At 45.9% G+C, this 144,179-nt stretch overlaps 1 protein-coding gene across 1 annotated transcript; it reads right to left on the bottom strand.

The window, feature by feature from the left end:
- Positions 1-40,087: 40,087 nt before the first annotated feature.
- Positions 40,088-43,978, bottom strand: LOC109742320 (protein FAR-RED IMPAIRED RESPONSE 1-like). Its single transcript, XM_020301406.1, has 7 exons — positions 43,760-43,978; positions 43,452-43,514; positions 41,864-42,018; positions 41,202-41,388; positions 41,006-41,096; positions 40,630-40,868; positions 40,088-40,288 (listed from the first exon to the last, which is right to left on the bottom strand). Exons 1-7 carry the CDS (start codon positions 43,976-43,978, stop codon positions 40,088-40,090), a joined length of 1,155 nt encoding a protein of 384 aa, XP_020156995.1.
- Positions 43,979-144,179: the final 100,201 nt, after the last annotated feature.

Here is a 144,179-nt window from a genome sequence, read left to right as displayed (position 1 = left end):
GTGGACATTCTTCGTGGCGTCGGCGGGCACTCGCAGGGCCACCAGTGCTTGAAAGAGGTTCCAGCCAAGGAGGCCGATTAGGGTGGCAGGCAATGAGGAGCCCGGGCGCGCGGGCTGGAGGAGTACGGCGATGTCGTCCGTGAGCTTCTTCAGGACGGTGAACTTGTTGGTGGTGGCAATGATCATCTGGTCCAACTGAGAGTCGTAGTTGGCGTCGACGGCGGCCATCCACCAGCCAGTCTCCAACACCGTCTGGAGATGATCCTCGGGGTAATGCCGTAGGCCGACGTCGTGGACCATCTGGCATAGCCGCTGGCCGCTCGCGCGCATCGCCGCCATGGGTCTGGAGTGAGCTCTTTTGCGCTTAGTGTAGGTGCTTAGGTAAATGCTTAGGTGCGTACGATGTGGTAGATGCATTGGAATGGAGGGGCGCCTTTATATGAGGGCAAACTGCGTTGCATTCACATCGTGCAGCCTCTTTTCCCAGTCCTCCTCCCATTACTTCCCTCATGCATTAATTGAAGGAGGATGCATTGGCCATTCAACATTTCGGGAACCGCTACTCCCTCCCTCGTCTGCATTAAAGCCGTATCGGGAACTGCGCCGCCCGCTGTCAAATTGAATAGTACTGCACCGCCTGCTGCACGGCCGGCTGAACACGCCTCCTCGCCTCCATCAAACCCCTCCATTAAACCCGCATGCAAACTGAGAAACCTACTCCGGCCACACGTCCGCTCATGAGCGGGCCGGAATTAAACGCAACACCGGCCGAGCTCCTGCCGTCCGCCCTCAGTTTAAACGAGGCCAGATGCCGGCCAAGCTCCTACCGTCCGCCCTCTATTTACACGAGGCCAGACAGACAACGGGCAAGAATCGCACCCCTCCGCCGCTCCCCCATCTCCTCCTTCACAATTTTCTCCACTCTTCCAATGGCTTCCGAGGAGCCGTTCTCCGGCATATTACCCGGCTGGGTGGCCCGCCGAGCCCTCCGGATACGGGCGAGGCCGCTCGGTGCTTCACCAACCTTTGTTGGCCCGACGGAGCCAGTTGCCGCCCCAAGCAGGCGCGTTGTTCAGCAACTCGCCGCTCCAGTTCAGCTCGATGAGGAGTGGCGAGTTGCTCCACGCCGGCACGGCGGCGAGCACACCGGTACGGGCGTCGTCGCTGCCGCGTCGTACCACACCACCAGTGTCTGCGGTGCCGTGCCTCCCGTGTCTGTGGGCGCGCCTCCCGTGCCTACGGCAGCGCCATGCAGGCAGAGACAGAAGCCGGGTGCGTGGAGAGCGACGAGTCGGTGGCCAGCTTCTCCGTGTCCGCCGCCATCATCGAGGAGAAGTAGAACATGGGAGGCCGCCGCCACTTGGGTCCCATGAAGGCCACTGCCGAGACGACGACTGAGCATTCAGGTGGTTTCTTTGCTTCTTCGTCTCTTCCGAGGACCTTCGTCGACCCCGCAAAGTGTCTGCCGGACATGAGGAAGACAAAGGGATCCGCGGGCGGCCATTTAGATTATGTACTCCCTCTCCAGATGGCGGGAAATTTTTGTTCTAAGAATGGATAAATTGTATGTATCTATAACTAAAATAAGTCTCGATACATCCATTTCTAGGACAAGTATTTCCGGACGAAGGGAGTATTAATTATACCAAGAGAGCCGGATTGGCACCGCTTAGTTCATGTAAATGTAATGAAATCCATCATGTTTATATGAAGATTCGGATTTTTTATACGAAATCCTTCATGCTTATACGAAATCAGTCCGTGTTTGCACGAATTTCATCTGGTTGGTTAGAGTTGTGAAAATGTATGCCGCGCGCGTTTGATGTCGTCCTCCGCGGAAGGAAGCGGGAGGAAATTTGCCGGCTGCCGTTGGAGATGCTCTTATCCTGGAAATAATAGAGTGACATCCAATCCATTTGAGTTAATTGCGTGTATGATTGTCCCTCTATAAAAAGTTAATTGCATGTACAGTGTACACGTGACTTGCAGGGTGGCTACAGCTTCATACAGAAAGTTAAAAAGAAACAAGTCCATCCTTAATCTTGTATTCTAAGTACTCTGTGGGTTCCTTTGTCAGTACAGTAGTGAAAGAAGTATATATTAAATAAGTAATATATAATATAAAAATCTAAAGTTAAAGACATAATTCGAACTCATGTCATCGCGTTGCGAGCATGCGGCGCTAACCAGTCCAGCACATTTTTGTTGTAGACCATGCTGGAGATATATCTCCATGTCTACTCTTATACTCCATCCGTTCCTAAATATTTGTCTTTTTCAGATTTCAAATGGACTACCACATACGGATGTGTATGTAGACATATTTTAGAGTGTAGATTCACTCATTTTGCTCCATATGTAGTCACTTGTTGAAATCTCTAAAAAGACAAATATTTAGGAACGGAGGGAGTAGAAAACAGAGTTGGTGATGATGGTGTGCATGCCATCCTGCAATATAGGCCGTCGGATTTATATCTAACGGATAGGAAGAAAACTATGGCAATTTTGCAAAAATATACCCACACCCCTCTCCACATTCGCAAATATGGCCTTCCCTCGTTCATCCATTTCTCTCACAAGATAAACTACTCATACAAATGCATCTTGATGTTCCGTGCAACGCACGGGCATCTAGCTAGTTTCTTTTAAAATAGTTACTGCGATAATTGGGTTGAAGTGATATATTTTATGTCTGCCCCGAATGATTTCAGATTCACGAGTAGTAACAAAGAAAAGGTTGCCTTGTTAATTAACAGAAAACAGGGTGAAAATTATCACATGAGGTCAGTAAAAACGAGGCACACTGGGTTCAGCGTCATCGTCACTACAGCTGTGTGCACGCGAGAAGTCTACATATCGAGGGGGCTACTCAACGAGGCACGGAGACACAATGTTCGAGAGAGAAACCAATTGACAGATTACAATCAGATTGAGTTGTCACCCTTCTGCTGTCATTGTTGGGGTGGGGGGAGGGGGAGGGAGAGAAAGACGTATCGAGAGTGTGCGCGGTAGGCATAGAGGCACAACTAGCGAGTGTGTGTGTGTATGTGTGTGTGTGTTTGAAAGAGGAGTAGATAGATTACTATCAAGATCGAGGTGCCGCCCTACTCCTTCGGTGTCGGGTAGTATGTGTGTGTGTGTGTGTTTGAGAGAGAAGCCAGTCGATAGATTAGTATCAAGATCGAGGTGTCACCCTACTCCTTCAGTGTTGGGAAGTGTGTGTGTGTGGTTGTGTGGGTGTGTGTGTGTCGGGGGGGGGCAGTGACACTTACATATCCCTACTCTTATAAAAAACGGAGTTGGTGATGATGATGTTCCTGCCATCCTGCAATCTAGGCCATACGATTTATATCCGACGGATAGGAAGGAAACTGTGGCAATTTTGCAAAAAGATACCCACACCCCTCTCCGCATTTGCAAATAAGGCATTCCCTCGTTCATCCTTTTCTCCCACAAGATAAACTACTCATACAAATGCATCTTGATGTTCGGTGCAACGCATGGGCATCTTGCTAGTAGGGAGAAGGAGTTTGTGTGACACATATCTAGCTATATTAAGGTATAGGTAGATAGCATTTGTGCGAGGCATACTTAAAGCATCACGAAGATAAACAAAATTGTGTGCATGCAAGTGCCGAAAAAAATGAAGCGAGAAACAATGTGTGTGTGCGCGCGCGCGCGTGTGTGTGAGAGAGATAGAGAGGGAGAGAGAGTGAGAGAGAGCGAAATCTCAAAACAAAAGGCGCTCTGCTAGAATCCTATTGTATGTATTCATATGGTTCCGGAACTCGAGTTAACCTTAGGCATATGTGTGAGAGACATTATTATACTTTGAAACATTAGTGGCAGTGGGTGGGCGGAATTAAAGGGGTGGGTGTGTTCGACAGAGAGAGCGTGTGTGTTTCTGTGTGAGAGACTTGTAGGACGGTGTAGCGATCCGACCTCGGACGGTCAAATCTCTATGCATAAGTGTCATCCCTGGATCGGTAATGCTGACACACACAGTACTCGAAGGATTTATAACGGAGTGCAATCACACACTTATTACATCGAATGTCTCAAAAGAGAACTTATTACAATAAATATGGCTTAAGGCCATCTAAATAAGATAACAACGGAAGGCTTGGAAGATAAAGTGAGTCCATCAACTCCAACGGCATAGCTGAGTGCACGACAACGACCTAACCGGTTCCTTACTCATCGTCTGAGAAGTCTGCAACATAATACGTTGCAGCCCGAAAACGGGTCAGCACATGGAATATGCTGGCAAAGTAACACAGTAAAGCAATGAACAAAATAACTGCTATCACTACATGCATATATGGCTGGTGGAGGTTGTAATGGTTAATATGTTTGGCGAAAAGCCAATTTTTCCCTACAACAAAGGAATAAATTTTATTTAACTATCATGGTGGTTGAACAACACTGAGAATGGTACCCCCATCTCAATCCCAATTAAGGAAAATAATCATCAACCCAATAGTTTAATTTTAGAGTGATGAGATACAATAGGATAGTCCAAGTACTAGATACTCAAGATGTCCATAACCGGGGACACGGCTAACCATGATTAGATTGTACACTCTGCAGAGGTTTGTGCACTTTTCCCCAGAAGACTCGATCTCCTCCGTTGGATTTCTCGCACTACATGGTGTTTGAGAAACGGATGATCGAGACACAGTCTTTCAGAAACATTAACTCTTTACTCCGAGTGGACCGGTACACCGACTTTCCCCTACATCTGCTAGTCCACCTCTTCAAGAGGTCATGTAGCATACTCAACTATGCCAGAGCCCATAATGGCTTGTGGCTGCACACGGAAGTTTCTAGTATGAAATATCTCACGATCCCTTTGAGCCTGGGTGGCGGACCGTAGGAGGATCACACGGTATATCCCCGGGATCTCCTAGGACAACACTGGATTCCCCAGGTGCCCAAGACAAGCAATCCACCTAGATGTGTATTAAAGTTGACACCTTAAGTTGAACCATTAAATAACAATCTCACATCTGTCATGGATTCACTCACCCAAACCTCGTCTACGAGCATAACATAGCAATAATCGCATAACGTAGAAGTAACTCCCAAGGTTTGGTAATAAACAGGGAAATTGGTTCTACGTCATCATCTACTTCCCAATACCCACAAGTTAATCACATCCTAATCATGCAGTGTTTGAGGATTGGAACTAATGCATAAAAACTGGGTATGAAAAGAGTATGCTCAATGTGTTACTTGCCTTGCTGACGATCTGCAAAACCTAGAGACTCGTAGTAGCACGCTTCGCACTCCGGGAATTCTATTGCAAATAAACAATAGAATACATAAGCAATCAATCATAGATGCATGGGTAAACTCAAATAAGAAGATCGAATCTGAAAACGCAACTGAAGAGATTCGATTTGCAAAAAGAATCAAATCAAACGGAGCAACGAAACTAAAATTACGAAAGAAACAAGATCCATTTACTAATCAGGACTAAAGTCAAATTTTACAGTACCAAAATCTTGTTCAATTTGGTTAAACTGAAAGAGGGCTTCGAGACGAAGATCTAGGCGCTTGAATCGCCTGATTCCGATAAACGAGTGAAAAGATAAACTAAAACGAAAATTGGGTCAGAAATCACGATCGAAAATAATCGCGAAAAACCCTTGAAAAAGAAAAAATGACGAATAGGCTAACGAACGAACGTTCGCTGTCTGTAACTAACGGGTGAATGGCGTTCGTTAAATTCGAACATACGGACGAACGTCCGCAATTTAACCGAACCGAGAAAAACCGAACCGATCAATTTTTTCAAGAAAACTGATCTAGGGTTTCTAAAAAAACCGAACTAACCAGAAAAACGACGGTCAACTCACAGAAACCAGCGGCGGCGGTGGCTACCTCGGTGGCGGGATTCGACGGGGTGGGGCGGCTAGTGGCAGCGCGCGGCAGCGGCAGCGGCGAGTGGCAGCGCGCGGCAGCGGCGAGTGGCGGCGGCTCACGGATTGAGGCGGCGGCGCGGGCTGGCGACTAGGGTTCGGGAGGCGCGGCGTGGTGGGTGGTGGGCTGCGGGGTCTCGGGCCCCCGGCTTATAAAGAGGCCGGCCGGGTTGGTGTCCAGGTCGGACATGGCCCGGTGAGGAGGTTGCACTTTTTTTTAAATATTCCGACGCGCAGAAAAACAAAGAAAAGAAATACTAAGCAGACCCCAAACATCCTAAAATAAATTTTCCCCGTCCTCTAAAAATCTACCGGATAAGGTGGACATTTATTTAGGACTCTAATACAATTTTGAAAAACGCGTATTTTTCCTAATTCAAATAAAATAGTAATAAAATCCAAATAAAAATGTTTATTTGTTTTTAATATTTTTCCTCCAATATTTAATTATTTTGGGGAAGTCATATTATCCCCTCTCATATATTTTGATATGAAATGTTTTCGGAGAGAAAAATAATTAAAACAAATGACCCTTGTTTCAATATTTGATAAAATTCAAATATGAAAACGATGAAATCCCCAACTCTCTCCATGGGTCCTTGAGTTGCTTAGAATTTCTAGGATCGCAAAGCAAATATGCAAATGAAATATGATATCCATGAATGATCTATGTATAACATTCCAAATTGAAAATTTGGGATGTTACAAACCTACCCCCCTTAAGATGAATCTCGCCCTCGAGATTCGGATTGGCTAGAAAATAGGTGTGGGTGGTCTTTGAGAAAATCATCCTCTCGTTCCCAGGTGGCTTCATCCTCGGTATGGTGGCTCCACTAGACTTTGCAAAACTTGATAACTTTACTGCGTGTGACTCGGCTGGCAAACTCGAGAATCTTGACTGGTTTCTCCTCATAGGTCAGATCACTGTCCAACTGAATCGCTTCCAGGGGCACTGTATCTCTCAGGGGTATATCGGCCATCTCAGCATGACACTTCTTCAACTGAGAAACGTGAAACACATCATGAACTCCTGACAATCCTTCAGGTAACTCCGATTTGTAGGCTACCTCTCCCATACGTTCCAAAACTCGGTATGGTCCTACAAATCTCGGGGCTAACTTTCCTTTAACTCCAAAACGTTTAACTCCTCACATGGGCGACACTCGCAGATATGCTCTGTCTCCGATTTCATAGAATACCTCCTTGCGTTTTGAGTTCGCATAACTCTTCTGCCTTGACTGAGCTACCTTCAGTCTGTCTCGAATCAACTTAACCTTCTCTTCGGACTCCTTGATCAAATCTGGTCCAAACAACTGTCGGTCTCCAACTTCATCCCACATCAACGGTGTTCTGCACCTTCGTCCATACAGGGCCTCGAACGGTGCCATCTTCAAACTGGCCTGGTAGCTATTGTTGTACGAGAACTCAACGTAGGGCAAATTGTCATCCCAACTAGATCCATAATCCAGCGCACAAGCTCTCAACATATCCTCCAGAATCTGATTGACTCTCTCTGTCTGTCCATCTGTGTGCGGATGAAAGGCTGTACTGAACTCTAGCCTCATACCCAAAGTCTGGTGCAACTGATGCCAAAACTTTGAAGTAAACCGCGTTCCTCTATCTGATACGATGGTCCTCGGAACTCCATGCAGACATACGATCCTGGTCATATATATCTTGGCCAACTTCACACTTGTATAGGTGGTCTTCACTGGGATAAAGTGAGCCACTTTAGTCAAGCGATCAACTACTACCCAGATAGAATCATATCTCGATCAGGTCCTGGGCAATCCGGTGATGAAATCCATGCCAAGCTTATCCCACTTCCATTCGGGTATCGACATAGGCTGCAGTAATCCTGCTGGCTTCTGATGTTCTGCCTTCACTCTCTGACATACATCACATACGGCTACATACTCGGCAATATCCTTCTTCATACCAGTCCACCAGAAATGCTCCTTCAAATCCAAATACATCTTGGTGTTTCCGGGGTGAATTGAGTATGGTGAGTCATGAGCCTCCTGAAGTATCAACTTCCTGATCTCTGCATTATTGGGCACATAAACGCGGTCCTCAAACCATAAGGTGTCGTGCTCATCCTCACGAAAACCTTTGGCTTTTCCTTCGCCCATTCTCTCCTTTATCTTGGCAATCTCCTTATCATCCTTCTGAGCTTCACGAATCTTTCCCAACAATGTAGACTGAACTTCCATAGCTGCAACAAAACCTCTAGGAACAATCTCCAAACGATGTTCCCTGAGATCCTCGGCTAACTCCTTTGGCATCCCTCCGCTTACGAGGGTGTTAACATAACTCTTACGGCTCAAGGCGTCTGCTACGACATTGACCTTTCCTGGATGATAATGCAGCTTCATGTCATAATCCTTTATGGGTTCTAACCATCTCCTCTGCCTGAGGTTCAGCTCCTTCTGTGTGAAAATGTACTTCAAACTCTTGTGATCCGTGTACACATCACAACGGTTTCCAATCAGAAAGTGTCCCCAAGTCTTGAGTGCATGCACCACGGCGTATCTCGTAGTAGGGGTCCTAAGCTAGGCGTCTGGGAGTGATGGTAGCATGGACACGGGGTTTTACCCAGCTTCGGGCTCTCTTGATGAGATAATACCCTACATGCTGCTTTTGATTGTATTCATATGGGTGTAGTACAGAGTATATGTATCTACCATGAGATTGTAGTAATGAATATGAGATTGTCTATTGACTAGCCTGGCCTCAGTTTATATATGCACCGTAGGCCTAGGGTTTAGAGGAGTCCTTGTCTTGGGCACCAAGTCTTGTAGAATCCTCCTTGTATGCGGCATGGGCTGTCCGAACTGGCCCAATAGTGAACCGCCATGGGGGTCCTCGGCCCGATCCAGCTGGTCGGGAAACGACGTGGTGAGTACCCCCTAGTCCAGGACACCGTCAGTAGCCCCCTGAACCGGTCTTCAAGTTGGGGACGCTCCTCGATTCTTCCGAATTGTTCTTCATCTTCGGTCGTCGGTCTTGAAAACTGGTTCAACAAATCTTCTCATCTTCGATCTTGAAGATCGTCGAAGTGCATCCGAAGAGTTTACACGTCAGGTATCCGAGGAGTCCCGTTAAGTTTTCGGCCTTTATCAATGCCCTGTTATTTTTACGCCACACCACGGGTTTGAAGTTGTTCCCGGGCGGCAGTGTCCTCTTGCATCCGAGCTCCAACGCCGGACCGGTTCCGAGCTCCAAAGCTGGAATGTATCCGAGCTCCAATGCCGAACTGTATCCGAGCTCCAACGTCGGACTATGTCCAAGGTCCAATGCTGGACTATGTCCGAGGTGTCATAGATCACCTTGGTTCCAAAAAGTGTTAGCCGAGCTTAATGCCGGAAATGCCCTCTAAGGGCCAGCCACTTGCATCCGAGCTATATGCCGAACTGCTTCCGACGTGGCTCAGCACCTTGGTCCTGGGCTGATTGTTTGCGGACTTTATTTTCGATGCGTATAAATTTATTTGCTCACGAGATGTATTGCCAGTAGCCCTCAAGGTGTCTATCAGCCTAAAATCCGAGATGCACCTGAAGGAAAACATAAAACTGCTGATCCTGGTAGCCCCTGAGACCCAGGTCGTGAAATCGGCCTGAGGATATATTAGAGGTAATGGTGATCGGCGGACGGGCCCCTGAGAGAGGGTCGTGAGAAGTCGCCGTGATATATCAGCTTGATGCCGGATAACTCCCATATGGTACTTATTGTCATCCGAAGACGCGCTTGTCCATAGTTCGGTTATGCCGAACACTGAGCACTCTGAATTTTCTGCATTGAATAGGCAATGCAGTAGCCCCCGAGACACTGGTCGGGTGGCAACACCAGATTAGGGGATCAATGTGCCCCTTTAATATTTGTAAATAATGAGTGCAAAGCCTAGTATCCCCGAGCCTTAATGTGGGCACGGGTGGCCGAATTAAGGATCGAATCCTTTTCATAGAAAATTTGGTTATGTTTAACACAAACTTCTCGGAAAGAGAATAAAGATCTCTTAAAAGAGTTTAGAGCTGGTCGAAATCCGAGCTCGTCAAGGTAGGCCCCAAGGGGTTTAAAAGATGGATTGTAGTAAATGGATTTTACTAGCAATTTTTATGTGTAATGATTCTATGTATCCAAGTGTTGCAGATAGTTGCAGAAATTAAAAAAAATCTACGCATCACCTAGAACAATCTATGGAGTCTTCTAGCAACGAGAGGGAAAAGACTGCATCTACATACCCTTGTAGATCGCGAGCGGAAGCGTTCAAGTGAACGGGGTTGATGGAGTCGTACTCGTCGTGATCCAAATCACAGATGACCGAGCGCCGAACGGACGGCACCTCTGCGTTCAACACACGTACGGTTGGGGAAGCCGTCTCCTCCTTCTTGATCCAGCAAGGGGAGGGAGAGGTTGATGGAGATCCAGCAGCACGACGGCGTGGTGGTGGAAGCAACGGGGATCTCGGCAGGGCTTCGCCAAGCTCAGCGAGAGGGAGAGGTGTCACGGGAGGGAGAGGGAGGCGCCAGGGGCTTGGGGTGCTGCTCCCATGTGCCTCCCCACTATATATAGGGGTGGAGGGGGCTGGTTTCTTTCCCTCCAAGTCCATTGGGGCGTTGGCAAAGGTGGGGAAAGAAATCCCATTATTTCCCTTCCCCACCGATTGTTATCCCCCCTTTTTAGGGATCTTGATCTTATTCCTTCTAAGGTGGGATCTTGGTGCACCTTGACCAGGGGTGTGGGGCCTTGCCCCCACTACCCACGTTCATGTGGGTCCCCCATGCAGGTGGGCCCCAGTTCGGAACCTTCTAGAACCTTCCCGGTACAATATCGAAAAATCCCGAACATTTTCCGGTGGCCAAAATAGGACTTCCCATATATAAATCTTTACCTCCGGACCATTCCGAAACTCCTCGTGACGTCCGGGATCTCATCCAGGACTCCGAACAACTTTCGGTTAACCGCATACTAATATCTCTACAACTCTAGCGTCACCGAACCTTAAGTGTGTAGACACTACGGGTTCGGGAGACATGCAGACATGACCGAGACGACTCTCCGGTCAATAACCAACAGCGGGATCTGGATACCCATGTTGGCTCCCACATGTTCCACGATGATCTCATCGGATGAACCACGATGTCGAGGATTCAATCAATCCCGTATACAATTCCCTTTGTCAGTCGGTACGTTACTTGCCCGAGATTCGATCGTCGGTATCCCAATACCTTGTTCAATCTCGTTACCGGCAAGTCACTTTACTCGTACCGTAATGCATGATCCCGTGACCAAACACTTGGTCACATTGAGCTCATTATGATGATGCATTACCGAGTGGGCCCAGAGATACCTCTCCGTCATACGGAGTGACAAATCCCAGTCTCGATTCGTGCCAACCCAACAGACACTTTCGGAGATACCCGCAGTGCACCTTTATAGCCACCCAGTTACGTTGTGACGTTTGGCACACCCAAAGCAATCCTATGGTATCCGGGAGTTGCACAATCTCATGGTCTAAGGAAATGATACTTGACATTTGGAAAAGCTCTAGCAAACGAACTACACGATCTTGTGCTATGCTTAGGATTGGGTCTTGTCCATCACATCATTCTCCTAATGATGTGATCCCGTTATCAATGACATCCAATGTCCATAGTTAGGAAACCATGACTATCTGTTGATCAACGAGCTAGTCAACTAGAGGCTCACTAGGGACATGTTGTGGTCTATGTATTCACACATGTATTACGATTTCCGGATAACACAATTATAGCATGAACAATAGACAATTATCATGAACAAGGAAATATAATAATAACCATTTTATTATTCCCTCTAGGGCATATTTCCAACACCAAGTACTTTTCATCATTAATGCTCAAATCCGCATTGTACAAAACTTTGTTGACTGACCATCGGCTTCAACCTCCTCGGCCAGTAGCTGGGGAGTGTTTGTCGTACTTTATAAATCCATTATAAGGGCAAAGTTTTACGGCAAACAAGGCAACCTGGTCATACGGTTTAATAAACAAAGGTACACGGAGAGATATGTTATATTACGTTTTAACGTAAGAAACATCTTCCAAAGAAAATAGTCCCGCTATCGGTTCCTTTCTTTGGGTCGTCATGCTTATCATGATCATGAAAACTCACCTCCGATTAATGTGGGAGGAAAATATTGAGGATTTAGTTCGGCAAAAGTTCCCGAACTCTATGGTATTAATGAACCAAAAAATATTACTTCCGTCGTTGCGACCAATGTGATCCTTTAAGATTGCTAGCTTTCGGCTTCACCCAGTCTAAGGTACTAACTCGGATGACCCGGTAGTAACAATCACAGAGGTGCTCCCTTTACCGCCTAGCCGAACAATCGGGAACGTAGGGGTAAGCACATGAGCCAGGCAACCCATCTCGTAGTAGGGGTCCTAAGCTAGGCGTCTGGGAGTGATGGTAGCATGGACACGGGGTTTTACCCAGCTTCGGGCTCTCTTGATGAGATAATACCCTACATGCTGCTTTTGATTGTATTCGTATGGGTGTAGTACAGAGTATATGTATCTACCACAAGATTGTAGTAATGAATATGATATTGTCTATTGACTAGCCTGGCCTCGGTTTATATATGCACCGTAGGCCTAGGGTTTAGAGGAGTACTTGTCTTGGGCGCCAAGTCTTGTAGAATCCTCCTTGTATGCGGCATGGGCTGTCCGAACTGGCCCAATAGTGAACCGCCATGGGGGTCCTCGGCCCGATCCAGCTGGTCGGGAGATGATGTGGTGAGTACCCCCTAGTCTAGAAAACCGTCAACGGCTGCTAACTCCAAATCATGCGTGGCATAATTCAACTCATGCGACCGAAGCTGTCGTGAGGCATACGAGACAACTCTTCCGTCTTGCATAAGTACACTTCCAAGTCCTAAGCGTGAAACATCGCAATACACCTGGAAGTCCTTACGTATATCTGGCAGAATTAGCACTGGGGCTGTAGTCAAACATTTCTTCAACTCCTGAAAACTGGCCTCACATTCTTCTGTCCATTTGAACTTGGTGTCTTTCTTCAACAACTCCGTCATGGGCTTCGTAATCTTGGAAAAATTCTCAATGAATCTCCGGTAATATCCCATGAGTCCAAGAAAACTGCGGATGTCGCTAACTGAAGTGGGTGCCAACCACTCAGTGACTGACTGAACCTTGGTGGGGTCTACTGCTATACCTTCTCCTGATATAACATGTCCAAGGAATCCAACTTCCTTCAACCAAAACTCACACTTGCTAACCTTGGCATACAACTGATGTTGTCTGAGTTTCTCGAGAACTAAACGCAAATGCTCCTTGTGCTCCTCTTCATTCTTCGAGTATACAAAGATATCATCTATGAACACCACAACAAACTTATCCAAGAACTCCATGAACACTTTGTTCATCATACTCATGAAATAGGCAGGGGCATTAGTCAATCCAAATGACATAACCATATACTCATACAGCCCGTACCTTGTGGTGAAAGCTGTCTTAGCTATATCCTTCTCCCGAATCTTCAACTGGTGGTATCCTGATCGTAGGTCGATCTTTGAAAACACTTTAGCTCCTTGCAGCTGGTCAAACAAATCATTGATCATCGATAGTGGGTACTTGTTCTTGATCGCCACTTCATTCAATGCCCGATAATCAACAACCATCCTCAACGATCCATCTTTCTTCTCAACCAAGAGCAATGGGCTCCCCACGGTGATGAACTTCGTCGGATGTAATCTTTTTCCAATAACTCCTTAATCTGCTTCTTAATCTCCTCCAGATCATTTGCGGGCATCCGGTATGGTCTCTTCGATATAGGCCCGGTGCCTCGCAATAGTTCTATTAAGAACTCAATGTCTCGATCCGGTGGCATGCCTGGTAATTCCTCTGGAAACACATCCGGGTAATCCTTCACAACAGGTACTTCCTCCTGAACAAATCCTGAGAGGGAATTTACTTGGGTTCTCCTTGACGTATGCCTGGATACATACTTGATCCTTTTTCCCTCCGGGGTGGTGAGATAAATCGACTTACTGGCGCAATCGATGTTCCCTCCATACATTGATAGCCAATCCATGCCCAGTATCACATCCAACCCTTGTGACTCCATAATTATAAGGTCTGAGGGGAAAGTATGACTACCTATGGTTAATGGCATCTTAAAACATCCTCTACTTGCCATATACTCAGCTCCGGGTGAGGTTACTAGCATAGGTGTCTTAAGAACTTTAGTGGGCAACTTATACTTATCCACGAATCCCCTTGATATGTATGAATGCGATGCACCAGTACAAAAAAGAACGAGTGCAATAAATGACTTAACCAAAAACTTACCGATAACGGCGTCTGGCTGCTCTTCAACCTCCTCCACGTTAACGTGGTTCACTTGTCCTCGGTTGAATGGGTTAGACTTCTTCCCAGAGCTTCCATTTCCATTGCCATTCTTCAACTCAGGGCAATCATTGGCGTAGTGTCTAGTCTTCCCACACTTGAAACAAGCAATGTGACTCTGGTCCTTCTTGGTGGGTGTGGCTAGGTTAGAGCGGTTCTGATTGTTGCTTGCTCCATTCCCATTCCCATTCTTGTGGCCATTGTGGTTATGAGAACTTCCTCCATTGTGATTGTGGCCTCCATGGTTATGGGTAAATCCTCCCGAGATCGGAGTAAAGTGAGGCTTCTACTGAGCTCCTGAATTGTACTTCCCTTGTCCGTACTTCCTCTTGCGGCTATCAATCTGCTGTTGTTTCCCTTCAGACATGAGAGCCTTGTCTACCAACTCCTGGTAGTTGTTAAATGTCGCCACCATCAACTGCATGCTCATCTCATCATTCATCCCTTCCATAAACTTCTCCTGCTTCGTGGCATCTGTGGCCACATCATCAGGGGCATAGCGAGATAACTTGTTAAACTCATCCATGTACTGAGCTACAGTACGGTTTCCCTGGCGTAAGTTGTGAAACTCACGCTTCTTCATGCTCATAGCTCCAGTTGAGACGTGTGCTGTGCGGAACGCTTGCTGAAACTGATCCCAAGTGACATTGGCTATAGGGAAAGTGGTTGTGTAATTCTCCCACCATGATGCTGCTGGTCCATCCAATTGATGTGCGGCAAAGCACACCTTCTCAGCATCTGTGCAACCTGCGGTGGTCAACTCCCTTCCAATACGGCGTAGCCAATCATCTGCAACTATCGGCTCGGTGCTACCGGAAAACACCGGCGGCTGCAACCTCAGAAAATGGGCTAAGTTGTCAACTGGAGGTGGTGGCGGTGGGTTGTTGTTGTTGTTGTTGCCTTGGTTCTGAACTAACAATTGCATCAAGGCATTCTACTGCTGGATCAACTGAGTGAGCTCCGGTGGGAAGGCAAATCCGGTATCACGTCTCGGAGGCATCTGATGGGTTTAGAGGGAAGAGATTTAGAATAGACTGAGGTCTAGTGAGAAAGCACTACCCATATGCACATGAGACAAACACAATCATATCATATCACTCAATCAATCAAGCAAGGGCATACAAATGGTCTAACTATCGTTACAGTGCTCAGACTACTACTATATACATGGGGGAATACTACTAGTCATATGGGGGTCATCTAGAAATTTTGATCGGTGAAAGACTCCATGATATCTGCTCCAGCTTCGTCTTCATAATCATCATCACCTTTCGGGGTTGGAGTCGGTGTCGTTGATGATGATGTAGTCTTCGAAATGAATCTCCTTGGGTTCATCGTCTTCTCCTCCTGGCGCGGTATCTCCCATGAATACTCCGATTTCTTTATCAGGTCGTCATTCTTCTCAAATAGTATTGCGATTTCCTCCTCATATCCGTCGCGCGTAGACTTGAGTTCCTCTTCTAGCTCCGTGATCCTGGTCATTGCCTTCCTCAGATCCATCATGCCTGCGCACATCTGGTTCTCCTGGCGTCGAATGTGCTAGTTTAACTCCTGGATGAAAGCTGCAATGGACCTGTCCTTCCTGGTGCTGATCATCTCCTATTGCTCATCTCGGGGCCCACACATCTGGTAGATAGTATCCTTCAGCTCGTGTTTGTAGACTTCTCCAATACATCCCATAGCAATGTGGGCTGCCATGCTCTTGCCTAGTCTCCGGGTGGGTGCATCGAAGGAAAACTCTATGGGCTCAGTGACTGGCGTGAATGTCCTTCCTGGAATATGAACTCGAACACTCCAACGCTCCTCTTGTGGTAAAGTGGCGGTGTAGGTCCCAGTAAAGCTTGGTATTCTGATGTTCAGGTACCTAGTGACCTCCTTCAAGTGTCGTCCAAAGGGTGTGTCTTCATCTGGTTGTGCAAACTTGTTCCTTGAATCCGCCATCCTAAAGAGTGAAAAAAAGGAGAGAGGTCAGAAATGAGTAGAGAAGAGTGACCTATGGCTTGTCTTAGTGGTCGTGTCCTACAGTCAGCGTGTGCTCTGATACCATCTTGTGGCGATCTGACCTCGGACGGTCAAATCTCTGTGCATAAGTGTCATCCCTGGATCGGTAATGCTGACACACACAGTACTCGAAGGATTTATAACAGAGTGCAATCACACACTTATTACATCGAATGTCTCAAAAGAGAACTTATTACAATAAATATGGCTTAAGACCATCTAAATAAGATAACAACGGAAGGCTTGGAAGATAAAGTGAGTCCATCAACTCCAACTGCATAGCTGAGTGCACGACAACGACCTAACCGCTTCCTTACTCATCGTCTGAAAAGTCTGCAACATAATACGTTGCAGCCCGAAAACGGGTCAACAGATGGAATATGCTGGCAGAGTAACACAGTAAAGCAATGAACAGAATAACTGCGATCACTACATGCATATATGGCTGGTGGAGGCTGTAATGGTTAATATGTTTTCCGAAAAGCCAATTTTTCCCTACAACAAAGGAATAAATTTTATTTAACTATCATGGTGGTTGAACAACACTGAGAATGGTACCCCCCATCTCAATCCCAATTAAGGAAAATAATCATCAACCCAACAGTTTAATTTTAGAGTCATGAAATACAATAGGATAGTCCAAGTACTAGATACTCAAGACGTCCATAACCGGGGATACGGCTAACCATGATTAGATTGTACACTCTGCAGAGGTTTGCGCACTTTTCCCCACAAGACTCGATCTCCTCCATTGGATTTCTCGCACTACATGGTGTTTGAGAAACGGATGACCGAGACACAGTCTTTCAGAAACATTAACTCTTTACTCTGGGTGGACTGGTACACCTACTTCCCCTACATCTGCTAGTCCACCTCTTCAAGAGGTCATGTAGCATACTCAACTATGCCAGAGCCCATAATGGCTTGTGGCTGCACACGGAAGTTTCTAGTATGAAATATCTCACGATCCCTTTGAGCCTGGGTGGCGGACCGTAGGAGGATCACACGGTATATCCCCGGGATCTCCTAGGACAACAATGGATTCCCCAGGTGCCCAAAACAAGTAATCCACCCAGATGTGTATTAAAGTTGCCACCTTAAGTTGAACCATTAAATAACAATCTCACATCTATCATTGATGCACTCACCCAAACCTCGTCTACGAGCATAGCATAGCAATAATAGCATAACGTAGAAGTAACTCCCAAGGTTTGATAATAAACAGGGCAATAGATTCTACCTCATCATCTACTTCCCAATACCCACAAGTTAATCACATCCTAATCATGCAGTGTGTGAGGATTGGAACTAATGCATAAAAACTGGGTATGAAAAGAGTATGATCAATGTGTTACTTGCCTTGCTGATGATCTGCAAAACCTAGAGACTCGTAGTAGTACGCTTCGCACTCCGGGAATTCTATCGCAAACAAACAATAGCACGCATAAGCAATCAATCATAGATGCACGGGTAAACTCAAATAAGAAGATCAAATCTGAGAACGCAACTGAAGAGATTCGATTTGCAAAAAGAATCAAATCAAATGGAGCAACGAAACTCAAACTACGAAAGAAACAAAATCCGTTTACTAATCTGGAATAAAGTCAAATTTTACAGTACCAAAATCTTGTTCAAGTTGGTTATATAGAAAGAGGGCTTCGAGACTAAGATCTAGGCACTTGAATCGCCTGATTCCGATAAACGAGCGAAAAGATAAACTAAAACGAAAATTGGGTCAGAAATCGCGGTCGAAAATAATCGCGAAAAACCCTGGAAAAAGAAAAACTAACGAACAGGCTAACGAACGAACGTTCGCTGTATGTAACTAACGGGTGAACGGCGTTCGTTAAATTCGAACATACGGAGGAACATCCGCAATTTAACCGAACCGAGAAAAACCGAACTGATCTATTTTTTGAAGAAAACAGATCTAGGGTTTCTGAAGAAACCGAACTAACTAAAAAAACGACGGTCAACTCGCGAAAACCGGCAGCAGCGGCGGCTACCTCGGCGGCGGGATCCGGCGGGGCGGGCCGCGAGTGGCGGCGCGGGCGACGGCGGAGAGTGGCGGCGCGGCGGTGCGGGCCACGGCGGCGCATGGCAGCGGCGGCTCGCGGATCGAGGCGGCGGCGCCGGTTGGCGGCTAGGGTTCGGGAGGCGCGGCGACTGGTGGGCTGCAGGGTCTCGGGCCCCCGACTTATAAAGAGGCCGGCCGGGTTGGTGTCCAGGTCGGACACGGACCGGTAAGGCGGTTGCACTTAAAAAAAATATTCCGACGCGCAAAAAAACGAAGAAAAGAAATACTAAACAGACTTCAAAAATCCTGAAATAAATTTTCGCCATCCTCTAAAAATCTACCGGACAAGGTGGACATTTATTTAGGACTCTAATGCAATTTTGAGAAACGTGTATTTTTCCTAATTCAAATAAAATAGCAATACAATCCAAATAAAAATGTTTATTTGTTTTTAATATTTTTCCTCCAATATTTCATTATTTTGGGGAAGTCATATTATCCCCTCTCATATATTTTGATATGAAATATTTTCGGAGAGAAAAATAATTAAAACAAATGACCCTTGTTTCAATATTTGATAAAATTCAAATATGAAAACGATGAAATCCCCAACTCTCTCCATGGGTCCTTGAGTTGCTTAGAATTTCTAGGATCGCAAAGCAAATATGCAAATGAAATATGATATGCATGAATGATCTATGTATAACATTCCAAATTGAAAATTTGGGATGTTACAGACCGGGTAGAAAGACGAATTCTAACCTTGACGGAGGGAGAGAAATACACGAAGTGCGCGTGTGTGATTCCGATGCCCACAGGGAAATGAGATATGTATGCGTGTGAGAGAGATTGCACAATTCATTCATGTATCACTATCTAGCGATCGTGGACGTGCATCGCTTGAACATAAATCAATATCTACTTCGTATCGTGGCCAAAGGTACAATATCGATTCAACGCTATAAAGATTGGACACTCACATATCACATTTTTTCTATTTAAATAAACCTTTTCAGTTGTGCATGCCAAAGTTACAGTGATGTTTCTTCAAACAACCAATGTAGGTATCATGTACATGCACCATTGTTTCTCTTGCATTCAAAATCATTAGTCTTGGATGATTTAAGGTTCTATTATGAAGTAATATATGTAATATTCATATATGAATTCAACGGGTACGCAGTTTATGAAATGGAGGCTATGTAATCATATGAGGTAACACTTTTAAGTAGCGGACTACAATATCCATTTCTTTTTGTGTGCCTCTACACTAACACGTCAATGCATTATGTTTAAAGTAAATAACCAATTGCACTAAATTATCTATTTACACGAGAAATACATAGGCTGAGTGTTTGATCCCTTTTTTGTGAACACGCCACTACACGCGTACGATTGGCCGCGCCCGTGTGAACGTCCAAGTTATTGGCGCATCATCCCGAGTTATTGTCTTTTTTTCTGGGGTGGACTTCACACCAGTTATTAACTGCTGACGCGTGCCCCGTGTACATAGTCTCGCATGACCTTCCCGCTAGCACGGTCCAAAATTAGTTGAAACTGGATACGAACGATCCTGCGGGCGGCAAAATCTCCCGCCTCCTTCTAAAATTTCCGCCACCTTAGTCTTAAGCATGTGAAATTCCCCTTTTGTCCTTGGTGCACGGAGACCTACAGTTACAATACCGCCCTCATCTACATAATAGGTCGGGGCTGCTTTGGTAACTTCCGGTTCCCCCCACTACACGGCACCCCCATTTCCTCTCCCCGTCCCGCAAAAACGACTAACTCCACAGCACCAGAGCATCTCACATCATGCCGTCCGTACTTCATCGGCCTTCCTCCCCTCCCCTCTCGAAACCCTAGACTGCTCATCCACCGGCATACCAGAGCCCATTCACTGCCAGCGACGTCCACCTCGCCGGATCTGCTTCTACGACTGCATCTACCCCTCCAACCTCCCCTAGAAACAAGTAGACTGCTCATCCACCACTGTACCATAGCCCATTCAGTGCCGGCCTTGTCCACGGCGCCGGATCTGCTTCGCCAGTACTCTCGTCAACCGCAGCGCATCTGCAGCAGCTCATTCATACTCCCCACCGGAGACGCTTCGTCCACACCCCCCCGGAGCCGCCCCACCGACGCCCCCGTCGATGGCCTCTGATCCTCTTTGCCGACACCTTCCTCGACCCTAACGGAGCCGCTTCGCCACCACCATCGTCAACCCCGCCGGAGTAGCTTCGCCTATACCATTTTCAACCCTACCGGGGCCGCTTTGCCAACTCACAAGTCCACGGCCTCAGATCCTCTTCCTCACACCCTCATCCAACCTACCGGAGGAGCCTCTGACGCCCCGTCCACGGCCGCAGATCCGCATCGTCGACACCATCCTTAACCCAACCACCGGAGCAGCTTCACCTACGCCCTCATCCACGGCCACAGATCCACTTCGCCCACACCGTAGTCCACCCTACCGCAGCCGCTCCACAAACACCCTACTCGACGGTTCTAGATCTCCGTACCGGACCCCGACAGCCAGCGCAGCGTCATCACCCTTGACGTTTCTAACCTGATTCCCACCGTCTGGCAAGAAGCCAAGCACCCGCCACGGCCTAGGTACTTGTCACCTTTAAACCCGTCCAGCATCACCTGCCCGATGTACTTCAAATATACTAACAGGTCGTTGTTACCTGTTATGCAGCTAGCAAAAACTACAAGGACGATGTTTCTTCTGGATCTAACAGCTTGGCCAACCAAGATCCTGGACCGAGGCATTGTTATGATCTTGTAAGCATGTCTCTCTCTCTCTCTTGTATTGTTCTATGCGTGCTAGCATGCTTTGCTAGGATCTTTGACCAGTAATCCCTTTGTGCAGACAATGATTTCTACCAGTGGCTGCTAAATTAGATATGTAGATGTCATACATGATACTACCTCATACCTCCGTTCCTAAATATAAGTCTTTTTAGAGATTCCACTATAGGCTACATACGGAGCAAAATGAGTGAATCTACAATCGAAAATGCATCTATATACATCTGTATGTGGTCCATACTGGAATCTCTACATAGACATATATTTAGGAACAGAGGCAGTACAGTACACAAAATCGTAGCTGGCATGTAGGAATTCCAGTACACTACATTAGGCTCCCTTAGAGTGCCTGCTAGTCCAGCACACAGAGTCATGGCTAGTTTATGCTACACACACAATCATTAATTGGTGGTTTAAATATGCGCAAGGGATATGCAATGTATTATCATGTAGAGATGTCTGAAATTACCGTGTCAACTTGCAGATAGGGTTACACAATGAAAAAGTACAAGATGTATGTGGCAATTTCATGGAACGTCGCAAAAAAAAGGAGAGCCAGCGGTAAACCTATACAGTGTGCTATGGTACGTCACTCCTCCATTGCAATCATCGTGACATGTTATTTGTATGTCAGTTCTATTGGCCAAGTTTCTTAGGGACAGTTATTACGAGTTATCCTAAGAAAATAAGCACCTGTGAATATAAGCTCCATGTAATAAGCCAACCAGTTCTTTTCATTGCGTTTTCAGCTTATCTTTGGTATGATCAGTGAAAAGTCTAGATTGCATTATATTTTTTCATTTTGCTGCCCATATGAAAATTAATTTGACTTGCAAACATCACAAATTGAACCTAGTGCAGTAATTAATATGATAGGAAAACAAACCATCACTATTTGCTGAAAATGCAAATACAAAGATACCATCTACTTGGCACAATCTACTTTGGTCAATGTTTTCCATAGAGATCCCATTGCCTAATTGAAACGAAAAATGCATGCCCCACATTTAAATGAAGAACAATTATTTATTGAAATTCAATGGTCCAAGTGGCTGGTTATTGTCATATAGCAGCACCACCTGAAAGCATCATATAGCAGCAGCTCATAGCAATTCATCATACAGCAGCAGTAGCAGTGTGGAATTCATCATACACCAGCAGCAGCTCATAGCAATTCATCATATAGCAGCAGCAGCAGGAGCAGCTCATAGCAATTCATCATATAGCAGCAGCAGGAGCAGCTCATAGCAATTCATCATATAGCAGCAGCAGGAGCAGCTCATAGCAATTCATCATAGAGCATCAGCAGGAGCAGCTCATAGCGATTCATCATACAGCAGCAGCAGGAGCAGCTTATAGCAACTCATCATATAGTAGCAGCAGCAGGTCATAGCAATTCATCATATAGCAGCAGCAACTCATAGCAATTCATCATATAGCAGCAGCAGCTCATAGCAATTCATCATATAACAGCAGCAGAAGCAGCTCATAGCAATTCATCGTATAGTGGATCAGAATGAAAATTTGGCGAAAAATCAGAGGAGATCCTCACCATGTTGGATGAGCTCATCCTTCAACAGCACCTCAAGGCCACAGCCTAGGAGGTGGGGAGGGGGAATAAGGTGCCTTCTGCTGCAGTGTGGCATCAGCCGTAGTTGTGCAGCGCCTGCCGGAGTAGTGCATTCGATGAACCACAGCGGAGCAGCTGCTGGAGACCATGAGAATGAGGGGCGGCACCAGAGGGAGGAGCAGCCAGGGAGATTTGCCCCTACCCGCCGGCCATGTAGCCTAGCTGGACAGATCATCGTCGAGGACCAGGCCAGATGGGACCAGTGGCGACGGCTTGCTCGAGGAACCATAGTGCTGCAGGCAGGGGATCGAGGTAGAGGGAAATGGGAGATGAGATGCAAGCGGGCAGGGCAATGAACGCGTGCGTGTTTGTTTTTACTTGAGGGTGAGGTGTGACGCGGGCGTCACCAGTTGCATTTTGAGTGTAATATAGGCAGACAACAGAGTCATTTCACTATTCCCCTTCCCTTTAATTTTTAGTGAGGTTCTACACAAAACACCCCCCTCCAAAGCGAAATTAGTTAAGACCAAGCCCATAACTCAAAAATGACTTCTTTACATCTTTTATGGCTTATTTTGATAATAAGCCCTGAAAAGGCAGAATAGAACTGGCGCTTAACCTGCAATTCAATTGTGCGTGCAATGATGAATCACTCCTGCCTGCTATGGTGTACATTTAGGCATCATCATACATGGCATAACCTAATACATATGCATTCCATTGTAGAATCTGGAATATGCAATGTTTATGTTAGTTCATACATTGCACATGATGTTTAAATGCCCCTTAAATCTGGCCAGTCAAGTGATGGTCTTTAAGCCTCCTTCTTTATTTCTTTTCTTGATATGTAAGATTTGCTCACACATCTAGTCAATTGCTTGTTTGCATCAGCCAGCCATACTAGGACTGTTTGCTTTGATTACTTGCTGTTCTTGACCTAACACTCTAACAGAGCTTGTCAATGATTTAAACACTAAGGGCTGCTGTAGTGGGTCCTTTTCTAACTCATAGGTAACATAAAGGTTTGGTTGTACACTAAAGTAGGCTCTCCAAAAGTACCTGGAGATCCAGTTCGAAGGTATGCCTAGTTTTTACATAGTGCAGACATAGTAAATGCTCATTTCATTGTGTGCAAGTGCAAGAGATGCGGCATGTTTCATTATGTGGTGTTGTTTTGTTACAATCTCATCCTTTTGTGTTCACAGACTGGAAAGTATGCATATTTATCTTCCAAGGAGACGAGTAACTAGTTTGTGTCACCTTGCAGAGGGGGTGCAATGAAGATAAGATTGAGGATTTCCAAGTACAAGATGTTAGGAAGGAGCCTTGCAAGAGAAGTAGGAGCTTCGCCAAGCCTCTTCAACCTGTTAAGGTAAGTCACTGTATCCAACTCAATAGTTCAATTCCTTGTTTGTTTCAGGCATAGTTAATTTGCTCTTTTCAATTGCTTTATTTGTCCTCAGTTAATGAGATGCCCAAAGAATGATGCCTGATGTTGGGTGATACGTCCATTTTGCATCATGCTTTTATATCGATATTTATTGCATTATGGGCTGTTATTACACATTATGTCACAATAGTTATCCCTATTCTCTCTTATTTTACAAGGTTTACATAAGGAGGGAGAATGCCGGCAGCTGGAATTCTGGGCTGGAAAAGGAGCAAATATTAGAGACCTATTCTGCACAACTCCAAAAGTCCTGAAACTGCACGAAAGTTATTTTTGGAAATAATAAAAAATACTGGAAGAAGAATCCACGTCAGGGGGGCCTCCACCTGTCCACGAGGGTGGGGGGCGCGCCCTACCCCCCTGGGCGCGCCCCCCTGCCTCGTGGGCCCCCTGTTGGCCCTCCGGTGCCCATCTTCTGCTATATGAAGTCTTTCGTCCGAAGAAAAATCATAAGCAAGCTTTCGGGACGAGACTCCGCCGCCACGAGGCGGAACCTTGGCGGAACCAATCCAGGGCTCCGGTAGAGCTGTTCTGCCGGGGACACTTCCCTCCGGGAGGGGGAAATCATCGCCATCGTCATCACCAACGCTCCTCTCGTCGGGAGAGGGCAATCTCCATCAACATCTTCACCAGCACCATCTCCTCTCAAACCCTAGTTCATCTCTTGTATCCAATTCTTGTCTCATAGTCTGGGATTGGTACCTGTAGCTTGCTAGTAGTGTTGATTACTCCTTGTAGTTGATGCTAGTTGGTTTATTTGGTGGAAGATCATATGTTCAGATCCTATATACATATTAATACTCCTCTAATTATGAACATGAATATGCTTTGTGAGTAGTTACGTTTGTTCCTGAGGACATGGGAGAAGTCTTGCTATTAGTAGTCATGTGAATTTGGTATTTGTTCGATATTTTGATGAGATGTATGTTGTCTCTCCTCTAGTGGTGTTATGTGAACGTCGACTACATGACACTTCACCATTGTTTGGGCCTAGAGGAAGGCATTGGGAAGTAATAAGTAGATGATGGGTTGCTAGAGTGACAGAAGCTTAAACCCTAGTTTATGCGTTGCTTCGTAAGGGGCTGATTTGGATCCACATGTTTCATGCTATGGTTAGGTTTACCTTAATACTTCTTTTGTAGTTGCGGATGCTTGCAATAGGGGTTAATCATAAGTGGGATGCTTGTCCAAGTAAGGACAGCACCCAAGCACCGCTCCACCCACATATGAAATTATCAAAGTACCGAACGCGAATCATATGAACGTGATGAAAACTAGCTTGACGATAATTCCCATGTGTCCTCGGGAGCGCTTTTCTCTATATAATAGTTTGTCCAGGCTTGTCCTTTGCTACAAAAAGGATTGGGCCACCTTTCTGCACTTTATTTTTTTTACTTGTTGCTCGTTACAAATTATCTTATCACAAAACTATCTGTTACCTATTATTTCAGTGCTTGCAGAGAATACCTTGCTGAAAACCGCTTATCATTTCCTTCTGCTCCTCATTGGGTTCGACACTATTACTTATCGAAAGGACTACAATAGATCCCCTATACTTGTGGGTCATCGAGACTCTTTTCTGGCGCCGTTGCCGGGGAGTGAAGCGCCTTTGGTAGGTGAAATTTGGTAAGGAAAATTTTATATAGTGTGCTGAAATTTACTGTCACTTGTTACAATGGAAAGTAATCCTCTGAGGGGCTTGTTCGGGGTATCTTCACCCCGACCAGTAGAGCAAAGAGTTGCTCCTCAACCTACTGAACCTACTGAAAATGAAAATGTCTACTTTGAGATTCCTTCGGGTATGATAGAAAAACTGCTAGCTAATCCTTTTGCAGGAGATGGAACAATGCATCCTGATGAGCACCTAATATGTGTGGATGAAGTTTGTGGATTATTTAAGCTTGTAGGTGTGCCCGGTGATGTTATTAAGAAGAAGGTCTTCCGTTTATGTTTGAAGGGAGATGCATTGACATGGTATAGGCTATGTGATGATATGGGATCATGGAACAACAACCGATTGAAATTGGAATTTCATCAGAAGTTTTATCCTATGCATCTTGTTCATCGTGATCGTAATTATATATATAATTTTTGGCCTCGCGAAGGAGAAAGCATCGCTCAAGATTGGTGGAGGCTTAAGTCAATGTTATATTCATACCCCGATCATGAGCTCTCAAGAGAAATTATTATTCAAAAATTTTATGCTCGGCTTTCTCTCAATAATCGCTCCATGCTTGATACTTCTTGTACTGGTTCTTTTATGATGAAGACTATTGAATTCAAATGGGATTTATTGGAAAGAATTAAACTCAACTCTGAAGATTGGGATCTCGACGAAGGTAAGGAGTTAGGAATAACACCTAAGTTTGATTGTGTTAAATCTTTTATGGATACCGATGTTTTCCGTGAATTTAGCACTAAATATGGACTTGACTCTGAGATAGTAGCTTCCTTTTGTGAATCTTTTGCTACTCATGTTGATCTCCCTAAGGAGAAGTGGTTTAAATATCATCCTCCCATAGAAGTAAAAGTAGATGCACCTATTAAAGTTGAAGAAAAAACTATCACTTATAATGATCCTATTGTTCATGCTGCTTATGTTGAAAAACCACCTTTTCCTGTTAGGATAAAAGATCATGCTAAAGCTTCAACTGTGGTTCGTAAAAGCAATATTAGAACCTACACACCTCCTGAGCAAGGTAAAGTTGAACCTAATATTGCTATTGTTAAAGATCTCTTGTCTGATAATATTGATGGGCATGTTATTCATTTCTGTGATGAGACTCTAGAATTGCTAAACCTTGTGCTAAAGATAAACATAGACCCGTGGTAGGCATGCTTGTTATTTCTGTTAAAATAGGAGATCATTGTTATCATGGCTTGTGTGATATGGGTGCTAGTGCTAGTGCAATACCTTTTGACTTATACAAAGAAATTATGCATGATATTGCACCTGCTGAGATAGAAGATATTGATGTCACAATTAAACTTGCCAATAGAGATACTATATCACCAATGGGAATTGTTAGAGATATTGAAGTCCTGTGTGGGAAAACTAAATATCCCGCTGATTTTCTTGTTCTTGGTTCCCCACAAGATAGCTTTTGTCCCATTATTTTTGGTAGACCCTTCTTGAACACTGTTAATGCTAAGATAGACTGCAAAAAGGATGTTGTTACTATTGGTTTAGGTGATATGTCTCATGAGTTTAATTTCTCTAAATTTCGTAGACAACACCGTGAAGAGGAATTGCCTAGTAAGGATGAAATTATTGGTCTCGCTTCTATTGCCGTGCCTCCTAGTGATCCTTTAGAACAATATTTGCTAGACCATTAAAATGATATGTTTATGAATGAAAGAAGGGAAATAGATGAAGTATTCTTTAAACAGGAACCCATCCTGAAACACAATTTGCCTTTTGAAATCCTAGGGGATCCTCCTCCACCCAAGGGTGATCCCGTGTTTGAGCTCAAACCATTGCCAGATACTCTTAAATATGCTTATCTTGATGAAAAGAAGATATATCCTGTTATTATTAGTGCTAACCTTTCAGAGCATGAAGAAGAGAGATTATTGAAAACTCTGAAGAAGCACCGCGCTGCTATTGGATATACTCTTGATGATCTTTAGGGCATTAGTCCCACTCTATGTCAACATAAAATAAATTTGGAGAAAGATGCCAAACCAGTTCGAGATCACCAACGACGGCTGAATCCTAAAATGAAAGAAGTGGTAAGAAAGGAAATACTAAAGCTCCTTGAGGCAGGTATAATTTATCCCGTTGCTGATAGTTAGTGGGTAAGTCCTGTCCATTGTGTACCTAAGAAGGGAGGTATTACTGTCATTTCTAATGATAAAGATGAATTGATTCCGCAATGAATTATTACAGGTTATAGGATGGTAATTGATTTCCACAAATTAAATAAAGCTACTAAAAAGGATCATTACCCTTTACCTTTTTATCGATCAAATGCTAGAAAGATTATCCAAACATACACATTTTTGCTTTCTAGATGGTTATTCTGGTTTCTCTCAAATACCTGTGTCAGCCGATGATCAATCAAAGACCACTTTTACTTGCCCTTTCGGTACTTTTTCTTATAGACGTATGCCTTTTGGTTTATGTAATGCACCTGCTACCTTTCAAAGATGCATGATGGCTATAGTCTCTGACTTTCGTGAAAATATTTGTGAGGTTTTCATGGACGATTTCTCCGTTTATGGATCCTCTTTTGATGATTGCTTGAGCAACCTTTATCGAGTTTTGCAGAGATGTGAAGAAACTAATCTTGTCTTGAATTGGGAAAAGTGCCACTTTATGGTTAATGAAGGTATTGTCTTGGGGCATAAAGTTTCTGAAAGAGGTATTGAGGTTGATAAAGCCAAGGTTGATGCTATTGAAAAGATGCCATGTCCCAAGGACATCAAAGGTATAAGAAGTTTCCTTGGTCACGCCGGTTTTTATAGGAGGATCATTAAGGACTTCTCAAAAATTTCTTGTCCTCTGACTAATTTATTACAAAAAGATATACCATTTTTCTTCGATGATGATTGTGTAGAAGCATTTGAAATACTGAAGAAAGCATTGATCTCTGCACCTATTGTTCAGCCACCTGATTGGAATTTACCCTTTGAAATTATATGTGATGCTAGTGATTATGCTGTAGGTGCTGTTCTAGGGCAAAGAGTTGATAAGAAATTAAATGTTATTCAATATGCTAGTAAAACTCTAGACAATGCTTAGAGAAATTATGCTAGTACTGAAAAGAATTCTTAGCAGTTGTATTTGCTTGTGGTAAGTTCAGACCTTACATTGTTGATTCTAAAGTAACTATTCACACGGATCATGCTGCTATTAAATATCTTATGGAAAAGAAAGATGCTAAACCTAGACTTATTAGATGGGTTCTCTTGCTACAAGAATTTGATTTGCATATTATTGATAGAAAGGGAGCTGAGAACCCCGTTGCAGACAACTTGTCTAGGTTAGAAAATGTTCTTGATGACCCACTACCTATTGATGATAGCTTTCCTGATGAACAATTAAATGTCATAAATGCTTCTTGTACTGCTCCATGGTATGCTGATTATGCTAATTACATTGTTGCTAAATTTATACCACCTAGTTTCACATACCAGCAAAAGAAAAAGTTTTTCTATGATTTGAGACATTACTTTTGCGATGACCCACATCTTTATAAAGAAGGAGTAGATGGTGTTATTAGACGTTGTGTACCTGAGCATGAATAGGAACAGATCCTACGCAAGTGTCACTCCGAGGCTTATGGAGGACACCACGCTGGAGACAGAACTGCACATAAGGTATTGCAATCCTGTTTTTATTGGCCTACTCTCTTCAAGGATGCTCGTAAGTTTGTCCTATCTTGTGATGAATGTCAAAGAATTGGTAATATTAGTAGACATCAGGAAATGCCTATGAATTATTCACTTGTTATTGAACCATTTGATGTTTGGGGCTTTGATTATATGGGACCTTTTCCTGCCTAAAATGGATACACACATATTTTAGTTGTTGTTGATTACGTTACTAAGTGGGTAGAAGCTATTCCAACTAGTAGTGCTGATCATAACACTTCTATTAAGATGTTTAAAGAAGTTATTTTACCGAGGTTTGGAGTCCCTAGATATTTAATGACTGATGGTGGTTCACATTTTATTCATGGTGCTTTCCGTAAAATGCTTGCTAAGTATGATGTTAGTCATAGAATTGCATCTCCTTATCACCCACAGTCTAGGGTCAAGTAGAATTGAGTAATAGAGAGCTCAAATTTATTTTGCAAAAGACTGTTAATAGATCTCGAAAGAATTGGTCCAAGAAACTTGATGATGCATTATGGGCTTATAGAACTGCATATAAAAATCCTATGGGTATGTCTCCGTATAAAATGGTTTATGGAAAAGCATGTCACTTACCTCTCGAACTAGAACATAAGGCTTACTGGGCTATTAAAGAACTCAATTATGATTTCAAACTTGCCGGTGAGAAGAGGTTATTTGACATTAGCTCACTTGATGAATGGAGAACCCAAGCCTATGAAAATGCCAAGTTGTTTAAAGAAAAAGTTAAAAGATGGCATGACAAAATAATACAAAAGCGTGAGTTTAATGTAGGTGATTATGTATTGCTATACAACTCTCGTTTAAGATTTTTTGCAGGAAAACTTCTCTCTAAATGGGAAGGTCCTTATGTTATCGAGGAGGTCTATCGTTCTGGTACCATAAAAATCAACAACTTTGAAGGCACAAATCCGAAGGTGGTGAACGGTCAAAGAATCAAACATTATATCTCAGGTAATCCCATAAATGTTGAAACCAATGTTACTGAAACCATAACTCCGGAGGAATACATAAGGGACACCTTCCAGAATGTTTCAGACTCCGAAAAGGAATAAGTATGTGGTACGGTAAGTAAACCGACTTCAAAACAGTTCTAAATGCAATTTTTCTCCGTTTTGGAATATTTAGAAAAATAGAAAAATAAGAAGCAGTCCGGGAAGGACACGAGGGCTCCACGAGGGTGGAGGGCGCGCCCTACCCCCCTGGGTGCGCCCCCTGCCTCGTGGGCACCTCGTGTGCTCTCCGGACTCCGTTTTCTTGCACGATACGTATTTTGGTCGGTAAAAATTCATTATATAGTCTCCCGAAGGTTTTGACTCCCGTATCACGCAATTATCCTCTGTTCTTATTTCAAGCTGTTTCCTGTCAGGGTTGTTAAGGCCAGGCATCATGTCGTCCCCCTCCTCCAACAATGGTGACAACGATGCTTGGCTAATGAAGACAGAGCTGAAGAGGGAAGAACCCATGGGGATCAACAAGGATGAAGGGATCAAGAAGGCCACGGAGGATCAAGCTCCTGCAGCAGAAGACAGCCTTCAATTCGATCACAATCTTCTTACCCCAACTGAGATCGAAGCCTTCAAGATGATTTAGTTAGCTCATATACAAAACAAGTATCTCACACATGAAAATATTTTGTTGAAGGAGCATATCGTTGCGCTCAAGGGCATTATCCGCAAGTTGGAGGACCTCTTACGCTCGATGTGCGACTATCCATCATCACCTCCACCTTCTTCACCAGCAAAGGAGACATAATCACTTGGGTATGGGCACTCCCCTTGGCAACTGCCAAGCTTGGGGGAGGTGCCCTGGTATCGTATCACCATCACATCTCTTATCTTTACCGTTTTTCTTAGTTCGATCCTGTTAGTAGTATCTCGATCTGGTAGAATAATTTTTTTAGTATGATCTAGTTTTGAGTTTTGCTTTATGATCTCTCTATGTAATCGAGTCCGTGAGCTATATAATAAAGATTAGTGTTGAGTCAAGGGCTTGATTATTTTGCCATGATCTTGGGTGAATAACAGAAAAGAGAAAAAAATAAAAATAAATAAAGAGATCATATTGATCTTATTGAGAGTAATGACTTCACATAGAAAGAGTATGATGATTAAAAATTGTTGGGAGTTGACAAACATAGCTTTCGTCATTGTTGCAATTAATAGGAAGTAATAAAGAAAGAGAGGTTTCACATATAAATATACTATCTTGGACATCTTTTATGATTGGGAGCACTCATTAAAATATGACATGCTAAAGAGTTGATGTTGGACAAGGAAGACAACGTAATGGGTTATGTTTTCTTATATCTGAGATAAAGTATATTGTCATGGATCATCCAACAAGTTGAGCTTGCCTTTCCCCCCTCATGCTAGCCAAATTCTTCGCACCAAGTAGAGATACTAGTGCTTCCAAAAACCCTTAAACCAGTTTTGCCATGAGAGTCCACCATATCTACCTATGGATTGAGTAAGATCCTTCAAGTAAGTTGTCATCGGTGCAAGCAATAAAAATTGCTCTCTAAATATGTATGATTGATTGGTGTGGAGGAAATAAGCTTTATACGATCTTGTGATGTGGAAGAAATAAAAGCGACGGACTGCATAATAAAGGTCTATATCACAAGTGGCAATATAAAGTGACGTTCTTTCGCATTAAGATTTTGTGCATCCAACCCTGAAACCGCATGGCAACCTCTGCTTCCCTCCGCGAAGGGCCTATCTTTTACTATTATATTCTACCTTATGCAAGAGTCGTGGTGATCTTCACCTTTCCTTTTTACATTTTATCCTTTGGCAAGCACAGTATGTCAGAAAGATCCTGATATATATATATATATATATATATATATATATATATATATATATATATATATATATATATCTAATTGGATGTAAGTTAGCATGAGTTATTATTGTTGACATTACCCTTGAGGTAAAAGGTTGGGAGGCGAAACTATAAGCCCCTATCTTTCTCAGTGTCCGGTTAAAACTCCGTAACCACAAGTATTGCGTGAGTGTTAGCAATTATGAAGGACTAAATGATAGTTGAGTATGTGGACTTGTCACAAAGCTCTGACATAGACTTTTTCTGATGTTATGATAAATTGCAATTGCTTCAATGACTGAGATTATAGTTTGTTGGTTCTCAATAAAGTTTCTGATTCGTACTTTGCATTGTGAATAGATTAATACTTAAGCATAAGAATTCATATGACATTATCCATATATGTTGCTGTTATGAGAATAATCATGATGCCCGCATGTCCGTATTTTATTTTGTCGACACCTCTACCTCTAAACATGTGGACATATTTATCGTTATCGGCTTCCGCTTGAGGACAAGCGAGGTCTAAGCTTGGGGGAGTTGATACGTCCATTTTGCATTATGCTTTTATATCGATATTTATTGCATTATGGGCTGTTATTACACATTATGTCACAATACTTATGCCTATTCTCTCTCATTTTACAAGGTTTACATAAGGAGGGAGAATGCCGGCAGCTGGAATTCTGGGCTGGAAAAGGAGCAAACATTAGAGACCTATTCTGCACAACTCCAAAAGTCCTGAAACTCCACGAAAGTTATTTTTGGAAGTAATAAAAAATACTGGAAGAATAATCCACGTCAGGGGGGCCTCCACCTGTCCACGAGGGTGGGGGCGCGCCCCCCTGCCTCGTGCCCCCTGTTGGCCCTCCGGTGCCCATCTTCTGGTGTATGAAGTCTTTTGTCCGAAGAAAAATCATAAGCAAGCTTTCGGGACGAGACTCCGCCGCCACGAGGCGGAACCTTGGCGGAACCAATCCAGGGCTCCGGCAGAGCTGTTCTGCCGGGGACACTTCCCTCCGGGAGGGGGAAATCATCGCCATCGTCAGCACCAACGCTCCTCTCGTCGGGAGAGGGCAATCTCCATCAACATCTTCACCAGCACCATCTCCTCTCAAACCCTGGTTCATCTCTTGTATCCAATTCTTGTCTCATAGTCTGGGATTGGTACCTGTAGCTTGCTAGTAGTGTTGATTACTCCTTGTAGTTGATGCTAGTTGGTTTATTTGGTGGAAGATCATATGTTCAGATCCTATATGCATATTAATACTCCTCTGATTATGAACATGAATATGCTTTGTGAGTAGTTACGTTTGTTCCTGAGGACATGGGAGAAGTCTTGCTATTAGTAGTCATGTGAATTTGGTATTTGTTCGATATTTTGATGAGATGTATGTTGTCTCTCCTCTAGTGGTGTTATGTGAACGTCGACTACATGACACTTCACCATTGTTTGGGCCTAGAGGAAGGCATTGGGAAGTAATAAGTAGATGATGGGTTGCTAGAGCGACAGAAGCTTAAACCCTAGTTTATGCGTTGCTTCGTAAGGGGCTGATTTGGATCCACATGTTTCATGCTATGGTTAGGTTTACCTTAATACTTCTTTTGTAGTTGCAGATGCTTGCAATAGGGGTTAATCATAAGTGGGATGCTTGTCCAAGTAAGGACAGCACCCAAGCACCGGTCCAACCACATATCAAATTATCAAAGTACCGAACGCGAATCATATGAACGTGATGAAAACTAGCTTGACGATAATTCCCATGTGTCCTCGGGAGCGCTTTTCTCTATATAATAGTTTGTCCAGGCTTGTCCTTTGCTACAAAAAGGATTGGGCCACCTTTCTGCACTTTATTTATTTTTGTTACTTGTTGCTCGTTACAAATTATCTTATGACAAAACTATCTGTTACCTATTATTTCAGTGCTTGCAGAGAATACCTTGCTAAAAACTGCTTATCATTTCCTTCTGCTCCTCGTTGGGTTAGACACTCTTACTTATCGAAAGGACTATGATAGATCCCCTATACTTGTGGGTCATCATTGGGTACTTGTATAACTATTAGTTGACATAATTAAATGCCTTACCATTTAATTACTCTGCCGAAGTGTGCCTGAAGCTTTGAAGTCTATTAACCAACTATTATTGCATGAGGCTCACAATCTAGTTTATACTAGGCTAATGATTGCATAGTTTTGCTTGCTGTAGTATGTTTGTATGAAACCCTCTGCTGTTCATTATGCTCCCTAAGACTTTAATTGAGCTACAGAATGGCCAACTGCTTGCTTACTTCTACGCAACGTGTTGTCTAAATTTGTAACTTGTCTGTGTTTTGGATTGGGCCCCAACATCATGCTCCTCTGGTGAGCTAAGAGAGATTTCTGTATGCAGGCTGCACAGACTACCTTTAAAAAAAAATTAAAATACCACCTGCTTATACTTCATGACGTGTAACATTATTGTTAGTCGTGTTTTGCCATGTACAAAATAGTTTGTCTTGCTCGCTTCATTGTTGTAACTATATTTTTGCCCTAGTCATGTGTACTTGCAGAAACATTTCAGGATGAAGTGACATCAACACAAAGGTCTGCGAGCAGTGCGGCATGGCCGTTAGCGAATGATTATGGATTGGAATTGGAGTGTGCTGATGTTCTCGAGCATCAACTAGAGGTGGCAAGACAACGTGTACATGATTCTGAACGTACAATCAACAAGTTGAGACTGGACATGCAGGTATTAGATGCAGGAGTCAAAAAATGAAACAAGACACTGAGGTAACAACGAAGGAATTGGAGATTTTGCAGACTGAAATTTGTGCTATCTAAATCCGGCCAATCCTATTTTCTGAAGAGATTATAGTTCAAATGGTAAGTTATGTTGATACGCGTCCATGATGTATGATCTGTATTTGCCCAGTGTATGTAATTTGTTATTTGTGTATGCTTTATTATCATTGGTGCCGAAGCATAATGCCCAGTGGGTATAATCGGCTGTAATTTGTTTATTGTATAGTGTAGGATTATTCTATGTTTCTATGCCTTAGTCTCTTTTATTGTATAGTGTATGTTTTTAAGAGGTGATAGTATAGAGTAGGATAATTCTTTGAATATGCTATATCCTTCAAATGGGGGCCAACTCGCCCAAACGTTGTACTGACCATGGCCCTCCATAGGCCGTACGATCCATGGGCCATCTACGGGACGGACGATCCATGGCCTTCTATGGCCGTCGGATCCGTGGGCCTTCTATGGGCTGTCGGATCCGTGGGCCTTCTATCGGCTGTCGGATCCATGGGCCTTCTATGGGCCATCGGATCCATGGGCCTTCTATGGGCCGTCGGATCAATGGGCCTTCTATGGGCCGTCGGGTCAATGGGCCTTCTACGTTCCGTAGGATCCATGGGCCTTCTACGGGCCGTGTCATCTATGGGCCTTGTACGGGCCGTATAAGGGGCCGTAAACAGGTTAGAGTGGAAATCGTACGTTTTATGGGCTGACCATAACGGGCCGTTAATAGGCCGTATTTGATGATGCTATGAAAATGGCCCAACAGATTAACGGGCCACAAACGGGCCGACTGTATCCACGGGCTGAATTTGGCCCACAAGCAGAAAAGGCCAGTAACGGGCCATAAGTAACCGAATGATGGAAATGAGCCCAAGAATAAATGGGCCCTCAGAAGGCCGGAAGGTAACACGGGCTGGAAACGACCCAATGGAATAATGGGCCGCTAATGGGTATAAAGCGATACACTGTTCCTTACGGGCCGGTTTCACCACGGGCCATTAATGGGCCAAGAGTTACAAAGGGACTCATATGGGCCGAAATACGTCATGGGCCATACATGGGCCGGAAGTTAAAACGGGCTGGAATTATATTGGATGGCCCAGATGACGCTACTAGGCCTAATTCGGATAGGCTGTAAACGGGCCCTGGGTTAGCAGGCTGTAAATGGGCTATATGCGAACATGCCGTTAATTAGCTTGCCGTGGGCCGGCCCGCCACCTTTTGACCAAGTCAAACGGGCCAGCCTTTTAACAGGAATGGGCCTCTGTTGGGCCATGCCACGTGTCGACGTATCATAGGCGCTTTGGGTCCAATGAGTGGATGACATTTGTCCCAACGGTGAGCCGACACGTATTTCCTCCAGCCAATGATGATTTTACATGTGGAAAATCCCCATTGGTCGGGGCTATTAACGGGTTATCGGATCCTAAACCGGACCCGATAGCTTAACGGCATTCCGTTACAGTGGATGCCACATGTCGGTCACCCTTGACGAAAGCACTTCTGTGACGCGCGATTTATCGACATGGAAGTGGACACTTCCGTGATGATAATTTTGGTAATGTCATGGAACACTTCTACGACAGCACAGGTATGACTATCTTGATTTTTTCATAAAATTGTCATGGATGTACATGCATGACAGAAAACATGACCTACTGTGACAAACACGTATCATCACGGAAGTGTATTTTTTTGTAGTGATAGTTTGAGCCAATGTTGTATGTGTTGCTTTAGTACTAGTTTATTTACTTTTATTGAATAGGACAACACATACCAGTGCTTCAGCAAGTTCTTATTTTTTTTGCTTATGAAAATAACATTAGACCAAATTCAGAAACTACTTCACTACATCAAGTTCAGAAACATCTTTTTAATACATTGAGTACAGAAACTACACTATTGGATCAAGATCAGATACTACACTAGTACATCAACTTCAGAAATTAATCTTCTACAAGATTTTTCAAATAGTAATCCAGTGCATCAGGTTCAAAAATACATTTATAGTGTATCTACTTGAGAAAATGCAGTAGTGCATCCACTTTCACAAACCACACTAGTACATCTAGTTGGGAAACAAGTTTGATGAACTTTTCAGGATAGAGTACTAATTAAACAGATGAACCAAACATGGCAAATGAGTAGGATGGGTCACCATTTCGTGGCCGCTGCGATGTGGTACACCAGGCATAGTTCCTCAACGCACAACTGCGGGACTGCTGCCATCTAGGGAGGTTCGTCTTCCCTGGTGTAGTGCACACCAAGGCCGACGATCTTACGATGCGAGCCGCCAGCCTTCCTCCAGAGCCTGGAGATCATCTCGTCGGCCTTGTCTGGTTCGCTGGTGCAGACGTTCTCCAGCATCTCCTTGCCGTGGAGCTCAACCCCTGTGAGGGTTTTGGTGTACTCGCGCTTCTCGCCGGGGACGTGAACATCGACGAGGTTGCTGCTCTCGTCCGACGTCTTACCATGATGACGGCTGGCGGACGGTTCCTCCACCATCGCCCTCCTCTGGCGACTGTGGGCTTGGGAGAGAGAAGTTTGTGGTTTGTCTGCAGTGGAGATGGAGGTGGCAATGGTGGTTTCTGGGAATGAGGCAGAGATGGAAGACAATGGGGTATTTTGTAGTGCGTCGACGGGGATGTGTGGGAGGCGGTTCGTCGGGGGCATGGGTGTAGTGGGTGTAGTGGCGTGGGGTCGCTGTTTGCAGTTCCTTGTGGCAACCGCCCAGTGGGTGGTGCAGGCAGTGGCCTGGAAGAACCAACCGTCCAAGCTAATTTGTTTGCCAAGGAATTAATCTGGTCGCACTGAGTAGTCTTGTCAAGCTGTACTTACCAGCTGCTTATCCCACTTGCTCGTCTCAGGGTTGGTGATGATGTCATTTTACTGTCGCACTGATCCGTCTTGTCAAGCTGTACTTATCAGCTGCTTATCCCACTTGCACGTGTTAGGGTTGGTGATGATGGAGGTTTGTACTCCTCTACTGTGGGTACTTGCACTGGTGATTGAAGTGTAATTGAACTTACCAAATACCAGTCAGACTATGTGTGTCATGATAATGTTTTTTAAAACAATTTTTGTTTTTTTGAAAGGATTGTTTATATCAAGAAAATCTTTGAAAGTATTTTTTACAGATAAATTAGTTTTTCATTAGTACAGGTGTATTATATTTGCATTTGCTTGAGGTAATTATTTTTATGTACAGATGGACTTTCTGAACTAGGACTGGCAGAAGCAGACATAGCTTGTTTTTGAAACGATGTTTTTTGAGGTGTTCACGGGTGTGTTTGGTTACTATGCCTTGTACTGACGAGTGAGAATTATCAGTACTGATGTACTATAAGAGTTTAAATGTTCCTTAACATATTTTTGCTAAGTTACTGGTCGACAGTAGTGTTCGCGTTACACAAATCCAGATAAGTTTTTTGAAATGTATTTGTGATTGCATTCAAAAGGATTATCAAATGGTTTACATAATAATGTCACTTGTCCGGCGGGCACAGATCACAAATTATATCTTAACTATAGTACTGATCGAGAAATCGATGATAAAGCTAAATAAGTTTTGGTAACTACAGTGTTTCTGATATGTTTCCTCATTGTGTATCGAGGCAACTAAGAGTACAAGCTTATTTTTCAGTTGACGCAGCAGCATAACCACTGTGGATTCTTCAGTCTTGAGCTCCTCCTAACTGGCCCCGAATGTTTTCCCTTGCCGGCGCCCTTTCCTCCTTGAGCCTTGGAAGCTTCATCGTCAGTTTTAGTTTCCTCTCCCCAACACTGTCATCTTCATTGTCTTCGTCTGATTGGTCGTCATTCTCGTCAAACTCTTCTTCTTCATCCTCTTCTTTTGATTTTTTGGAACTCTAGACTTTGCCCTGTTTCTGTTCAACGCCACTGACCTCCTTGCCCACTTTGCACGTGCAGGCATTATGTCCCTCAGTTCCCCCACACTTGTGGCAAGTGTAGCTGTTACGTGTGTCGTCTCCATTGGTAGAAACTTGGGCGGCTCCAATCTGCTTCTGCAGCGTTTGCTTGTTGACAATGGCATCTGTGCCAAGTGGGCATGTGCGGTAATTATGGTTGGTCACGACGTTGCAGAATCCTCATGCCCTTATCCCGAGAGGTTTGCTGTCCAGGCCAAATTCCACGCGCCTGATGGGGCGTGGCGGATTTTTGGCTGCTGCTTGCGTCTTACTCTTCCTCCCCTTTGTGTTTGAGAATATGGGTGGTTTAATCACCCTTTCCTGCTGCTGCTGGTAGGATGTCCTGTTGTCATGTCGTTCGCCTACAGCACCATCAAGCTCATGATCTTGCATGTGAGCATGTTGGTTCTCTTGAGTGTGCACATGGGCAAGCTCTGGTTGCTGTTGCTCATCTTCCTCGTTGTCGAATGGTCAATAGCTCCCAGATGGTTCATCTCGGATAACATTGTAGCAATATCCTGCTCAACGGCTTCATTGTCCACGACACCTCCGTTTTCAGTAGAATGCATGGCGTCGAGTTCTTGTTCAAGTTTGTCCATGACGACCCGTGACCTCGCCATTTGCTCTTGGCTTCTCAAGCTTTTTCTGTGCACCCTCATGTTCACCGTCAGCAGTGAGCTTTAAATGCAGTATTGGGATGCCTTGTTTGACGCTACTGTCTTTATTCATTTCTGTTGAATGTTGGCTGGATGTTCGGGCGTTTGGTGTATCTCCTGAGGATGTATTTCTTTGGAAAGCTGGCAGCCTTAATTGTCTACATCATGCATAGGACATGCACGCAGAAAATACCTATATTTTTTCAGAGATGCATGTTTTTTGTCATTTCATTCGAACAAAAACTTTGCAAAAATAAGTAGTACAGTATGTAACATCTTTTTTTAGTCCTCACCTGTGTGGTCCCATAGCTTGCACTCGCACTCATATGTTTCTCCCATGGGGTCTGCAACCACCTAGAACGCGTGCTGAGCCCATGCAGACAGTTTTTGCGGGTTGTTGTAGCGCACGAGGTACTTTGTGGGCTCTTCCGTCTCTATCGCCATGAAGTGTGTGCTCAGTTTTAGCCTTTTTTTGATCTCGCTGTACACAGCTCGTGAGTAAAGATTTGCCATCTGGGTGTCAAACCCATAGAAGGTCAGCGTGTTTTGTTCCTTCTGCCCATGCAAGAATGATGACCAAATTATTAGTTTTCTCTCAGCAAAAAACTTGTCTAACTAATAAAGTTTTACTTTAGTAAGCATGTTATTTTGTCTTACGATAGGTGATAGAGCTATACCCGGTTACCCATTGTCTCCTGGTTCTCTGTCTGCGTCCTGGTTTTGACGCAGGAGTTTACCTGGCTGACAAACCGGTGGAGGTTTTGTCTCTCACTTACGAAGTTCTTCTTGAGCATATAGTTCATGCTCTCACTTCATTGTGTGGATGTCATTTTGGCGCAGAAAATTTCTTTGAAGTAGGCTGATATCCATCTCTCATGCTCGTTCCACATGCCCACCATCGTGGCATCATCATGGAGGTTGTACCTATCCATGAGTCTTTTCCAGGCAGCCTCAAGCTCAGTTGGCATGAGGGGCCAGTTGAGGATTGATGTGAATTCATCCTTAAAGTCTTCGTGCAGATTGTACATGTATGCGAGGTGTTCCCTGTACTTCTTCATAATGTGCCAGCGGCGGAGCTTGTGTACTGTGTTCTTGAAAGCATCTGGGATCGCCAAAGCCATCGCCGGGCACTGGTCTGGTAATGAGAAAAGAGACGTGGAGTAGTCAGCAGATGGTGGTGCATGTATACCAATAGAACTGACACAACATTTTTACTGTGTTATTTTCCTTTTTTGGTGGGGGTGGTGGTTGGGGTGGTTTTGGCGGTTGTACCTGTGGGGATGCATGTAGGAGCCTTCCCTCTCATGCACCTTAAAAATTTCTTGAACAACCATCTGAATGAATCTGCATCTTCATCTCTTATCTGGGCGAAACCAAAGAATGTAGTCTGTAAGTGGTTGTTAGTACCCACAATCACCCCATGTGGCATATGGTACTTGTTGGTCTTATATGTGGTGTCAAACATTACGCAGTCACCGAAGTCCTGATACGCCCCTCGGCAGCTTGCGTTCGCCCAGAATATGTTCTTAACTCTGTCGGACTCATCAAGTTGCATGTCACGGAAGAATTCCCTGTTTATAGCTTTCATCTCCCTAAAGAAGTTGACAGTCTTTAGGACATCGTCCACATCATCCATCCTTGAATTCTTTGTTTTGCTGCATATTAAAAGTGAACAGTCATTCAAAAATGCATGTTGAACTGGCGTCAGGTCATGCATTGCATAATATGTTTGTACTGACAAAGGAAATAAGACGGAGGGGGTTTATGGGAGGAGAACAAGTTTGTACTTACAGGTTAATCAGGTCTTTGGCATTCATTTCGAGGAAGTAGCTACCGGTGTCATCGCCACCCAGTATGCTCATGATTTGCGTGTGTTCAATGCCTTTGAACTATAGGTACTTGACGTACTCCAAGATTGTTTTGTCAAAGTTTTTGTGGGAGTGCAAGAAGACAAACATTTGGGGGGTGAGCTGTAGCCTGTGGTTGTGTTCCCAGACTATCTCTTTTATGACAAGTGTTCCATCCTTTACCCTCTTCAGCCTCATTTTAGCCCCGCAGTTAGTCCTGGCTGTTGTCTTGTTCCGCTATCTATTTGCTTCTGACACCTTCTATTCATAGACTCCATAGCACGTGCAATAAAGGTAGACTCTAGTCTCAACCTTGGAGCCTTCCCTGACAGCAAAACCCGCGTGCTTTGCATAGATGTTGTAGAAGTCCTTTGCTTCTTTGAAAGTTTCAAAGCGCATCTCTAGCCTTGGCAGAACGTAAGCTTCAATGTTAGGTGGCTGCACGCAACAGTGAGCAAACAAAAACGCAGTTATGAAAATGTTAGATGGGGTGGTCACAGTACCATGGTATGGACTGTTCTTGTATGTTTTTTTCTGAATGGATACTTACATGTGCATAGCTCTGTGCTGCCTTCGGTGTTTGCTGTTCACCCTGGTGTATGGGCGCGGGTGGTGTCACGCTTGGCACATGTAGCAATGCATCTCTTGGAGGGAGCAATGTTGACGAAGCTCTCCGTCTCTCATTGTATGGCCGTCTCCCCTCAGATTCGTTGTGAGGTTGCTCCTGTCTATATGGATCATATCTTGTACTTTGCACCCTGCTAGAGTGGCCAAAATTTCTATCTCTTTGGCCTGGTCTTCCCGTCGCAACCGCTTTTGCAGCACGGATGATTGATGTTGACGGAGCGACTGGTGGAAGCCTATGTGTCCTTGCCTTTCTGCATGCGCTAGGGAAGCAAAATACTTGTCGTTGGGGAAATTGTTGACCTTGTTGCAACCCAGCAGTGGCAAAGCTTGTATTCCCAGATATTTGTGTTTGCTGCGTAGAAGAACTTGTCCGCGCTTCTGATGATTCTTGTGTAGCTTGAAATCTACCTGTATTGTTGAAGTATCCAGGTGCTATTTCCAGTGTTACCCAACCAGGCGATGCCCCATATCTGCTTGGCTCATCAAACCCTCATTGCGTGTGCCGCCTTGCATGTTTCTGCAATGACATTCAACAGTTTTGGGATTAATCTTTTCTACATTTTTCTCGTATACATGCTATGGATAACATGTCATGCACTGAAGGCAATGTACAAGTTGAACTTGCATCGCTGGCCGTTATTAAACTTTGTTCTCTATTTTTTATCTGGTTTAGTTTTCAGTCGAACTGATGAATGTACATGTTCAGCACTGATGTACTGATGTACTGATTGTTAGCACTGCTTGTAAACTGAACATTGAACTTCATCTGTTATGGAAAGTTTTTTTATCTTTTTCCCTATAACTGATGCATAAACATTTGGTGCACTGCTTGCAAACTGAACATTGAACTTCAGATATGTATGCATATGCATATATATAAAACTGATGCATGTCTTCTCTTTTTTTCATCTATAACTTATGCAACTACACTAGAAGTACTCCTAGTTTATGTATCATTGAACTTACTGTGTAACAAGTGTATATTTTTTTCAACAACATTCTTTTACTAGTTCGAACTGACGCAACTACACGGCATGCACTAGTAGAAATAACATCATACAACTTGCAGTGGTAGCTGAACCTTATATAAAGCCTAGTAGCTACTTGGACTGATGCATAAGTTTATGTTTTTTGGCTTGAACTGAAGCTAGCATATTAGAGGTACTGACAGTAACCTTGACATCCAAACTGTGCATCAAGTGGCAGGGGTGTAATGAACTGATGCAAGCATTTTTGCAATGTACTATCTGCTTCTGCATCATAGGAACATGTGTCACTGATGCAACACACATGTAGTACTGATGATTCTGAAAGTGTAACATGTAGGCAGATCATAGTGTGTGCAAATTTTAAACTGAATATTCTTCATTGCAGGACTGATGAACTGATAACTGAACACAAACGTGGTATTTTTCTTCAGGCAAACCCAGACATGAAAACATTTTTTGAACTGATTCAATTTTTGAGGAAAATTAGTGTGGGAAGCAGACATCACCTCCAATGGCATGTTCTTGGATCTGACTTCTTCTTCTTCCTCTCGTGGGTGGCGTACTGGCATGTTCTTGGGAGGCGGCACCATTGATGCAGGAAAGGAGCTTGGGGAGATGACGCGCTCTTGCTTATGGTGGATGTCTGTCGATGAGGTCCGGGGAGGCAGCTGCTGGCGGGGATCACGGCCCCGACGAAGGAGCCCCGGCGAGGGAGGGAGGCAGGAGGTGCGGATCACGGGCCCGGCGAAGGAGCCCCAGCGAGGGAGGGAGGTGGCTGGCATGGATCACGGCCCCGATGAAGGATCCCGACGAGGGAGGGAGGCTGCTGGCACGGATCACGGCCCCGGCGAAGGATCCCGGCGAAGGAGGGAGGCAGCTGGCGCGGATCACGGCCCCGGCGAAGGATCCGGGCGAGGAAGGGGATGGCGGCGGTGGATCCGTCGCCGGCCAGTCACAGCGCCGTGGGCTCCCTCGCTCTGGCTGCCGCCGTCGCTCGCTCGCCCGCGACGGATGCCTCCGGCGGAAGAAGGCGGGTTGGGTTCGGGCTGGCTCGGGGGGATTCTACTTTGTAGGCGCGTCGCGCCTATATAGGGCGGGGGGGGGGGGGGTAACAGAATATTATTCTGTTACGGGTAGCAGAATAGTCCAGCCCTTTATATATATATATATGTTCGTGGGCCCACGTGGATGTTCATCATTTCGACCGACGACAAGAAAGGTTACGAGGGTGGATTCTTCTTCTTGTGTTCGTGTTACCGTATAGTAGGTTGATCATTCTAGGCCTAATTAAATTTGAGCGCATGCATGCTATGCATCGTGAACCCTCGATTAGGGTGGGGATTTTACTGTTCCAAAGCATGGTGCCACATCAAATGTGCACATTGCGTATTAAAACACCACACACACCACTTCCATATACATAATTGGGCCACATGCATAGAGTGGGTTTTGTCTTTAGACAGTACTCCCTCGCGAGTTTATCGGTGACAAGCTAGCCCATTTTGTGGGGCCGTGTGGACATCCATCGCTTTGACCAGCAACGAGCGAGAGAGGTTATACGATCAAGTTGGACTATGTTTGGTCGGTGTTACAGTATGTCTTGGTGAGATGCCCTCCCCCCGACACGTGTGGATGTGGGGGGGGGGGCTACTTCGCACTACCCGCAACCTCCGCGGGGTCGGGGAAGTCCGGCTATTTTGGAAGGCACACGTGCCACATCAAAGTTGTGAATGGTAGTTAAATATCACACCACACCCTTATCATACATATAGAATAGGGCCACCCGCAAGTGGTTCGTATGTGGTCTCACCCATCTCCCACCACAAACACACATTTGTGGGTCGTCACACGGTCCACCTTTGTCCGAAAGCGAAAGGGGAAGTTTGACCATATATATGATGGACTCTTATAGGTTTTGTGTTACGGTAGGGTGATATTTCAAACTTAACTATCTGGGGCATGCATTCGTAGCTAGGATTCCCTTACTACCGACACGAAGTGGGGTTCGTAGGGGGTGGCTGACTAGCAATATACTGTGCGCTTTGTGCAACAAGTGCCACATCAAAGTTGTGGACTGGGTATTCGAACATCAAACCACCCTTTTCATACATATCTTTCGTCCACATGCAAGTGTGTTCGTGTTCTAACCCTTTCACGCGTTATTATTTTTGCCAAATTTATAAACATCACACGAGTTGGATGCAGAAACCATCTGTGATTGGGTACGCAATAGACATAGTTCTGTCAGACTCCTCGTGTGCCATGCCCATGCCCCTGTAGTCACTCACATCAGCACAGTAGGTTGGGCTCCACGAGGCTTGCCTCCTGCTCTCGAAAATATCTACTGCCTCGTAATCTCGAAAATATCTACCGCCTGGAAGGTTTTTATGTTTGATAGCACACCAGTAGTATGTGCGGAACGTGTGTGATGTATGTTACTCCCGCTCTGATTCAATCCCTTGATTCAAATTTTCAGTAGCCCCACCTTGTTACTCCCGCCTCTACATCCCTCGCAATCTCAAAAATATCTGCTCACCCTTGATTCAAATTTTCAGTAACCCCGCCTTGTTACTCCCGCCTCTGCATCAGTCGCAATCTCAAAAATATCTGCTCGCCCTTGATTCAAATTTTCAGTAGCCCCGCCTTTTTACTCCCGCCTCTGCATCCCTTACAATCTCAAAATTATCTGCTCGCCCTTGATCCAAATTTTCAGTAGCCCGACATTTTACTCCCGCCTAGTAAAATTTTTAGTTTCCGCGGTATTTCCTCAAACACCACTTGCCCCCCCCCCCCCCCGCCCTCCCTCCACACACGCCACACACTCCCCAAAACCACCGCTCACACAGACACACACCACCCCTCCATCGCTCGAAACCATCGGTAGTTCGCTGCCATCACCGCCGCCTCCATCCTCAACCTCTGCCTGTGTGCCGGGGAGCTCGAGGAGCCAATGGCCCAAAAGAGGTTTATCGCAGCCTCTTTGCCCGACGCCGGCAAGGTGGCCGCCAAGGTGTCTCCATCGTCCTCCACGGGCTCTTTATCGATCCGACATCGCCGGTTGCCTGATCCGCCCGCCGCTATGCCCCTACACTGATTCGAGGACTTCCCCATTCTCCCTCGGGCCCGACCACCACCGAGGTCCTACCTCGGGGTCCGGCAGCGGCGATGGGGGACGTGGGTCGCCAAGATTACGGATCGAGAGACCCACAGCTGCCGGTGGCTCGGTAGCTTCCACACGGCCGAGCTCCTGGCCATGGAGTACGACCGCTGGCAGGTCCGCTACCACGGCGCGTTGGCTAGGCTCTGTTTCCCCTTTGACACACGTTCGGTCGACCTCGTTTCGCTGGAGCCAGGGGTGGTGAGCTCGGCTATGGCATGGGAAGACCGCGAGGCATGGGAGCGCCTCGAGGCCGAGGTCACCGACGAGGCCTACATGCAAGAGCTCCGCTGGTAGCACCCGGAGCTCGTGGAGGTGGAGTGGGTGATCTTTGCCGGCGCGGAGGGCGGCAAGGTTATCGTGCTCTCCTCCGATGGCGAGGTCGAAGGTGGCAAGGACGGCAGCACGGAGGGCATCGAGGTGGGCGGCAAGGACAAGGAGATCGACGAAGACGAGTGGAGGAGTGTCTTCCCCAACGACCCCGACTACGGCACCGGCCCGGACCCGGCTTGCGGCACACCGTACCTGACGAGAAAGGATTGGCTCGACCTCCACTTCGACCGAAAGTAGTTTAGATTAGTTTAAATTTATGTTTTATGTTCCGTTATGCATAACTATCTATGTTTATGGTTGAATGCATGCTACTTTCGGTTGAACCTGCTTTGAACTTGATCAAATTGAAGTTTACAATGTTAAGTTTAGGGGATCGACTAGAAATGGACAAAAATTGTCGGAGTATATATAAATATATATATATATATATATATATCCACTAAGGGTTTTAGTCCGTTAACTTTTAAAGGATCGACTAGAGATGGCCTTATGCCTTGTTTATTTCAGTTCTTCATAATGTGATGCTCTATATGTGTAACTATTTGCTGTGCAGTTCAACTTCATGAATAACAGTTTCAACAATACCACTATAAATTACGATATTTGGTTGATATTAAGGATGTTGCAATTAACATGCCTTTTTGTTTTTTAACAATAACTAGTGTACTTTCGACCTGCATGATACCAGTTTGAATGACTATATTTGCTTGTTTTTAAATGTTATGCCTGTGGCAGTAACACACCTTTCCACTTCTTGTTTTTCTTAACTAGCATGCTTAAACCTGCACACTGAAGATATCATTTGTAGATTATGTTGTCTACCATGGATATATTTGGTTGATGTTTAGCCTATTGTGCTTAACATGCCTTCATATGTACTCATACAGGACAATATCGAGAACAACTGCTATTTACCATCGAGGTTAGTTTCATTACATTGCTTATATATACTCACTATTCAGGATATCGGTAGCTGGTACCATATATCCTAGAGGCTGATAAGGGATTAATCATCAAATCGGACATTTCACTGAATATATATGTAACCCATTTATCGGTAGGTTTACTAGGGCCATATCTAATATATTTGAGGCCAGATAGCAACATGCATTGTACTGAATAACTAAATATGCAATCCCATGCTACATAGCAACAAGGAAGGGTGTTACCTTAATGTTCTGATGATGTCTGGATATACATGTAATAAGATCTTATATGATGGGATGGAGAGAGTGTTGTACTACATCATTTTGCAATTTTTGTTTAGGTTCTAATATTAACTTGGTGCTTTTAGGTACATATGCCATTGCCAAAGATCCACACTTCGACCCTTTCTGCGTATGCGGCAATGAGATATTCATGAACCAGCATCAAGTGAGGAAACTGATAAAGATTGATATCGAAATGGGTCAAAAGATGTCAACCAAACTATTTTTTTACACTTTATGCAAGACAATAGTGAACTGCAGGATGGTAAGTAAGAACTCTGTAGCCTTCTTTTTACTGCCCATAATGAGTTGTGTTAGATGACAATGTCTGAATCTTTTTCCGTTGCAGTGGATCCTGAAGCAGTTTACTCAAGATTACCTCTCAAACTACATGATTGGTGGCCGGTCATCACAAGGGGTTGGACTAGAGTCGTGCGTGCCTTTTGCATCAAGGAGAGCACAATAGGGCCATTCTGCTTCACCTTGTTCAGCAACCAAAATGTCTCTCGCCTCTTTCTTTACCATCTGTAATAGTACAAGTATACAACTGTGGTTCATCATTCTTTATTTGGTTCTATGTAATTCTTGAACATATGTACATGTGAATCAAATAATGCATTGGTTGTTTGAACCTGATGGGTACGAATAAAGCTATAGCCTACTTTCAAATTCAAATTAGGTACAATTTTAAATAGTAGAAATTAAATTAGGGTGAATTTATGCTCTGCATGTCATTACGGCGCACACAGTCTATAAAGCACAACGTGTGCGATATACATCATAATCTGACACGGTTCACGGAGAGGAAACGTGTGTAACCATGCACACAGTTGCCGTTTGCAAACCATGTGTGATGTCAGACAATATCACAAACAGTGTAGGAAAACTAAATCTGTGTGATTGTTGCCCTATCGTACACAGTTTACAGTGATGAACTGTTTATGATGTGCCAGGCATCGTAAATGTAGAGCCAGTTTGGTACGTGCCTGGAATGTTCCTGGACTGCGCCTGAAAAAAATCCCATGCGTGGAATGTGCCTAGTTTTAGGTAAAACCACATAACTCCGACTGCAATGGCAATGCGAGCACAAACGAGTAGCAAGGATGAAGCGTTTGGGATATTCGAGATATCAGAAACAGTTTTATAGGGACAACTCTATGCATGTTGGCTCCCTATCCTCGATGGTTTCTAGGTCATGTGGGAAGGATCCCCCTATCGCAAGCACTCACTAGGCGACGGTTCAGAACACCGTCGCCAAAGGGGTTAAAAACTGTTTGTATCGCACCTCGTTGTACCAGTGTATATATACTCCTCCTCCTCCCTCTTTCTAAGGTTAGCATAGGTTTAGCTCATTTTAGAGATAGAGCTTTGTTCATCCTTGTGGTTCTCTCCTCCATCGAGAGACTGCGGCCTCTACAGAGAAGATCCACGCTTGGATTCAAGGCCCCTAACGGGAAGATCCCTCGTGGATTCAAGGCCTCCTCACAGAGATGAACTAGTTACCATTTGTATCATCCTTTGTTGACTTTGGATCGTGTATCTCTCTTTGTGTTCATGGATCTAGCACATGTGTGACCGTTTCTCGTTGATTTGAGTGATTCCTCTCGTTTCCCCTCGTGTTCTTCACGGGATCCCCTCCATTTTGTGAAAGATCGGACTTAGGGTTTCCACCCTACATCATCTTGGTATCATGAGCCTTGGTTGATCACGAATTTGGAGCCCCTACCCTTGTTTTCTAGCCTTATTTTGTTGATTTTGTCCCAATTTCGAAAATTCTCCACCAAAAATAGCCCCAATTTTTTTTGTGATTTGTTAGTTTTGATGAATTTTTGTTGGATTTGATCCATGGATTTCGTCTATAGCAGGTAGATCTAGCTTTGCCCCATCTTTTCCCCCTTTTCCATCCACAAATTCGTTCAATTTTGCCCAAATTTTGCCCCTACACCACGAACCTAGAGTTCATCTCGTGCCCGAAATCACCAAAGCAACGGACGCCCGACAGTCTCCGGACGTCCAACAGCTACCAGTTGTCCGACCACTACTGGACGTCCGACGAGCCCATTTCCACTTCCGCATACGCAACCCAGATTCCACTACCAGTTCCGCATACGCACTTCCACAACCACCACCACTTACCCACTACCAACTTTGACTATTTTGCCACTTTTGTCTTGGAGAATTTGAGTTGGGATTCTCGTTTCCTAACTTGTTTCGGCTACTTAGGGATGATTCATCATCGACATCACCGCCGCTCATCTTCATCATCGCCATCGACCACTTCACCATTTTCACACCTTCACCGTAAGCAAGAACGGTAACCTCTATATCACCTTGGTATCATGGTATCCCTTCATAGTACATTCATTCTTGCCATTGCATTGATAACCCATAGCCCATTTTGCGTACCTTTCCTATCAAGACTAGCCTTTGAGTATTGCTGGCAACGTTACTTGTTTACATTAGTGATCATAGTCCCCATAGCATACATACCATACCATATTGGTACAAGTATCTTGATATCATATCTTGTGTCACAAGGTTGTCCTCACATATACACAATTGCTATCTTGGTTCGTAAAGTTTTGCATAAGAGGCCAAAGGAAGAGCTCAAAAGAGAAAGAGCCAAAGAAAGAGCTCAAAAGAGAAAGAGCTCACATGACACCACTAAGTGAATCACCACATACATATCATCAAAATATCGAACACATATCAAGTTCACATGATTACTTGCAGCAAGATTTCTCCCATGACCTCAAGAACAAAAGTAACTACTCACAGATGATAATCATGCTCAAGATCAGAGGGGTATTAAATAGCATAATGGATCTGAACATATAATTTTCCACCAAATAAACCATATAGTAATCAACTACAAGATGTAATCAACACTTCTAGTCACCCACAGGTATCAATCTGAGGTTCCGGTACAAAGATTGAACACAAGAGATGAACTAGGGTTTGAGAGGAGATGGTGCTGTCGAAGATGCTGATGGAGATTGGCCTCCCAAAGATGAGAGGGTTGTAGGTGATGACGATGGCTTTGATTTCCCCCTCTGGGAGGGAAGTTCCCCCGGCGGAATCGCCCCGCCGGAGGACTAAAGTGCTCCTGCCCAAGTTCCACCTCGAGACGGCGGCGCTCCATCCCGAAAGTCCTCTCCTTATATTTTATAGGTCAAAGTGACCTATATACCAGAAGATGGGCACCGGAGGTGGGTGATACGTGTCCAACGTATCTATAATTTTTGCTTGTTCCATGTTGTTATATTATAATTCTTGGATGTTTTACAATCACTTTATAGCAACTTTATATCATTTTTTGGGACTAACGTATTGACATAGTGACTAGTGCCAGTTGCTATTTCTTGCTTGTTTTTACTTTGTAGAAAATCAATAACTAACTAAGTCCAAATGCAGCGAAACTTTTTGGAGAATTTTTATGGACCAGCAGGAACAACTTGGGCCAAAGAAGTACCAAAGGGGTGCCCCGAGGGGGGCACAACCTACTTGGGCGCGCCTGGGGGCCCAGGCGCACCCTGGTGGGTTGTGCCCACCTCGGTGGCCTCCCGCACCGCCTCTTCACCTTATAAATACCCAAATATTCCCAAAACCCTAGGGGAGTCGACGAAACACAATTCCAGCCGCCGCAAGTTCCAGAACCACGAGATCCAATCTAGACACCATGACGGAGGGGTTCTTCATCCTCATTGGTGCCTCTCCGATGATGCATGAGTAGTTCATTGTAGACCTATTGTTCCGTAGGCAGTAGCTAGATGGCTTCCTCTCTCTCTTTTGATTCTCAGTACAATGGTCTCTTGGAGGTCTATTTGATGTAACTCTTTTTGCGGTGTGTTTGTTGGGATCCGATGAACTTTGAGTTTATGATCAGATCTATTTTATCCATGAAAGTTATTTGAGTCTTCTTTGATCTTCTATATGCATGATTATTTATAGACTCGTATTTCTTCTTCAAATCTTTGTTTAGTTAGGCCAACTAGATCGATTTTTCTTGCCATGGGAAGAGATGCTTTGTGATGGGTTCGGTCATGCGGTGTTCTTTCCCAGTGACAGAAGGGGTAACAAGACACGTATTGATCGCTGCTATTAAGGATAACAAAATGGGGTCAATTTCTACATGAATAGATCTTGTCTACATCATGTCATCGTTCTTATTGCATTACTCCGTTTCTCCATGAACTTAATACACTAGATGCATGCTGGATAGCGGTCGATGTGTGGAGTAATAGTAGTAGATGCAGGCAGGAATTGGTCTACTAATCTTGGACGTGATGCCTATATATTGATCATTGCCTGGATATCGTCATGATCATTTGAAGTTTTATCAATTGCCCAACAATAATTTGTTTACCCACCGTGTGCTATTTCTTGAGAGAAGCCACTAGTGAAATCTATGGCCCACGGGTCTATTCCTTATCATATTTGCTTTCCGATCTATTATTTTCAATTTTTCTTTTCAGATCTATTATTACAAAAACACCAAAATACTTTGCTGCACTTTTTATTCGCATCTTTTATTTTGAGATCTATTATCCAATCTATCACAATTTTATCCCGTCAACTTGTGAACTTCTACCGCAGTTGCCTGAAAAGGGATTGCCAACCCCTTATACGCGTCGGGTTGCAAGTATTTGTTCTTTGTGTGCAGGTACCATTTAAATAGTGTTGCTTGGTTCTCCTACTGGATTGATACCTTGGTTTCATGACCGAGGTAAATACCTATCGTAGTTGTGTTGCATCATCCCTTCCTCTTTGGGGAAATACCGACGTAGTTCAAGCGACATCAAAAGGAATTTCTGGCGCCATTGCTGGGGAGACATCATCAACATCTATCAAGTTCCTAATCACAAATCTCATCTCCTTGAAATTTACATTATTTGCCATTTGACTCTCGTTTTCATCTCCCCCACTTCACAAAAAATGTTGTTTTAGTCGCCCGCTTTTTTGTTTGACTTTTTCTCGTCAGATATGTTTTTGTGTGCATTCTTGTTTGCGTAGTTGCGATGTCTCAAGAAAATACCATGTTGTGTGACTTTCCCAATACCAATAATAATGATTTTATGAGCACTCTGATTGCTCCTTCAGCCACTAGTGCGGAGTCTTGTGATATTAATGCCGCTTTGTTGAATCTTGTCATGAAAGATCAATTTTTCGGTACTCCTAATGAGGATGCTGCATCCCATCTTAACACATTCATAGAATTATGTGATATGCCAAAGAAAAAGGATGTGGACAATGATATTGTGAAGTTGAAATTATTTCTGTTTTCTTTGCGAGATCGTGCAAAAAATTGGTTTTCTTCTTTGGCTCGCAATAGTATTGATTCTTGGGATAAGTGCAAAGATGCTTTTATTACTAAGTATTTTCCACCCGCCAAAATTATTTCCCTTAGAACTCAGATCATGAATTTTAAGCAACCTGAGCATGAACATGTTGCGCAATCTTAGGAAAGAATGAAATTGATGCTAAGAAATTGTCCTACTCATGGTTTAAATCTTTGGACGATTATACAAAAAAATTATGCGGGATTGAATTTTGTTTCTAGAAATCTTTTAGATTCCTCTGCGGGTGGTACTTTTATGGAAATTACTTTGGGTGAAGCTACTAAATTTCTAGATAATATCATGGCAAATTATTCACAATGGCATACCGAAAGAGCACCAACTAATAAGAAGGTTAATTCGGTTGAAGAAATTTCTACTTTGAGTGAAAAAGTCGATGCTCTTATGAAATTGGTTTCTAATAAAAGTGCTCCTACTGATCTTAATGATGTGCCTTTTTCTACTTTGATTGAGCAAAATAGTGATATCGTAGATGTGAATTTTATCTCGTGAAACAATTTTCATAACAATGCTTATAGGGGTAATTTTAATCCTATGCCTTTTCTTGTAAATTCCTTTAATAATTATGGTAATTCCTATGGTAATCCTTCTTAGAATAATAATAGAAACACATTTGATCTTGAGAATAATATTAAATAATTTATCAATGCTCAAAAGGTTTTCAAGACTACGATAGAAGAAAAGTTGAATAAGATTCATGATATGTCTAGAAGCATTGATAGAATTTCTCATGACGTAAAAAATCTCAAGTTGAAAACTTTGTGCCTAAGTTTGAAGAATAAATTAAAGATTTATATGTTTCCATGGATGAAAGTAAGAAAAGAACCGCTATGCTTAGAGCTAAAAGAGAATTTTTAGAAAGAGCATTTTCTACCAATTGCTTTCATAAAAATGGTGAAGACCTTAAAATGATTGGTGTTTCTTATATTGATTCCTTGTTGAGTAAACTTAAAATTGATGATAAAGGGACTGAAGAAGAGTCAACTTTAGCTAGAAGGTGTCCCGATAATTCGGGGGGTGAAAATCTTGTTGAGAAAATTGATAAAAGTGGGTTTGGAGAGGTCAAAACTTTAACTAGTGATGTGCCCATTCTTTTGGATTACAAAGACTTTAATTATGATAATTGTTCTTTGATTGATTGCGTTTCTTTGTTGCAATCCATGATAAATTCACCCCATGCCTATGAACAAAATAAAGCTTTTACTAAACATATCGTAGATGCCATGATGAAAGCTTTAGAAGAAAAGTTGGAATTAGAGATCTCAATTCCTAGAAAATTATATGATCAATGGGAACCTACTATCAAAGTCAAGATCAAAAAGTATGAGTGTTTTTCCTTGTGTGATTTGGGTGCTAGTGTTTCCACAATTCCGAAATCTCTATGTGATATGCTTGGTCTTACCGACATTGAAGGATGTTCTCTTAATTTGCACTTGGTGGATTCTACTATTAAGAAGCCTATGTGAAGAATTAATGATGTTCTCATCCTTGCAAATAGAAATTATCTTCCCATAGATTTTATTGTTCTTGATACTGATTGCAATCTGTCTTGTCCAATTATACTTGGTAGACCGTTTTTACGCACTATAGGTGTCGTGATTGATATGAAAGAAGGCAATATTAAATTTTAATTTCCACTAAGGAAGGGTATGGAACACTTCCCTAGAACAAGAATTAGGCCAACATATGAATCAATCATGAGGGCATCTTATGGATCTAGAACCAAAGATGACAACACTTGAATTTATACATTATGCCTGGCTAGGGGTATAAAACGATAGTGCTTGTTGGGAGGCAACCCAATGAATAAATTATTTTTTGCCTTTTTATGTCTGCTCTTGAGTGTTTGCACAATTATTCCTCTGTTATGATTGTGTTTTTTATGTTTAATTAGTGTTTGTGCCAAGTAAAGTATATGGGATCATGTTGGGTGATAGTTGATTTGATCTTGTTGGAAAACAGAAACTTCTGCGTCCAGTAAAATAATTTCATAAAATTACAGAAGCGTGATAAAATTCTTATTTTTTACACAAGATTGATATACAAATTGCCTACGTTGTAAAAAAATTCATAATTTTTGGAGTTATAGAAGTATGCGATGTTTTCATATTACAATAGACTGTTCTGTTTTTGACAGATTCTGTTTTCTTTGTGTTGTGTGCTTATTTTGATGAATCTATGGTTTGTATCGGGGAGTATAAACCATGGTAAAGTTATAATATAGTAGATATATTTCAAAAATAAAATATGAATGGTTTGGAACAATACTTAGAGTGGTGATTTTCTTTCTTATACTAACGGATCTCACGAAGGTTTTGTTGAGTTTTGTGTGATTGAAGTTTTGAAGTTTTGGGTGAGATCACGATGGATGAAGTAATAAGGAGTAAGAAGAGCCAAAGCTTGGGGATGCCCTATGGCACCCCAAGTTATTATCAAAAGAGAAACAAGCAACCAAGCTTGGGGATGCCCCGGGAGGAATCCTCTCTTTCTTCTAACGACCATCGGTATTTTACTTGGAGCTATATTTTTACTCGTCACATCTCATGAGTTTTGCATGGAGCGTCTTGTATGATATGAGTCTTGGCTTGTTTTGCATTTTAGTTTGTGTCATCTATCCTTGTTGGACACACCTATTTGAGAGATCCAAAATTATGCCATGATTTGTTAGAATTTCTCTCTATGCTTCACTTAAAAAAATTTGAGCTATGGAATTGCTCTAGTGCTTCACTTATATCTTTTTGAGCACGGTGTGCTCTAATATTTTTGAAGAAATGCTCTCATGCTTCACTTAGATTTATTTGAGAGTTAGTAAAGGTTTGAGGAAATTCTCTCATGCTTCACTTATATTATTTTGAAAGATGCAAATTCTTTATGCTCATGTTCTTCACTTAGACTAGTAAGATGCCCGTGCTACGCTACGGAATGACAAAATATCGGGTGGAACATTATTTACTCAGTGTCATGAGTCTATTAAACAATAAAAGATGTACCAAAATATTGATCAAAGTGATGATGCCATATTGTTGACAGGTACATCGAGCAAAATGAAACATAAGGTTTCCAACATAAACCCCCCTCAATTTTCACCTTGTAGAAGACTTTGGTTCTCCCTACCCAATTTTCTCATGGCTCTCCCATATTAAGGGGACAAAGAGCATATGACAAATAGAAAATCTGTCCACATAGCAGTTTGTTCATACAGTGCAAATATCTGAGAGAGGCAACAACTGAGCTCCAAGACAGTTTTTTTCTTAAGCCTAACAGCAGAGCTATTGATTTCATTGATAGGAGCGAGTAATGTACAAACACATGTAAAGCAAATGAGAAAACACAGAATTGAGAGGGGCCACTAAGATAGATTACTATCACAAAATGATGTGTGGTGTGTCAGCCTCCTTCCAACATTGGCTTCGTCAACGACAAGGCATGTAAGCATAGCAGCCGACGAATCCAAATTGTGAAAAATGCGGCAATTGCGCTCATGCCAAATCTCCAAAATCACCGGCACGGCCTGCGTTCTCCGGGTACATACTATCATGTACAACCTTAAAAGAACTATTGCAACAGAACTGTTGTTTTCCTTGGAACAACTGTAGAAAATAAAACAATATATATTGTTACCTTTATCCAAGGATTCAACAATGCTGATTTCGCAGTATATTAGGCAAGCAAGACTTAAATATGAAGACAAATGGCAGGAATTAATAAAGTAAACGATGATTCCTTTTTTTGCGGGTAGTAAAAGATGATTCTGAAACATATGTTGGATGTGGGGAACCATGCTTATGACATCTAGAGAGAAAGTATAGATATGGATACATAGATAAAGTTGTACCTCTCAAGATCATGGTCAAAAAATAGAGTCATCTCCACTTGTGTCGTACAGTGGAAGCCCAAGTGTATCAGACCATGAAATCATGTGTGTCAAGCATACCTTAGGCATGAGTGTCAAGCATACCTTAGGCATGACTCATACTGTTAGTTCCAATTACTTAGTTACATACCTTAGGCATCTATCAGGCCACGGAATCATGTGTGTCAAGCATAGTATACCCTTCTTTTAGTTGTTTTCCCAAAACATCTCTGCTAACAATGTTGGCCTTCGAGCTCTGGCTCCATCCATCTTCTCACCTAAAAGGACATCAGGTAATCAGTACTGCATATATATGATGGTCTGTAGTATATTTAGACAAAGGAAAAAAAACAAGGACCCTATAGAGGATATGTACTCTGTACTATATTTAGGCAAAGGAAAAAACAATGGACAACACTTAGTACATTTTGTACAGAGCAAAGAAAAAAATGTAAAGTAAAAGATGTTTTTGAATCATATGTATATAGAAGGGGTGAGTGCACATGTATGTACATAAGAAATATTAGTACTGTGGTGTAACTTTCTTACATCAACCAGGCTTCTGCAAAGAAAAAACATGTTGATAACAGACATAGAGGAAACAAATATTCAGGGTGTGGCCTGAAAATTGGATGTGGAGCTACCAAGCAAAGGAAATGCACTGATGACAAAGCAACCTGCTGTCAGTGTTGTCCGAATTTTTGGAACATAGGGAGTAACAAAGACAAATGATATGCACATGTATGGTAGCCAAAAAGTACAAATCAGAACATAGTAGTATACAGAAGTGATCAAGTATGAAAATTTCACAGCATTTTCTAAGAAGCTATCACAATAAATTCCAAGCATGTCTAATAATAAGCTTCACAACTTGCAATCTACAGCAAGAAAAGAAAATACGTTCGCAGCAACATGCACAAAACTGTGAAGTATGAAACATGTTGCACTTCTTATAAATCTCTAGCACAACCACCAATCTTTAAATAAGTGCACATACTCTATATTCAACCTAACACAACCAGTATGCCCTGACCTTGTGGTTCTTCAGTCTCACACCAAAATCCAAGGGTTTTTCCTGACGACTTTTAATTTCTGTTAGTATCTTTTGGACCTGCCATGTGGATCAAATCAGTGATTTGGTGAGAAATAAATCTATTTCTAGTTGGAGCTGCCACTGAGTATTGATGTGTATATTTGATTATTTGGTACCAATGCATATTTGGTCAACTTAAGCAACTCCTTGAAAATTTCAACTGTAAGCAATATCGCAATGCATATATAATGTGGTACCACAAAAGTATAAGATCTAGTGACAAGAATGTGACTATATGCAGTCCAACAATCTACGTCAATAGATGAATAAAAGATCAGACTACTATTATATTCGCCAATTATCAGTGTAGCAATCATATTAGCATAGAAGTAGGCTAGCATAGCAAATCTAACCACAGTAAAGTATTCCTCTAATTACATCAGTTATTTCTGTCAAAGCACATATCTGCAATTACACAAGTAAGAAGATTCACCCATACCAGAAGGCGAACTCCTCACAATCCATTCAATCTGAAGATTGGCGTGACCAGCGTCTGGCTTCTCTAGGTGCAACAGCGTGAGTCCCATAGTCCTGCCCATTTGCTTTATATTTGTCTGCAAGAGTAGTTTCTAGACAGCTCCACATTGGCGCACGGATTTGAACTCTGGATGACAGAAAATTTGATATATATTGGCCTGGAAGAGTGTTTCTACTTTCTAGACAGTTCCGCCGGTGTACCTATGGCATTCTGCGTTGCAGGATAACGGGAAGGGGCGGACGAGACATCAACGAGGGGGAGCTGGTGGCGATAGTGGGCGGTGGTTGGTGGGAACTCTGCGGCAGAAAAAGAGGCAGAAGAAGCGTCGGCGGCGGACCTGCGTCGGTCAGGGTCGGAGGAGACAAGGGAGCGGGCGGAGCAGACAGCGACGAGGATGGGATCGTGGTGGCGGTGGGCGGTGGGGCTGAGAGAAGGCATAAGAGAGGCTGGGATTGTACGGCCCAGGTAGCGGCCACATCGCCAGATCGATTCCACCTCTGCTGGCGGTGGTTCTCACGGTGCCGCCATTTTCCTTTTCTTTGGAGATGGCCGGATAAGGTGGCGAAGAGAGAGTAGAACGGGACAGATGGGCTGGGGTCGTGGTGGCGGTGGACATCGCCGGCAGCGGCCATCGCGCCAGATGGACTCCGATGTTGTCTGCCGGTGGTTGCACGGCGCCCCTTTTCAGATTGCTGGATGAGTCGGGGGGAGTGATGAGGCTGAGTGGGAGAGATGAGGCTGGAGGGGTTGTCTGCAAATGTTGATGGATTGACGGGCGGTTTTTTGCAAAATTGCCACAGATCGCTTCATGTGCGTTCGATGAAGATCCGACGACTATAAGTAGAGAATGGCAGGCACACCATCATCACCAACTCAAACTTTTATAGAAGTAGAGATTTGTTTGAGCCTATCAAAAAGCAACATATGAAACTAGTCCCAAAGTGATAGATATTCAAGAGGGATATAATAAAAACTTTCATGAAGATCATTGGAAAAAATAAACTTGATTCTTTGTACACTAGTACAGCGAGGTGCTAAACAAACGGTTTTTAACCCCTTTCCGCTACGGCATTTGGAAACGTTGATACGTCTCCAACATATCTATAATTTTTTATTGTTCCATGCTATCATATTATCTGCTTTGGATGTTTAATGGGCTTTAATATACCTTTTTATATTATTTTTGGCACTAACCTATTAATCGAAGGCCCAGTGCAAACTGCTATTTTTTTGCCTATTTTAGTGTTTCGCAGAAAAGGAATATCAAACGGAATCCAAACGGAACGAAACCTTCGCGAGGATCTTTTTTGGAACAAACGCAATCCAGGAGACTTGGAGTGGAAGTCAAGGAAGCAACGAGGCGGCCACAAGGCAGGAGGGCGCGCCCAGGGGGGTAGGCGCGCCCCCCACCCTCCTGGGCCCCTCGTAGCTCCACCGACCTACTTCCTTCGCCTATATATACTCTTATACCCTAAAAACATCGAGGGGAGCCACGAAACCACTTTTCCACTGCCACAACCTTCTATATCCGTGAGATCCCATCTTGGGGCCTTTTCAGGCGATCTGTCGGAGGGGGATTCGATCACGGAGGGCTTCTACATCAACACCATAGCCTCTCCGATGATGTGTGAGTAGTTTACCACAAACCTTCGGGTCCATAGTTATTAGCTAGATGGCTTCTTCTCTCTCTTTGGATCTCAATACAAAGTTCTCCTCGATGTTTTTGGAGATCTATTCGATGTAATACTCTTTTGCGGTGTGTTTGCCGAGATCCGATGAATTGTGGGTTTATTATCTATGAATATTATTTGATTCTTCTCTGAATTCTTATATGCATGATTTGATATCTTTGCAAGTCTCTTCGAATTATCGGTTTAGTTTGGCCTACTAGATTGATCTTTCTTGCAATGGGAGAAGTGCTTAGCTTTGGGTTCAATCTTGCGGTGCTCGATCCCAGTGACAGAAAGCGAAATGACACGTATTGTATTGTTGCCATCGAGGATAAAAAGATGGGGTTTATATCATATTGCTTGAGTTTATCCCTCTACATCATGTCATCTTGCCTAATGCGTTACTTCGTTCTTATGAACTTAATATTCTAGATGCATGCTGGATAGTGGTCGATGTGTGGAGTAATAGTAGTAGATGCAGAATCGTTTCAGTCTACTTGACACGGACGTGATGCCTATATTCATGATCATTGCCTTAGATATCATCATAACTATGCGCTTTTCTATCAATTGCTCGGCAGTAATTTGTTCACCCACCGTAATATATGCTATCTTGAGAGAAGCCACTAGTGAAACCTATGGCCCCTGGGTCTACTTTATATCATATAAGTTTCCAATCTACTGTCGGGGAAACGACACCTACGGGATCACGAGGAATCCCTTTTGCTACGGTTGGTGCACGCGGGGCTGTGGAAAGAGCGGGATTGAGAGATCAACGCAAGGGGGTTATCCAGGTTCGGGCCGCAAGTGATGCGTAATACTCTACTCCTGCTGGTTTATGTTTATCTGGTGTTCTTGGACTACCTACAAAGCATGCAGGGTCGAAAAAATCCGAATCCTTCCTCAGTACGCCACGGGCCTCCTTTTATAGTCAAAAGGGGCTGCCACAGTGGCACACAGGAGGTGGAAAGTTGTACAGTAGTCGAGTCTATCTCCCAGCACCGTAGGGAAAATGCATTTAATGTGCTGCCGACGTGTCCTTCATGCTTTATTGGGGACGGCAAGGAAGCTCGTCCCAGCTGTAGTCGCCTCGCCTGGCTTCGACGCTCGTCCGAGCGGACGAGGCGTGTAGTGCCACGCTGGCTGGCTGGCTGCTGAGTTGGTGCAGTGGCAGAGTCTTCATGAAGATCTGCATGCCACCACGCAGGTGCTTGCTGAGTTGGCCTGGAGGCCGCACGTCGCCACGCAGGTGCTCGCCTAGTTGGTGGGCTGGCAGCTGTGTGGAAACGGTGATGGAGTCTTGGCTGGTGGGGGCCTGGCTGTGGCCCCGCGAATGTCTTTGGCGAGAGTCTTGCCGGGGCCCCGTCAAGGATCTTGCCGGGGCGTCGTCGGCATCCCCGGCAAGGGTGTTGCCGGAGGGGTCTCGTGGGTATCCTTGGCAAGGATCCTGCCGAGGATCTTCATCTTCTGATTCTCATCTAATCTTGCATGTTCTTGTTCTTCACAAAGATCTGCATGCCACCACGGAGGCGCCTCCCGAGCTTCGGTTCCAATGTGGTTGAGGGTGTCAGAACTCTCAGGCTCAAGGGTGGAAGCCCTGCTGGCGTGGGCAAGTTGCCCCGGCAAGGTTCTTGCCGGGGCTGTGGAGGCCGCCCCGGCAAGGGCCTTGCCGGGGGAGTCCAGCTCGCCCTTCTGCTCTTTGCGTTTCTAGCTTCGCGTTGCTCTGGTCGTCTTGTGCCTTTGCTTCCTCTGCCCCGCCAAGCGTGGCCAGGGCGTGGGGCTGTGACTGCCCGCACACAAGTAAAGGGGTGCAAAAAGGGACCCCTACTTTTGTACACAGACAGGAGCCCCCGGACCTGGGCCACATATAAGCGCGGGGCGTTATTGGGCCAGGCCCAGAACGGTGCGCGGGCGTGCGTGCTGTGGAGTTTTTACTGCAGTAACTCCCTCGCTCATTGCGCTTCCCCACGACACGCGTTGAATGCGTGACGTGGGGGTCGTGCATGGAATGACTGCAGCATGCTCGCGGCATCCCGTGGTGAACAGTAAAGAGGCGGCTTGCGTGTCCCTTTGAAACTGGAGGGCCGCTGCTCATTTACTCTCTCTAGCTTGGAACCATCGTTCCACGTTTCCCACTACGCCTGCCCCTTGCGCCACGTACGCCGCATGCACGGCGTGGGATAGGTGTCAGGCGCATGGAATATGGGAAGGCGTGCGGGGGCCGATACTCACGTGCCTTTGATTGGGCGGGGAGGGCGGTCGATGGCCTTGCTCGTTGCTACTTAATGAATCGGACTTGAGCGGGCTCTTCAGAGGCGTAGAGCTAGCCTTTCGGCCTTCCCCGCCCAACTATAAAAAGGGAACTCAGGGGTAGGAGGAAGAGCGTCTCCCTGCGTCTCCCCTCCATCTCCATTCTTCACCCATGGTCATGGCGAGAGGGCCTGGCCGCGGCCGTTCTTCCGCGGAGGCGACCAGGTCCTCCTCCTGCCAGAGAGCTGCGGCGGTCAAAGAAGAGCCAGACGCCCAGGGTAAAGGCCATGCTCGAGGCGGGGGCGCGGGACGGGGCCGCGGTCGGCGAGGCGGCCGAGGTAGAGGTGGGCACGGAAGGGGGATGCCTGCGTCGTCTCCGTCTCCGTCGCCATCTCCCCCACCATCTCCTCCTGCTTCGTCGAGTGGTCACGTCAGGGACACGACACTCGAGTTTATCTTCCAGCTACGTGGGCCACTGCGCAGCCGCCTTCGTCTTCCCGGGGCGTTCGCGAGGGTGCTGGAGATCGACCGGCCACCGCGGCTGAGGCTTCACATGAAGGGGTGTTGCCACGGCGACATGTGGGTGAACACAAGGTTTCCTGCCCCTCAAGTGATGCTTCTTCGTCGGGGCTGGAAAACCTTCGCACGTGCCCATTGCTTGATGGATGGGCACGTCCTCTGCTTCAAGCTAGAGGAGAGCGACCTGCTCTCCATCAAGGTCTTCGGGCGCTCGGGGCACAGGCTAGGGTGCTGTGTAGAGAGCTCGACCGATGACGAAAGCTCCTCCTCGGCGACAGCAATGAGGAGGACAGCGACGGCGACGACAAGGATAGCGGGCGGGAGGATGACGGGTCCGACTAGGTGTCGGACACACCGTCCCTGGGCGACGCCGGCAGCACCACCATTTGCACCGCCAGCTCCTTGAACTTCTCGGGGCCGCTGCTTCTGGTGGCTGGCGCTGGAGGGCCGGAGAAGGTGAAGAAGGTGGATGGCGGGCCGTCAACTCAGAGTACGATGGCACCGACGCATTCATCGCGTATTGCCGGCCCGCTGCCTCATCTTTCGGCCCCTTCCCGACACCGTCATCACTAGCCTTCTCTTGGTGTCTTCTGCTGCTCGTACCTCGCCTAGGCGCCCCCTTTGCCCTCCTGCTTCTCTTGATCCGTTTCCTGAGGAGAGGGACAAGAAAGGGATTACGAGCATCTTATCCTTTTTTAGTTTTTAAGCATGCGGGCATTTGTCAGATTTAAACCTTGTAATCCCCTTGCTCATGTTTACATTCTGTATGAACTGTATTTGTTTGGAACGTACTAATGAAAAAGGGGGCTTGCCGGGTTCTTTGTGCGTGAGCGAGGCCCATGCCAAGGAATGAGTCCTTGTTATTCCTAAGATAAACATTGTCGCCCGGCAACAGGCCTCGCCATCCCCTTACTTCATAGCGCGACCATACTCACGCTCTTGGCGGAGGCAGGGGCGAAGTAGGATTAGGCCCTTCATTTGCTTCCTCGTCACCGCGACTACAACCAAGTTCCGGCCCAGAGAATAGTTCTTGGGCATAGGAAAGGGGGAGCACGGTGGCCCAAGAATAAACGAGGCTTCATACGTCCCAATTCCATACGGAAATGCATAACAGGGGATAAAAGACTTATCTGAATCTGCAGCCCCCCGGCAACCTTGGCTTGCCGTGGTCGGATACTTGAATCTGCAGCCCCCGGCAATGGCCGGGGTCGAGGATGTCGATCCGTCCCCTTGCCCTTAAATGGCTTAGCCGAAACGCCTGTGCAGCCTGCGAACCAAAGAAAAGACTGGAAAGGACGGAAAGACACACACCCGACCTCTATGCTAGGGGTTAGTTGCCGCCGGGCACTATCAACCCAACCAAAGAGAGACTTAACCTAGCATGCATGCTAAAACTTAGGGAGCCAATGCTTCATTTATTTATGCTCAGGGTCTACGCCTGGCTCTGTACAAAGGGTTACATGCCTTGTCGGCAAGGCTTGTACAAAAGGTGGTTTTCCGGGAGGCCCGGCAACCGCGCCTCATGGGTAACACTTACAAAGATGTTCGATGTTCCAGGATTTGCTCACTTGGATACCATCTTCGGTCTCCAAGCGGACTGCGCCAGGCCTGGTGACTCGTATTACCGGATAAGGGCCTTCCCACTTTGGTGTCAACTTGTTGGAATTCTTGGCCGACTGAACGCGCTGAAGAACAAGGTCGCCTTCCTCAAGACTTCAGGCATGAACCTTGTGGCTATGGTAGCTGCGCAAGGCTTGCTGGTAGCGTGCAGCTCGCACAGCCGCCTGAAGATGATCTTCCTCAAGGACCGTCGCGTCATCTTGCAGCAACTGCTCTTGCTCAAGCTCGTCATAAGCGAGCACTCGAGGTGACCCGTATGTGAGTTCCGTGGGGAGAACTGCTTCTGCCCCGTATACCATGGCAATGGGTGTCTGGCCGGTGGCTCGATTTGGCGTCGTTCTGATCGACCAAAGAACCGTCGGCAACTCATCAATCCAGTGCCTTCCACACTTGTGCAGCCTGTCAAAAGTCTTTGTCCTCAGCCCTCGCAGCACTTCAGCATTTGCCCTCTCCGCCTGGTCGTTGCTCCGTGGGTGTGCCACTGAAGTGAAACAGACCATGCTACCGAGGTTCTGGATGTATTGCATGAAGGTGCGGCTTGTGAACTGCGTGCCGTTGTTGGTGATGACCCTGTTTGGCACACCAAAATGGCAAACTAACCCTTTGAAGAACTTGACGGCTGACTGTGCTGTCACCTTCCTCACCGCCTCCACTTCGGGCCACTTTGTGAACTTGTTGATTGTGACGTACAAGTACTCAAGCCCCCTACAGCACGGGGTAAGGGGCCCAGTATGTCGAGCCCCCAAACCGAAAATGGCCAGGAGAGAGGGATTATTTGAAGGGCTTGAGCTGGTTGATGAAGCATCTTCGAATGGAACTGACACGCTTCACACTTGGTTACTAGCGCAGCTGCATACTGGAGGGCTGTGGGCCAGAAGAAACCTTGCCAGAATGCCTTGCCGGCAAGGGCCCTTGACCCTATGTGGGAGCCACACATACCTCCATGTATCTCTGCCAACAGCTCTAGTCCGTCCTCTTGAGGAATGCACTTCAGCCTGACTCCGTTTGGCCTCCTTCTGTACAGGGTATCATCCACAAACTGGTACATGTTGGACCGACGAGTTACTTTCTCTGCTTCTTCCTGCTCCTCGGGGAGCTCTCCTGTTTGGAGGAAACGGACGGTGGGCTGCGCCCCTGCTAGAGCCTGGGGCTCGACGGCAAGGACCAAAGGCACATCTTCGGCCACAGGGGCAACTGCCTCTATGGTCAGGGCCTGGGGCCCCGTCGGAGGTAGTTGCCCCTCGGCAAGCTTGGGGTACCCGACAACCTTCTTACCGGCGGCTCCTGGGAGCTCGGCGGGAAGGTACTTGCCGGGGCTTGTCTTCCTTCGCTTGTTCTGCCCTACTGATTGCTCTACGGATGGTTGTATTAAACGAAGTACAAAGGTACCTGGTTCCACAGGCAACTTGAGGGTAGCGCGTTTCGACAGGTCGTCGGCAATGCTGTTCTCCGCTCGGGGAACATGTTCTGCCTGTAGGTCGTCGAAACGTTCTTCCAACTTCCTCACTTCATTCACGCAGGCCTCCATCAGTGGGCTACGGTAATCTTTGTTAACTTGCTTGACGACAAGCTGCAAATCACCTCTGATGATGAGCTTCTTGATTCCAAGGTCTGCCGCGATCCTGAGACCGGCAAGCAACCCCTCGTACTCCGCCGTATTGTTCGTTGATTTTTCCCGGGGGAAGTGCATATGGATTATGTACTTGAGGTGCTCTTCAGTGGGTGCGACGAGTAGCACGCCAGCACCAGCCCCTTGGAGTGAGAAAGCTCCGTCAAAGTACATAATCCACTCACTGCTCATCTCCTTGCCGGGCAGGGTGGTCTCCTGAATCTCCTCGTCGGGCATTGCGGTCCACTCTGCTATGAACTTTCAAACCTGAGGCCAAAGCTCGACAGCTCCAGTGCCCACTCCACAATCCTCCTTGTCGCATCTGGGTTGTGCAAAATCCGTTGCAAAGGGAGGTGGGTGACGACGGTGATCTCGTGCGCTTGGAAATAGTGGCGCAGCTTTCACGAGGCCATGAGAAGGCCGAAATGTAGCTTCTGCATTCCAGAATATCTTGACCTAGCCCCCTGCAAGAGGGAACTGATAAAATACACTGGGTGCTGCACCATCTTCTTCTTCTGTCCCACTTTGCCCATCCGCTCAGGCTCTGCCTCGCCGGGTCTGGGCCTTGCCGGGGGTTCTGGTTTGCCGGCGTCAGGCTCTGCCAGGGAAGACCCTGGCCCGCCATTCGACGGCTCTGCTGCAACTGCTGCTTCTCCCTCAAGTTCCCTCTGCGCCACCAGCGCAGCACTGACCACTTGATTCGTTGCTGCTAAGTACAGCAGCAACGGCTCTCGTGGTTTAGGCGCGACTAGTATTGGCGTGGAGGAGAGGTACCTCTTCAAATCTTGCAGTGCTGCCTGTGCCTTCGGAGTCAATTTTACTGGACCCGCCTTTTTCAAACTTTGAAAAAGGGGAGGGCGCGCTCAGCAGATTTGGAGATGAACCTACTCAGGGCAACAATACAGTCGGCGAGCCTACGGACGTCATTGACCCGTTTCGGTGCCTCAATCTGCTCGATTGCCTTGATCTTGTCGGGATTTGCTTCGATTCCGTGTTGAGACACAAAGAACCCGAGAAGTTTGCCAGAGGGGACACTGAACACACACTTCTCTGGGTTGAGCTTGAGGTTGATCTTGCACGGATTTGTGAATGTTTCTTCTAAATCATGCACGAGCGTGGCCCTGTCCTTGGTTTTGACCACTATGTCAGCCATATAAGTTTCCATGTTTCTATGTAGCCGGGGCTCAAAACCAATCTGAACTACTCGGGCAAATGTCAAACCATCGCTCTTCAACCCGAAAGGCATTCGTACAAAACAGTACGTACCACATGGGGTGATGAACGCGGTCTTCTCTTCATCTTCCTTCATCATGAAGATCTGGTGGTCCCCTGAATAGGCATCGAGGAATGACAGCAGGTCACACCCGGCGGTGGAGTCTACAATTTGGTCGATGCGTGGCAAAGGGAATGGATCCTTTGGCAGGCTTTATTGATGTCTGTGTAGTCAATGCACAACCTCCACTTCCCATTTTCCTTACGCACCACCACCGGATTGACCAACCACGTGGGATGGAGTACTCCTCTTACCAGGCCTGCCGCCTGCAACTTCCTGATCTCTTCAATGACGAACTCTTGTCGCTCCAAAGCTTGCTTCCTGACCTTCTGCTTGACGGGCCGCGCGTGAGGACCAACAGGAAGATGGTGCTCAATCACCTCCCTGGGAACGCCGGGGATGTCAGATGCTTGCCATGCAAATACATCGACATTCGCCCGCAGTAAGGTGATGAGCATGCTTTCCTATTTGCTGTCGAGGGTGGAGCTTATAGTGAAAGCCCCGCCCGTGCCGTCCTCCTTTACGGACACCTTCTTGGTTTCTAGTGGTGCAGCCTTGGACTTCTTGCTCTTGCCGATGGAGCTCTCTGGCACGTCCTCAACGGGAGCACAGTACTCCGAAGAGGTGCGCGTGCCGGAGTGGGTGCAAGAGGTCTTACCGGCTTTCTTCCTTCCCGGGGCTTCAGCGGCAGGAGCAAGTGCCCTGGTGGCAGCTGCTGCTGCAACTGCCTCTCGATAGAGTTGGTCGGCGCAGATGAGCGCGTGCTACCTCTTGAGCATGCGTTGGTTTTCCCTTGAAGAGGAAAGGGTGATGCAGCAAGGTAGCGTAAGTATTTCCCTCATTTTATGAGAACCAAGGTATCAATCCAGTAGGAGGTTACACGCAAGTCGCCTCGTACCTACACCAACAAATAAGAACCTTGCAACCAACGCGATAAAGGGGTTGTCAATCCCTTCACGGCCACTTGCAAAAGTGAGATCTGATAGAGATAATAAGATAAATATTTTTGGTATTTTTATGATCTAGATTGGAAAGTAAAGATTGCAAAATAAGAGACGGAAGGAATAGTAAATTGATAGGAAAATAATATGATGGAAGATAGACCCGGGGGCCATAGGTTTCACTAGTGGCTTCTCTCAAGATAGCATAATTTACGGTGGGTGCACGAATTACTGTCCAGCAATTGATAGAAAAGCGCATAGTTATGAGAATATCTAGGCATGATCATGTATATAGGCATCACGTCCGCGACAAGTAGATCGAAACGATTCTGCATCTACTACTATTACTCCACACATCGACCGCTATCTAGCATGCATCTAGAGTACTAAGTTCATAAGAACAGAGTAACGCATTAGGCGAGATGACATGATGTAGAGGGATAAACTCAAGCAATATGATATAAACCCCATCTTTTTATCCTCAATGGCAACAATACAATACGTGCCTTGCTGCCCCTGCTGTCACTGGGAAAGGACACTGTAAGATTGAACCAAAAGCTAAGCACTTCTCCCATTGCAAGAAAGATCAATCTAGTAGGCCAAACCAAACTGATAATTCGAAGAGACTTGAAAAGATATCAAATCATACATATAAGAATTCAGGATAATTCGAAGAGACTTGAAAAGATATCAAATCATACATATAAGAATTCAGAGAAGAACCAAATATTGTTCATAGATAATCTTAATCATAAACCCACAGTTCATCGGATCTCGACAAACACACCACAAAAAGAATTACATCGAATAGATCTCCAAGAAGATCGAGGAGAACTTTGTATTGAGATCCAAAGAGAGAAAAGAAGCCATCTAGCTAATAACTATGGACCCGAAGGTCTGTGGTAAACTACTTACACATCATCGGAGAGGCTATCGTGTTGATGTTGAAGTCCTCCGTGATCGATTCCCCCTCCGGCGAAGCGCCGGAAATGGCCCCAAGATGGGATATCACGGGTACACAAGGTTGCGGCGGTGGAAATAGGGTTTCGTGGTGCTCTCGGATGTTTTCAGGGTATATGAGTATATATGGTCGAAAGAAGTAGGTCAGTGGAGCCACGAGGGTCCCACGAGGGTGGGGGCACGCCTGCCCCCCTAGGCGCGCCTCCCTGCCTCGTGTCTTCCTCGTTGCTTCCTTGACGTCCACTCCAAGTCTCCTGGATTGCGTTTGTTCCAAAAATAACTCTCCCGAAGGTTTCATTCTATTTGGACTCCGTTTGATATTCCTTTTCTGCGAAACACTGAAATAGGCAAAAAACAGCAATTTGCACTGGGCCTTCGGTTAATAGGTTAGTCCCAAAAATAATATAAAAGTGCATAATAAAGCCCACTAAACATCCAAAACAGATAATATAATAGCATGGAACAATAAAAAATAATAGATACGTTGGAGACGTATCAAGCATCCCCAAGCTTAATTCCTGCTCGTCCTCGAGTAGGTAAATGATAAAAATAGAATTTTTGTTGTGGAATGCTACCTAGCATATTTTTCAATGTAATTTTATTTATTGTGGCATGAATGTTCAGATCCGAAAGATTCAAGACAAAAGTTTAATATTGACATAAAAATAATAATACTTCAAGCATACTAACAAAGCAATCATGTCTTCTCAAAATAACATGGCCAAAGAAAGTTATCCCAAAATCATATAGTCTGGCTATGCTCTATCTTCATCACACAAAGTATTTAATGATGCACAACCCCGATGACAAGCCAAGCAATTGTTTCATACTTTTGATGTTCCCAAACTTTTTCAATCTTCACGCAATATATGAGCGTGAGCCATGGACATAACACTATATGTGGAATAGAATGGTGGTTGTGGAGAAGACAAAAAGGAGAAGATGGTCTCACATCAACTAGGCGTATCAACGGGCTATGGAGATGCCCATCAATAGATATTAATGTGAGTGAGTAGGGATTGCCATGCAACGGATGCACTAGAGCTATAAGTGTATGAAAGATCAAAAGAAGCTAAGTGGGTGTGCATCCAAGTTGCTTGCTCACGAAGACCTAGGGAAATTTGAGGAAGCCCATCATTGGAATATACAAGCCAAGTTCTATAATGAAAGATTCCCACTAGTATATGAAAGTGACAACATAGGAGAATCTCTATCATGAAGATCATGGTGCTACTTTGAAGCACAAGTGTGGTAAAAGGATAGTAACATTGCCCCTTCTCTCTTTTTCTCTCATCATTTTTTTATTTTTTTTATTTGGGCCTTTTTCTCTTCTTCTTTTTTATGGCCTATTTTTTATTTTTTTTCTTTTCGTCCGGAGTCTCATCCCGACTTGTGGGGGAATCATAGTCTCCATCATCCTTTCCTCACTTGGGACAATGCTCTAATAATGATGATCATCACACTTTTATTTACTTACAACTCAAAAATTACAACTCAATACTAGAACAAAATATGACTATGTGAATGCCTCCGGCCGTGTACCGGGATATGCAATGAATCAAGAGTGACATGTATGAAAGAATTATAAAGGTGGCTTTGCCACAAATACGATGTCAACTACATGATCATGCTAAGCAATATGACAATGATGGAGCGTGTCATAATAAATGGAACGGTGGTAAGTTGCATGGCAATATATCTCGGAATGGCTATGGAAATGCCATAATAGGTAGGTATGGTGGCTGTTTTGAGGAAGGTATATGGTGGGTGTACGATACCGGCGAAAGGTGCGCGGTATTAGAGAGGCTAGCAATGGTGGAAGGGTGAGAGTGCGTATAATCCATGGACTCAACATTAGTCATAAAGAACTCACATACTTGTTGCAATAATCTATTAGTTATCGAAACGAAGTACTACGCGCATGCTCCTAGGGGAATAGATTGGTAGGAAAAGACCATCGCTCGTCCCTGACTGCCACTCATAAGGAAGACAATCAATAAGTAAATCATGCTCCGACTTCATCACATAACGGTTCACCATACGTGCATGCTACGGGAATCACAAACTTTAGATCAAGTATTTCTCAAATTCACAAATACTCAACTAGCATGACTCTAATATCACCATCTTCATATCTCAAAACAATTATCAAGTATCAAACTTCTCATAGTATTCAATGCACTTTATATGATAGTTTTTATTATACCTATCTTGGATGTTCATCATATTAGGACTAATTTTATAGCCAAAGCAAACTACCATGCTGTTCTAAAAGAACCTCAAAATAATATAAGTGAAGCATGAGAGATCAATTATTTCTATAAAATAAAACCACCACCGTGCTCTAAAAGATATAAGTGAAGCACTAGAGCAAAATTATCTAGCTCAAAAGATGTAAGTGAAGCACATAGAGTATTCTAATAAATTCTGATTCATGTGTGTCTCTCCCAAAGGTGTGTACACCAAGGATGATTGTGGTAAACTAAAAAGCAAAGACTCAAATCATACAAGATGCTCCAAGCAAAACACATATCATGCGGTGAATAAAAATATAGCCTCAAGTAAAGTTACCGATAGATGAAGAAGAAAGAGGGGATGCCTTCCGAGGCATCCCCAAGCTTAGGCTTTTGGTTGTCCTTGAATTTTACCTTGGGGTGCCTTGGGCATCCCCAAGCTTAGGCTCTTGCCACTCCTTATTCCATAATCCATCAAATCTTTACCCAAAACTTGAAAACTTCACAACACAAAACTCAACAGAAAATCTCATGAGCTCCGTTAGTATAAGAAAACAAATCACCACTTTAAGGTACTGTAATGAACTCATTATTTATTTATATTTGTGTTAAACCTACTGTATTCCAACTTCTCTATGGTTCATTCCCCTCGATACTAGCCATAGATTCATCAAAAGAAGCAAACAACACACGAAAAACAGAATCTGTCAAAAACAGAACAGTCTGTAGCAATCAGATTTGCTCGAATACTTATGAAACTCCAAAAAATTTGAAAAACTAGGAAAACCTGGACAATTTGTATATTGATCTACTGCAAAACGAATTGGTATTTTATCACGTTCTGGTGAATTTTAACAATTATTTTCGTGAGCGCAAAGTTTATGTCTTTTTCAGCAAGATCAAACAACTATCACCCAAGAAGATCCTATTGGTTCTACTTGGCACAAACACTAATTAAAACATGAAAACACATCTTAACAGAAGCTAGATGAATTATTTATTACTAAACAGAACCAAAAATCAAGAAACAAAAATAAAATTGGGTTGCCTCCCAACAAGCGCTATCGTTTAACGCCCCTAGCTAGGCATAAAGGCAAGAATAGATCTAGGTATTATCATCTTTGGTATGCAATCCATAAGTGGCTCTCATAATAGATTCATAAGGTAATTTAATTTTCCTCCTAGGAAAGTGTTCCATGCCTTTCCTTAACGGAAATTGGAATCTAATATTTCCTTCTTTCATATCAATAATTGCACCAATCGTTCTAAGGAAAGGTCTACCAAGAATAATAGCACATGTAGGATTGCAATCTATATCAAGAACAATGAAATCTATGGGCACATAATTCCTATTTGCAACAATAAGAACATCATTAATCCTTCCCATAGGTTTCTTAATGGTGGAATCCGCAAGATGCAAATTTAAAGAACAATCATCAAATTCACGGAAACCTAACACATCACACAAAGTTTTTGGAATCGTGTAAACACTAGCACCCAAATCACATAAAGCATAGCATTCATGATCTTTAATCTTAATTTTAATAGTAGGTTCCCACTCATCATAAAGTTTTCTAGGGATAGAAACTTCCAATTCAATTTTTCTTCATAGGATTGCATTAAAGCATCAACAATATGTTTGGTAAAAGCTTTATTTTGACTATAAGCATGAGGAGAATTTAACACGGATTGCAACAAGGAAATACAATCTATCAAAGAACAATTATCATAATTAAATTCCTTGAAATCCAAAATAGTGGGTTCATTGCTATATAAAGTTTTGACCTCTTCAATCCCACTTTTACCAATGTTTGCATCAAGATCTAAAAACTCTGAATCATTAGGACGCCTTTTAACTAAAGTTGACTCATCTCCAGTCCCAGCATTATAAAGATTCATATTGCAAAACAAAGATTTAGTAGTAAACACATCAATCACTTTTAGATCTTCATCCCTATTATCATGAAAACTAGAAGAACACGCTTTTACAAAGCAATCTTTCTTAGCACGCATCCTAGCGGTTCTTTCCTTGCACTCATCAATGGAAATTCTCATAGATTTGAGAGACTCATTGATATCATGCTTGGGTGGAATAGATCTAAGTTTCAAAGAATAAACGTCAAGAGAAATTCTATCCACGTTCCTAGCCAACTCATCAATCTTAGGCAATTTTTCCTCAAGAAAAGCATTGAAATTCTTTTGGGAAATCATAAATTCTTTAACACTAGTCTCAAAATCAAAGGGCATCTTATTAAAATTTCCATAAGAGTTGTTGTAGGAATTACCATAATTATTAGAGGAATTACTAGGAAATTTTCCTCTATACGCGTTGTTACCAAAAAATTTCCTACCAACAAAATTAACATCCATAGATTCATTATTAATATCAATCAAAGTGGACAAAGGCATATCATTAGGATCAATAGGAGCACTCTTATTAGCAAACAATTTCATAAGTTCAATCATCTTTCCACTCAAAACATTAATCTCTTCTATCGCATGAACCTTTTTACTAGTAGATCTTTCGGTGTGCCATTGAGAATAATTAACCATAATATTATCTAAGAGTTTAGTAGCTTCTCCTAAAGTGATTTCCATAAAAGTGCCTCCCGCAGCCGAATCTAAAAGATTTCTAGAAGCAAAATTCAATCCAGCATAAAAAATTTGTATGATCATCCATAAATTTAATCCATGTGTAGGGCAATTACGTATCATTAATTTTATCCTCTCCCAAGATTTTGCAACATGCTCATGATCAAGTTGCTTAAAATTCATAATATCGTTTCTAAGAGAGATGATCTTAGCGGGAGGAAAATCCTTAGAGATAAAAGCATCTTTGCACTTATTCCATGAATCAATACTATTTTTAGGCAGAGACGAAAACCAAGTTTTAGCATGATCTCTAAGTGAAAACGGAAATAGCTTCAATTTAACAATATCATTATCCATGTCTTTCTTCTTTTGCATATCACACAAATCAACAAAGTTGCTTAGATGTGTAGCGACATCTTCACTAGGAAGGCCAGAGAATTGATCTTTCATGACAAGATTCAACAAAGCAGCATTAATTTCACAAGATTCAACATCCATAAGAGGAGCAATTCTAGTGCTAAGAAAAACATTGTTGTTGGTATTGGAAAAGTCACACAATTTAGTATTGTCTTGAGCTATCGTGACAAACAATCCAACACACAAGCACACGAGAAGCAAGCAAAAAGAGACGAACGGAAAAAGAAGGCGAATAAAACGGCAAGGGTGAAGTGGGGGAGAGGAAAACAAGAGGCAAATGGCAAACAATGTAATGTGAGGGATAAGAGTTTGTGATGGGTACTTGGTATGTCTTGACTTGTGCGTAAGCCTCCCCGGCAACGGCGCCAGAAATCCTTCTTGCTACCTCTTGAGCATGCATTGGTTTTCCCTTGAAGAGGAAAGGGTGATGCAGCAAAGTAGCGTAAGTATTTCCCTTAGTTTTTGAGAACCAAGGTATCAATCCAGTAGGAGGTTACACGCAAGAAGCCTCGTACCTACACAAACAAATAAGAACCTTGCAACCAACGCGATAAAGGGGTTGTCAATCCCTTCACGGCCACTTGCAAAAGTGAGATCTGATAGAGATAATAAGATAAATATTTTTGGTATTTTTGTGATATAGATTGGAAAGTAAAGATTGCAAAATAAAAGACGGAAGGAATGGTAAATTGATAGGAAAATAATATGATGGAAGATAGACCTGGGGGCCATAGGTTTCACTAGTGGCTTCTCTCAAGATAGCATAATTTACGGTGGGTGAACGAATTACTGTTGAGCAATTGATAGAAAAGCGCATAGTTATGAGAATATCTAGGCATGATCATGTATATAGGCATCACGTCCGTGACAAGTAGACCGAAACGATTCTGCATCTACTACTATTGCTCCAGACATCGACCACTATCCAGCATGCATCTAGAGTATTAAGTTCATAAGAACAGAGTAACACATTAGGCAAGATGACATGATGTAGAGGGATAAACTCAAGCAATATGATATAAACCCCATCTTTTTATCCTCAATGGCAACAATACAATACGTGCCATGCTACCCCTGCTGTCACTGGGAAAGGAAGCCGCAAGATTGAACCCAAAGCTAAGCACTTCTCCCATTGCAAGAAAGATCAATCTAGTAGGCCAAACCAAACTGATAATTCGAAGAGACTTGCAAAGATATCAAATCATACATATAAGAATTTAGAGAAGAACCAAATATTGTTCATAGATAATCTTAATCATAAACCCACAATTCATTGGATCTCGACAACCACACCACAAAAAGAATTATTTCGAATAGATCTGCAAGAAGATCGAGGAGAACTTTGTATTGAGATCCAAAGAGAGAGAAGAAGCCATCTAGCTAATAACTATGGACCCGAAGGTCGGTGGTAAACTACTCACACATCATCGGAGAGGCTATGGTGTTGATGTTGAAGCCCTCCGTGATCGATTCCCCCTCCGGCGGAGCGCCGGAAATGGCCCCAAGATGGGATCTCACGGGTACAGAAGGTTGCGACGGTGGAAATAGGGTTTCTTGGTGCTCTCGGATGTTTTCAGGGTATATGAGTATATATAGGCGAAAGAAGTAGGTCGGTGGAGCCACGAGGGTGGGGGCGCGCCTACCCCCCATAGGCGTGCCTCCCTGCCTCGTGGCTTCCTCGTTGCTTCCTTAACGTCCACTCCAAGTCTCCTGGATTGCGTTTGTTCCAAAAATAACTCTCCCGAAGGTTTCATTCCGTTTGGACTCCGTTTGATATTCCTTTTCTGCGAAACACTGAAATAGGCAAAAAAAAAACAGCAATTTGCACTGGGCCTTCGGTTAATAGGTTAGTCCCAAAAATAATATAAAAGTGCATAATAAAGCCCATTAAACATCCAAAACAGATAATAATAGCATGGAACAATCAAAAATTATAGATACATTGGAGACGTATCAGCGCGTCTTTCTTGTCAGAGGGGACGGTGATGATGGTTAGCGGCCCGACATCTTCAATGTGTTGTAGGCATAGTGCGCTGCCGCCATGAACTTGGCCAGCGCTGGGCGGCCAAGGATCCCGTTGTACGGCAGGGGGATCTCGGCAACATCAAAAACGATCTTCTCCGTCCTGTAGTTCAGCTCGCCCCGAACGTAACGGGCAGCGTGATTTTACCTTTCGGCTGACTCCTTCCCGGGTTGAACCCTTGGAATGTGCCCGTCTCCTCGAGATCTCCATCAGGAATATGCTGCTTCTTGATCACAGCGGGCGAGATCAAATTCAGACCGGCCACACCATCAACCAGCACTTTGGTCACCTTGAGGTTGCGTATTGTTGGTGAAACCAACAACGGCAAACACCCGACCGCAGTTGTGCGATCAGGGTGATCCTCGGTGTCAAAAATGATGGGCGTGCGGGACCACTTCAGTGGTTTCTGGGCATCGAATGACGGTCCGCCGCAGTGACCTCACGCGCCCACTTCTTCAGCTGGCGATGTGAGGTGTGCAACGAGGCACCACTATCAATGCACATGGCCTCTGTAGCCTTCTGGAACTCGTGCTCGCCGAACTCGTCGTCCTCGTCGTGATCATCATCTTCCTCTTTATTGTCGCGGCCTCGAGCGGGCCTCTCTTGTTGGTTATCTTTGCCGTGGTGACCCCCTTGGCCGCCATGCTTCTTGCCGGATCCCTCAGCACCATCCTGACCCTTCTCCTTGTCTTGCCTTTCATATTCAGCCTTCTGCTTTTCTGCAAGCAGCTCAACCTGTCGGCAGTTCTAGAGGTCATGGCCCTTGGTACAGTGGATCTTGCAGTACTGCTTGTCGGAGCCTCCTGGCTTGACGGCGGCTGCCAGGGCCAAGCAGGCGGCACACCCGGCAATCTCCTTGCCGGGGTCGTCAGCCTTGGCTTTTTTGGCGGCGCCGAGCTCGCCGGATCCCTCAACGGCAAGCACAGTCTTGCCCTTGCGCTTCCTGTTCCGGCGTCGGCCCTTCTTTGTCGGGGCGGCGGTGTCTTCGTCTGTGGAGTCGGTTTCCGCACCGGCGTCCTCGCCAGGGTACTTCCTCCACTCTTCAGCTCGAGCACATCTATCGGCCAGAACATAAAGTTCCGCCATATCCTTGACCTTGTTCATCGCCAACTCTTCATGCATCTTGCGGTTGCGCACATTCTGATGGAATGCGCTGATAACGGCGGCAGGATGAACATCTGGGATGCTGTACTGCACCCGGTTGAACCTCTGTATGTTCTTGCGCAGGTTTTCACCTTCTTTCTGGGGGATGATGTGCAAATCGCTTGTCTGGCCATGAGCTTGGTGGCCTCCAGTGAAGGCGCCAACAAACTCATGACACAAATCCGACCAACAAGAAATGGAATCCACTGGCAAGTGCATCAACCACGACATGACGTTGGATTTGAGTGCCAACAGGAAGTAATTGGCAAGCACCTTGTCGTCGCGAGCTCCAGCAGCTTGCATCGTGATGGTGTAGATGCTGAGGAACTCCGACGGGTGGGTCTTGCCGTTGTACTTCTCGCCAGCATCGGGCTTGAACGTGCGATGGGAGGGCCACTGGAACTGCCGCAGCTCTCGGGTAAAGGCTAGACAACCCACCTCGTAAGGCATTTCGCCGGGGCCCCCTTGCGTCGGGTGGTCCACAGTAGGCCCCGCACGCCGATCTGACTGATGGCGCATCTTCCGTCGTCGTTCGATGGTAGTTCGAGCGTCTTCCTGGGCCCGTTCCTGAAGTACTTGACGTTGGTCGCGGCGGGTTCATGGGTCAGACGACGCTGTGGAAATGTTGTCACCGACGTCGGGTCGACGGGCCGGTTGCTGTTGTCGCGGTCGCGGGGGGGTGGGGGAGGAGAGTGCACCGTGGTTGCAGCGTCTCTGGTCCCCCCGCCACCGGCATGCACTGGCTCATCGGGACGCCGGTGTGAGGGCCCCGTTGGGAGCGGCTTGTCTTTGTTGGCGAAGCTGACAAGGTTTCGGATGGTGGCTCTCCACTCGTCGAGCTTCTCCGCAGCAAGGGGAAAGTCGAGGAGCAGCTGCATGCGCGCAAGCGCTTCTGCTGGCGTAGGCGGCGGCGAGATCTGTGTAGAACATGATGCGCTCCGACTTCTAACCGGGTTAGAAGGGGCTCTGTCGCGGTCTCGCGGTCGCACGCCGCCTACACCAGTGTCTGAGCGCGCGCGCCGGCCTGGTTCGTCCTGCAAGTGGCGCACATGGCTCTTTCCGCGGCGGTGCCCGGGGGCTCCGGCATCGCGGTGTTGCTCATCGCGTGCGGTCTGGGAAGGGTGCAGCGCGGGTGCCAGCCGGGGTGCCGTAGAGGCTGCTGCGCCGCCCGTGGGTAGCACGACATCGCCCCCGGACCCAGCGGCGCGTGGCTCGTCGTCTCGGATTCGGACGACGCCGCTCGCCTGGCTCCGATCGCCAGAATGTTGTGGATGCTCGCGGGGCACATCTCCGACCCCATCCTTGGCCACCCGGGCGCCTGCTCGTGCTGGCGCGGATGGGCCGGCCCCGGACGAGCCGATCGCTGTGATCCCCTTTCTCTTGGGGGCCATGGTGATGATGAAGTCGGTGTGCTAACCTCCAAACCGGATTTTCACAGCTCACGCCCCCTACCTGGCGTGCCAAAGATGTCGGGGGAAACGACACCTACGGGATCACGAGGAATCCGTTTTGCTACGGTTGGCGGGCGCGGGGCTGTGGAAAGAGCAGGATTGAGAGATCAACGCAGGTGGATTATCCAGGTTCGGGCCACAAGTGATGCGCAATACCCTACTCTTGCTGGTTTATGTTTATCTGGTGTTCTTGGACTAGCTACAAAGCATGCAGGGTCCAAAATATCCGAATCCTTCCTCAGTACGCCGCGGGCCTCCTTTCATAGTCAAAAGGGGCTGCCACAGTGGCACACAGGAGGTGGAAAGTTGTACAGTAGTCGAGTCTATCTCTTGGCACCGTAGGAAAAACGCATTTAATGCGCTACCGACGTGTCCTTCATGCTTTATCGGGGACGGCAAGGAAGCTCGTCCCAGCTGTCGCCGCCTCGCCTGGTTTCGACGCGCGTCCGAGTCGACGAGGCGTGTAGTGCCACGCTGGCTAGCTGGCTGCTGAGTTGGTGCGGTGGCAGAGTCTCCATGAAGATCTACATGCCACCACGCAGGTGCTTGCCGAGTTGGCCTGGAGGCCGCACGTCGCCACGTAGGTGCTCGCCTAGTTGGTGGGCTGGCAGCTGTGTGGAAACGGCAGTGGAGTCTTGGCTGGTGGGGGCCTGGCTGTGGCCCCGCGGATGTCTTTGGCAAGAGTCCTGCCGGGGCGTCGTGGGCATCCCCGACAAGGGTCTTGTCGGGGGGGTCTCGTGGGTATCCTTGGCAAGGATCCTGCCGAGGATCTTCGTCTTCTGATTCTCATCTAATCTTGCATGTTCTTGGTCTTCACAAAGATCTGCAAGCCACCACGGAGGCACCTCCCGAGCTTTGGTTCCAATGTGGTTGAGGGCGTCGGAACTCTCAGGCTCGAGGGTGGCAGCCCTGCTAGCGTTGGGCAAGTTGCCTCGGTAAGGTTCTTGTCGGGGCTGTGGAGGCTGCCCTGGCAAGGGCCTTGCCGGGGGAGTCCACCTCGCCCTTCTGCTCTTTGTGTATCTGGCTTGGCATTTCTCTGGTCGTCTTGTGCCTTTGCTTCCTCTGCCCCACCAAGTGTGGCCAGGGGCGTGGGGCTGCGACTGCCCGCGCACAAGTAAAGGGGTACAAAAAGGGACCCCTACTTTTGTACACCGACATCCACAATTCTAGTTTGCTATTTACTTTGCAATCTTTATTTTCAATCTATACAACCAAAAATACCAAAAATATTTATCTTATTATCTTTATCAGATCTCACTTTTGCAAGTGGTCGTGAAGGGATTGACAACCCCTTTATCGCGTTGGTTGCGAGGTTCTTGATTGTTTGTGTAGGTACTAGGCGATTTGCATGTAGTCTCCTACTAGATTGATACCTTGGTTCTCAAAAACTGAGGGAAATACTTACGCTACTTTGCTGCATCACCCTTTCCTCTTCAAGGGAAAACCAAAGCATGCTCAAGAGGTAGCCAGAAGGATTTCTGGCGCCATTGCCGGGGAGATATACGCTCAAGTCAAGACATACCAAGTACCCATCACAAACTCTTATCCCTCGCATTACATTATTTGCCATCCGCCTCTCGTTTTCCTCTCCCCCACTTCACATTTGCATTTTCTTCGCCTTCTTCCCGTATGTATCTTTGTTTGTGTTTCCATGTGCCTTCTATTTGCTTGCATCTTTGCTTGCTAAAAATCTATTGATATGGATCCACTTAAAGTGCTCTACTTGGATCATCTTCGATCCTTATGCGCTCGTGCTGAAACCCCAACTATCCTAGTTGATGGGAAAACTTTAGGTGAGCATGCTCATTTTGCGCGTCACCGTTTGTCTGAAAAAGGGAGACTCTTATGGGATCAAATAAACAGATTGCTGTGTTATGCTTGGAATCATTGTGAAATTTATGATTTTACTTGTTGCTCTAAGAACCCTAAAAAAACACCTCCCCTACCTATGTGAGTTTAATGATAATGAAATCTTATCTTCTTATGCAAAGGGTGTTTATAGTTACTACGATATCAAACAAATTGAAGAATTTGTTGCTTTTAAGGGTGCTTATGAAGTTGCTTCTTTGATTGAAAAGTATGATATTACTCTCTACGAATCTGAAATTTTTGACATACTTAAATATTGCTATGAAAACTATGCTCATAATGTCTATGTCAAAGAATTTATTGAAAGAATGACCGTTGCTTCTGAAGAAAATAATGATATGCATGAATCTATAGATAATTATGATTCCGGTGATTTGATTGAAATATCCCTTGATGAACATGATGCTTGCTATTCTTGTGGCCATGATGCCAATATTTATGAAGATGAATTTGCTATAGTTCCTTATGTTAAACATGAGATCGTTGCTATTGCACCCATACTTGATAGTTCCTTCGATGAAAAGCATGATTGCAATGATGTTATTATAAATTCTCTTAATGTCAATTGTGTTAATGATATGCAAAACCTCAAGCTTGGGGATGCTAGTTTTGCTATGACTACTATTTGTTGCAATGATCATGATTGGGGTGATTCTTCTTATGATCTTGAAAATTTATTTAAGCCTCATGATGAATATGAGATTGATAATAATGTTTGCAATAATATTGAAAGTGGGTTTGGAAGAGTGTCAACTTTAGATCCCACATGTTTGGAGAATGTTCAATCTTATGAAGTTTTTTGATAAAAGTGGGTTTGGAGAGGTCATGACTTTAGTTAATGTTAATCCCACTATTTTGGAAGAATGTTAACTTTGCATACATGTGGATCGTGTTAAGAATATGTTTTGTGATTGCTATATTGTTGAATTTTCTTATGATCCTACATGTAATTATTAAGAGAGAGGAAAATATGGTTGTAGAAATTTTCATGTCACTAAATTTCCTCTCGTTATGTTGAGATTGCTATTGTTTCTTTCTTCTTCCTTGCATATGCTAGATCTTGCTTGTAACACCCACGGTGTGGCTATATCTCCCACATGTCGAGGCACGACTTAGAGGCATAACTGGATTGTGGTTTTGTCGCAAGAAGGGTCATCTTCACACAATCCCATGTAATGAACAAGAATGGGATAAAGGGTTGGCTAACAATCGCCACTTCACACAATACATAAATAAATCATACATCAATCAGAGTACACACATAGGTCCGACTACGGAACCAAAATAAAAGAAGACAACCCCAAATGCTAGATCCCCGATCGTCCCAACTGGGCTCCACTACTGATCATCAGGAAACGAAACATAGTAACGACCAAGTTCCTCGTCGAACTCCCACTTCAGTTTGGTAGCATCACCTGCACTGGTATCGTTGGCACCTGCAACTGTTTTGCTAGAATCTGTGAGTCACGAGGACTCAACAATCTCACACCCGCGAGATCAAGACTATTTAAGCTTATGGGTAGGAAAGGGTAGTGAGGTGGAGCTGCAGCAAGCACTAGCATGTATGGTGGCTAACATACGCAAATAAGAGCGAGAAGAGGAGCAACGGAACGGTCATCAACTAGTAATGATCAAGAAGTGATCCTGAACTCCTACTTACGTCAAACATAACCCAAAAGCCGTGTTCACTTCCCGGACTCCGCCGAAAAGAGACCATCACGGCTACACACGCGGTTGATGCGTTTTAATTAAGTCAAGTGTCAAGTTCTCTACAGCCGCATATTAACAAATTCCCATCTGCCACATAACCGCGGGCACGGCTCTCGAAAGTTTATACCCTGCAGGGGTGTCCCAACTTAGCCCATTATAAGCTCTCACGGTCAACAAAGGATAAACCTTCTCCCGGGAAGACCCGATTAGTCTCGGAATCCCGGTTTACAAGACATTTCGACAATGGTAAAACAAGACCAGCAAAGCCGCCCGATGTGTCGACAATCCCGATAGGAGTCGCACGTACCTCGTTCTCAGGACACACCAGATGAACACTACGTACAACTAAAAACCAGCCCTCAAGTTTCCCCGAGGTGGCGCTGCAAGTGGCTCTAGTTTGGACCAACACTCCGAGGAGCACTAGCCCGGGGGGTTAAAATTAGATGACCCTTGAGTCTGCAGAACCCAAGGGAAAAAGGCTTAGGTAGGCAAATGTTAAAACCAAGGTTGGGCCTTGCTGGAGGAGTTTTATTCAAGGCGAACTGTCAAGGGGGTCCCATAAATCACCCAACCGCGTAAGGAACGCAAAATCAAGGAACATAACACTGGTATGACGGAAAACTAGGGCGGCAAGAGTGGAACAAATCACCAGGCATAAGGCCGAGCCTTCCACCCTTTACCAAGTATATAGATGCATTAATTAAATAAGAGATATTGTGATATCCCAAAATATCCATCTTCCAACAAGGAACAAATTTCATCTTGACCTGCAACTAGCAACGCTATAAGAGGGGCTGAGCAAAAGCGGTAACATAGCCAAACAACGGTTTGCTGGGAAAGGTGGGTTAGAGGCTTGACATGGCAATATGGGAGGCATGATATAGCAAGTGGTAGGTAGCGCAACATAGCAATAGAGCGAACAACTAGCAAGCAAAGATAGAAGTGATATCGAGGGTATGGTCATCTTGCCTGAAATCCCGCTAGGAAGAAGAACGAGTCCATGAAGAAGACAACGGACGTAGTCGAACGAATCCTCACAACTCCGGAACGAAACCGAAGCTAACGAGAGAAGCAACCCGGAAAGAAGCAAACAACATAGTAAACAACCATCACATAAACATGACATGATGCACAATCAAGTATGATGCATGTCCGGTTTAATGATTCATGGCATGGCAAATGCAACAAACAACACTACAAATTAAGTGGAGCTCAATATGCAACGAGTTGCATATTGACGAAACACCACATACGATTATTTAGTTCTCTCTTGGTTATGTACCCAACAAAATTAAATGTTATTAAACATGGCAAGGGGTGAAGCATAACAAAACTACCTATCTAGGCAATTTAAATGAGGCCGGAAACAACAAACAACAATTCCGGAAAATCCTCATGTCCTTATTTTAGATTTGGTACTGTTCTGCCTAAAACCATATTTTATGTTGTTAAACAGCAAAATAAAGTGCACCAAGTTAATCTATGCATTTTTCTACCCCATTTACATATAAAGTTTATTAAATTTGGAGCTACGGTTATCTAGTTATGAAATAAATCATTTTAGCATGGCATTTATGCAAAATTAAATAAACAGCAAGTTTAAACATTTTAAACATGTATGAGAGTGGCATATTATGAAACTAGATTAAATTCTAAGCACTTTTCATATTTAAATCATTTTAATCCGATGCACCATTTGTGAGTTATTAAATGCATGAACTAGAGGGACTATTCTGCAAAACTGGCAGTCTCTGGATAAATAGCTAAAATCGTTCCGCGAAAAAAACATGAACCGGGCCGAATCTGGCTAGGCCAACAGGAGCAGGGGCGCTGGAGGCTCACCATGGGCCTTGGCCTGATTGGAGGGGAGGCTGCAGGAGGGGCGTTGGGCCTTGGAGGTCACTGAAGGCGCGATCAACGCTCGGGACTGAACCGGGCGAGTCACTGCTACTCTCATTTCTGAAGAAACAGAAGCTGCAGTAGGAACATGGCAATGGAGAAGACGACGGCAGGGGGCCCTGGCGACGGGGTCGGCGGGAACCGGACGGAACGGGCGGATCGAGTCGTCCGACCTCGGTTCCGGGCAACGGCGGCGGCCAACGGAGCTCGGGTGCGGGGCACATCCATTCATGGCGACGGCGGTGGGACTTGGCGCGACAGGTGAAGCAGAGGAGGTCGCAGGCAGTGACGCAGCAGAGGGACTTGGCGGTCTCCGGTGGGGCGGCGCGGCGACCTGGAGCCAGGGACGAGGCCGGGGGAAGCTGGACTTGGCGAGGACGCTGGCCGCGGAAGGAGCTGAGGGTGCGGCCTCGTTTGTCGGCTGGACTTGGCGAGGAGGAGGTCGAGGCAGAGGCGCGGGAGAGCAGATGGGTCTGCGTGCGGCGGCGCGGCGAAGCAGAGCCCGACGGGGTCTCCAATGACAGAAGGCGAGGCCGGAGGGGTGCGGAACGGACGGGTCCGTCCGGGAACAGGGCGGAGGCGAGCTGGGCGTCGAGGAGCTGTAGGCCATGGCGGTGACACGGTCCTGATCAAGGAGATAGAGATGTGAGCGAGAGAGAAAAGGAGGAAGAAAGGGAGCCAGGGAAGGAAAAGATCGGGACGAGGCCGGTCCTGGTGTTGCTGCTACTCCGGTGGGGCGCTCCGATGAGACCACTTGCCGGCGCGGGGGCGAGGGCGTCGGGGAGGCATGAGGCCTCGGGCGCGAGCGATGCGGCTGCTGTCTCCTCGGGCAAGTGGATGGATCGGAACTGGCTGTGGCTGGCTGTGGTTGGGCGGCGGCGGAAAACAAGGAAGGAGGCCGTGGATTTGGATCGGGAGGATCCCGAGGGGGATTTGGTGAGTGGGGCTAGTGGCGGCGGCGCGACGGGACAAGGGGGAGGATTTTTAGGTTTTTCCAAAATGGACTAGGGGTGGACGAATATATATACATCACGGATTAGGTTAGGGGCTACCTCGTCCCTCCAATCACAATCGGACGATCAAGAATAAATAGGTAGGGAGTCCAAATAACAAAACGGAGATATCTTAGGGATGTTGGGGGATGATCCGGACCCATCGGTAACAATAACCCGGGTCGGGTTCGGGACAATTTCGGACGCGCACACAAGGGGGTTTGAGCACTGTACAGAGAGACTCCGTTTTAGGCAAGAGGGCAAACGAATAACAAGGTTTGACTCGGAACGGTCAACGAAAGCAAGGGGGAACACGGCAACTACGAGTGGATGCAAGTTTTATGAAAACATGCGGATGCAATGCGATGATGAATGCAACAAACAAAAATAAAACACAAGGCGACAACAAGGTAGCTGGAAGACTTCTGGAGCGTCGGTATTGGGGCATTACAACACTCCACCACTACAAGAGGATCTCGTCCCGAGATCTAGGATGGCACCAGAGAAAAGCGGAAGAGGAAGAGAAGAGGTAAAGCTAAGTTGCTTCTTTGACAAACGAGTGAAACCACGAACCTTGAGAGATTGAACGAACGAAAAGAGAGAATACAAGGGAGATGAACGAGATTGAAAACACTCCGTTATCAAAGAGGAACAAGGAACATTGCGAGAACCTTTGTAGGTTGAATAATATGAAACAAGAGCTCAAGGGATCAAAAGGAATATGAAAGCACACCGGTAGAAAAGAGAAACAAGGAACACCATGTGAACCTTGGAGTTTGCAAAGCTATGAATGACGAGAACAATGGACGAGAAGTACATGCAAGCACTCCGGTTGAAACGAGATGTACAAGGAACAATAAGGATCAATTACGATAATGCTCCGGTTGGAAATGAAAAGAATAGAATTTGAACTTGGCAAAATTAAAGCACTTGGATGAGACTCCGGTTAAAAGAGGAATGGTAGACACAACACTCCGGTTAAAACATGATAAAGAAGGAATGAGAATGATATAATTTGGACAGCACTCCGACTGTAAATGGAAGGAATTGAACATGAACTTTACAAGATGAGAGGATACTTAATGAAATCAACAGCACACTGCCTCCGGAAGAAAAAAAATAGAAGATAGATCATTGGAATAAAGGAATGGAGAAGAAAATGACAACTTCTGCTACAAATGAGCTTGGAAAGCATCCTTCCAAGATGGTTATAATGGAGTTGTTGGGAAATCAACAACGAAAAGAACAAGCTTGTTGTGGGCTTATGGAACACATCTCAAAATTATGAGGTGACAACCCGCCACTAACGGAAACAATTGCTTGCTTGAGATCAACGAAGAGATGAAAACTTCTCTCGCCGAGAGGATAGGAGAAAACTTGGATCATTGATAAGAACCATAATAGCAACATTCCTTAGGGAAGGCTTTAGGTGAAATATGACACAAGATAACTCCAACAAAGAGATTAAAGGATTTAAAATACCTCATTCTTGACAACATGTGAAACATGGAACATGGATGGAAATTGTCAAGAAGGACATAACACCACCTCAAAAGACAAGGTAGGAAGAATTGCACTTCGGAATGCAAGATGAAGAATGCTTGAACTCCTCAAAACAAAACATGTGTAGAACACCATGTTTATCTTTGAGTATAGCTTGGCGGATCATAACTTCGAGAGAATTCTTGAAGAACAATTGAAGAATGAAAGGAATCCTTGATGAGCCACCATGTAGAGCCTCCATGAAGAACTCCGGTAATAAAAGGATGATAAAAAGAAAGAAAAGTTGAAAACACAAGGTGAAGCCTTGCGATGATTTAGATGGAGCTTCACGACGAGATAAAGCGGAAAACTTGGAACTCCGGAAAAGAAAGATGAAGCAACTCGAACCGAGAATGTGATATGATGAACAACTCCGGAAAGAAGAAATTAACCACTTGGATGAAACAAGAATAAGAATTATGTTATGCAGATCCTTCACCAATTTAGATTGATGACAAGCAACGGATTTGGCATACTACTTATTCTCGTAGAAAGGATTAAGATAGATATAGCGCAAACTTGGGAAGCGCTTCATCGAACCACCGGTAGGATTGAAACAACGAATAAATCTATATGATAACGAAGGAAGAGAACTCTTGAACGAACCACCGTAAGAATCTGAAAATCAATGAAGATAAGATTAAGAAACATCGGGAAGAATTAGAAAATGAATAAAGATACTTGAAAGAATTTAGATACAAGTGAAACGAAGAGATCATGAACTGATTAGAGAATACTTGAGCGGTGCACCGTAAGATTTGGAGAACGAGATCCGAAAGCTGAGAATGAATAATTATGACATGATGGCCTTTGGATGATCAATAAACGAAAACAACTCATGAAATGCTCCATATGGGTATGAAAAGAATTCTCGCAATCGAAAACAATTATGAGAGGATGGCATCAAGTTAGAACCATGAATCTTCAAGAGAACGGACCAAGATTCAAGAGAAATTCTTCTTCGGTCTTCAAATGTTGAGAATGATGATGAGAAACACCACCATGAATTGTTGAGGCACTCTGGAATGAAAATTAGAAATGTTGAACCAATGATGAAAAGAATTTGAAAGCGATCTTGGAGAAGAAATATGACTGATGATACTTCATTCTTACGTCAAACTTCGAAAAGAATTTGGGAATAGCTCCGGGAAAATTAGAAGAGTCAGGTAAGATCCTGGAAAAGACCTGTGGGTTAGGGCCCACTCAAAAGATACACCGTTGAATGATTAAAAAAAGATTGCGCCGGTAGAATTAAATGGCTCAAAAGAGATAACAACCTCGAGATAGCTTGAACAGATTGGGAATGGAAATGTGAATCTTCTGAGATATCTTGTACACTCCGGAACCAATGAAAATAGTGAGAGGTGAATGATTGAGAGGTGCACCGGCATGAGAAAGCATTGAAGCGAGGAAAAGAATATGATCAACACTGAAAGCTTGAATTGAATCCACCGGAGAAGAAAATTAGAATGGAACAATGATAAAGTTGAAGCTTCCTTAGCGTCTTCATGAGAAATCACCAGATAAAAACATTAAAGGAAAAGAATGAAGAAATTCAGTCAATAAATTGGCTACTTGGTTAAGAAATATGATTCCTTGAAGGAAAAGGGTGGGAGGGCGGGGAAAACAAAGGCAACTTGGGACGGATGAAACAAACACCGTTGAGAAAACTTAGAGTTGATCTTGCGGATGGGGAGAATGATGGGATCATCTTGAAGAGAAGCACGCCGGTTGAAAAAAGAATTGGCATGACCATTCGGCATGAATAGAAGGACACTCGATTAGCGACTTCAGACTCCATGAACAAAATGGCCGGAGGGCGGGAAAGAAAAATAAATGGGGATGGGAAAACAACAACGTTGAGAAGATGAGAGTTGATCTTACAAGGATGAAGTGGATGGAATAACTTGAAGATGAAAACACCGGTTGAAAATGTTGACAAGACAATCTCGACGATAAAAAAAGGATTAGTATTCCCATAGAAATATGAGAACACCGCTTAGAATGAGGTATGGAATCCACACTTGACTTGAAAGCAACTCGAATACCACAAACCAAAACAAAACAAAGGATTTGGCTTGCAGAATAAGCCAGAAACAAACATATGATAGATCCCATATCATATCATGTGTCTGTTGGAAAGATATTCTCGGAGCTACTTGAATTCCCACTTATAAACTTCCAAAACTTTCTGGTTATGCAATCTGGTGTTGGGGATACAGGGGACACAAAATATATCACCCAAACTAGCAATCCCTAGATCCAGTTGTATCCATCCGTCAACACATAACCAAGAAACCTTCGGAAATCATTTACCTCAACCTTCGAAAAGCATCCGTTATACGAGTTATGGCAATACTCCAGAACTCCCGCCCCAGTACTGGGTGGCATCGAGGTGATCTCACCAACAACTGCATAAAAGAGATTTTCGATGTCGGCGAAACTCAGGTATTCCAGAACTGCAACGATAAAATTGTGACGACAACACCTTGGAGCTCAACCCCCGGGAAACTGCCACAACCCCTAAATCTCAGGAGGCACCAAGAACAATGTTCTTGTCACAAAACCGTCGGAACGATTCCAAGATACCCGCGTGATCCTAAAAAAAATTTAGTGAAATTTGAGGAGAGGAAAGTCAAAACTTCTACGTCAGGAGGCCTCACCAGAGCGACGAAGGGACTGAGGAGTAAAAAGAATCCTACTCTTTGATATATATAATCCTAAGACTCAAAACATTTTTGTTCTAGACTCAACAACGTCAGCAATTCGATCAAGCAGGGGGCTCCTAAGTCGGGGATGGCTCTGATTACTAACTTGTAACACCCACGATGTGGCTATATCTCCCACGTGTCGAGGCACGACTTAGAGGCATAACTGCACTGTGGTTTTGTCGCAAGAAGGGTCATCTTCACACAATCCCATGTAATGAACAAGAATGGGATAAAGAGTTGGCTAACAATCGCCACTTCACACAATACATAAATAAATCATACATCAATCAGAGTACACACATAGGTCCGTCTACGAAACCAAAATAAAAGAAGACAACCCCAAATGCTAGATCCCCGATCGTCCCAACTGGGCTCCACTACTGATCATCAGGAAACAAAACATAGTAACGACCAAGTTCCTCGTCGAACTCCCACTTGAGTTCGGTAGCATCACCTGCACTGGTATCGTCGGCACCTGCAACTGTTTTGGTAGAATCTGTGAGTCACGAGGACTCAGCAATCTCACACCCGCGAGATCAAGACTATTTAAGCTTATGGGTAGGAAAGGGTAGTGAGGTGGAGCTGCAGCAAGCACTAGCATGTATGGTGGCTAACATACGCAAATAAGAGCGAGAAGAGGAGCAACGGAACGGTCGTCAACTAGTAATGATCAAGAAGTGATCCTGAACTCCTACTTACGTCAAACATAACCCAAAATCCGTGTTCACTTCCCGGACTCCGCCGAAAAGAGACCATCACGGCTACACACGCGGTTGATGCGTTTTAATTAAGTCAAGTGTCAAGTTCTCTACAACCGGATATTAACAAATTCCCATCTGCCACATAACCGCGGGCACGGCTCTCGAAAGTTTATACCCTGCAGGGGTGTCCCAACTTAGCCCATTATAAGCTCTCACGGTCAACGAAGGATAAACCTTCTCCCGGGAAGACCCGATTAGTCTCGGAATCCCGGTTTACAAGACATTTCGACAATGGTAAAACAAGACCAGCAAAGCCGCCCGATGTGTCGACAATCCCGATAGGAGTCGCACATACCTCGTTCTCAGGACACACCGGATGAACACTACATACAACTAAAAACCAGCCCTCAAGTTTCCCCGAGGTGGCGCTGCAAGTGGTTCTAGTTTGGACCAACACTCCGAGGAGCACTGGCCCGGGGGGTTAAAATAAGATGACCCCTGAGTCTGCAGAACCCAAGGGAAAAAGGCTTAGGTAGGAAAATGTTAAAACCAAGGTTGGGCCTTGCTGGAGGAGTTTTATTCAAGGCGAACTGTCAAGGGGTCCCATAAATCACCCAACCGCGTAAGGAACGCAAAATCAAGGAACATAACACCGGTATGACGGAAAACTAGGGCGGCAAGAGTGGAACAAATCACCAGGCATAAGGCCGAGCCTTCCACCCTTTACCAAGTATATAGATGCATTAATTAAATAAGAGATATTGTGATATCCCAAAATATCCATCTTCCAACAAAGAACAAACTTCATCTTCACCTGCAACTAGCAACGCTATAAGAGGGGCTGAGCAAAAGTGGTAACATAGCCAAACAACGGTTTGCTGGGAAAGGTGGGTTAGAGGCTTGACATGGCAATATGGGAGGCATGATATAGCAAGTGGTAGGTAGCGCAGCATAGCAATAGAGCGAACAACTAGCAAGCAAAGATAGAAGTGATATCGAGGGTATGGTCATCTTGCCTGAAATCCCGCTAGGAAGAAGAACGAGTCCATGAAGAAGACAAACGGACGTAGTCGAACGAATCCTCACAACTCCGGAACGAAACCGAAGCTAACGAGAGAAGCAACCCGGAAAGAAGCAAACAACATAGTAAACAGCCATCACATAAACATGACATGATGCACAATCAAGTATGATGCATGTCCGGTTTAATGATTCATGGCATGGCAAATGCAACAAACAACACTACAAATTAAGTGGAGCTCAATATGCAACGAGTTGCATATTGACGAAACACCACATACGATTATTTAGTTCTCTCTTGGTTATGTACCCAACAAAATTAAATGTTATTAAACATGGCAAGGGGTGAAGCATAACAAAACTACCTATCTAGGCAATTTAAATGAGGCCGGAAACAACAAACAACAATTCCGGAAAATCCTCATGTCCATATTTTAGATTTGGTACTGTTCTGCCTAAAACCATATTTTATGTTGTTAAACAGCAAAATAAAGTGCACCAAGTTAATCTATGCATTTTTCTACCCCATTTACATATAAAGTTTATTAAATTTGGAGCTACGGTTATTTAGTTATGAAATAAATCATTTTAGCATGGCATTTATGCAAAATTAAATAAACAGCATGTTTAAACATTTTAAACATGGATGAGAGTGGCATATTATGAAACTAGATGAAATTCTAAGCACTTTTCGTATTTAAATCATTTTAATCCGATGCACCATTTGTGAGTTATTAAATGCATGATCTAGAGGGACTATTCTGCAAAACTGGCAGTCTCTGGATAAATAGCTAAAATCGTTCTGCGAAAAAAAACATGAATCGGGCCGAATCTGGCTAGGCCAACAGGAGCAGGGGCGCTGCAGGCTCACCATGGGCCTTGGCCCGATTGGAGGGGAGGCTGCAGGAGGGGCGCTGGGCCTTGGAGGTCACTGAAGGCGCGGTCAACGCTCGGGACTGAACCGGGCGAGTCACTGCTGCTCTCGTTTTTGAAGAAACAGAAGCAGCAGGAGGAGCATGGCAATGGAGAAGGCGACGGCAGGGGGCCCTGGCGACGGGGTCGGCGGGAACCGGACGGAACGGGCGGATCGAGTCGTCCGACCTCGGTTCCGGGCAACGGCGGTGGCCAACGGAGCTCGAGCGCGGGGCACAGCCATTCATGGCGACGGCGGTGGGACTTGGCGCGACAGGTGAAGCAGAGGAGGTCGCAGGCGGTGACGCAGCAGAGGGACTTGGCGGTCTCCGGTGGGGCGGCGCGGCGACCTGGAGCCAGGCACGAGGCCGGGGGAAGCTGGACTTGGCGAGGACGCTGGCGGCGGAAGGAGCTGAGGGTGCGGCCTCGTTCGTCAGCTGGACTTGGCGAGGAGGAGGTCGAGGCAGAGGCGCGGGAGAGCAGAGGGGTCTGCGTGCGGCGGCACGGCGAAGCAGAGCCTGACGGGGTCTCCAACGACAGAAGGCGAGGCCGGAGGGGAGCGGAACGGACGGGTCCGTCCGGGAATAGGGCGGAGGCGAGCTGGGCGTCGAGGAGCTGTAGGCCATGGTGGTGACACGGTCCTGATCAGGGAGAGAGAGATGTGAGCGAGAGAGAAAAGGAGGAAGAAAGGGAGCAAGGGAAGGAAAAGATCGGGACCAGGCCGGTCCTGGTGTTGCTGCTACTCCGGCGGGGTGCTCCGACGAGACCACTTGCCGGCGCGGGGGCGAGGGCGTCGGGGAGGCATGAGGCCTCGGGTGCGAGCGATGCGGCTGCTGCCTCCTCAGGCAAGTGGATCGATCGGAACTGGCTGTGGCTGGCTATGGTTGGGCGGCGGCGGAAAACGAGGAAGGAGGCCGTGGATTTGGATCGGGAGGATCCCGAGGGGGATTTGGTGAGTGGGGCTAGTGGCGGCGGCGTGACGGGACAAGGGGGACGATTTTTAGGGTTTGCCAAAATGGACTAGGGGTGGACGAATATATATACATCACGGATTAGGTTAGGGGCTACCTCGTCCCTCCGATCACAATCGGACGATCAAGAATAAATAGGTAGGGAGTCCAAATAACAAAACGGAGATATTTTAGGGATGTTGAGGGATGATCCGGACCCATCGGTAACAACAACCCGGGTCGGGTTCGGGACAATTTCGGACGCGCACACAAGGGGGTTTGAGCACTGTACAGAGAGACTCCGTTTTAGGCAAGAGGGCAAATGAATAACAAGGTTTTACTCGGAACGGTCAACGAAAGCAAGGGGGAACACGGCAACTACGAGCGGATGCAAGTTTTATGAAAACATGCGGATGCAATGCGATGATGAATGCAACAAACAAAAATAAAACACAAGGTGACAACAAGGTAGCTGGAAGACTTCTGGAGCGTCAGTCTTGGGGCGTTACATTGCTTGTCTTGCTAATTTGTTTTCCTATAAAATGCCTATGCATAGGAAGTATGTTTGACTTAGATGTGTTTACCACGTGTTCTATGATGCTCTCTTTGTGCTTTAATTCTTGTATTTGATGGGAGCATCATTAAAATTATCAATGCCTAGCTAGGGGCATTAAACGATAGCGCTTGTTGGGAAGCAACCCAATTTTATTTTTTGTTCCCTGCTTTTTGTTCCTGTTTAGTAATAAATAATTCATCTAGCCTCTGTTTATGTAGCGATCTGACCTCAGACGGTTAAATCTCTGTGTTCAGTGTCATCCCTGGATCGGTAATGCTGACACACACAGTACTCGAAGGATTTATAATAGAGTAGCAATCACACACTTATTGCATCGAATGTCTCAAAAGAGAACTTATTACAATAAATATGGCTTAAGGCCATCCAAGTAAGATAATAGTAGAAGGCTTGGAAGATAAAGCGAGTCCATCAACTCCAACGGCATAGCTGAGTGCAAGACAAACGACCTATGGCACCTTACTCATCGACTGAAAAGTCTGCAACATGATATGTTGCAGCCCGAAACGGGTCAGCACATGGAATATGCTGGCAATATAACACAGTAGAGCAATGAACAGATAAATGCTATCACTACATGCATATATGGCTGGTGGAGGCTCTATGGTTATATTGTTTTTGCGAAAAGCCAATTTTTCCCTACAACAAAGGAATAGATTTTATTTAACTATCATGGTGGTTGAAACAACATTGAGAAGGTTCCTCCAACTCAATCCCATTAGAGTAATCCTTATCAACCCAACAAGTTTATTTAGAGTGATGAGATCCAATCAATAATTCAAGTACCAGATACTCAAGATGTCCATAACCGGGGACACGACTAATCATGATTAGTTTGTACACTCTGCAGAGGTTTGTGCACTTTTCCCCAGAAGACTTGATCTCCTCCGTTTGATTTCTCGCACTACATGGTGTTTGAGAAACGGATGACCGAGACACAGTCTTTCAGAAGCATTAACTCTTTACTCTGGGTAGACAGTTACACCTACTTTCCCTCTACATCTGCTAGCCTACCCCTGAAAAAGGTCACGCAACTTACTTGACTATGCCAGAGCCCATAATGGCTTGTGGCTGCACACGGAAGTTTCTAGCATGAATAATCTTATGATCCCTTTGAGCCTGGGTGGAGGACCGTAGGATGATCACACGGGTACTCCGGGATATCCTAAGACAACACTAGATTCTCCAGGTGCCCACAAGCAATCTACCTAGATGTGTATTAAAGTTTCCACCTTAAGTTGAACCAATAATTAACAACTCACATCTGTCATGGATACACTCAAACCCAATCCACGTCTACGAGCATAGGATGGCAATATAAGCATAACATAGAAGTAACTCCCAGGGGTTTGATAATAAACAGGGCAATAGGTTCTACCTCATCATCTACTTCCCAAATACCCACATGTTAAGAGATCCTACTCATGCAATGTGTGAGGGTTGATCTAATGCATAAAAAAACTAGGTAATAAAAGGGTATGATCAAAGTGTTACTTGCCTTGCTGACGATCCGCAAAACCTAGTGACTCGTAGTAGCACGCTTCGCACTCCGGGAATTCTATCGCAAACAAACAATAGCATATATAAGCACTCAAGCAAAGATGCACAGGTAAAACTCAAATAAGAAGATCTAACCAGGAAGTTCCACTGAAGAACTCCGGTTTGCAAAAAGAATCAAATCAAACGGAGCAACGAAACTCAAACTACGAAAGAAATAGGATCCGTTTACTAATCTGGACTGAAGTCAAATTTTACAGTACCAAAATCTTGTTCAAGTTGGTTAAACAGAAACAGGACTTCGATACGAAGATCTAGGCGCTTGTTTCACCTGATTTGGATAAACGAGCGAAAAGCTAAACTAAAACGAAAATTAGGGCAGAAATCGCGATCGGAAATAATCGCGCAAAAACCCTGGAAAAAGAAAAACTGACGAACAGGCTAACGAACGAACGTTCGCTGTTTGCGGCTAACGGATGACCAGCGTTCGTTAAAATGAACGTACAGACGAACGTCCGCTATTTAACCACAAACCGCGGAAAACCGATCTAAATTGAAAAAAAAACAATCTTAGGGTTTTCTGAAAAAAACCGACCGGTCAAACGGTAAACGGCGGCAGCTCGGCGAGATCCGGGGGCGGCGGCGGTGGCAGCGGCGAGCGGCGGCGGTGGTAGCGGCGGCGGAAGGCGGCGCAGGCGGCGGCGGCGGCGGCTTAGGGATAGGGTTTGGGGCTCGACGGCCAGCTTCAGTGGGCTGGGGCCTCGGGCGGCGCGGCTTATAAAGCCTGCCCTGGCTAGAGTCCGGGTCGGTTACGGCCCTTTAGGTCGGTGCAACTTTTTTTTTAAACCTGACGCAGAAAAACAAATAAAAGAAATACTAAGCGGAGTCCAAAAATCCTGAAATAAATTTTCACGGTCCTCTAATAATATGGCGGACAAAGTGAACATTTATTTGGGCCTGTAATGTAATATTGAAAAACATATATTTTTCCTAATTCAAATAAAATAGCAATAAAAGCCCAAAAATATTATTTATTTGATTTTAACATTTTTCCTCCAATATTCCCTTTATTTTGGAGAAGTCATATTATCTCCTCTCTTATATTTTAATATGAAATATTTCCGAAGAGAAAAATAATTAAAACCAAAGTGATCCTCGTTTCGATATTTGATAAAATTCAAATATGAAAAACGTGAAATCCCCAACTCTCTCCGTGGGTCCTTGAGTTGCTTAGAATTTTGAGGATCGCAAAGCAACAATGCAGTAAAAATATGATATGCACGAATGACCTATGTATAACATTCCAAATTGAAAATTTGGGATGTTACAAACCTACCCCCCTTAAGATGAATCTCGTCCTCGAGATTCGGGTTGGCTAGAAAATAGGTGTGGGTGGTCTTTGCGTAGATCATCCTCTCGTTCCCAGGTGGCTTCATCCTTGGTATGGTGGCTCCACTAAACTTTGCAAAACTTGATAACCTTGCTACGAGTAACTCGGCTGGCAAACTCGAGAATCCTGACAGGTTTCTCCTCATATGTCAAATCACTATCTAACTGAATTGCTTCTAGGGGCACTGTCTCTCTCAGTGGAGTATCGGCCATCTCTGCATGGCACTTCTTTAACTGGGAAACGTGAAACACATCATGAACTCCTGACAATCCTTCGGGTAACTCCAACTTGTAGGCAACCTCTCCCATGCGTTCCAAAACTCGGTATGGTCCTACAAATCTCGGGGCTAACTTTCCCTTAACTCCAAAACGTTTAACTCCTCACAGTGGTGACACATGGAGATATGCTCTGTCTCCGATTTCATAGACTACCTCCTTGCGTTTTGAGTCTGCATAGCTCTTCTGTCTGGACTGAGCTACCTTCAGTCTATCTCGAATCAGCTTAACCTTCTCTTCCGACTCTTTAATCAAATCCGGTCCAAACAACTAACGGTCTCCAACCTCATCCCACATCAACGGTGTTCGGCATCTTCTTCCATACAAGGCTTCGAACAGTGCCATTTTCAAACTGGCCTGGTAGCTATTGTTATACGAGAATTCCACGTAGGGCAAGTTGTCATCCCAACTAGATCCATAATCGAGTGCACAAGCTCTCAACATGTCCTCCAGAATCTGATTGACTCTCTCGGTCTGTCCATCTGTCTACGGATGAAAGGCTGTGCTGAACTCTAGCCTAGTACCCAAAGTCTGGTGCAGCTGGTGCCAAAACTTTGAAGTAAACTGTGTTCCTCTATCTGATACGATGGTCCTTGGAACTCCGTGCAGACATATGATCCTGGTCATATATATCTTGGCCAACTTCGCACTTGTATAAGTGTTTTTCATTGGGATGAAGTGAGCTACTTTGGTCAAGCGGTCCACTACTACCCAGATAGAGTCATATCCCGATCGGGTCCTGGGTAATCCGGTGATGAAATCCATGCCAAGCTTGTCCCACTTCCATTCAGGTATCGGCATAGGCTGCAGTAATCCTGCTAGCTTCTGATGTTCGGCCTTCACTCTCTAACATACGTCACATACGGCTACATACTCAGCAATGTCTTTCTTCATACCAGTCCACTAGAAACGCTCCTTCAAATCCAAATACATCTTGGTGTTTCCGGGGTGTATCGAGTATGGCGAGTCATGAGCTTTCTGAAGTATCAACTTCTTGATCTCCGCATTATTGGGCACATATACACGGTCCTCAAACCACAAGGTGTCGTGCTCATCCTCACGAAAACCTTTGGCTTTTCCTTCGCTCATCTTCTCCTTTATCTCGGCAATTTCTTTGTCATCCTTCTGAGCTTCTCGAATCTTTCCCAATAACGTTGATTGAACCTCTAATGCTGCAGCAAAACCTCTAGGGACTATCTCCAAATGAAGCTCCCTGAGATCTTCTGCTAACTCCTTTGGCAATCCTCCACTTACGAGGGTATTGACGTAACTCTTCCGGCTCAAAGCATCTGCTACTACATTGGCCTTTCCTGGATGATAATGCAACTTCATATCATAATCCTTTATGAGCTCCAACCATCTTCTCTGCCTGAGGTTCAGCTCCTTCTGAGTAAAAATGTACTTCAAACTCTTGTGATCCGTGTACACATCACAACGGTTTCCAATAACATAATGTCTCAATATCTTGAGCGCATGCACTACAGCTTCTAACTCCAAATCATGTGTGGCATAATTCAACTCATGCGGTCGGAGTTGATGTGAGGCATACGAAACAACTCTTCCGTCTTGCATAAGTACTCCTCCAAGTCCTAAGCGAGAGGCGTCACAATACACTTGGAAATCCTTACGTATATCCGGCAGAATCAGCACTGGGGCTGTAGTCAAACGTTTCTTCAACTCCTGGAAACTTGCTTCGCATTTTCAGTCCAATGGAACTTAGTATCTTTCTCAACAACGCCGTCATAGGCTTTACAATATTGGAAAAATTCTCAATAAATCTCCGGTAATATCCCGCGAGTCCCAGAAAACTGCGAATCTCTCCAACCGAGGTGGGTGCCAACCACTCAGTGACAGACTGAACCTTGGTAGGATCCATGGCTATACCTTCTCCTGATATAACATGTCCAAGAAATCCAACTTCCTTCAACCAAAACTCATATTTGCGGAACTTGGCATATAGCTGATGTTCCCTGAGCTTCTCGAGAACTAAGCGCAGATGTTCCTTGTGTTCCTCTTCATTCTTCGAGTATACCTAGATATCATCAATGAACACCACTACAAACTTATCCAAGAACTCCATGAATACCTTGTTCATCATGCTCATAAAATAGGCAGGGGCGTTAGTCAATCTAAATGACATAACCGTATACTCATATAGCCCATACCTTGTGGTGTGTCTTAGGTATATCCTTTTCTCGAATCTTCAGATGGTGATATCCTGATCGCAGATCGATCTTCGAAAACACTTTAGCTCCTTGCAGCTGGTCAAACAAATCATTGATCATCAGCAGTGGGTACTTGTTCTTGATCGTCACTTCGTTCAACACACGATAATCAACAACCATCCTTAACAATCCATCCTTCTTCTCAACCAAGAGCACTGGGATCCCCATGGTGATGAACTTCGTCGGATGTAACCTTTCTCCAATAACTCCTTAATGTGCTTCTTAATCTCCTCCAGATCATTAGCGGACAAACGGTATGGTCTCTTCGATATCGGTCCGGTGCCTGGCAGTAACTCTATCAAAAACTCGATGTCTCGGTCTCGTGGCATTCCTGGTAGCTCCTCTGGAAATACATCTGGGTAATCCTTCACTACAGGCACTTCCTCCTGAACAACTCCCGTGAGAGAATTTACTTGGGTCCTCCTCGGCGCATGCCTGGATACATACTTGATCCTTTTTCCCTCTGGGGTGGTGAGTAGAATCGACTTACTGGCGCAATCAATGTTTCCCCCATACATCGATAGCCAATCCATTCCTAGTATCACATCCAATCCTCGTGACTCTAAAATTATCAGGTCTGAGGGGAAAACATGGCTTCCAATGGTCAATGGTATCTGAAAACATCCTTGACTTGCCATATACTCCGCTCCTGGTGAGCTTACTAACATAGGTGTCCTAAGTACTTTGGTGGGCAACTTATATTTATCCACGAATCCCCTTGAAATGTATGAATGCGATGCACCAGTATCAAAAAGAACAATTGCGGTAAATGACTTAACCAAAAACTTACCGACAACTGCATCCGGCTGCTCTTCAACCTCCTCCACGTTCACGTGTTCACTTGTCCCCTGTTGAACGGGTTGGGCTTCTTCCCAGAGCTTCCATTGCCGTTCCCATTCTTCGCTTTAGGGCACTCAGTGGCATAGTGTCCAGTCTTCCCGCACTTGAAACAGGTAATGTGACTTAGATCCTTCTTGGCGGGTATGGCTGGGTTGGAGCAGTTCTGATTACTGCTTGCTCCACTCCCATTTCCATACTTGGGGCCATTATGGTTATGGGAAGCTCCTCCATTGTGAGTGTGGCCTCCATGGTTATGGGTATATCCTCCCGAGTTCGGGGTAAAACGGGGTTTCTGCTGTGCTCCTGAATTGTACTTCCCTTGCCCGTACTTCCTTTTGCGGCTCTCAATCTGCTGCTACTTCCCTTCAATCATAAGAGCCTTGTCTACCAACTCCTAGTAGTTGTTAAATGTTGCCACCATCAATTGCATGCTCAGCTCATCATTCAGCCCTTCCATAAACTTCTCCTGCTTTGCGGCATCTGTGGCCACATCATCAGGGGCATAACGAGATAGCTTACTAAACTCATCTACGTACTAAGCCACAGTATGATTTCCCTGGCGCAAGTTGCAAAACTCACGCTTCTTCATGCACATAGCGCCAGTTGAGACATGGGTTGTGCGGAATGCTTGCTGAAACTGATCCCAAGTGATATTGGCTATAGGGAAAGTGGCTGTGCAATTCTCCCACCATGAAGCTGCTGGTCCATCCAACTGATGTGTGGCAAAACGCACCTTCTCTGCATCTGTGCAACCTGCGGTGGTCAACTCCCTTCCAATCCTGCGGAGCCAGTCATCCGAAACTATTGGCTCGGTGCTACTGGAAAACACCGGCGGCCGCATCCTCAGAAAACGGGCTAAGTTGTCAACTGGAGGCGGGTTGTTGTTCTTGTTGTTGTTGCCTTGGTTCTGGAATAATATCCGCATCAAAGCATTCTGCTGCTGGATCAACTGGTTGATCTCAGGTGGGAAGACAAATCCGGTGTCACGTCTCGGAGACATCTGATGGGTTTAGAGGGGAGAGATTAGAATAGAATGAGGTCTAGTGAGAAAGCACTACCCACATGCACATGAGACAAACACAATCATATCATATCACTCAATCAATCAAGCAAGGGCATACAATCGGTCTAGAACTATCATTACAAAAGTGCTCAGACTACTACTATATGCATGAGGAAAGACTACTAAACATATGGTGGTCATCCAGAAATTTTGATCGGTGGAAGACTCCATGATATCTGCTCCAGCTTCGTCTTCATAGTCATCATCACTATCATCGGGGTCGGAGTTAGTGTCGTCGATGATGATGTAGTCTTCAGAACAAATCTCCTTGGATTCGTCTTCTTCTCCTCCTGGCGTGGGGTCTCCCATAAAAACTCCTAGCTTCCTTTTCAGGTCGTCATTCTTCTCCACGAGTATCGTCATTTCCTCCTCATATCCATCACGTGTATACTTGAGTTCCTCTTCTAGCTCTGTGATCCTGGTCATCGCCTTCTTCAAATCTATCATGCATCTAGTTCTCCTGGCGTCGAATGTGTTGGTTTAACTCCTGGATGAAAGCTGCAATGGACCTGTCCTTCTTGGTGCTGATCATCTCCCATTCCTCGTCTCGGCGCCCACATATCTGATAGATAGTGTCCTTAAGATCCTTGTGATAAATTTCGCCGATGCGTCCCATGGCGATGTGGGCTGTCATGCTCTTACCTAATCTCTAGGTTGGGGCATCAAAGGAAAACTCTATGGGCTCAGTGACAGGCGTGAATGTCCTTCCTGGAACTTGAACTCGGATCATCCAACGCTCCTCTTCTGGTAAAGTGGCGGTGTAGGTTCTGGTGAAGCTTGTTATTCCGATGTTCAGGTACCTAGTGACTTCCTTGAAGTGTCTCACAAAAGGTGTGTCTTCATACGGTTGTGCAAACTTGTTCCTTGAGTCCGCCATCCTAAAGAGTAGAAAATGGAGAGGAGTCAGAAATGAGTAGAGAAGAGTGCCCTATGGCTCATCTTAGTGGTCGTGTCCTACATTCAGCGTGTGCTCTAATACCATCTTGTAGCGACCTGACCTCGGACGATCAAATCTCAGTGTTCAGTGTCATCCCTGGATCGGTAATGCTAACACACACAGTACTCGAAGAATTTATAACAGAGTAGCAATCACACACATATTACATCGAATGTCTCAAAAGAGAACTTATTACAATAAATATGGCTTAAGGCCATCTAAATAAGATAACAGCGGAAGGCTTGGAAGATAAAGCGAGTCCATCAACTCCAACGGCATAGCTGAGTGCATGACAAACGACCTATGGCACCTTACTCGTCGACTGAAAAGTCTGCAACATGATATGTTGCAGCCTGAAACGTGTCAGCACATGGAATATGCTGGCAATATAACACAGTAGAGCAATGAACAGATAAATGCTATCACTACATGCATATATGGCTGGTGGAGGCTCTATGGTTATATTGTTTTTGCGAAAAGCCAATTTTTCCCTACAAAAAAGGAATAGATTTTATTTAACTATCATGGTGGTTGAAACAACATTGAGAAGGTTCCTCCAAATCAATCCCATTAGAGTAATCATTATCAACCCAATAAGTTTATTTAGAGTGATGAGATCCAATCAATAGTTCAAGGACCAGATACTCAAGATGTCCATAACCGGGGACACGGCTAATCATGATTAGTTTGTACACTCTGCAGAGGTTTGCACACTTTTCTCCACAAGACTCGATCTCCTCTGTTTGATTTCTCGCACTACATGGTGTTTGAGAAACGGATGACCGAGACACAGTCTTTCAGAAGCATTAACTCTTTACTCTGGGTAGACAGTTACACCTACATTCCCTCTACATGTGCTAGCCTACCACTGAAAGAGGTCACGCAACTTACTTGACTATGCCAGAGCCCATAATGGCTTGTGGCTGCACACAGAAGTTCCTAGCATGAATAATCTTATGATCCCTTTGAGCCTGGGTGGCGGACCGTAGGATGATCACACGGGTACTCCGGGATATCCTAGGACAACACTGGATTCTCCAGGTGCCCACAAGCAATCCACCCAGATGTGTATTAAAGTTTCCACCTTAAGTTGAACCAATAATTAACAACTCACATCTGTCATGGATACACTCAAACCCAATCCACGTCTACGAGCATAGCATGGCAATATAAGCATAACGTAGAAGTAACTCCTAGGGGTTTGATAATAAACAGGGCAATAGGTTCTACCTCATCATCAATGTCGGATGCGGGGTTCCGGCAAAACCCTTAAGGTTCGAACTCTGGGATGGGCGTGAAGTTCTTTCCCTCCTACCAATCTATGCCCTAGCTCACCAAGATCTCGTGGACGAACTCGACGAACTCGCAACATAGAAAGACACGGGATTTATACTGGTTCAGGCCACCATTGTGGTGTAATACCCTACTCTAGTGTGTGGTGGTGGATTGCCTCTTGGGCTGATGAAGAACAGTACAAGGGGAAGAACAGCCTCCTGAGGTTGAGGTGTTCTTGTGCTCTGTGGACTTGTGGATGAGAACTCGATCTGTTCCCCCGTCTACTGTGGTGGCTAGCTCTACTTATATAGGCCCTGGTCCTCTCCCCAAATATTGAGCGGGAAGGGAGCCAACAACGGCGGGCGAATTTGAAAGGTGACAGCTAGTACAAGCTATCCTGACAAAAGTGGTCTTGCCTGCAAAAGGCTCTGGTGGTGACGCCGTCTTGGGCCCTACGGTGACCTCCGTCTTGCCGTCCTGCTGGCCTTGGTCTTGTTTCACCGATATGGGAACCTTTGCCTGATGCCTCGGTACTCCGCGCCTGCGCTTGCTTCCTTAACACCAAAGAGGAAACAAGGACGCTGCACGCGCTGGCGCCCGCCTGGTGTCGAGCGTCATGGCTCTCATCACGAGAGCCTCGTGAGGTTTGCTCCGCATTGATATCTCCGCTCCTCGCGAGGCAGCCTGGCGAGGCCGCTCCTGAGGAGGTCTTGTGCCGCCCGCCTCGCGAGGGTCTTGAACGCTTTGTTGATGGAGATGGGCCGTACAGGCCCGCTAGCATAGCCACGCCGTGGGCCGCAGGCAGGCTAGTCTAGGGACCCCCATTCCCAGAACGCCGACAGTAGCCCCCGGGCCCAATGTGCGCTCGGGCTTGGCTTCGCGGCGAAGGCAAGGGTCAAGTACGGTGCGCCACTAGCCCTCAAAGCCCGCGGCCTCAGTCGACGCGTGGCTGTTGATTGGACGTGGGCGTCTCCACTTCCCATGCTGCCTCGGCAACTGCACGACTTAACAAGTACCTGCGACATGCAAGGAAAACCATCATTACCTGTGGTCGTGGGAGGCGCCGGCTGGCCTCCTCTCGCTATAAATGGGGAGAGGGGCGGAGCCCCCGTCGCCCATCTCTTCCTTGCTTCACTCGCTTCTTCCTCCTTGCTCCCCTGCTTGCAACACCACCAATGGCGCCATGAAGGAAGTTCTCTGCCGCCGAGAAGGGGAAGGCCCCTCGCGAGGGTCCCGGCTCCCCGGCGCCCAAGCGCGGACGCGGCCGTCCGCGCAAGCACGTTGCGACCCCCGCCTCGGCTCACTGTCGTGGCGGCACCGCGATACGCGAAGGGGGCGTCCCAGCCATGGCGGTCCAGTTGACGAAGGGAGGCGTGCCATGGTGGCGCGCCCTCCCCGTACGCACTTCCATTCGGCGAAAGTGTCACCGGAGTTCGTCGTGTGGTCGGAGAACCCGGTCGGCAACTGGCTCCAGCTTCCGCGCTTCTTCGTTGACAAACTGCCGGCCTCTGGTCCAGGCGGGCTCTGGTTGCAGGCAGACGGTTGCTGCAGTAAGGCCTCTTGGGTCACGGTCGAGACTTCCACCGCGGGCAACATAGCCCTGGCCCGCGGCTGGCAGAAGTTTGCCCGCGCGAGCGGCCTGGGTAGGCGGTGCACCCTCCACTTCAAGTACGATGGTGGATCGACCCTCTATGTGAGGGTGTTTGGGGAAGATGGTCGCCGCGCCGGGTGCTGCCCCGAGGCGAACGACGGTGAGGAGGTGCTTGGCCTTGGTGACGGTCGCGACGAGGATGCGGGCGAGCCTGCCCTCGGCGGCGACCGTGCCTCGTCTAGCTACGGCGCCTCTTCCTCCGGCGACAGCTCCAGCAGTGGTTGCTACGACTAGCCGCCGCGCCCGCTTTGAGGGCGGTAGTGGGTCATCTAGTCGCCGCGCCTCCATGAAGCGCGAGGAAGGGTCCGGCTAGGCTCGGGGTGTCGTTGGGGGCCTGTCTCCGCGGATCGCTACAACGCCGCTTTTGTTTTGCTCTTTTTCCTGCATCAAAAACAAAACCAGTATGGGCCCAGAGGGACGTGTATCTAACTGTGGTTCCTTGGTTATTGCAGTGTGCGTGTCGTTATTTTGCTCAAAGACACTTAGCCTAGAGCATTCGGGACGCCCTCTTCCTTATGAGGCGTTTGCTTCTTCGTGTCCATCTTGACCTGGAGGTCTGTGTTTGCTCAGGAACTGCAAAAATTCGTTAGGAGGTATGCTAGGAGATTTGCCATCCACCTAAGCCTTGACCTGGCGCTTTGTATCACGATACCCGAGGGGCATGGACTAGGAGATATGCGCTAGTTTTGGGCTCGAACGAGGGTGGCTCGCGAGAAGGCGGAGAGGAGAAAAATGCTCGCGAGGGCACCTGCCTAGCCCCCTCGCGAGGTATGCGAGAGAGAGAACAGGAGCGAACCAGAGCCGGAAAATGCAGTAAGATGCGAGGGAATTGAATCAGCAAGGAATGCCGAAAGCAAACTTCGATTAAGGAAAAAACGAGCCAACTACGGAAAGCAAATGAAAAGCCGCGTCTGGCACCTAGTCTAGTCTTCAAGTCTTCTCACCAGCGCGGAGCTAAGTGCTGCCACTAGGCGTGGGCGGGAGCCCCAGGGCCTGAGGCCGGCGCTCCTAAGACTCTGCGGCGTGTACAACCCCACTCATTGTTACGTGAGAGTGTCACGGGCGGCGATTCTTCACAGGCACCGGGCCTTCTTCACAGGCTCTGGGCCTTTCTTCACAGGCTCTAGGCCTTGCTTCATGGGTAGAACTTTCGGAGGTGCTGGATGTTCCAGGCATTCTGGATAGGTATTCCGTCCTGCGTCTCCAGGCGCGCGGCGCCAGGCCTGGAGACATGGACAACCCTGAACGGGCCCTCCCACATGGGTGAAATCTTGTGCAGCCCTTCCCTGGAGAGGACTCGCCTTAGGAAGAGGTCGCCTACCTCGAGTGTCCTGGAACGGATGCTACGGCAGTGGTATCGCCGCAGCGCTTACTGGTACCTTGCCGCCCTCAGTGCGGCTTCGCGACGTCGTTCCTCCCCCAGCACGAGGTCCATCACCCGCGTGGCATCCTGCTGCATTTCATCGAACGCCAGGACCCGTGCGGAGCGATGCTTGACCTCGTGAGGGAGGACCGCTTCAGCTCCGTAGACAAGGAAGAATGGGGTCTCGCCCGTTGGCTTGGTGGCGGTGGTGCAGATGGACCACAGCACGGACTGGAGCTCGTCGTACCAGCCCCTGCCACAGGCCTCGAGCTTCTTCCTGAAGGTCCTGGTCTTGAGGCCCCTCAGGACCTCCGTGTTGGCGCGTTCGGCCTGACCATTGCTCCTGGGGTGCGCCACTGAAGCGTAGCAGATCTGCGTTCCAAGGTTAGCACAGTAGGTTTTGAAGAGGTTACTGGTAAACTGCGAGACGTTATCTGTGATGATGCGGTTGGGGACCCCGAAGCGGCTCACGAGGCCCTTGATGAACTTGACAGCAGAGCCGGCTGGGATGGTGCGGACGACTTCCACTTCCGCCCAGTTGGTGAACTTGTCGATGGCGACGTAGAGGTAACGGTAGCCCCCAGGCGCTCGAGGGAACGGGCCTAGGATGTCCAGCCCCCAGACCGCGAACGGCCACGTGAGCGGAATGGTTTGGAGGCCCTCAGCCGGCTCATGAATTTGCTTGGCGTGGAACTGGCAGGCTTCACAGGACTTCACCAGCTTAGCTGTGTCATTGAGCGTAGTGGGCCAGTAGAACCCACTGCAGACTACTTTGCCGACGAGGGTCCGCGACGATGAGTGGTGCCCGCAGTCACCACCGTGTATGTCAGTTAGTAGCTCCTTCCCCTAGTCCCTGGAAATGCAGCGCAAGGAAACGTCGTTTGGCCGCTTCCTGTACAGCTCGCCATCCCGGATGCAGTACGCCGTTGCTTGCCGAACCACACGCTCTGCATCCTCCTCCTTCTCTGGCAGCGCCCCTTGCATCAGATACTCCTTGAATTCCTGGGTCCAGCATCCCTCCTGAGGTTCAAGCGCCAAGAGCAAGTGAGCTCCTGAGGTCGGGCCACAGGCCGGGGCTCCTGAGACAGGAGGCTGAGGAAGCTCCTCCTGAGGCTGAGCTGTGCTTGAAAGTGGTGGTTTTGCCAATGGCTTGAAGAGCCGTTCCTCAAAGACACCGGGCTCTTGTGGCTATTGCTTGGATGCTTTCCTGGCGATGTCGTCGGCTTCCTTGTTGGTGCCCCGAGGCACGTGCTGCAGCTCCAAGCCCGAGAACTGCTTCTCCATCTTGCGCACCTCCGCAAGGTATGCCTCCATATGCTCGTCCTTTGGCTCGTATACTTTGTTGGAGAAGTTGACGAGGATCTGCGAGTCACCTCTAATGGTAAGGCGCTTCACCCCCAGAGCTGCCGCGGCCTTTAGGCCAGCTATGAGGCCTTCGTATTCTGCGATATTGTTGGAGACCTTCTCGCCATGCTAAAAGCAGAGTTGCACGGCGTAATAGAGCTTATCCTGAGCGGGCGAGATTAGTACCGCTCCAGCCCCTGCGCCTTGGTGCGCGAAGGCGCCATCGAAGTACATGACCCAACCATCCGGGGCCTCGCTTCCTGGCGAGGTGGACTGGTCTTCGCCTTCTTCGAGTGTCGGGGCATCCGTCCATTCCGCCACAAAATCAGCAAGCGCGGCTCCCTTGACGACCCTGGTAGTGCTGAACTCTAACTGGAATGCTTGCAGCTCGATGTTCCACTCGGCGACCCTTCCGGCTGAGTTGGGGCTCCTGAGCACCCTCTCAAATGGGTAGGCCGAGACAACCTTTATGGGGTGGCCCTGGAAGTAGTGACGCAGCTTGCGTGAGGCCACCAAGAGCGCGAGCAGGAGCTTCTGAGGCATGGGGTATCATGCCCATGCATCCCGCAACACCGTGCTGACAAAATACACCGGGTGCTCGATAAGGGCTGGTGCTTTGGCGAGGCTCGGGTCTTGCGGAGATTGGGGCGTCTCCTGAGGTGGAAGGGCTCCTGAGGCCTGACTGCTGTCAGGAACTTCGGCTACGTTGTCTCGCCAAGCTTGGTCTTCTGGGGCTGAGGCTTTTGCGGCGCCTTCCTGACCCTGCATTACTTCACCTGTAGCCTGGCGCGGTGCGCCCTTGGCTTGGTGCTCCTCCTGAACCGCCACCAACGCTACGCTCGCGGAGTACGGGGTGGCGTCAAGGTAAAGCACTAAGGGTTCGAGAGGTCGTGGTGCCACCATCACCGGAGGGCTGGTCAGGTATTTCTTGAGGTCTTGGCAGGCTCGGTCGGCCTCTGGTGTCCACTCGAACGGGCCCTTCTTCATGAGCTTGAAGAAGGATAAGGTGCGCTCTCCCAGCTTGGAGATGAAACGCCCCAACACAGTTACTCGTCCCGCCAGCTTCTGCATCTCTCTGAGGGTCTACGGCGGGCTCATGTCCTCGATGGCCTTGATTTTCTCCGGTTTCGCCTCGATCCCTCTGTGGGATACGAGGAATCCCAGCAGCTTGCTGGAAGGGACACCGAACACACACTTCTCCGGGTTAAGCCACAAGTTCACCTGGCACAGGCTCTCGAAGGTCTCCTCCAGGTCTTGAATCAAGGTTCTCGCATCCCGAGACTTCACCACTATGTCGTCGACATAGGCCTCCATGTTTCTCCCGAGCTGCCGCCCCAAGGCGATATGCATCAGCCGCTGAAAGGTCGCGCCCGCATTGCGCAGCCCGAAGGGCATGCAGGTGTAGCAGTGCACCCCACACGGGGTCAGGAAGGCTGTCTTCTCTACGTCTTCCACCGCCATCTTGATCTGGTGATACCCTGAGAATGCGTCCAGGAAGCACAGCAGGTCGCACTCGGCGGTGGAGTCGACGATCTGATCAATGCGGGGGAGCAGGAACGGATCTTGGGGGCAGGCCTTATTAAGGTTGGTGAAAACGACGCACATCCGTTCCTTCCCACATTTCTTCAACACTACGACGGGGTTCGCCAGCCATGTGGGGTACCGATCATCGTGAATGGCACCCGCCGCCTCCAGCTTGCGGGTCTCCTGGACGATGAAGGCTTGTTTCTTCGTGGATTGCCGCCTCGCTCGTTGCTTGACAGGGCGCATGTTGGGGCACACCCTTAAGTGATGCTGAATGACCTCTCTTGGAACCCCGAGCAGCTGATTGGGCTCCCATGCGAATATGTCCTTGTTTGTGCGCAAGAACCTCACCAGCGCCTCTTCTTGGACGGAATCGAGGCCGGCACCTGTGGTAAAGGTGGCTCCTGAGGGCCCGTCCTCATCGACTAGCACCTGCTTGGTTTCCGCCTTGTCTTGGGTGAACAGCTTCTTCTTCTTGGTAGGCGCGACCTCCTTGGCTTCGGGGTTACCAGCGCCGGTGGGCTGCACCACCGCCGCGGTCTTGAAGGCAAGCTTGAGTGCCGTTACGGCCTCCTTGGTGTCCCCCTTGATGGAGAGGACGCCCTTGCTCCCAGGCATCTTCATGAGATTGTAGGCCGGGTGAGTCGCCGCCATGAATTGGGCGAGAGCTGGGTACCCCAGGATGGCGTTGTACGGGAGGCCGTTTCGGGCGACGGCGAAGTCGACCAACTCGGTGCGGTAGTTGTCGCGCGTGCCAAAGGTGACTGGGAGACGGATCTGACCCAGGGAGTGGGCAGCGCCGTCACCAACTCCTGAGAAGGGCTTGCTGAGACTGAGTCACTCGAGCGGCACGTGAAGAAGGTTGAAGGCCTCCACGGAGAGCAAGTTGAGGCCGGCACCACCGTGAATGAGGGTCTTGGTAACAGCCACGTTGCAGATGGTGGGCGTGCAGAGCATTGGGAGCATGCCCGAGCCGACGGTGGAGCCGAGATGGTCTTCTGAGCTGAAGGTGAGGTCGGCCTCTCCTGCGGCCCAACCCAGCGAAGCCCCCAGGGCGCTTGGAAGCGGCCCCAATCTGACGGAGGAACGGCTTGGCATGGCGATCTGAAGGCGGTGCTTGAGAGCCGCCTAGCAGGGCTGCGACTGCGTGGTGCGCCGGCACCGCATAGCGTGCAGCGAAGAGGTCGCGGAGTTCCCCCCAGGACGCCACCGTAGATCCAGGGAGGTTGAGCAGCCAGGCGCGTGGCTCACCGGCGAGGGCCATGGGGAACCAGCTAGCCATGACCTTGTCGTCGCCCCTGGCCTCGAGGACAGCCTCCTCGTACGCTAGTAGGAACGGCGACGGGTCCGCCGCGCCGTCGTACCGCGGCGGCATCTCCGGCTGAACTTGGGTGGCCATTGCACCCGTCGCAGGGCGGGGACCAGGGCTCGGAGCCCCCTGGCCCCATCGTCAACACCGGCCGCAGGAGCGGATGGCGGAGCACCCGCCATGGGGGCGAAGTGCGGTGGCGCGGGGCGCGGGCCGGTGGTGGAGAAGCTACAGCGCACCCCTACCTGGCGCGCCAAATGTCGGATGCGGGCTTCCGGCAAAACCCTTAAGGTTCGAACTCTGGGGTGCGCGTGAAGTTCTTTCCCTCCTACCGATCTACGCCCTAGCTCACCAAGATCTTGCGGACGAACTCGACGAACTCACAACACAAAAAGACACGGGATTTATACTGGTTCAGGCCACCATTGTGGTGTAATACCCTACTCCAGTGTTTGGTGGTGGATTGCATCTTGGGCTGATGAAGAACAGTACAAGGGGAAGAACAGCCTCCTGAGGTTGAGGTGTTCTTGTGCTCTGTGGACTTGTGGATGAGAACTCGATTTGTTCCCCCCCCCCTCTACTGTGGTGGCTAGCTCTACTTATATAGGCCCTGGTCCTCTCCCCAAATATTGAGCGGGAAGGGAGCCAACAACGGCGGGCGAATTTGAAAGGGGACAGCTAGTACAAGCTATCCTGGCAAAAGTGGTCTTGCCTGCAAAAGGCTCTGGTGGTGACGCCGTCTTGGGCCCTACGGTGACCTCCGTCTTGCCGTCCTGTTGGCCTTGGTCTTGTTTCACCGATAGGGGAACCTTTGCCTGATGCCTCGGTACTCCGCGCCTGCGCTTGCTTCCTTAACACCTAAGAGGAAACAAGGACGCTGCACGCGCTGGCGCCTGCCTGGCGCCCGCCTGGTGTCGATCGTCATGGCTCACGTCACGAGAGCCTCGTGAGGTTTGCTCTGCCTTGATATCTCCGCTCCTCGCGAGGCAGCCTGGCGAGGCCGCTCCCGAGGATGTCTTGTGCCGCCCGCATCGTGAGGCTTGGCCTCTCCTGAGGGTCTTGAACGCTTTGTTGATGGAGATGGGTCGTACAGGCCTGCTAGCATAGCCACGCCGTCGGCCGCAGGCAGGCAAGTCTGGGGACCCCCGTTCCCAGAACGCCGACAATCTACTTCCCAAATACCCACATGTTAAGAGATCCTACTCATGCAATGTGTGAGGGTTGATCTAATGCATTAAAAAACTGGGTAATAAAAGGGTATGATCAAAGTGTTACTTGCCTTGCTGACGATCCGCAAAACCTAGTGACTCGTAGTAGCACGCTTCGCACTCTGGGAATTCTATCGCAAACAAACAATAGCATACATAAGCACTCAAGCAAAGATGCACAGGTAGAACTCAAATAAGAAGATCTAACCAGAATGTTCCACTAAAGAACTCCTGTTTGCAAAAAGAATCAAACCAAACGGAGCAACGAAACTCAAACTATGAAAGAAATAAGTTATGTTTACTAATCTGGACTAAAGTCAAATTTTACAGTAACAAAATCTTGTTCAAGTTGGTTAAACAGAAAGAGGACTTCGAGAAAGATCTAGGCGCTTGTTTCACCTGATTTGGATAAACGAGCGAAAAGATAAACTGAAACGAAAATTAGGGCAGAAATCGTGATCGAAAATAATCGTGGAAAAACCCTGGAAAAAGAAAAACTGACGAACAGGCTAACGAACGAACGTTCGCTGTCTGTGGCTAACGGATGAACAATGTTCATTAAAACGAACGTACGGACGAACGTCCGCTATTTAACTAAACCGCAGAAAACCGAACAAAAACAGATCTAAATTAAAAGAACGATCTTAGGGTTTTTTGAAAAAAACTTGGCCGGTCAAACGGTCAACGGCAGCAGCGGCGGGCGGCGGCGGAAGGCTGCGCGGCGGCGGCGCGGGCGACGGCGGCTGACAGGTCGCCGTCGGCTTAGGGTTAGGGTTTGGGGCTCGGCGGCGGGCTTCGGTGGGCTGGGGCCTCGGGCGGCGCGGCTTATAAAGCCTGCCTCGGCTAGAGTCCGGGTCGGTTACGGCCCGTTAGGTCGGTGCAACTTTAAAAAAAAAACTGACACGGAAAAACAAATAAAATAAATACTAAACGGAGTCCAAAAATCCTAAAATAAATTTTTGCGGTCCTCTAATAATATTGCGGACAAAGTGAACATTTATTTGGACCTCTAGTGCAATTTTGAAAAACGCATATTTTTCCTAATTCAAATAAAATAGCAATAAAAGCCCAAAAATATTATTTATTTGATTTTAACATTTTTCCTCCAATATTCCCTTTATTTTGGAGAAGTCATATTATCTACTCTCTTATATTTTAATATGAAATATTTCCGGAGAGAAAAACAATTAAAACCAAAGTGATCCTCGTTTCGATATTCTATAAAATTCAAATATGAAAAACGTGAAATCCCCAACTCTCTCCGTGGGTCCTTGAGTTGCTTAGAATTTCGAGGATCGCAAAGCAACAATGCAGTAAAAATATGATATGCATGAACGACCTATGTATAACATTCCAAATTGAAAATTTGGGATGTTATAGTTTAGATGCGGTTTTATGTTTTACTTAGTGTTTGTGCCAAGTAGAACCAATAGGATCTTCTTAGGTGATAGTTGTTTGATCTTGCTGAAAAATACAGAAACTTTACGCTCATGAAAATAATTGTTAAAATTCACCAGAACGTGATAAAATACCAATTCTTTTTGCAGTAGATCAATATACAAATTATCCAGATTGTCCTAGTTTTTTAGAATTTTTGGAGTTCTAGAAGTATTCGAACGAATCAGATTGCTACAGACTGTTCTATTTTTGACAGATTCTGTTTTTCGTGTGTTGTTTGCTTATTTTGATGAATCTATGGCTAGTATCGGGGGTATGAACCATAGAGAAGTTGGAATACAGTAGGTTTAACACCAATATAAATAAAGAATGATTTCATTACAGTACCTTAAGGTGGTAGTTTGTTTTCTTATACTAACGGAGCTCATGAGATTTTCTGTTGAGTTTTTTGTTGTGAAGTTTTCAAGTTTTTGGGTAAAGATTTGATGGATTATGGAATAAGGAGTGGCAAGAGCCTAAGCTTGGGGATGCCCAAGGCACCCCAAGGTAAAATTCAAGGACAACCAAAAGCCTAAGCTTGGGGATGCCCCGGAAGGCATCCCCTCTTTCGTCTACGTCTATCGGTAACTTTACTTGAGGCTATATTTTTATTCACCACATGATATGTGTTTTGCTTGGAGCGTCCTGTATGATTTGAGTCTTTGCTTTTTAGTTTACCATAATCATCCTTGCTGGTACACACCTTTTGGGAGAGACACACATGAATCGGAATTTATTAGAATACTCTATGTGCTTCACTTATATCTCTTGAGCTAGATAATTTTGCTCTAGTGCTTCACTTATACCTTTTTAGAGCACGGTGGTGGTTTTATTTTATAGAAATTATTGATCTCTCATGCTTCACTTATATTATTTTGAGAGTCTTTTAGAACAGCATGGTAATTTGCTTTGGCTATAAAATTAGTCCTAATATGATAGGCATCCAAGATGGGTATAATAAAAACTTTCATATAGAGTGCATTGAATACTATGATAATTTTGATACTTGATAGTTGTTTTGAGATATAAAGGTGGTAATGTTTGAGTCATGCTAGTTGGGTAATTGTGGAATTGAGAAATACTTATGTTGAGGATTGCAAGTCCCGTAGCATGCACGTATGGTAAACGTTGTGTGACAAATTTGAAGCATGTGGTGTTCTTTGATTTCTTTCCTTATGAGTGGCGGTCGGGGACGAGCGATGGTCTTTTCCTACCAATCTATCCCCCTAGGGGCATGCGTAGTAGTACTTTGCTTCGAGGGCTAATAAAGTTTTTCAATAAGTATATGAGTTCATTATGACTAATGTGATTCCATGGATTATACGCACTCTTACCTTTTTCGCAATTTGCTAGCCTCTACGGTAACGTGCATTGCCCTTTCTCACCTCGAGAGTTGGTGCAAAATTCGCCGGTGCATCCAAACCCCGTGATACGATACGCTCTATCACACATAAGCCTCCTTATATCTTCCTCAAAACAGCCACCATACCTACCTATTATGGCATTACCATAGCCATTCCGAGATATATTGCCATGCAACTTTCCACCGTTCCGTTTATTATGACACGCTCCATCATTGTCATATTGCTTTGCATGATCATGTAGTTGACATCGTATTTGTGGCAAAGCCACCCTCATAATTCTTTCATACATGTCGCTCTTGATTCGTTGCATATCCTGGTACACCGCCAGAGGCATTCACATAGAGTCATATTTTTGTTCTAGTACCGAGTTGTAATATTGAGTTATGAGTAAACAAAAGTGTGATGATCATCATTATTAGAGGATTGTACCATGTGAGGAAAGGATGATGGAGACTATGATTCCCCCACAAGTCGGGATGAGACTCCGAACGAAAAAAAAGAGGCCAAAGAAGCCCAAATAAAAAAAATAGGCCAAAGAAGCCCAAGCAAAAAAATGAGAGAAAAAGAGAGAAGGGACAATGTTACTATCCTTTTCCACACTTGTGCTTCAAAATAGCACCATGATCTTCATGATAGAGAGTTTCTTATTTTGTCACTTTCATATACTAGTGGGAATTTTTCATTATAGAACTTGGCTTGTATATTCCAATGGTGGGCTTCCTCAAAATGCCCTAGGTCTTCGTGAGCAAACAAGTTGGATGCACGCCCACTTAGTTTCTTTTGATGAGCTTTCATATATTTATAGCTCTAGTGCATCTGTTGCATGGCAATCCCTACTCCTCGCATTGACATCAATTGATGGGAATCTCCATAGCCCATTGATTAGCCGCGTCAATGTGAGACTTTCTCCTTTTTTGTCATCTCACATAACCCCCATCATCATATGCTATTCAACCTGTAGTGTTATATCCATGGCTTGCGCTCATGTATTGCGTGAGGGTTGAAAAGGCTGAAGCGCGTTAAAAAGTATGAACCAATTGCTCGGCTTGCCATCGGGGTTGTGCATGATGGGAGCATTTTGTGTGACGAAAATGAAGCATGGCCGAACTATATGATTTTGTAGGGATAAGCTTTCTTTGGCTATGTTATTTTGATAAGACATAATTGCTTGGTTAGCATGCTTGAAGTATTACTATTTTTATGACAATATTAAAACTCTGTCTAGAATCTTTTGGATCTAAACATTCATGCCACAATCAAGAGAATTACATTGAAAAATTATGTTAGGTAGCATTCCACATCAAAAATTATGTTTTATAATTTACCTACTCGAGGACAAGCAGGAATTAAGCTTGGGGATGCTTGATACGTCTCCAAACGTATCTATAATTTTTGATTGTTCCATGCTATTATATTATCTGTTTTGGATGTTTAATGGGCTTTAATATACCTTTTTATATTATTTTTGGGACTAACCTATTAACCGAAGGCCCAGAGCAAACTGCTGTTTTTTTTTGCCTATTCCAGTGTTTCGCAGAAAAGGAATATCAAACGGAATCCAAACGGAACGAAACCTTCGCGAGGATCTTTTTTGGAACAAACGCAATCCAGGAGAGTTGGAGTGGAAGTCAAGGAAGCAACAAGGTGGCCACGAGGCAGGGGGCGCGCCCCCAACCTTGTGGGCCCCTCGTAGCTCCACCGACCTACTTCCTTCGCCTATATATACTCTTATACCCTAAAAACATCGAGGGGAGCCACGAAACCACTTTTCCACTGCCGCAACCTTCTGTACTCGTGAGATCCCATCTTGGGGCCTTTTCTGGCGATCTGCCGGAGGGGGATTCGATCACGGAGGGCTTCTACATCAATACCATAGCCTTTCCGATGATGTGTGAGTAGTTTACCACAGACCTTCGGGTCCATAGTTATTAGCTAGATAGCTTCTTCTCTCCCTTTGGGTCTCAATACAAAGTTTTCCTTGATGTTCTTGGAGATCTATTAGTTGAAATACTCTATTGCGGTGTGTTTGCCGAGATCCGATGAATTCTGGGTTTATGAACTTGATTATCTATGAATATTATTTGATTCTTCTCTGAATTCTTATATGCATGATTTGATATCTTTGCAAGTCTCTTCGAATTATCGGTTTAGTTTGGCCTATTGGATTGAGCTTTCTTGCAATGGGAGAAGTTCTTAGCTTTGGGTTCAATCTTGCGGTGCTCGATCCCAGTGACATAAAGGGAAATGACACGTATTGTATTGTTGCCATCGAGGATAAAAAGATGGGGTTTATATCATATTGCTTGAGTTTATCCCTCTACATCATGTCATCTTGCCTAATGTGTTACTCCATTCTTATGAACTTAATACTCTAGATGCATGCTGGATAGCGGTCGATGTGTGGAGTAATAGTAGTAGATGCAGAATCGTTTCGGTCTACTTGACACGGACGTGATGCCTATATTCATGATCATTGCCTTAGATATCATCATAACTATGCGCTTTTCTATCAATTGCTTGGCAGTAATTTGTTCGCCCACCGTAATATATGCTATCTTGAGAGAAGCCACTAGTGAAACCTATGGCCCCTGGGTCTACTTTACATCATGTAAGTTTCCAATCTACAATTCTACTTTACTATTTACTTTGCAATCTTTATTTTCCAATCTATACAACCAAAAATACCAAAAATATTTATCTTATTATCTTTATCAGATCTCACTTTTGCAAGTGGCCATGAAGGGATTGACAACCCCTTTATCGCGTTGGTTGCGAGGTTCTTCATTGTTTGTGCAGGTACTAGGCGATTTGCGTGTAGTCTCCTGCTGGATTGATACCTTGGTTCTCAAAAACTGAGGGAAATACTTATGCTACTTTGCTGTATCACCCTTTCCTCTTCAAGGGAAAACCAACACATGCTCAAGAGGTAGCAACCGTCGCCAAGTGAGTGTGGGCGATAGGGGGGTCCTTCCCACACGACCCAGAAACCGTCGGGGATATGCCCTCCCGGCACACACGCTCGGCAAAATGAGGTCGTGAGCGACCGGCGAGACTCAAATACAGAAATACATATAGTAGTGCTAAAAAAATACAATTATACAGGCGAAATCATTTCTGGTCGTAAGTACATCCCACACAGTCAGCCAGCGCTAAACGTTTCCGTTCGTATATACATCCCACACACTCGCTCCAAGGAAAAAAATTCTGTTCGCAAGTACATCACACACAATTTTCCTGGTTAAATCGTTTGTGATAGCGTTTCCATTGCACACGATATTAACAATTTTATTGTTTGCGTTATTGAATTCATCACACACAGTGCCTAGAAGAAACTGTGTGTCATGGGCTGTCCATCACACACAGTTTTTATGTGGTAAACATTTGCGCCAGGTGGCCTAACCAAACAGTTTTCAAGAGGATGCCGTGAGTGATTGTTCATTAATCTAACACGGTTTATTCCTAGAAACTGTGTGCGTTATTGAATGCATCGCACACGGTGTTTTATCAATAACCGTTTGCAATAGAAAAACCCAATTAGCAGGCTAATTATCTGATTATTCATAATCCATTTATTAATCTAATTGACATTTCATATTAAGCACACAATATATTTCATTTTCATAATTGAAATACATCAGAGTACAACATCATATAGCTTCAGCACTCAGCTACCCCATTACACACCTACACCAGGACCAAGTTTCACACGCGACATCTATTAGCTTTCGAAATTAGCATCATAGACGGTACATAGACATATGTATCTCATCTGGAAAACTGCTGAAGCAGAAGGCGAATATTGAGCCTTCATTGATGTTGAAGGTCATTGTAACTTTAGGCCAGTTCCTGTGGATGATTGACTATCCGTCCTTCGTCCTCTTCAGGAACACTTCAATATTGAACTGTGGGTGTTGTATGAATGCCTTCCTCGCCTCCTGACCATACAGGTGGTTTGAGAGGTAATCATAAGTGAACTGCTTTGGAAAGGCCCGAAAACAAGGATGTGCATAAATATCTTCTCTATATTGGAAATGGGGCAAAGGAATAAAAAAGGCAAGGTATAATAGTTAGTACCATCCTGTAGTGAACTAATGTCTTCTTCATTGTGCAGACAAAGATCTTGTTGTTTTTTGTCGCTGATTTCTTTATCCTAACAGTCTTTCTGAGTTTCTTGACTTGACTAATATTCATGGACAACTCATTTCCCCATATGCAAAAAGGGTCGAACAGTGGGTCAAAACCTCTGACAGTAGGACCTACATGTGCAAGACCAAATTGTTAAAAACCTAAATATTAGAATGGTTCCTGCAATTGCACAATAATGTGCTATTAGACAACAGACCATGCACGTGCTAACCTCGATTGTAAACCTCAGTGCTTCCCATTATTTCCCTGCAACACATATAAGGTAGTTAGCCATCAGGTTAAGTAAGGGTTCGCATGCTATCAGTAAAATATGTTGACAAAAAATAAGCACATTGCAGATTCATCAGATTAATTCAAGCCACATGGAAAACCCATTTATCCAAACCAAGCATGATTAAGAACTAGGAAATATAGCACTTGTATATGTTTCTCATGTATTAAGTGCAGCCAAATTCGATTTATTCCTCACATGCACAACAATACAAAATTCTACCCACGACAATTGCACATCGCAGTGTAGAATTGAACCAAGCAGTTAGCTAAACACCACAACAAATGAACCAAACATTAACTAAGCACCACATTGCACAATATAACATACTGCTAATAGAAGATCAGACAGTTAACCAAACCAAGCATGCTTAACAACTTGGAAATATAGCAATTGTATTTTTTTGTCATGTATTTACTACAGCCAAATTCAATTTATTCCTCACATGGTATACAATAACAGAATGCACCCACAACTATTGAACATCGCATTGCAGAATTGAACGAAACAAAACAGTTAACTAAACACCACAACAAATGAACCAAATGTTAACTGAGCACCACATTGCACAGTATAACATACTCCTAATAGAAGATCGGACAGCTAACCAAACCAAGCATGCTTAACAACATGGAAATATAACAATTGTATTTGTTTCTCATGTATTTAGTACAGCCAAATTCAATTTATTTCTCACATGGTATACAATAACAGAATGCACCCACAACAATTGAACATCGCATTGCAGAATTGAACCAAACAGCCAACCGCGTCGCGTCGGCGGCGCGTGAGGCGTCGACGGTGGCCTCGACAGTGAGGTGCTCCTCCAAGATCTGGGGGTCGACACGAATGGCAGCCATCGCGACCTCATCCGCGTGTGCGGCCGCGATTTGCTTCTCCGCTGCCAAATGGTCCTTGGGATCCTGACTATACTGCGTGCACCATGGCTTAGGGCGGCTTATTTGGTGGAGGGGTCGGTGATTTGGGTGGAAGGTGTCGCGCCGGCAGTCGGGGCATGTGGGATGTGGAAGGAGAAGGAGGATGGGGGTCGGGTGTGGATTACCTGCCTGGATAGGCGAGGCCGAGCAGCATGGAGGAGGGTCGCCGGCGAGGAGGCGGCGCTGCAAACAAGGAGTGAAGGTATCAACTTGGAAAGGAAGGCGGAAATAGGGGAAATGTGGCTTTTGGTAAGGGGGAGGGGGCGCGGAGGTAGATATTTCTGCGAAAGCCGAAAATTTGGAATCGCTTCAGCGAAAAAACTGGCGCGCAAAGTGTCATCAGACACGGTCCCTTATTCAGAAATGTGTACCATATGTGAACATCACAAAAGATTCAGATAGCTTAACCCATGTGTGTTGAGTTTGAACGTCAAAAATTTTAGTTTGAATTTCCCTGGTTACAGTGGTCATCCACGTCATCGCATAATTTGGGTATACAAAGGAGACTAACTTCTTAATCGAGCAAGTTCAGCAATTAAATAGAGCTAGCTGACCTAAACATTACTCTAACAAATTAAAGACCGACACTCTTAATTAAACAAAACAAAGAGTACTACTACGGCTGGTGCTCATCGATCTCCACCGCCGCCTCCATGTCCAACTCGCTCCCGACGGTCTCCTGGGGAAGGGGCTCCATGGCATCAATTGCACCATACTGGGCAAGCATATCACCATCCGCGTCCGCCATATCTTTGGAATAGGCCGCCACGAGCTGGGCGTGGGCAGCCGCGATCTGGGCTCTGGCGGGCTCCGTCGTGGCAAGGTATGTCGCGCAGGAACGGATGGCTGCTCGTACTCTCTCGGCGATTGCCAACTCTTCGGCCATGGGTTGCCGACCGTTGTCGGAGAAGCTTCATTCAATTTGTGCGGTGACTACCACGAGCTAGGCATGGACAGCCTCGACATGGTAGTGGGCGGCCTCCATCAGGGCTAAGGCCACCGCTGCGGAACAGACAGCTGTTGTGCCGCTCTCACTAGTTGCTATCCCCGAGGCAGATGCTGCTACCGCCGCCTGAGAAGCAACATCGGCCGTTTGGGCTGCCTTGGCCGCCCGGACGCAGACTACGGTCTCCCTCACGAAGCTTGTTAGCATGCGCCTGGCGGCTGCGGCCGCGCTCTCGCTGGAGTGGGCCGCCGAAGTTGCCCTCACGATGTGGGTCCACGTCCTCATCTTTCACCGGCGACGAATGAACAGTGAAATGATATTTGGGGAGTCACGCCAGCTGTGGACTATAGGCGACGCACCTTCTTGCTTAAGCCATAGGCATACTATACCCTGACGGTGCTCCAAGATATTTTGTGCTGCATCTCACACGGTTGGTGATAATAAACTATGTGCGATCTACTTGATTTATCGTCTTGATTTGAATTACGTAATGGGGTCACAACTACAAAGGATGGTGTTTGAATTGCTATAAATTTAATCTGCACTGAACATGCAACTATAGGTATGTCATCAAAAAAATTGGAATTATTCAGGGTTCGTTTGGACGTTTTTATACATTAACTTGGTTTTGTAGGCATTTTAGGTGCATAATTCTAATTTTAACTACATGCACATTCTCCAGTGCATATAAACGGGTTGAAAAATCAAATATGTGTCCTTGGTTGCATGCTTAGGTCTCATGCAACAAATGGGAAAGAATGTCACACACCCTGCCACCGTCACTCGGCCGCAAACATTGAGATACCTGGTTTTAAATTCTAGTAAATCCAAAACTCGTTTGAAATTCATGAAACTTGGTATGCTATCATGGAGCGGCATCAACATGCTGTGGTAAATTTTTTGTCCCATTTGGGGCAGGTTTGGGTATAAGCTTCTCACAAACCAGAGCTTCTCACAACAAGCGTGATGGTTTCGGTAGGGAACGTGCCACCTTTGGGGATGAAACGATATCCGTTGCCTCTTATTGCTTTCAAAAAATTTCGAGTGTCAACATAGAACAACAGGAGTGTTGTGTTTAATTTTGGAATTTTTTGGGGTTCGTTTGGACATTTTTATACATTAACTGGGTTTCCCAGGCATTTTATGCGCATAATTCAAATTAAAACTACATGCACATTCTCCAGTGCATATAAACTGGTTGGAAAATCAAATATGTGTCCTTGGTTGCATGCTTAGGTCCCATGCAAGAAATGGGAATGAATTTCAAACACCCTGCCACCATCACTCGACCACAAACATTGAGATACCTGGTTTTTAAATTCTAGTAAATCCAAAACTCGTCCGAAATTCATGAAACTTGGCATGCTATCATGGAGCGGCATAGACATGCCATGGTAAAAAATTTGTCCCATTTGGGGCAAGTTTGGGTATAAGCTTCTCACAAACCAGAGCTTCTCACAACAAGCGTGATGGTTTCGGTAGGGAACGTGCCACCTTTGGGGACGAAACGATATCAGTTGCCTCTTATTGCTTTCAAAAAATTTTGAGTGTCAACATAGAACAACAGGAGTGTCAACTTTTGAATTTCAAACACCCTGCCACCATCACTCGGCCGCAAACATTGGGATACCTGGCTTTTAAATTCTAGTAATTCCAAAAGTTGTCTGAAATTCATGAAACTTGGCATGCTATCATGGAGCAGCATCAACATGCCGTGGTAAAAATTTTGTCCCATTTGGGGCAGGTTTGGGTATAAGCTTCTCACAAACCTTAGCTTCTCACAACAAGCGTGATGGTTTCGGTAGGGAACGTGCCACCTTTGGGGACGAAACGATATCCGCTGCCTCTTATTGCTTTCAAAAAATTTCTAGTGTCAACATAGAACAACAGGAGTGTTTACTTTTGGAATTTTTCGAGGTTCGTTTGGACATTTTATACATTAACTGGGTTTTCTAGGCATTTCATGTGCATAATTAAAATTTGAACTACATGCACAAGCTCCAGTGCATATAAATTGGTTGAAAAATCAAATTTGTGTCCTTCGGGGCATGCTTAGGTCCCATGCAAGAAATTGGAATGAATTTCAAACACCAGGGCACTGTTGATTGCCGGCAAAACGCTGAGATAGTTTGTTTTTAAATTCTAGTAAATCCAAAACTCGTCTGAAATTCATGAAACTTGGCATGCTATAATGGAATGGCACCCGACATGCTGTGGTATTTTTCGTGTCCATTTTGAGAGAAGGCGCACTCGAATAACAGCCAACAAAGGCATTTTGAAACAAATAGCTGCCACTATAACATCTCAAACATTTTGTATAATTAAAAATGTGTGCGTTCTGTTAACCATTCACGTGACGCCATGCCTCACTCTTTTAATGGCTAGGAGGTGCCGTGCGGACAGGTGCTTGAGTGCTTGATAAACGGAAGGCGTGCGAGCTGTACTCCAATGCGGAGGCTCACCGGGAAGCGTGCAAGTTGTACGCCGCGCAGGCTTATCGGGAAGCGAGCCCTTTGACTTCCATGGCCGCCTGCCTTGCTCGCATCCTCTAAATTAATGGCGCCCAAGACGCAGTTTAATACGGTTTTTAAATATAAAACACTTATCACAAATGACAGCTTCCCCAGGATGCCAAGAGAAAATGTGCCGAGCAGGATTTCTCCAGCTTTTGATCGCAAATGTTTTAGATAGAACACCTGTATGCAAAGTGAGAGCTATGGTCTTCCCCCTTAAGTCGAGGGAAAATCCGCAGTGCCGAATTTGTGCATCCCTTCAACGCAAACGGTTGTTTTGGATGACCCGTGTGCAACCACGTACAAACAATTTTGTAAGATTTGCATCTGTCATATTGGGTATGTTGCCATTTGTCAAACTAGAAAGATTTACATTTGTTGATCTAGTAACGTTGGCATTTGTCAATCCTTGTAACACTGTGATTTGTCAAAATATGCAGCTAGAAATCACTAGCACTATCTAATTTTTGCAACTAAAATTCAGTAATTAAGCATAGATTTCATTCATAGATTAAGCAGTCGTTCTTAATTTATACAAACAGTTCAACTCGATAGCTGAACTGACCAAACTTTTTCCCAATTGTTGCCAACCAAGTACTGAAATAGCTAGTTCAACTATATATACTATCTAATTTTAAGTACATTGTACAGTTCGACTACACATCTATAGTCAGATGAACCGAACAAAATAGCCCCTAAATAATACTACTACCATGGAGGGGCTTCATGCTATTTCCGGCAGCCTCTCCTCTGCCAAGAGCACTTAATAAGAGGCCGAGGAGGAGGAGGAGGAGCATACCGATGAGCTGGAGAAATGCAATACGGTGCCTGCCGCTGCTGCACGTTCAGCGACGCTCGCCAGCTCGAACGCCCACTGCCGCTCCAGACGATCCCTCTTGATGCGGCCAGACTGCTCGTAGATCTCCTGATTCCTCGCCTCTGCGTCGGCGTGTGCTGCGGCCACGACAGTGGTAAGGCTCTTTGCGTGCTCGACGAGGCGCTCCTCCTCCTCCCGCAGGAACTTGATGTAGTGCGCAAGGTCGCTGACGCACATGCGGGCCTCCACCTCCGCCTCCCTCCTTCGGGCGGCAGTGGCGGAGCGGGTGATGATCCCGGTGGTCGATGGTGGGCTGGCGACCATGGCGGCCGATGATGGGGTGGCGGCCACGACCACGACCTCCCGCCTTCGGGCCGCGGTGGCGGAGCGGGTGATGGCCACGGTGGCTGGCAATGGGGTGGCGGCCACGACGGCCACCTCCCGCCTTCGGGCCGCGGTGGCGGAGCGGGAGATGGCCCTGGCTTTCGACGGTGGTGTGGCAGCAACGGCGGCCGGCAATAGCTGCCAACGAGCAGCGACGGCGGAGCGTGTGGTGGGTGTTCCGCGCACACCCAACAGGGACGCCACACGCACTACACTACGTCGGGGACTGCGCCGCCGCCGTGTTGTAGCCTCCCAGCTGGAGCAGTCCTCTGAGAACGGCGGAGTGGCTGAGCGACGACGACGAACCGGTGGCATTGGAGGTTGTGGGAGAAGCACACGAGATAAGCTACAGGGAGGGAGGGGAAAATGCGACGTAGGACTCGCCGGCCGTGAGGGTTTTTATAGCAGGCCGGTAAGCATTGGGATTTTGGGGGATTTCACCGAGTCGGGCGGGAAGCTTGCGCGGGAACTTGCGAGGTTGCCCGGGAACGGGCTCACCGACGATTCATTAGCGCCACTTCGAGCCACCGTTTGGCCAAAAGAACGCCCCCGCGCGCTGCGCAAGCTTGCGTTGTAAGTCGTCTGCGGTAGCGGGGTGAAAAGACGTGTGAGAGGAGGACGAAAGGACACGTAAACATACGGTTAATACAAAAATCATTTGTGATTTAATTACCTACTATACCCCCATCCTGGTTTATAAGTAGGATTTAACTAATAAAATACGAATGCACGTCGCCAAAGATTATATCATTGGAGTCATATTTGAACATAGTTTCCAGCTATACAATTTTTGTAACATGCATTAACACTTTTTTGGTTAAATTTAAGGTTATATACCAGCAAGCATTTGCCCGCAACACACACAGCTTATTCCATCACAAACAGCTCGAATGGATCAACTGTATGCCACGTATCGCACACGCAACTCTAATCTGATTCGTGCTTGATGTCTCCGATTTCGCTTGCACAGTTCGTCTTATTTGCCACGTATCATTGTGCTGGCATCTGCTCGCATCCCTCGGCAAGCTCTGCTCGCCGTTAGGCGCCGCAGCGCGCTGTGCTGGCCGTTAGGCACCGCGGCACGCTCTGCTCGCGTCCATTGACGTGCTCTTCTCGCATCTGTCGGCGCCCTCGGCTTGTGGACATCTTTTCCTTGCGCGTTCAACTGCTATCTGCATATATATATGTTGCTCGCCATTGAGGCGACCGCGGAGCGCTCTGCTCACGTCCCTCCGCGCACGCTCTGCCAGCGGTTGGGCATGCGCACGATCACGTCGGGGGCCCCATATGCATGCGGTTGCGCCGCGCGTGTTGCCACGCCATGCAGTTACATGCGGCATGATGGAGTTATGTGCTGCAAATTAGAACTGCCATCATGGCCTGCCGATATTCCTGGCCGTCCGGCTTCCCCTTTAATTTCCGTGAACATTATAACCTTAGTCTCTTCAACCTTTCAATCGTGCTCCACAACACAACAAGCACACCCACGACGACACATAGAGAGGGGATGTCCAGCGGCGCTCCAATGGAGTTCGGCGAGCATAGAGTGGAGACCCACGCGAGGGAGATGGATCTCTCGGTGGTGTACACCATCAACCTGGTCGTGGTGGATGACTACATCAACAGCATTGAGCAGTTGCTTGCTCGAGACAAGTACAAGGTGGTCGGCATCGACCTCTAGTACACCGCCGGTCATCCCGGCATAGATCAGAAGGTTGTCGTCGCCCAGTTGTGCGTGCGCCATCATGTCCTCATCTACCACTACTGCATGGCCAGAGAGCCTTGTGACCGTTTCAACAGGTTTGTCAACAACACCGACTACAAGTTCGCCACGGTGGAAACCACCGACGATGTAAACGAGCTCAGTGTTACGGGCTTGGCCTGCAAGACCCTTGTCGAAATCCATGATCACTACAGGGTCTGGGGCAGCACGAAGAAGGACTCCCTGGTCGAACTCGCCTCGGCCATCATCGACCCCTACTACGAAAAGGTGAAGAAGGATGCCCAAAGAACAAGCCCCCTATCCTGGCACAGGGCCTGGATGCGGCAACTGGATGAACCTTATCTCAGGTTCGCGCCCAAGAGCGTGTACACATGCTACGAGATGCACAGGTGGATCGTTGACATGAGGAAGTGCCTCGTTACCCAAATCGACGAGCCTGGATCGAGCCACAAGCAGAGCAAGCGTCACAAGAAGTAGATGATGATCAGATGATCGTTTATGCTAGATAATCATGCATGTAATATATAGTTTACTTTATTGGTGTGTGGAAATGTCATGTGTGTATTAGCCACCTATGTAATTATGCATGTAATAGTTTACTTTGGTGTGTGCAAATGCCATGGTTGTAGTAGCCACCTATGTAAGTGGATGTTTAATTTGGTTATGCAAGCATGTCCTTATAAGTGTGCATATATATTTATATACGTTGTTGTTCTGTATGCAATCCCATCACACAACAAACACGTCTTATTAGCAGCAACGGTCTGTGTTATTATCGGTCTTCACACACATTTCTAATTACAGACCTGTTTGCCGCATATCACACACATCTTGTTAAGTTGAACAGTTTCTGTTCTCATGTCTCAACGCAAACAGTTCATCCGAGTGAACCGCGTGCCGTATATCGCACACACCTTCATCCTGCTGACCGTTTCTTTTGTGTTGCCTAATCACAAACAGTTCATCCGACTAAACCATATGTTGTATATTGCAGACACCTCCATCTGGCTGCCCGTTTCTTTTGTTCCTCCTCATCGCAAATAGTTATTTGAACAGAATCGTATGCCCTGCATCACACACGCAATTAAAATCATGGGTCACATGACCCAACATACAGAGCATACAGGCAACAGAAGCATAAACATGCCTGGGTACAGACATCTAAAAAGGAAAAAGGCTTTAGAGCCTGACTATCTACAAGACCCTCCCAAGGGTACAAGATCATAGCTGAGGTAACAAGCTAAACTTCGAAGTCCAAGCGGAACTACTAGTGAGACTGAAGTCTCTCAACAAAACATAAATTAAGCAAACGTGAGTACAAATGTACCCAGCAAGACTTACATCAGAACTAGCTACATATGCATCAGTATCAACAAAGGGGTGGTGGAGTTTAACTGCAGCAAGCCAGCTTTGACTGTGCCTACCCTGAACTACGACTGGAAGTAACTCTTTTGAGGTGGCGCACACGAGTCCACATATTCACCATATCAATCCACCACTATGGATTCTCTCCTGTCTCCCTACGAGAAGGCCATCCATAGCACTCACACTTGTCTTGAGACTTTTATGAGTATCCATTAACTTGTCTATGAACTGCATAAGCAACCAAGTAGTCCATTACCGCAGATGCGGCTATTCGAATAGTTTTATAACCCTGCAAGGGTGTACTTCTTCACACACGATTTCACCACTTATCGCTGTTTACACGACATGTACTCGGCAACCTTCAAGCGGAAGCCCAGTGAGGGTGTCGGCCACGACCTGACTAACCACACAAGTCTCTAGTCCAGGTTTATCGCCTATTCGGGTTCCATCCGCAGGGAGATCCGACCGGGGTTTCCTCCACGGCCCCAAATGATGTGTGCAGGGTTCCCGAGTCACCAAACGAGCGACTTAGTACACCGGGCCACGTGCCTACCGCGTCACATCCCACCCCTAGGGTCAGCGCTGCGCACAGCCTCCAGCATACTACAAACACCAGAAACTACTTGCAACTCCTAGACAGAGGACAGGGTAGTTAAGAAGTCGAGAGGGTCCATTGGTTTCGGGCCCAACGCGTGGTAGTAGCTAATCTTGAATCACACACACATAACTCAGTTCTTAGGGACAGTTCCAATGAAACAACCCACCATGTACTCCTACACTGCCTCTCATCGATACCTTTACCAAAAAAATGTTCAACACTTCACTCTCATTACCGATACAACCATTTCACTCCAATCCATCACCCAGATGAACCAGACATGACACAACTCTTAGCATAGTAGGCATAACAAGCAAGAATGAATGAGTAGGCACATCATGGCTCAAACAACTCTACTCATGCTAGTGGGTTTTTACTAATTACTGTGGCAAAGACAGGTCATGCAGAGGAAAGGGTTCAACTATCACAACATCTAACAGTTGAGTCGTTGTTGTCCTAATGCAGTAAAAGAGAGCAAGAGCGAGAGAATGGGATTGTATCAGAGTGATCAAAGGGGTTTTGCTTGCCTAGCACTTTTGAGGGTAGTAATAGCTCTTCATCGGTGTCATCGATCTCATCGACGGAACAGTGTCTACTGAGAGGGGACAAACACCGTCAAACAAGAGGGAACACAATCAATGCAATGCAACAATATGATGCATGATCATGACATGGCAATATGATGTGATTTGAACTAATGCAACTAAAACCAGAAGGGTTTGAGCTAATTTGAACCAAGGGTTCAAATTCAAACTCAAGTTATGAATTTATAATGTGCATTATCATGTTTTGATCTATACAGCAAGGTTAAGTTGCTTTGTCATGCATGAAACCAGTACCAATGGATATATTGGATTTGTCTGATCATTTTTCATATATAAATCTTTTCATTCTGAGCTATAGATTATTTTATATGAATTTTTGATGTTTAAACCTTTTTCTGGAATTTCTGATTAATTAGAATTAAAATAATTCAAGAAAAGGAATTACTGCGTCAGCATGACGTCAGCGAGTCAACGGGGCGGTCCAGGTCAAACTGACCAGTGGGTCCCGCGTGTCAGTTTCTAACTAAACTAACTTAATTTAGTTAGCACTAACCTAACTTAATTAGCACGGCGGGCCCCACCTGTCATTGACCCAGGGGAGGTCAAACCCCTGGTCAAACTGGGGCTAATCCACCGGCGACTCGACGCCAGCGAGGCGAGACGCGGTGGCGAGGTGCGGGATTCCTCCACCGGCGACCAAATGGTCGGCGGAGGGCATCTACATGACGCGGACGCGGGGAGGAAGCTGAGCACGACGGCCGGACCGTTAGGTGGCCGGACACACATCGGCGGAGAGCATAGGCGGCGGCGCGTGCGGGCGAGCACGGTGCGGTGGCTACGACGCATGAGAGCGAGAACGGAGATGGGGGGAAGGGGTAGCAGCTCACGGCGATCACGACAAGGCGAACGGCGAGCTCGGGGAGGAACCGAGCGGTCGGGGCGGCGAGGGGGATCTTCGGTGATGGGTGATGAAGGCGAGGTTTGGGAGGCATCTCCGGGGCGTGCGAGCGCTCGAGGCTCGGCTGGCTCGATGCGGTGGACGGCGGGGGAGCTCGTGGGCGCGTCGAGGCGACGAGGGAGCGGCGGTGGCTGTGAGCTTCACAGTGGCACGGGCGCAGCTGCGTCGGCCATAGCAGGAGAGAGCGAGGGAGAGAGCGGGAGGGGAGAATGGATGTCCAGGGGGTTCGGGGAGTCTCCGTGGCGAGAGGAGGGAGCTCGGCAGTGCCTCCGTGGCAAGCAGGAGGTGGCCAGAGGCGAGCGCGCGGGAGTAGGCAGCAGCCTGCCTGCTCTGGCGGCTGCTCGGTGATGACTGGCACCAGGCCAGGTGGGCCGTCCCAGTCTAGGAAAGTGTGTCTCGGTCCTTTCTCTCTCTCTCTCTCTTTTTCTGTTTTCTGTTTCTCTATTTTTCTGCTGTTTGTTTTGATTTAGTAGAAATACTAAACCAGTTTATCAAATGCTGAAAATATTCATTGGCACTTCTGAAATTAATCCCAATAGCCCAAAAATACCTTCAAGATTATTTGGACATTTAAAAATACTTATAGGAGTTTAAATGTCCAAAATCAAATACTTATGAATTAATTCAAGAATCCAGGGTGACCTAGAAAAGTGTGCACCATTTTTGGCAGAGGTTCTAGACCAGTTAAAAAATGATGACCATTTTTAAGGGCATTTCAAGTTCATTGAAAAATATTTTATTAAACCCTAGTTGATTTAAGTGGTACTGGGGGTTTAGGCCATCCCCAATACAAGTTTCAGAAAAATTTAAACATGCTGCATCACACTACCTTGTCCTAATGCAAGCACTATCTAGGGTTGCGACATCAACCCAAATTTATTGATTCGATACAGGGGGAGCCAAAGAATATTTGCAAGTATTAGCAGCTGAGTTGTCAATTCAGCCACAACTGGAGATTAATTATCCGTGGCAAAGTGATTAGTACCATAGTAATATGATGGATTTGATAGTAGTAGCAACAACAATAGTAACGGTAACAGTGATAGCAATGATTTTGTAGCAAGTGTAACGGTAACAATAGCAGTAGTAACTTAGCAAGAACAATATAAGAGAAATTTGTAGGCATTGGATCGGTGGATTCATTCGATGATATTAATCATATAACAGCCATAACCTAGGGCAATACAAAACTAGCTCTAGTTCATAAATATAATGTAGGCATGTATTCTGTAAATAGGCATACGTGCTTATGGAAAGAACTTGTATGACATCTTTTGTCCTACCCTCCCGTGACAGCGGGGTCCATATGGAAATTAAGGGATATTAAGGCCTCCTTTTAATAGAGAACTGGGACAAAGCATTAACACATAGTGAAAGGATCGAGAAGAGGTGTCTAGAGGGGCTGATTAGACACTCAACAAAGAAAAGTAGCAGTTTTTAAGTTCTTCAAGTTTAGGTGGAGTTTTAGCACAAGTTTAAAAATTCACAATACTTTTCAAGCAAACATGCCAAGAGTATATGCGCAGCGGAAAGTAAAGCATGCAACTTGCATGAAAGTAAAGGGACGGGATTGGAGTGTGCAAATGCAATTGGAGACACGGAGATTTCTGGCGTGGTTCCGATAGGTGCACTACAAAAAAATATACTTCCGTGATGATACGTGTTTGTCACAGTAGGTCGCGTTTTTTGTCATGCATGTACATCCATGACAAATTTATGACAGAATCAAGATAGTCATACCTGTGTTGTCGTAGAAGTGTTCCATGACATTACCAAAATTATCATCACGGAAGTGTCCACTTCCATGACGATAAATCGCGCGTCACAGAAGTGCTTTCGTCAAGGGTGACCGACATGTGGCATCCACCGTAACGGAACGCCGTTAAGCTATCGGGTCAGGTTTTGGATCCGATAACCCGTTAACAGCCCCGACCAATGGGGATTTTCCACGTGTAAAATCATCATTGGCTGGAGGAAACACGTGTCAGCTCACCGTTGGGACAGATGTCATCCGCTCATTGGACCGAAGGCGCCTATGATACGGCGACACGTGGCACGGCCCAACAGAGGCCCATTCCTGTGAAAAGGCCGGCCCGTTTGACTTGGTCAAAAGGTGGCGGGCCGGCACACGGAAAGCCTGTTGACGGCCTGTTTGCATATAGCCCATTTACAGCCCGCTAACCCAGGGCCCGTTACGCCCTATCCGAATTAGGCCCAGTAGTGTCATCTGGGCCGTCCAATATGATTCAGCCCGTTTTAACTTCCGGCCCATGTGTGGCCCATGACTTCTTTCGGCCCATATGAGGACCTTTGTAACTCTTGGCCCATTAACGGCCCGTGGTGAAACTGGCCCATAATGAACAGTGTATCACTTTATACCCATTAACGGCCCGTTATTCCATTGGGCCGTATCCAGCCCAAGATATCTTTCCGCCTTCTCAAGGCCCATTGATTCTTGGGCTCATTTGCAGCATTCGGTTACATACGGCCCGTTACTGTCATTTTCTGCTTGTGGGCCAAATTCAGCCCGTGTTACAGTCGGCCCGTTTGCGGACCGTTAATACGTTGGGCCGTTTTCATGTCAAAAAAAACCAGTTGGGCTGTTTTCATCGAGTTATCAAATACAACCTATTAATGGCCCGTTATGGTCCACAAATAGTACGGCCCATGATTGGCGAAATGATGATACGCCCCCTAGAAGGCCCATGGATCCTACGGCCCATATGAGGCCTATGGATCCTACGGCCCGTAGAAGGCCCATGGATCATATGGCTCGTAGAAGGCCCATGGACCCTACGGCCCGTAGAAGGCCCATGGACCCTAAGGCCCGTATAGAAGGCCGATGGATCCTACGGCCGGACGAAGGCCCATGGATCATACGGCCTGCAGGAGGCCCATGGTTATAACAGTCCATGTATTGCCACGATTATTTTGGCCTAGTTACCAAAAATAGGCTATTGTGGCCACTAGAAAAAAACAGAAAAAGAACTGCAGTGACTATAAGCAAACAACTAAACAAGACAATAAGGAAATAAATAAGAAAGTAATTAACACTAGCCTATTACCACTATTACACATATTACATCCACTAGGCATCAAAGTTCGCCACCAGTGCAAATATAGGGAACAAAGCAGCACGTTACATACACTGGCCGTCAAAATTGGCCACCAGTGCAAATAAACGCGGCAGCAAAACAAGAGCATAACTGAAACAACTTCAGAAGAGCTCAAGAAATGTTATCCTCGGTATCCACCATGCTGGCAATAAGCTTAGCAAGCTGATTAGCTTTGTCCTGTTTGGCGCTAAAATCCTCCAACGCTTGTTGTTGCACCAGAAAGTATGCATCTGAATGCTCCAGGGACTTCTGCAGTCCTTCCGCTTCTTGTCGCAGCACAACTGATCGATGTCTTTCAGCTTGTAGTTGAGACTCAAGAAACCGAACTGATTCAGACAGTGAGTTTGAATAGCTTGTGCAAGCGGTAGTGGCCAGTAACTCGAACACTAAACCAAGACAGGACTTTGGGGTTGTCTCGCTATCTTCAAGATAGTCTTCGTTAGCTGTTTTATCAGCTTTGTTGGAGACCAACAAGGATGTGTCACTATCCTGAACCTTATCTGCATTACTTCCTTTACCATTGCTTAATAAGGCACTCTTCCCCAATATTCTATCAGCATTCTAAAAGAAGAAACAAGCAGACACATAACAAGTTTAGCATGTACTAGTATATGAAACTCATTTCGGTGAACCAGTTCATTAGTAAGGTGGACAGGATTAAACTACCAAGTCTTCTATTGGCAAGTACTAGTACATAATAAAAGCATCAAACAAACATATATCTATGTCCTATGGTGACTGCATTGTCTTGCCAAATCAAAATAGAGACACGGTTCAAATCATATCAGTTCAAGACAAAGCAGCAGTGAAAGAATACAAAGCGTGGGAAACTACACGGCACAACAAGATTTCAGATGGGTACCACGGGTCTACATGTACAACAACACTATTGGCTCTGTTGTGATGCTAGTAATGTGCATGATATGAAAGTCAACTGTATACACAATTGAAATTGAAATCAACAGAGCTATTGATAAGAGCAAACCTGTTAAAGAAACATGCGTGAACATACCTACTGTGCCATTGGAGTTTCGATTGGATCCTTCAATTTAAAAATAAGTTTGTATGAGTAAATATAGTGATACAAGAGTAAAGGAATCATAGTTAAAAAAAGCGCGCCTAAGCGAGCGCTTAAGCGCGCCTAGGCTCTAGGCGTTGGCAAAACGCATTGCGCATAACTACGCATAATCTGTGCATAACTGCGCATAAGCATGCGCTTTGGTCAGTAAAGCGCAAGGCGGTGGCAAAACGCACAATTAACGCCTAGCGCTTTTTTGAACTATGATAGCAATGGAATCTTAAATTAGAACATTTGTTCTTCAGGTTTAGGCACTTGTTCTACATGAACAGAGTACAGTAAGACGCAAGAATATAATACTAAAAAATAGAAAATGAGCTCATAGACCTTACCACATTCTTGGTTCGGGACCAGTACAGAACAAGGCGTTCCCAGTCATCGTCCAGTAAATGTGTCTCAGGAGAACGTAAGGGAATTTGATGAGTTTCTTTGCCGGTGAAGTACGTTTTCTTCAGGTAATTCCGATACTGCCACCAAGCATTCTTGAAGATAGCAGAGGTATTAGCACATGTTACCTCATCCTGAGTTTCCAAATCGGTCCTTCTCTATAGAGAAAAATGGGAAAATTTGTTGCATTATAACCATCATGGAGGTAGGATGTATGTGACGAAGCAAAGTAATAGCCATGAATAACATTACTTACACATAACTCCTGGACAAACACCTGCAACTGGCATTTTCCTTCATCTTCAGTATAATATTTCCAAGATGGGAAGATATGCACATACGATTTAACAACATCAAATGCGATAGATGCTAAACTACGACTAGCTGGTTGTGTTTCCTCCATAGGAATAGGCGTACTAACTGGTGGAGTTGGGGTTCGCTGTGATAGTACTGGCCCTTTGGGCATTGGAGCTGCCTTACTAACTGCTCTTGTTTGGGAGCTCTGTGGTGGAGATGGTGCTGTGTCAACAGGAACTGGGTTACTATCGGCTAGGGTTGGGGTTAGATTGGGTGAAGCTGGTTCTCTGTCCATCGCAGTAGGGGTACAATCTGCGAGAGTTTGGGTTATGTGTGGTAGGGCTGGTTCTTGTGCATGTACAACCGGGGTGCTATCTCCACCAAGAGGTAGCGCTGTTTTATTTGAAGGCCGTGTTTTTAGTCCGCTAGATATTGGCATCACCCGCTCCAATTCAAATGGCTGATAAACAGGAAACATAGTTGAATGTACAGGCATTATATGAGAGACAGATGCAATAGATAGTGTGGAAAAAAGAGGGCATGAAATAGTTGACATGTATATTGTTTAACTAAAACGGATAGCATGACATAATTTCACATATATGATGTCTATCTAAACTAGATAGGATAGCATAACATAATTCAAAGATATGATGAATAACTAAACAGGATCGCATGACATAATTCACCTACATGTTATCTAAGTAATCAGGATCACATCATTTAATTCACATATGTGCTTTATATGCTAAACAGAGGGCATTCGATATGATGTCTGAACTAAGAACATGGTGTTGAATATTGTGTATATGATGTCTAAACTATGCAATGCAAGACACCGTATGCATGATATGAGCAGTATAACCGTGCCAAGTTAGAGCATACACCTCAGTGGGGGAATAGGACTGGTCATCTGTCTCTGAATCCATCTCTGAGGAGCTATCGGGACCCAACAAGAGATCTGCTTCGACAGGTAGCACTGTCTGCTCTGAAGGCCTTGTTTTCACTCCAGAATTTTCCATCTCCCACCCAAATGGCTGATTCACGGGAAGAGTAGTTTAATGTACAAACATTGTCGACAAATGGAAATGTAATGAAGAAAAGGATGGGCAAGATATCATTCAAATATATGATGCCTGGTTAAACAGGATGGCATTGCACATTTCACATATATTATGGCTGGCTAAAAGACATGAGGCTGCATAATTCCCATATATGATATAGAAACTAAACAGGTGGCATTATAGAACATGTCTAAACTAAGCAGATGACATATATGATGTCAAAAGTAGGCACTGCAAGGCAACATATGCATGATATGACTAACATCACCATGCCAAGGTAGAGCAAACACCTTGGGGGGTAAATAGGAGTGGTCAGCGGCGTCTGAATCTGCCTCAGAACAGATATCTTCCTCTGGATTACAATCTGGAGAGGGGTGGGGAGGGTTTGCCATTGAACCCACCATGGAGCGATGTCTACATGACATTGTATTGCCGCGCAAAACTCTTCTCTTTTTCTCTACATGTTCAGCATGACTGTGTACAATATCCGACATGCATACGAAAAAAATATGGTGAGATTATGTAAGGAGAGCATGCAGAAATTTAGAGTGATGGTAACAACCAGTGGATCGACATTTTTTCGTTGAACCAAAATAGCCCTAATGGATCGATGTGAATCTATAGTAATAAGTGATGCAATAAGTGTACAACCTCTTTGCCGTAGCCGTGTCGACCTCAGCATCATTGGGTTGGTCGCTGAATCAGTTGAGGCAGAGGTGGCTGTCGGAGGTGTGGAGGGAGATCTGAGGAATCTGTAGACGGTGTCCAGGGCACTGCTCTGTTGTGATGGATCGTTCTGTCGTTGGAGCAGCTCCGGTGAGCCGTAAGACGTCAAGGCTGAAGCAGCACAAGACAGACATCATCAATCTCAAGTGGGATTCTAATAACATCTCCAATAGATGATGTAAAATGGATGTAAAATTAACATCACCAAAAACCACCAGACTACAACAGATGAGGTAAAAACTGTTGACTCTGAACTTAACTGTCGAAACTGAAATTTACTGTGGAATCTGAATGCTACTGTCGAAACTGAACGCAATGGTAGCAGAGAGGCACTTGACATGTAGTTTAGGGAGAGCCTGCAGTTCATCTTCAACCTGCACCCCCTTGAGCCGCCAGCCACCACCGGCCGAACCGCCGGCCCCAGCGCCGCCTTGCCGCCCCGAAACAACTCACCACTGCCTCCCTGGCCAGCCCTCTAGGCCCCCCGCCCCCACCCTGAACCCTAACATAGATAGTGGGGTACCTCTCCGGCGAGCCCCCGTCCCCGCTGCGGGTGGTTCTTCCTTAACTTCGGCGAGCCCCCCAACCCCTGAAAATCGACTGACCCAAAAGTCGATTCAGTCGACTGAAGTGTGGCTTAATCGGAGTAGAGCAACAACACGAGCGAGGGGGAGAGCAGCAGCAGCAGCTGGGCGAGCGAGCGATCGAGCGAGAGCCGGAGCAGCAGCAGCAGCGCGAGTGAGCGAGCAAGAGCCGGAGCAGCAGCAGCAGATCCAGCTGGTATGGACGCCGCCGCTGAAGGGGCCTCACACTGGGGGAGAGCCGCCGTGGAGATGTCGTCCGCGGCGCCGGCTTCAAGGTAGCCGCTCCATGGGGGTGCGGGATGGAGCACCGTCGGCGCCGGGAGGTCGAGTTAAGGAGAAGGTGTGATGCGATGAGTGTACAACCTCTTTGGTGGCGCCGAGTAGGCCTCGGCTTCATCCGAGGAGTCGGTGAGGATGCTGCGGTTCCGGTGGACCAGGTTAAGGCTGCGCTGTGGGGATGGAGCAGCCGCGATAGACGAGGCGATCGTCGGAGCAGCTCCTTGGAGGTGGAGGACGGGGCGGCTGAACTGGCAGGACGGCTAGATGGACGACGGATCCTCATCCGGGGAGGTGGACGAGGGACGTCGAGCTGTTGTGGTGGACGACGTCGTCGGGGAAGAGGCTCCGGCTGGGCAGCGGTGACGTGGCGGACGGAGGAGGGTGGGGTTTCACGGCTGGAGCGGAGAGGTTATGGCGGCCTGGGATTTCGACTGGCGAAAAGGGGGCGATGGGAGGGGTGAAGCATGACTTAGGGACGCGCTTGTCGAAAATGTAGGGTGTGTTAAAAAAGTACCCCCCACCGATTTGAACTAGCGGCTCTTTCAGCTCAGGGTTAGAAGGGAGATTTCGCGTGTCGGGATTTGGCAGCTGGAGGGAGTTTTCGCGCACGTTGTAATTTCGGGATAGCAAGGCGCGGGTTGTGAAGGCGCCAGTTTTGGGAGCACGATATCTGAATTTTCGGGATATAACAAGACGCGGGTTGAATTTTAGGGACAAGCCTAATGTGTAGTAATATTGTACTTGTACGTACCAAATCAATTCGCACTTCCCTCATCCAAAAAGAAAACAAAAAAATAAAAATATTCACACCACACAAAGAGAGAGTCTTGCCCCGTTTACTATACAAATGCTATTCAAAGCTACTCCCTCCTTCCATCTATATAGGGCCTAATGCGTTTTTCGATGCTAACTTTCACCAAATATTAGAGCAATGATATATGACATGCAACTTACACAAAGCACACCCTTAAATTCGTCTGTGAAAGGTTCTTTCAATGATATATTTTTCACATTGTGCATGTCATGTACTATTAATCTTGTCAATAGTCAAAGGCGGTCTTAAAAATCTCATTACGCCCTATATAGATAGAAGGAGGGAGTATGAATCCATGTTATGTCCGATTAAATTTTTTCGCTTGCTGTATAATGCATGTAACCTACTCATACCAACATTTTAGTGCATTACAAATGTCTATACTACCGCTGCAATTTGAACTAAATTTGAATTCGTTTCTCTATTTCAATAAGAATCTACAATCATGATTGTTGCCAACTTCAACCATCATAGTTTCCTTGCTATCCGCCAGATATAAATCGGACGGCCTATAATGCAGGATGGCAGGCACACCATCATCAACAACTCCATTTTTTTATAAGAGTAGAGACAAAATATATTAAATGTAGTATGACATGTTCATAACCACACCATGTGTATCACCGTTATATATATTCACACATGCGTCGGTTTGAAACACTATGATAAATTCTTCAAATATCCGAATTCGCTTTTTATAATGAAGTATATATGATCTCTATTCGTCTTTTACACCCACACAACCCTCTTATCTTTGTAGCTAGCGCTAACTTTCTCTTGTGCATGCACACGCCCGCATCCCTCTCACCCTCCCTCAGCATTCTCTAGCTCCATCGCGCAAATTCGTCTTTTCACTTTAGGTCGTTCACCCACGGTGTGTGGAGGCCCCCCAGCTACTTCTTTACGGCACACATCGATTGATATGCCTCTCTAGCCAGGTGTGCCTAGCACAAACACAAGCTTCCCCTCTTCTCTTGTCACCGTCCATGCCTCACTCCCACCACTCTTTTCATCGTTCTCGTACTCGCACACTCCTCCCCCTCGATATAGTATGCCTCTCGTACCACCTCCAACATGCATTCCTCTCTCTCTATCCTTCTCCTCGTGCCTCATTTGCTTCTAACACACACATGCATGTATACCGATCGATCTCCCAACATATACCTAGATCAACTTTAACTACCCCCCCCATCGATCGACGTACCTCACAAGTTATGTCTCTCCTTTCTCTAACAAAGGGCGATTGATCTTCCTATGTAGTTACGTCTGCTTACCACAGCCACATCGCCCCCCTCATCATTTGTGCATGCCTCCTGACCCGTCTCTCACACGCATGTGCACAGACAACAAGCAGCCATCTCCTCTCTTATTGATATTGCGGGCGTGCCCTCCGTTTGTCTAGCCAGCCTATCCCACCATTTGTTAGAAGCAACTCCACTACCACCCCCTCCAACACTCTAGCTCTTTCTCTCTCCTAACCTTATTCCTCTCTTGCACATATGCATGGATGCCGATCGATCTCCCTTAATACATGAGGCAAATCGATCTCCTTAATACATGAGGTAGGCCTCTCTCCTCCTCCACACATATACTAGCCATTGTACCTCTATAGTTAATTGGGCCTCCCTCTTCCCCCACCACACACCGATAGTCGAGCGCTGAAGGTAGGTATCCATGCCATAGAGACAAACTGCACATGTCCCATCTCACATTCTAGTAGGCCAGCCACTCTATATGTTTGACGTGGGCACACACAAATTCGATGGCACTCTTTATCGATCGCACGTGCACACACACACACATCATCCCTCTCTTCGATTCTATGGACACCTCAAGCTGATGATACCTCCACTCTCTTCTCGTGGATCGCCTCCTCCTATATATATGTTAAATCCAGGACTCTATTTCGCACACATTGCATATGTTACATTTTTGATTGACCCCCCCCCCCAAAAAAAAAACTCTCAAGAACCCACACACTATATCTCTCTAGGTTTGTATCTCTCTCACACAACCCCACGTAGGTGGTGTACGTATACAAGAAGAGAATAGGTGCACCGTGCACGTACTCACGCTTCGTGCCTAGCCACACCCGCGCGGGTACACGGTGGAGCTCATTTCTTTACGAAATGGCATCCCACATTCTAATTTGAACGCCTGTAGCGGTTGTTTACCTAGGGAGGTCGTGTACCACGTGTGCACGAAACAAAGTTCGACTTGACGCGTTGCCGCGTTATTTTTAAATAAAGTTATAGCGCTCAATGGCACGTACACAGAATATAAAACGATTTTTATGGAGAAAAGGTAGTCCGCTCACTATATACAATGGAGCCTGCCTGCCTGGTTTGTCGCTCTTCAGAGTATCTCACACAAGGCTGCGGTGGCCTCTCTCTCTCTCTCTCTCTCTCTCTCTCTCACCGTTGGTCACTGATCCGGCCACATCCCGTCCGCCGGGGGAAACGGAGTGCGGTGGCCTCTCTCTCTCACCGTTGGTCACTGATCCGGCCGCATCCCGTCCGCCGGGGGAAAGGGAGTGCGGTGGCCTCTCTCTCTCTCTCACCATTGGTCACTGATCCGGCCGCATCCCGTCCGCCGGGGGAAAGGGAGGAAGTGCATCGTTTCTCCGTTTGACGGCGCCGAGGCAGCACGTCCCGATCTGCGGTACACGCCATTCTCTTTGACCAAGCTCCGGCGTGGCAGGGCCTACGCCACATGCTCGTAGATTCCGCCTGCCGCCGTTCACCTAGTTACATCCCGACGACCTCCAGGTATCCCCTCTGGCCTTGCTCCACTGCCCGTCTTCCCACGTCGCTGCATGTGGATCTTCCATAGTTCTTTGCCCAAAATGTAGCTCGTCTGGCGTACTTTCCATATTGCATTCTCGTCCTCATACCGTTTTAGACAAACACAACCGTGTTGTTATCTTCCCTTAGGACAAGGAATATGCTTCTTTTTTGTCGTCGCATGTGTCATCAACTGTTATTGGCCAGTAATTGTTTTCTTTCTACTCGTTGCTATTGCGACCTTTTGGTGAACTGCACAAATCACTTTTTTCTTAAGAGTGTTTTGTGCAGTTGTACTAAAATGTCACACTGGCAACGTCTCTACATTTCAGTGCGACTGCACAAAGGGAGATTGGTTTTGCTCTATCCTCCTCATCCAACTCCGAGCCTAATCTTCTCCAACTAGTTAGTCTTAAGAGAGACTGCAAAGGTGACCGGCTTCTATTTGTGTGTTTATTGTTTCATCAGCAATCCTCTATTATCGTAATCACACTTAATATCTTTGGAACAGGGACGCTCAGCTCTATTTTAGTGGAACTGCACAAAATGATCGGAATGTTGCATGCTCCAGATAGCTACTTTTTTCCCAACATGCCTTGTTGATTTAGACAGAGCTGGGGGGACGTTGCTGCCAATGAAAGCATGGATCAATTTTAATTTAACACCTTCTCACAACTCTGTCTTCAGTTGTGATGTAATTATTAGCTCTGATCTGCTAATAATTGACATGCATTAGCAAGGAAATTAGTTTTTTATTGTTTCCGAAAGAGCATCGATGGCAAGACACGCGAAACAAAAGCTGAAAGCTCACACCATTGTACAATTTCATGTCGCTGGAAAATTATTTGTATAGTACGTCAATTATGTAAACAAATGATGGAAGCTTGATAGCATTGCCAGAAGCCTCTTCATCATACAGGTCCATGTGCCATGCACAAAAGTATACTCCTTCATTCCTAAATATTTGTCTTTTTACAAATTTCAAACGGGCATATTCTAGAGTGTAGATTCACTCATTTTGCTTCGTATGTGTACTCCCTCCGTTCCTAAATATTCTATTCGTCTTTCTAGAGATTTCAACAAGTGACTACATACGGAGCAAAATGAGTGAATCTACACTCTAAAATATGTCTATATACATCCGTATGTGCCAGTCCATTTGAAATCTCTAAAAAGACAAATATTTGAGTAGTCACTCGTTGAAATCTCTAGAAAGACAAATACTCCAGAGTATATTTAAGAACCGAGGGGGTAGTGCACAACCGCATGGGAGACTCAGCCCGGTCGTTGCGCCGCATTAATAGTGAGTAATGAGCAGTCAAATCATAAGCCCCACCTTTCCGACTGTAAGTTGCTCTGAAGAAGCAACCATCAATACGCTCTTCTTTGAATCCGCTCATACTACTCCATCCATCACTGTTTATACAGCGCGCTTCAGAAAAAAGAAAAAAAATATGTGGGACCAAGGCCACTAGCGATCGGCCTGAAAAATAGCATTGGTAGTTATAGCACGGCGTCTATTACTAGAGGGAATAATGCGTACACACATGCATGTAGTGCTTCCACTCCGGGTACACACATGCATGCACTTACTCCACTCCGTAGTAGTACAGTACATGGAGAGAAAATTGTGGACTTGATTGCGGTTACCATGCCCTAATTAATTGAGCATTAAACCAAACGCGTCTAAAGTCTCTCTGGTGGTGGAAATGCATTGAGAGAAATGCATCATAATGAAGCGCGCCCTGTAAATTGTGACGGAGGGAGGAGTAGTATGAAGGTGCAAAACCAAGTACGCGTATGGCCAGTCGGTCAACGCACCTCCTCTTGGCATATCACTGACATGTGGGACAGGAGTGGGAGCAAACCGATCTCAAATGACGGCAAAGAGCCAACCCGCCGTTCCTTGAGAGAGACAAGGAGCGAGAACACACAGACGGGCTCGCACGGAGGCCAAGATATATTCGAGCATGGTTGGTTGATCGATATCATTCATTACATGTTGGGCTGCCATTTTCCGCCCTTCTCCGAAATAAACGTGTACTTTATCAGAGATAAAAAAATAACAGTACAGACGCTCCACCATGCGGTTGTAGTAGTAGTACTACTCGTATTACTGCGCTTGGCTCTTCGCCTCTTCGTGAAGTCGAACAATGATGGTACTCCGCATGTTGGGTACTACAGTGTATGCCTCTGACAATCTGACACCGAATGGACTGATGCATGTCCACCGAGGGTAGGTTGCATTAATCAAAAGGCGTAAGCGAGCTTCACCTTGTCCTGCAAGCTTCTCCTTGTTCTGCGAGTTGATGGGACACACCAAAAAGTAGTGCTAGTCCATACTCCCTCCTTTCCGGTTAATATGGCTTAATCTTTTTTGCGGGTAAATGAGAGAGCTTTATTCACATATAAGCATTCTTAGGACGATCAGCCAAGACACTGGTCACTAGGAAGCGAGGTACCCCGCAAAAAGAAGTAGGAAGCGAGGTGTTTCATCAAGCCAGCTCTCGGCCACATTCAAAGTGCAGCAAGCACGGTTCGCACGAAGATGCGCCGCACGGTTCGCACGAAGATGCGCCGCAAGGTTTGCTGACCTGTTTACTTTGCGCTTGGCTGTTTGCCTATTCGGGAAGTCGAACAATAATAGCACTAGTAGTATAGTCTATGCTTCTGGCAATCTGACACCGAATTAACTGTTGCACGTCCACCACCTGAGCGAGGGAGAGCTTGCATTAGTCAAAAGTTTCTCCTTGTCCTGCGAGCCACCGCGCGCAAGCTTCTCCCGTCCTGCAACCGTCTCCTCGTTCGGCAAGTTGATGGGACACAGCAAAGTAATGCTAGTCCATACTGCCTCCTCTCCGGTTAATATTGTCTTAATTTCAAACGAG

The sequence above is a fragment of the Aegilops tauschii genome, chromosome 1 (genome assembly GCF_002575655.3).
Source record: "Aegilops tauschii subsp. strangulata cultivar AL8/78 chromosome 1, Aet v6.0, whole genome shotgun sequence".
Lineage (NCBI taxonomy): Eukaryota > Viridiplantae > Streptophyta > Magnoliopsida > Poales > Poaceae > Aegilops > Aegilops tauschii.
The sequence above is the reverse complement of the archived record's forward strand: the minus strand, read 5'-3'. Positions and strand labels throughout refer to the sequence as shown.

Excerpts from the sequence above, each read along its gene's own strand:
- LOC109742320 (XM_020301406.1), bottom strand. The coding sequence starts at position 43,978 with ATGCCAGCCACCTCCCTCCCTCGCTGGGGCTCCTTCGCCGGGCCCGTG. Across the intron at positions 43,515-43,759 it reads CGCCTCCCAAGAACATGCCA|AATCATCAGTACTACATGTG; the intron begins GTACGCCACCCA and ends TTACACTTTCAG. Across the intron at positions 41,389-41,863 it reads AGAGTCTACCTTTATTGCAC|CAAAACAAAGAATTCAAGGA; the intron begins GTGCTATGGAGT and ends TTTAATATGCAG.